This window comes from Chenopodium album, chromosome 20 (genome assembly GCF_948465745.1).
Source record: "Chenopodium album chromosome 20, dcCheAlbu1.1, whole genome shotgun sequence".
In the NCBI taxonomy this organism is placed as follows: Eukaryota; Viridiplantae; Streptophyta; class Magnoliopsida; order Caryophyllales; family Amaranthaceae; genus Chenopodium; species Chenopodium album.
The window spans coordinates 190,418-329,812 of NC_137853.1; the positions used below are offsets into that span (position 1 = coordinate 190,418).

At 34.1% G+C, this 139,395-nt stretch overlaps 15 protein-coding genes across 16 annotated transcripts; 10 read left to right on the forward strand and 5 right to left on the reverse strand.

Annotated features, from left to right (window-relative positions):
- Positions 1-2,733: 2,733 nt before the first annotated feature.
- On the reverse strand, positions 2,734-4,644 carry LOC145599416 (uncharacterized). The gene is made up of 3 exons (XM_081655804.1): positions 4,049-4,644; positions 3,198-3,279; positions 2,734-3,034 (listed from the first exon to the last, which is right to left on the reverse strand). Exons 1-3 carry the CDS (start codon positions 4,184-4,186, stop codon positions 2,940-2,942), a joined length of 315 nt encoding a protein of 104 aa, XP_081511930.1. The 5' UTR covers positions 4,187-4,644; the 3' UTR covers positions 2,734-2,939.
- Positions 4,645-5,223: 579 nt separating this feature from the next.
- Positions 5,224-6,845, reverse strand: LOC145598513 (uncharacterized). Its single transcript, XM_081654879.1, has 2 exons — positions 6,068-6,845; positions 5,224-5,757 (listed from the first exon to the last, which is right to left on the reverse strand). Exons 1-2 carry the CDS (start codon positions 6,721-6,723, stop codon positions 5,733-5,735), a joined length of 681 nt encoding a protein of 226 aa, XP_081511005.1. The 5' UTR covers positions 6,724-6,845; the 3' UTR covers positions 5,224-5,732.
- A 2,661-nt stretch (positions 6,846-9,506) lies between these two features.
- On the reverse strand, positions 9,507-16,299 carry LOC145598432 (uncharacterized). Its single transcript, XM_081654782.1, has 14 exons — positions 15,865-16,299; positions 15,717-15,777; positions 15,591-15,627; positions 15,457-15,507; positions 14,724-14,836; positions 14,521-14,592; positions 14,304-14,443; positions 13,862-13,955; positions 13,646-13,707; positions 12,156-12,260; positions 11,464-11,539; positions 10,784-10,896; positions 10,293-10,352; positions 9,507-10,191 (listed from the first exon to the last, which is right to left on the reverse strand). Exons 1-14 carry the CDS (start codon positions 16,125-16,127, stop codon positions 10,086-10,088), a joined length of 1,353 nt encoding a protein of 450 aa, XP_081510908.1. The 5' UTR covers positions 16,128-16,299; the 3' UTR covers positions 9,507-10,085.
- A 10,993-nt stretch (positions 16,300-27,292) lies between these two features.
- Positions 27,293-30,618, forward strand: LOC145598896 (scarecrow-like protein 22). Its single transcript, XM_081655298.1, has 2 exons — positions 27,293-27,771; positions 27,921-30,618. The coding sequence occupies exons 1-2, from the start codon at positions 27,769-27,771 to the stop codon at positions 30,300-30,302; spliced, it is 2,385 nt and encodes a 794-aa protein (XP_081511424.1). The 5' UTR covers positions 27,293-27,768; the 3' UTR covers positions 30,303-30,618.
- Positions 30,619-41,983: 11,365 nt separating this feature from the next.
- Positions 41,984-46,640, forward strand: LOC145598125 (autophagy-related protein 8f). The gene is made up of 6 exons (XM_081654437.1): positions 41,984-42,190; positions 43,614-43,656; positions 43,738-43,793; positions 44,194-44,246; positions 46,162-46,280; positions 46,364-46,640. Exons 2-6 carry the CDS (start codon positions 43,620-43,622, stop codon positions 46,465-46,467), a joined length of 369 nt encoding a protein of 122 aa, XP_081510563.1. The 5' UTR covers positions 41,984-42,190; positions 43,614-43,619; the 3' UTR covers positions 46,468-46,640.
- A 2,511-nt stretch (positions 46,641-49,151) lies between these two features.
- On the forward strand, positions 49,152-50,668 carry LOC145599067 (uncharacterized). Its single transcript, XM_081655479.1, has 4 exons — positions 49,152-49,443; positions 49,545-49,638; positions 49,978-50,033; positions 50,213-50,668. The coding sequence occupies exons 1-4, from the start codon at positions 49,345-49,347 to the stop codon at positions 50,369-50,371; spliced, it is 408 nt and encodes a 135-aa protein (XP_081511605.1). The 5' UTR covers positions 49,152-49,344; the 3' UTR covers positions 50,372-50,668.
- A 1,724-nt stretch (positions 50,669-52,392) lies between these two features.
- On the reverse strand, positions 52,393-56,115 carry LOC145597934 (uncharacterized). Its single transcript, XM_081654215.1, has 5 exons — positions 55,728-56,115; positions 55,490-55,567; positions 55,317-55,401; positions 54,535-54,623; positions 52,393-52,917 (listed from the first exon to the last, which is right to left on the reverse strand). Exons 1-5 carry the CDS (start codon positions 55,995-55,997, stop codon positions 52,774-52,776), a joined length of 666 nt encoding a protein of 221 aa, XP_081510341.1. The 5' UTR covers positions 55,998-56,115; the 3' UTR covers positions 52,393-52,773.
- A 2,579-nt stretch (positions 56,116-58,694) lies between these two features.
- LOC145598602 (L-lactate dehydrogenase B-like) lies at positions 58,695-60,831 on the forward strand. Its single transcript, XM_081654977.1, has 2 exons — positions 58,695-59,405; positions 60,186-60,831. Exons 1-2 carry the CDS (start codon positions 58,797-58,799, stop codon positions 60,627-60,629), a joined length of 1,053 nt encoding a protein of 350 aa, XP_081511103.1. The 5' UTR covers positions 58,695-58,796; the 3' UTR covers positions 60,630-60,831.
- An 831-nt stretch (positions 60,832-61,662) lies between these two features.
- Positions 61,663-65,980, forward strand: LOC145597936 (NADH dehydrogenase [ubiquinone] 1 beta subcomplex subunit 8, mitochondrial-like). Of its 2 annotated transcripts, none has more exons than XM_081654217.1 (4): positions 61,663-61,891; positions 61,981-62,067; positions 62,155-62,250; positions 65,622-65,759. In XM_081654217.1, the coding sequence occupies exons 1-4, from the start codon at positions 61,754-61,756 to the stop codon at positions 65,691-65,693; spliced, it is 393 nt and encodes a 130-aa protein (XP_081510343.1). In that variant the 5' UTR covers positions 61,663-61,753; the 3' UTR covers positions 65,694-65,759. The 2 variants fall into 2 exon arrangements, with proteins under 2 accessions (XP_081510343.1, XP_081510344.1); XM_081654218.1 differs by having other exon boundaries at positions 61,692-61,891; positions 65,730-65,980.
- Positions 65,981-73,155: 7,175 nt separating this feature from the next.
- Positions 73,156-73,506, forward strand: LOC145599057 (putative lipid-binding protein AIR1B). The gene has a single exon (XM_081655470.1). It carries the CDS (start codon positions 73,156-73,158, stop codon positions 73,504-73,506), a length of 351 nt encoding a protein of 116 aa, XP_081511596.1.
- A 6,217-nt stretch (positions 73,507-79,723) lies between these two features.
- LOC145597935 (lipid transfer protein EARLI 1-like) lies at positions 79,724-80,254 on the forward strand. The gene has a single exon (XM_081654216.1). The coding sequence runs from the start codon at positions 79,727-79,729 to the stop codon at positions 80,252-80,254; it is 528 nt and encodes a 175-aa protein (XP_081510342.1). The 5' UTR covers positions 79,724-79,726.
- Positions 80,255-81,518: 1,264 nt separating this feature from the next.
- Positions 81,519-82,479, forward strand: LOC145599368 (uncharacterized). The gene has a single exon (XM_081655758.1). The coding sequence runs from the start codon at positions 81,580-81,582 to the stop codon at positions 82,477-82,479; it is 900 nt and encodes a 299-aa protein (XP_081511884.1). The 5' UTR covers positions 81,519-81,579.
- Positions 82,480-88,970: 6,491 nt separating this feature from the next.
- On the forward strand, positions 88,971-89,689 carry LOC145597574 (uncharacterized). The gene has a single exon (XM_081653773.1). The coding sequence runs from the start codon at positions 89,117-89,119 to the stop codon at positions 89,687-89,689; it is 573 nt and encodes a 190-aa protein (XP_081509899.1). The 5' UTR covers positions 88,971-89,116.
- A 2,227-nt stretch (positions 89,690-91,916) lies between these two features.
- Positions 91,917-92,426, reverse strand: LOC145598112 (putative lipid-binding protein AIR1). The gene has a single exon (XM_081654424.1). It carries the CDS (start codon positions 92,414-92,416, stop codon positions 91,919-91,921), a length of 498 nt encoding a protein of 165 aa, XP_081510550.1. The 5' UTR covers positions 92,417-92,426; the 3' UTR covers positions 91,917-91,918.
- A 16,879-nt stretch (positions 92,427-109,305) lies between these two features.
- On the forward strand, positions 109,306-114,940 carry LOC145597388 (protein NRT1/ PTR FAMILY 6.3-like). Its single transcript, XM_081653542.1, has 5 exons — positions 109,306-109,602; positions 109,735-109,912; positions 110,155-110,194; positions 110,795-111,360; positions 113,780-114,940. Exons 1-5 carry the CDS (start codon positions 109,485-109,487, stop codon positions 114,657-114,659), a joined length of 1,782 nt encoding a protein of 593 aa, XP_081509668.1. The 5' UTR covers positions 109,306-109,484; the 3' UTR covers positions 114,660-114,940.
- The last annotated feature ends 24,455 nt before the right edge of the window (positions 114,941-139,395 follow it).

The window sequence follows — 139,395 nt, forward strand, 5'->3', positions numbered from 1 at the left end:
ACTATAACATTGAAACTCTTGATATATAAAAACCTATCAATGAATACTTTCGAGATGCGACAATGGAGAACGACAACCTTGAACAAAGTTCGTCGCCCAACGCCAAACAGAGAACAAGTACGTCGGCGACAAGAATGCAAGTTCGTCGGCGTCACGTCGGCGAAATTAACCCAGGAAGCAGGAGAGAGAAACAATCCCTTAGGCCCTCTTTGGTAATTAGCGGTTAGCTGATTGGTAAGAGCTGGTTGCATTAGCTGATTTGACTAGCTGGTTTCATTAGCTGTTTTGACTAGCTGATTTATAAGAGCTTTTTATGTGGAGTTGTTTGGTAAAATTAGCTTATTATTTGTAGTTGTTTGTTAGTTGAACATATGAAATGACAATTTAGAACATTGATTATTTTTTTTTTACTTGACTAGGGTAAGAAGGTGGGAGGGCAAGAATGTGAATTAGAGTAACTTTTAGGATAAAATTGTCATTTAACATCCATTACTCAATTAGCTAATCTAAAAAGCTCTATTTTTTAGCTTTTTGCAAATTAGCTTATTTGCTTCAATAAGCTCATTTAAAAAGCTTTTTTACCAAACAACCAAATTAGATGATTTATATAGTCAAACCTCTAACTTGGTCAAATAAGCTCATTTTTGGTCAAAACTCTAATTACCAAACATGGCCTTATAATTTTTCGAGGAGAGAGAAAAGAATGAGGAAAGAGAAGATTTTAGAAGAGAGAGAACACAAAAAGGGACATTTTAGTACGAAAACGGGATTCCATACCTCGGAACGAAACATAAGCTGGGCAAAATTCAAAATCCATTCAAAATGACCATTATGCCCCTGCGAGATACCAATAAATGGCTCTCAACTCTCCGTTTAAATAATCTCATAAATGTATAACCTTAGTAGGTTGTTAAATATTTTTGACAATTTTATTATAAATTTTTTAATATAATGACTTGAGTATTAAAAAATATAGAGTATATTAAAAATAAAAGCATGCATGAGAAATTATTTAAAAAAACATGTAATAGTTATAAACTTATAATGGATAGTTTAATCTTTTAGGAAAACATTTATACGAAGTATTATATATAAAACAGATTATGTCATAATTTAGATATAATTTTTTTTTTCCTTAAGTAACAATAATTTTTTAGAAGGTACTTTTGGCGGGAAATTTTTTAATAATACATTGACAGGTGTGTCTTTAAATTCGCTTTTAGTAGTATATAATTGATCTTTGGCCACCCCCCTAATATCCTTAGCTATTTGCTACATTTCAAAGTTTGCTAAAAGTAGTTGTTATAATTATTAAAAAAAAAAATGTCTATGAAGTGATCGTTAAAGCTTCTAATTTGGTCTGGCTTAATCTTTCTTGCTTAATGTATTTGAATCTTCAAAAAATTTTATGAAATAAGATGAGAAAACATAGTATATACTAGGGGTGAGCAAAAATTCAGGGTACCCTGATGTAGAACCGGAACCTGTTCGGAACCGCAGGTTCCAAATCCGGAACCTGAACAGGTTTCGGTTCTGGGTAATAAAATTTTGGACCTAGAACCTGTAGGGTACCCTGTTAGTACATGTTCCCTATAGGGTACATGAAACCGGAACCTATATGGTATTAAATATTCTAGACAATTAGCGTTGGTTTGTTATATTTGAAGTAGTTTACTAAAGTTGTAAGCTTTTATTGTGAACATTCATTTTTAAAAATATAGAATTGTCACAATTTATCAAGTAACTATTAAGTTTACTTTGAAAGACAGGGTACCCTGTTTAGGAACCGGAACCTGCAGGTTCCGATTCTGGTTCCCAATTCTTAGGAACCTGTTGCAACAGGTTGTGGTTCCGATTCCTATTTTAAGGAACCTGTTGCAACAGGTTCCGGTTCCGGGTACCGATATTTTTACAGGGTACCCTGCTACGCTCACCCCTAGTATATACAATATCATCACAAAACTAAATGACCAAGTTAGAACTCATTAATGGGGTTTGATTCGCAGAGTGGTATGGGGTTGGAATCAGGGATGAGGTTCAGGTGGTATCACATTGGAATTTGATACTTATTATTACCATGTGTTTGGTTTAATTCTGAAATGAAATATCTCACTATTCTCTCTTTTTATTTGATACCTAAGAGAATGAAACGAGTTAAACCCACCTTTCCTCAAGGATGGGTTTGAGGTATGAGTTTAAAATTCATATTTTTGACAACCAAAAATATGATATAGGTCTTAATCATTCTAAATCCATACCTCATACCTATATTCCGCGAACCAAACATCTAGTAAGTGTTTGAACTGAGTTCATTGACAAATTTTTGTGCAACTCATTGATTCTCCACAATTTTGGGATTGCTATGTGGCCACCAATATACCAAATGTAGTTCATAAGGTATGTCCCTCGGCCTCCACCTTTATTTAGAGAGTTCCTAGCCAAGCTAGAGTAGTTGACTATAGAGGATTAACATATTGGTTGATTTTTGCCAAAATTAAAATAAATCAGAACTTTAGTACTTCGTATTAAATTTAATTACTTTCAGAATTGAACATTCCTTTGATTGAACCTCCCACCAGTTTTTATTTCTAAATCCTTGTCTTTAGCTCTTGAGCTCAATAAAATAATCGAGTCTAATGTTCATGTTGGGAGCATCTATTCAGACGACTTTCAGTACTTTGAACTCCTTCCATACATACGGTGATAGAACATAGAAACATTACAGTTGCAAATCAGGGCTATCAGGCCAATTAGCTTCAATAATTTACAAGCAAAGAAGACAGGATATCTGTGAATTCGTAGACTGCTTTCACCATACATATGTAGTTAACTTAGCTGATCCAACCACAAAATGAAATGTAAAATACACCAAAAACTGTTATTATAGATAGCACGTTGCCATCAAAGAATCGATACAAACTCAAAGTCAAGTACTCCAGTCAAGTAACCTCTTTGTTCGCACTCCACAAAAATTTTACATCACCTTTGATAATCACCTGCTTCTTGCGTACATCCACTGTGTATTCTTTAAACCCTGTCAGTTCAAGGTGAAGGTCAATTAGTTCATAATAATAAAAATCAGTCCAAAATCATTCACTTCGTTAGAATCAATTAGTTTCTCAATTGATACATGATGTAATAAGGTTTTATCAGTTTTTCTTTAATTAAGCATCCAATGTTTAAAAAATTGAAGTTACCAGTCATTTTTGACAAAACTCTCAACACTTTGTCACGGCAGGAGCTGCATCCCATATTTGCACTCATTACTATGACCTGATGCTGCATAAAAATGGGGGAGATAATAGTGAAAAAATAGACTAATATAGCATTACATGTACAAAGACCATCTACAATATTTCCTTTCACCACAAAAGGGAGGGGGAAAAGGGGGATTACCGTGTTTATGCTTGGTTTATCTACAATGGTATCTAGGTTTTATTTTATTTTTGTTGACATTTATGTATCACTCTGGCATCATATTCTGACTGAGTTCAAAACGAGAGCAGGTCAATTTATTAGAATAGTTTACTAGACTTGTTTAATGGATATGATACTTAGATCAGCATATTCTGAGTTTCTGACCATGAACAGTAATTCTTACTGCATTATGAGAAACAACGGCTAAAGAGGATATCAACAAGCCACCTTCCACACAATAAAGAAGATACTCGTGCAAATTTGTAGCTGCAAATTGCTTCCAGAAGATGACAGTTTTTTGAGTAATAAGACACCAATCAACATATATGATAGAAATTGTTTTTCATGATTAAACCAACCATTAAGATTTAAGAATATATTAACCAAAATTAATGACAACTTTAAATAGCAGGTCTTATAATTTGTTTAAGCAAGAAGGGAAAAAGTTCATGGCATTTGCCATTCTGTTTCAAAGGAAAATGAATCATTTCCAATGACGCACAAACACTAATGGAAAGATCCAATTACTGAAAATTCTTGCCATTCAAAGACAGTAATATACCTTAAGTAATAAGTATAATGCAGAAAAAAATATAAAACAACCAGGAGAGAGGTATATGAGATTACTTACAGAAGGGATTGACAGATCTTCAGCAGTAACTAGAGGTAGTATCTTCCCTGTTCCCATTTCAACAGCGTTGTGCACTCTTTTCTTGTCACCCTTTCCAGCTTTCTGGATGATGAAATGATTGGCACTACTCTTCTTCATTCTATAAACCAATCTAACAGCATGAGTAACAACACTAATCAAGCACCGGACCAAGCATAATATATAAGGGTAAGACAGGGAGCGATGTCAAAAGTAGAAAAGGTTTGGGGTTGTCATCTTTCAGCACTTGAAAAAACTTGTATATAAAAATGCCACTAGCCAGTGTAATTCCAGGCTTTCTTCTTCATGCATTCCACCAAGATGGCCATTACATAAGGTAGAAATAGGAGAGGTAAGAAAATGTCAAAACTCCTGGGCGGCTATGGCCTCCATGTTCACTTTAATCCATAAGAAATTCTCTAACAGCATTATTTTAGTATAAGAATTAGATGGAGAAGCAAAAGCATGATATAAAACAATTCCAAAATATGTTAAGAGCTAGAGCATTGAACTTCATTATTAATGTTTATGACAATTATTAGACAACAAACAAATTAACATATCCAAAGTTTGACCAAGACAAACACTGTTGCTAGACCCTCCCACCTCCACCCCTTCCTTTGACTTTTGGCATGGCTCGTTCAAACAAAGAGATTTAAGAGTACCAATAATCAGTCCCAGTACTTTGAGAATTTTAAAGTTAGAAACTAAGGTCAAAATAATAATTGAAACAAAAAGGGATTACAGCTCCTACCAGACCTATCTCAACACTCAATAGCATACACAATTCCTAAATTTTGAAGTAAGGCAGAGAACAGTACAATTCGTAGAAACATAAGAGAGCCCAAGACATTAGGCAGAGTACCAAACCAAATAGCAAAATTACAAATTGAAAAGTTGGGACCATGACATTCAACTGCACAACACAGCCACCTTTAGGTTCACTGCAGTGCAAGCAGAGTTTGGCGAGCAACACTTCCTAAGTTCTTACAGTTACTAAAATCTAAAAAACAGAAGGGTTGAAATGTATACCTCATCAGAAAAGGATTTTGTATAGCAATCTGTATGGACAGAATACAAATAAGGGGGTGAGAGGGGAAGTGAAAAGGCTGGATGACACCCATCTCCGCATCTATGTAAATAACAAACACCAGAAGTGAGAGGAAAGGGAGCCTTATTTAGTTATAGTCTTATTCAATGAAACAAGGAATAAATTAACAAACAAAACAATGATCGCCACAGTGTATGCCATCAGCTACCCATAAGGCAGCCCTATAACACCTATACACATAAGGGGAAGGAGAAAAAAAAAAATCAAATAAGAGACGGTTGCATAATGCACTATTGTCTTTACAGCTTGTACGTATATACATAACCAAACAAAACAATGTGAACAAGTTTAAGCATTCGATATATATGAGATGAGCAAGGGAGATCTCAGTAGTTGAAGCAATTATCTAATCTGATCAGCAGTTTGGTGTCAGGTCAAGCAGAGTGAGCTTATGCACGAAGCAAGAAGAGAAGCAACTCAATTCTCCAGCAGAAAACCATATAAACGGGGACTGGAAATAACATATTTGGAATCCCCCACTGTATCCATTAGAGAAACATGACTCCAGATTTGGTCTCTGAAGCAAGCCATAGATGACGAAACACAGGACATAAATCACCGTTGCTTCATAAATCGGTCCCTGTAAGAATAAGAAATAAATCCCAGTTAAAATCACAAATACATATGCTGAGAGCAACCATAGAATTATGTTCTGAATTTGCAGGAAATGCTCAGAATTGGTTAAATTGTAGTAAACAATGAGCAAGGTTTTCCAAGAGATAAACATATTACAGTCTCTACTCTCTAGACTCTAGTAGAGTAGTTTCAAGAGCCTACCAACAAGATAATCCAGACATACCAATTACCAACAACAACAGCTAAACCTTAGTCCCAAAATGATTGGATTCGACTAATAATCCAGACACACCAATCATAAAATATATAAGTACCTAGGATAGTGGTGATTACTGGGTGTTTTGTTCAATAGTAAGGCTCGCTCCCTCTCCTTCTCAGCCTTCTCTCTTTTGAGTCGTTCTTCCCTGAGCTCTTCCACTGTCTTCTTCGTCTTCCTATCATTCGTCTCAGACTTTGGCTTCCTTTTATCCTCCACCACCTCCTTATCAGGCTTGAGCGTATACCAGGGAGCCTTGACCCCTTTCCCAGCAACACCATAACCAAGCCTATACACCTCATCCTCAGGCCCCACAACCCTCACTTCCTCCTTCTTCATCTTCTTCCTCTTATTACCTTCTTCGTCTTCTTTTTTCACCTTCTTTACAACCTCAATTGGATCAAATATCTTAATTCCGTCGAACAAGTTTATATGCTTAGAATCCGATTCCGATTCCGATTCCGATTCCGATTTGGGTTCATCTGCACAAATTGGTGGTTCCGAATTCAATGGTTCGGAATGAGGATCAACACCACGGGCACGACGGAGCTGCAGAAGGCGGAATTCGGAGTCGCGCTTACGAGATTGGTCGCGCTTAACCTGTTCATCTTTGGCGGCGGCGTCCTCGTCTTTGCGAACTTTCTCGCGGTTGTCGAAGTTGTAGACATTCCACTTCTTCTGTGGAAGGATGTTGAGACCTCCATGACCACCCATACCTCAAGATCCGCTCAAGATCGTTTCCGCGGTTTCACTTGGAATTCAACTACGGGAATTTTCTTCACTTATTAATCGCCACTACTCAACATTGCTAGCCTACCCCCTTTTTTAACAACAAAATAATCTACGAGTACTCTGTATTGTTTCAAATAAAAATATAAATATTTACTTCGTATTCGTGAATCACCGGTTTATACGGTGTATTTTACCCTAAATATAATTCCTAAATTATGAGAGGTTATCTAATCAGTGTTTTGGTGTGTGTCAAATATCCGCTGCGACCCACTACAAAAAATACACGCTATTTTTTATTTTTTATTTATGGCAATAATAAAATAGAGTTTACGAGGAAAATTACCTTCAATAAACTCTTTAGTACATGTACATTTAGATGTTTTTCATAGTTTATTATAACCAAATTTTGTGTAATTAAAGTTGTGAATAAGTCAAAATGTTACTAGATACAAGTAAATACGAGTAATAAAATAAAAATAGACGAGTTATATATATCAACTTATATGAATTTAAATTCATGTTCATGTATAAGTTATTAGTCAAGATTCACAAATGATTCAAATCTTGATCATTTAACAGATACCGAACATGAACGACCTAATTTGTAAATTGTAATCCACCGACCACCATGATCTTTATGGAGTTATTTTTATTACTTATTCAATTAATAGAATTTGTTGAAGAGGTGAACCAAACACATCCATGCTCCTTTAATTAATAATTACCCATCTTCATCACGTTAGCTAGTCCATCCCGACCTTTATAGAAGGCACACCTATTCACCTCCCTATCCACCTTTTCTTCTTCTCTGGCATAACTGCATACTTGTTCTTTTCTTTTTGGAAACAATTGCATACTTGTTCTAATATCAACAATGCTAATTATAAGCTTTAATTAAGCTTGCCACGTTTTGTTTTACTGTATAAAGGTTACTCATGACAATATAAAATAAGTTCAATTATAATTTAAAATCAAGCTAACAAAAAAATTCAAAATCGGTGCAAGTAGAGAATTGGAACGTAAGTAAAACTTAAACTAAGTAGCGGATGAAGTACTAAAATTGCGTTAGAACTTTAAAGGAATAAAACGATTTCTCCTCAAAGAACATTGTTACACAATATAAAAGGGATTCTTATTCACAAATCACAAGTCTGTAAGCACAATATAAACTCTTATTTTTATAATGTAGTTTTCTTGTTGTCTTGTTGTTGGATGGATAACTTTTTATTTATTTATTATTCCAGTAAATTACATGTGACAGTGTAACTGTTATACTAGTGGCTTGGTCGCTTGGATTAGCTTTGTATTCAAATACCTAAAAAAAAAAAGTTGGAATCACATTAAAATACGTATTGCTTGTATTATTTTACCATCATAAGATTCATAACAATAGACTTGCATTGTCATTGATACCACTTCAATGACATACTTTTAAAACAATATGAATGGAGACATGGAGTCATGAGAAGGGAGTTATCCCAAAGTTTTAATCCGTAATGACATGAAGTCTTTTCTAAAACGAGTTATAATCTCCTGAATCTTAAGCTTGTTTTTGTGTCGTCATAATCTCCTGATTCTTAGACGTCTGTTGGTGTGGCTCACGTCGTTCCAAGCATAATATATATGTTCTTGTTGACCTGTTGGTGCAGCGGTCGGAGTAGGAGCCTCGACATATATGTGTTGTTGTTGTTGCTGCTGCTGTTCGTTGCTATTGTTGTTGTTGTTGTTGCTGCTGCTGCTGCTGCCGCTGTTGCTGTTGTTGTCATAATTATAATCATCATCATAATATGGATATGGAGGGTCGTTAGAGGCATAGAAAGAATCAGCTTGAGAGTAATCAAGTGAGTGATGATGATGAGCTTTGTAAATTTGGAAGAGAGGACAACAATAGGTGATAAAAAATGCAACAGCCAACAAACAGAAAACAACCACCCGTATACGAATTCCTTTCCTATGGCGAGGCGCTGACAGAAGCAAAGGCTCACTGTTACTCCCTTGGTTTTCCATATCAACATCAGCTATCTTCAGGTATAATTGCTTTGTTTCCATAGTTGAGAGATCCTAAAGCTTAGTAGTCTGATACGAATGCTATAGCTATATATATATACAGTACGAGGAGTCGAGGAATAATAACATGTTTTTCAGACTCCTATTCCTAGAAGGATTATATTTCGTGTAATCCTATCTATTTCATTGCTGTTGGGACTTTCTTTTCTTCTTTCCCACGTTCTAAAAGGAATTTTTGGTGAGGCCAATTTTGTGGAAGAACAAATTAAAATTGTAATTGATGGATAACTTTGGCGTAAAGGGTTAATATAAACCTACAAAAAAGTGGGTAATTAAGGTAAGGTAGACTAGCTAACATGCACGAAACAACCCCATGAAGACGACGTTCCGACTGTAAGGGTTGGGATTCATAAACCTTGTAGTTTTTGGCTCTACTTATTTATGTCATTGTTTTCCTGTAATACTTTTCGCAGTTGTTGGACATTTGGTACCTTCTGTTGTTCAACGACTGCATATTTCTCTATTTAATTAGATATCAACCAATCTAAGCTTATCTTATTCATTGACTATAAACTAAATTAATGCCATAATTGCATCACATTCAACAATATATGTAATCTAATTTTACATATTTCCTTACATATCTATTGACTATAGTCATACATCTTTAAATAGACCTTTACTTTTAATATTTCCCTTTTTCAAGGAATTCTCCGATTAATGAGGCCAGATTTAATTTTTGTTTATATTCTAAAACATTAGATTTCAATAAATTGCTTTATAAATGCCAACAGACACAGAAAATACGGAGTACAATGTTCACAGATGACGATTCAAAAACATGAATGTCTTAACTGAGAGCTAGAAGAGGAAACAGGGGGGATAAACATATTTACAACCAAACACTATATGGTACAGACCTACAGTCCTACAATAAATTATGATACACTGCATATTACATATGCACAACTCAGTGACAAACAAGCAGATTTCAGGAAGTCAATTAGTGACCAGATCTTTTTCCAATATTCCACTATCACCAAGGTTTGTCTTGACTCTGGCGACCATACTAACATTTTATAAAAGGATTTTGAAGGGAAAACTCTGGACCAATGCCCGGTATATGATTAGAGGTGAAATTATGTAGCATTTCTATGATTCATAGATGGAATCAGAGAAAGTGAGAAACCTTCATATTCCAAGAAATTACAGTGAGCTTTCTTCTACACCTTGATCTTGTCCCTGGTATCTCAGGCTCCATGAACTCAGTGCACTAACCACTGTATCTAGCAAAGTGATTGCATGACTGAACGTTGGTGGAGATTGACCCTACTTAACTAAAATATGAAGTTGCTGATTTGTTCACTCTTTCCTCTTCCAGCACCTCGCCGAAAGATGTATGCACCATCTTCTGCATCTGCATTCAAGCAATTCATCCTATGCCTGAATCGATAAATCAGGAGTTAGTATGATATATTTCATGAAGAGATTCATTCAAATGATGTAATCTGAATGCAGCTACACAGGAAGCACAGAATACTAACCATTCAAAATGATCCTCGCAGCAAATAGATCCCCGGACCATTGCAAGCCCACCTCCTTTCCTGTATGTGACAAGGAGCTAATCACTACATGTTGGGCCAACAGGTTAAACCAATCTCAAAAAGTTCAATGCGACGTTCAACTATGTCTCTTAGCTGTTAACCATAAAGCTGTGACATGCATAGGCGGGGCTTCAAATTCTTCTTGATATGGATTAGTGAAATTTTCACTCTTTCATTAATCCAGCATATCAATCCTTAAATTTTTACTCAAGTTAATTTGGATTCATGCAAATTTTCGGATGCCAGACTTTGGCTAGGAGATTGACTAAGCCATACATATATATAAGCATTTAGATAGCAGACTAGTAGCTGGACACAGGACAAATGTCCTTTTCAATCATCTTGTATGATTAAAAATGCTCAAAAACTTCGAGCCAAACTGACATAGGAATTAAAATTCAGAGGAACAATGTAAGGAAAATAGAGCATACCATGTTGCAGTATACATATCATAGAACTTGTTGAAGGCCTTGTCAAAACAGTAGTGGCAAGCTAAAAGATCCCTGACATCAGTCACTTCACAAGTTGACTTGCAGCATTTGACCTATATGGAAGTAAAAGCTTGACTAATCTCAATAAAACACATCTTAACCACATACTCTACATAAATAGTCACTTGCAGGTGGCATTGTAGCAACTTGTGAATTGACATGTAAATTTATGTTTAAAGCACAGTATAGTAACATTATCCTCTCACGTGAGTTGGATCCAGTCACTCCCTGACTTCACTACAAATATAGGTAAACATCACTAAAAAGGCAGTCAGCAAACCTGCCACCCTAAAGTTGTATGCAAGCAACAAGCAGAAAGACTATTTTGTACACAAATTCTCATCTGTCATGTACTAAGGATCAAAGATGAATAAACTGAGGCAGAAACAGTAACACTCACTTTATAGACAAACTACAACCAGCAGAAGCCAGAAGACCATACATAGGAATGCATGACAGAATTCAGCAAAATCTGGGATAAACATAGTCTCAAGAAACCAAACTTATTTTTGTATCTGTTGTCAAAAGTGCAAAAGCTAAACAACCAGCACAATGACAAGTGCTACACATAAGCGGTAAAAAATAAGCAGCAGATTTTATCTTCTAAGCAAAATACATACCAAGCGCTCAAGTTTATGAGAGTATATATGTTGATGTGCAGGATGAGCTGATATATGCCCAGAGAGATGGCCTGCACTGCAAAGGTTCTTAATGTCAGAGGACAGAGCAAGAAAGAGATCCTATATTCCTATTAAAGAATAATGACTGAATGAAAGGATCTAGGACAATTAACAACTGATGCACCATATTTAATTTTTTAAAAAAATATGTCAAACAAAAAGTTAAATGATAATGGGGGCTTATTGAGCATAAATAGGCTCCTAAAGACTCAAACTTGAAGCTGATGACTTTAATATATATCCATCAACCGCTGGGCCAATTGCAATTAATGTAGCACATCTATGTAGTGAGGTGTTTAATTATTCATAAATGGTTAAGTGGGTGCATTAGCATCCTCCTTGCTTAGGGATGTACCCACCACTCACAAAAGATCATACAACACAGGGATAGAGAACAGGCAGGCTAAAAAATTACAGCGTACAAAAAATAATTGCACTCTAAAATTGGGAATCGCTTGAAGATGTGACCAGCAAGTATCAGACCCAAAAGAGGCCTTAGTCGATGAGTTGGTTCAGGCAGGTCAGAAATGTTGGGAATAGTACCATATTACCATATCACATAAAAGTTTCACATAATCATTTAAATATCATTAATACTGAGCTCAATGAAAATAACCATTGCACCAAAATACCTGTCACAAATTATGGTACTGCAATCAAGGCATGTTGCCAAGGAGATAGAATTGCAGCATGCATTGCACTTAGCATTTACCAAGTTCTTGTTTATCTGGTGGCATCTGAAACATGATATTGACAGTAAGCTAATGTAGAAGGGAACAATTGGAATAAAGAATATATATATATATATATATATATATATATATATATATATATATATATATATATATATATATACTCCTCTAATTATATATTCTCATAAGCGTAATAGTAATGGAGAGCTGGAGGAGACTGGGCACTCCTGACACAATAGACTACCACCTTTTATCAATCAGGTATCTGCAAATAAACATAATGATAGGGTATATTATTAAATTACAATGCTCCACAGCACTGAACTCCTAAATCTCATCAGATTTTCCCAAATTCTAGTATCTTTTCAATTATATCTCTTGTTATTTTATAAATTATCTCTCCACCCTTTTCCTTTACTATTATCAGATTTGCAATGCTACAAAACTGCATATCTTTACCATCAATCAATGAGCAAATAATAGATTGTAAATTTGTGAGACCCAAATTTTTATAGAGAGCTTCCACCAATTACTGCAACATTCAGAAGACTGGCAAATGGCAACATGTCAAATCATGGCATGGAAAATTGGTAAATTGGAAGGCAGTGCAATCATCTTTTTATAGCCCCAAAGTGATCCCAAAGCTGCCACCAAATCTATAATAAAACCACTAGATACACCATAAATATGCCAACAACTAAAGTTTACTACTTATTACTTGCTTTACTAAATAGTTGAACCATTTCTCTTTCGATGAACAAATATAATACTTAGATAAAAAATTGTAACACTTTGATCACAAAATGTAACAAGTATATAAGAGATAAGTTGACAAGTGGGATCTTGTTAGAAGCGTCTCATAATTTTTATCAATGCAGAAACAAAGATATTTATGGTCAAACTAGTTCATTGAAGACCATGAAAGACAAATGCTGCATCTATTTTGGGACGAATTATCTCTTATGAAGTTAAGAGGTGGCAAAAAAATTTTATTTAAGCTTAACAGAGTCAAAAATCAAAAGCTGCCCACGCAATTAAGACAAGGGGAGGTGCAACAGTTATATTTCTTTTTAGATGTTAAGATGCCCTCCACCCCCACCCCCCCCCCCCCCCCCCCCAAAAAAAAAAAAAAGGAGGGAGGGGGGGGGGGAATGGGAAAAAAAGAAAAAGAAAAAAAAAAAGCATGCACTTCATGTAAAATTCTTCATTGACAATTGCTATTAGTCATCTGCACCTTTACTAAAACACTAATTGGCTAATTGTTGATCAACGTTAGATTAAATCACAATGAACCACAAAAGCAGCAACATGGAAGCAAATAAAATAAATATTAAAAAAAAAATAAAAAATAAAAAAAAGAAGGGAGTTGAATTCCAGAATTCCCTATAGAGATAACAAAGAAAGATTCTTTAATAACAACAGACACAAACCTTCTGTACAATTCACGAAGTTGTGCAGATATGAACACAGGTCTCTTCGGCTTACCTGCACCCTACATATTGTAGGACGAGGGTTTTAGGCACATAAAATGGTAAAATGATGTAACATGCATAAACGTCCTGAGATACATGCTACCAAACAAAGGTTGAACAAAAGCCAGAGAGAGAGAGAAGGGAACAAAGAAAGAGTGGCAACATAAAGAGCACCTGACTGCAGATTCGAGTCAAATTTAAAGGTTGGAGGCAAGGTTTGGACACTATACAATCTTCAGCAAGATGACCAGGTTTATTGCACTTCCAACTACAAAGAAATAGTAGAGAATCAAGATATAATATGTAAGAAGCAGAAACAGAAGAAATGATTATGTACAAGATCACCGGTTTCATAACCTAGAGGGAGCATCATTTATCATAACATCATGAATAATGATAGCAAATTCAAAGGCAAGAAGCAAGAAAGTCATAGTTTCACAAGGAGACTAGTATCAGATATTTCCATTACCGGCATTATGGCATATCACTTTATCAAGGCATAAAATTAAATGATACTTTAATGAAGGTTTTTTTTAACCATTTTTTGACATTAGAAAGGCCATGCTAAAACACTTTCTGAGATAAAATTATATATTCTACACGTAAAGAACTTTACCATTCATAAGTCGATAAGCAAGATCTCTTTTTGGACCATCTATTACGATCAAAGTCCCAAGTATCTTCTTCTAATTCAGATCGTACTAATGATCCTTGAGGTTCATATGTAGACAAAATCACTTCACTGTTAACAACACCCTGCATAAATCAGATTTCTGTAAAGTAATTTCTTCAAATTTGTCAGAGCCTAACTCAAAGAATAGGCAGACTGCTACCTCAGGAGGGACATCTTGCTTTTGCTTTAACAGCACAGCCTTGCAATCCATGCTACAAATGTCATCATCAGTCTGCCAAAAAACAATACACCCCAAATAAGCCAATGAGTAGCAGGAAAGCCACGAAAAAGTAGGTGTAAATAAGATTCAGGAAGCAGAAAAAACATGAAGCCGTGGTTAAAATTCTACAATCTACATCATACCTCATCACATATGTACTCCCCATATCTACCACAAATAACACAGACAGGTTCACCAGGTAGAGGAAATCTTTGCTCACTTCTACTTTTTGTATGATCAGCTTGCTCCATATGATCTAAAATTTGATTAGGAATCTGTTAGTAGGTGAGAGAATACAGTTAAGAAAACCTCATCACGCAAGAATACCAGAACAACGAACAGACATTCTAAACTGAATGAAATGCATTTTAGGTAGATAATCATGCCACTAAAGTCTAAATTCTTAGGCTCCGTTTGTTTTTGGTGGAAAGTTATTTTTTAGAGAAGGAAACTATATTCGTTTAGTTAAGAAGGTGTGCCACATTTTCCTCTTTATTCCTCACTTCTCTATTTCTCTCCTCTATCCTTCCCCTCTCTTTTACTTCCACACATCATGGATTGAATGGCATGTATGAATCAGAATCGCTTTTAAAGCAGATAATAGTGGACAACCAATAAATTAATGACCTGCAACAATATTACAATAAGCCTCTAAAACACAATTTCCAGAACAGGATTATTGTAGAACATCAAGTTGAAGAACCTTTACAAAACAGCACAACATGGTATGCTAGAAATACTTCAACTCCAATCCATCAACAACACAGAGGAAAATAAAAGGCACTAGGTACCTTGTACCTAAGAATAGTTGAGAAACCAACTACAAAGCAGGAAAAATAAAAGTGAAGAAGTATGATGAAGATAAAAAAAAAAAACCTAAATTTGGGTGTGCTGATAGTTGTTTTGATACTGAAGGACAATCGTCGCCTGATGCCAAAGAGGAATAGATTAATTAGAAATGAGCAATACATGAAAGCAATTCCCGCAAAAGAGAAACCAAGAATACTGACTGTCACTCGCGTAATCCACCAAAGAAGCAGAAGAACCCTGTCATTGTACATAAATTCATATCAATTATTATTTATTAAGAAGAAGAGGAGGAATAATGAATTACTTATTTCAAAAAAATGAATTACCAGAACATCTGGGGTTAATTTCTGGTATCCCTGACCCTGAGAAGAAGAAGAAGCTTCTTGCCTGTCAAAATAATCAAAATTAGATTGAAAATTGAGGATGAAACATATCGTATGATCGATAGCAATTAATTAATTAATTACAGCTGACCTTCGTAAGTGGATGTAATCCTGGTGAGACATAGGGCCATCAATATCATCGACTTCAATGTGGGAATTGGTGGATTGCTGACGACGTCGTTTAGGGCGGGGTTTGGGATTTAGAGACGGCGAATCGTTAGACGGCGACGGCGACGGCGTAGCATTACCGGTGATGGCATTGTAAGTTTGAAGATTCTGAAGAATGGAGGAGAGGCTGTAAGCTTTTTTGTAAGCAAAGGAAGGGTTCTTGTACAAATTCGACCGATTTGACATCTCAACTCTATCTCTTCTATCTCTTCTATCTCTACCCTTCTTTTACATATACCATACCACTCTCATTTTAAACTACGAGAACTCTCATTTTCAAGATTGGGGCTGGGCGGTTTGCTCTTGATGTGATTTCAACCTCTTACCCCAACAGTACATTTGAGTGAAGAGATGTACTACTATATGCTAACTAAGAAAACAAATACGAAGTACATTTTTGCACCCCATTTTCGCCCAAATTATCATTTTCAATCGTGTGGCTTCAAGTTGTCAAGACAAACCATTTTGACTTTTTAGCCCTTTAATGCTTTTTGGTTAAGTTCTTTAAATCAGCCTTGAAGGCTTTTTTTTAGGAAATTTTGTCAGAAACCACCCGTTAAAAACACTTTTTTGTCAAAAATCACCCGAAAAAATTTTTGTTGTATGGAATCACCCACTTTTAAAAATTACTTGCCAAACACTATAGGAGTCTATTTTCCGGCATTGACCCAGAATTCCGGCATTGACCCTACCTCCGTGCCTTGCACGTGACTTGTAATGAACCCCTCCCTTATCTCTCCTCTCTCTACCAGCTCCATTATTGTTCATGGAGATCTCACTTTCACTTCTAGCGTCACCCATAGACCCTGCTACCAGCATCTCCTACAAGGCTACAAGTCCAAACAACAGCCTAACACCGCAGCAACCCAGCCACACCTGCCAATTCACATCGCACCAGATGCAATACACAACATCCACACCGCCAGCGCAACATCTACACCGCCAACTTCGCCCACCAATAACAACATAAATTTCACCAATTCGCCACCTACAACACCATAAATTTCACCAATTTGCACCTACTAACATCAATTCGCCACCAATTGTACAGTTTCGACATTTTAATTCCAGTAATTTGGCAAGGAGCATCTTTAATCTTCGGCCTATTGAAGACCTAGAAGGTGCGCTGCTAACAAAGAACGGTGACACAACACCCAGAAAGACAGGGGAAGGGGGAGAGGTTGGCCAGAAAGGGTTAGTCAGGGGAAGGGGAGGGAGTAGCCGAAAATTCAAGGGGTTCATTACAACAACAATGGAGCTAGCTTGCAGAGAGAGGAGAGAGATAAGGGAGGGGTTCATTACAAGTCACGTGCAAGGCACATGGGTAGGGTCAACGCCGAGAGGTTCTGGGTCAATGCCGGAAAATAGACTCCTGTGGTGTTTGGCAACTAATTTTTAAAATTGGGTGGTTCCAGACAACAAAAATTTTTTCGGGTGGTTTTTGACAAAAAAGTGTTTTTAACGGGTGGTTTCTGACAAAGTTTCCTTTTTTTTATTCTAATATTGATAGAAGTGATTAAAATCAAAGCATAGTATATTAGGCAATAACAACAATATACTAAAAGAACTTTAAATAACAAGTTGTATAGTCTATGCTTAAAATTGTGTTCAAATAATTAGATGTAATGATGGGTAAATAGGCCAATTGACCAGATTGGTAAATAAAAAAATACCTCTAGCAACAATTTGGTAAAAAAACTTACTCCGACGACAGTTTGGTAAAAATAGATAACAATATGCGACAATTTGGTAAAAATTAATAAACTACTGCGACATTTAGACAAAAGAACTATTTTTTCCCAACAAACTCTTTAAAAATCCTAATTTAATTTGTTTTTGTGTTCTTAAATTTATTTTTCCCATTAAAATTTTGAATTTACATGTCATCCCATTTTATTTCCAACCCCTTTTAAAAAAAATTTCGTTAATAGGGGTATGAAACTTAAGTGAAAATTGATACTTAACTTTTTTTTCTTCAAATTGTTATTTCCGTAAAAAGGGTTGGTAAAATAACAAGAAAAACGAACTAAATTAAGCATTCGCGAGTAATTTATCGGAAATTTTTGTATTTTTTGGGTTAATTGTCACTTGAGATTGTTTTATTTACCAAATTGTCGCTTAAGGTTAGTTTTTTTTTTTTTTTTTTTTTTTTTTTTTTACCAAATTGTCGTCGGAGTAAGTTTTTTTATCAAATTGTCACTAAGGGTCTTTTTTATTTACCAATATGGATAAAAAATTATCCCAATATAAATAAAAGTTATCTACCGATATATTTTTTTTAATATTTTTAACGGGATATTTATTTAATATATACCTCTTTGCATGAGTAAAAATCAAATTTTAGTGTGTAAAGGTAAATCGTAAATATTAGATTAAAAATTATCTTACTAAGTAAACTAGGTTAAAGTTACCTCATAAATTTTCGATGTATTTTTTAAACGGAGTATATGAAAAGATGTGATAAAATTGTTGTATGAGATATTGAAGAATGCATTGACAATTGACAATTTCTGAAGAAGAAGAAACAAGTAAGAAGGGGGCGGGGGTGTGTGAAGGAGTCTTGGCGGAGGGGTCATTTCATCACCGGCAAAAAAATTCCTTTTGCTTGGGTGAGGGGCAATTGCGCATTACTTAAACCAATAAACCCCATCAATCCCGATTTCACAATTCTTCCGAAATTGAAGTTATAAACCCTAAAATCAAATCAAATCAAATCAAATCAAATGGCTGGCATTATAAGATCAAGCTTCTCATTCATAGTGGGAACAGTATTCGGTGTTTATGTGGCTCAAAATTACAACGTCCCCAACATGAGGAAGCTTGCTGATACTGGTATGGCCATGTTCAACCACCTTGAGCAAACCTATCGCAAACCCAAGAAGCGTGGGGAAGAAGACGATCACTAATTTACCTTTTTCTGCTGTAATTCTTCTTCCTTTTTTTTCCTTTTACTTTTATTTCACTGTAAACTACTGGACATCATTTATGGGTTTTCCTTTGATTAATTATACCAACTACCAGCTTTTCATTTATCTTTCTGGATTATTTTTGGTTTTATGTGTTCAATATTGCGCATTTTTTTATTTTAATCGTGTTTACGCTTGATATCTCTGATTGATTTAATTAATTGATGGGGTTTCAAAGGGTATTTGGGATTATAGGATGCTGAAACTTTTAAGTCCATCCATTGTATTTATACCTATGTTAGATGATCAAGTCCATTGTATGAAAGCCCCATTTAGAATTGTAATTGCTGTGGAATGTCATGTGTTTTGAATTTTACAAGTATGTCCTGCTTCTCCGATGGCCTGGAAGTTGGGACTATTGACTTATATATAGAGGAGAATGAACATGTAGCTTATAGATTGATTTTACTAGGAGAGCTAGCAAAAATTTAATCAGATTGACTGCATCTTATGCTAGGAAGATTCACTGCTACACCTCTTTCGATCGTTTCTTCATACACTTAGAATTGACAGGACATGTGCATAAATCAGTTATGACGTAGCACTATACTAGTTAGGTTCAAGAGTGGAGTGCAAGTGTCATAGAGACTGCTGGTGGTGGATTGGTGGGGAGGGAGCTGTATACCTGAATTTGACTCAAATCCAAGGATCTTGTATTGGTGGATGTTGGAATGAACTCCCTGAAATTGCTTATTACAGATTACCGGCTTAGCGCTATGACCTGATCCAAATTCCAGAGGATCAGGCCTACCATTCTCATTCACCAATGCTTACCTATAACATACTATATATCTTCCACTCAAGCTGAGGTAACATGCATTGTTTATTGCATTGTCAAGGCAGGAGGCCCTAGGGTGGAGTACATGCCAATATGCCTCACACTTTGTTTGGATATGAGGACATGGAGGTAAAGGGAAAAAGGGAAGATCTTGGTTCGCTGTTAGCTGGGAGCTTATGAGCACCCGCATAAACTTTAACCTTGTTTCGCTATTAGCTGGGAGCTTATGTCCCATTCCACTTTACATTGTGTCCTTGGCACTGTTACATAATTCAACAATGTTTTGTGTGTTTCTGGACTACCAGAGAGTGTTTATTTATTGATGTCTTGGGTATGGCCTGTGCCCATGTCTGTTAGGAGATGCCTGATACTACTGACCACTGCGTTTCCTCTAGTATTTTTGCATATATCCGATTGCAAAAATGATGCCATGAGCTTTACAGCAAATAGATTTTGGATAGTGGTTAGCAAACATGTCTCCTGTTATACAGAAAAGACTAACTCTTGTCCAAAATCAGTTTGATAACTAGCCAGACTTGTTGCCTTTAGTAAATTATTATGATCAACTCTAGCAGGGTCTTACTAGTATAATCAGTGTTCTACCAAGATTCAAAACATGATAGTATGTACTACCTCCCCTTCTGAATTTAGCTGTCATGTCACTACATTAAATTACACTATCAATACATCACTAATTTGGGCCTGAGGGACATGTAAAGAGTGCATTATCTAAGTGAAGCAAGATGCCGGACTTCTGATGATCAATGTTGTTCAGAAACAGGTACATGTAAAGGCCAGCCAGAACTGCAGCTGCTTGAAGCAGAAACCACATGATTCTTGCTCCTATTTAAAGCTTTCATTTTTAAGATGAAGTATATTATTAGTGGTTTTTCATTGTTGAATTGTTACTCCGTATTTGGTTTTTTGGCACATGTATGAGTACATTCAAAGATTGTAATGTTGTAGTCTTGCAGAATCCTCATCAATAATTTCGATACAATATTCATTGTACTGTAGTTCTTATTGGTCTATACTCTATAGCTACAGCTTCACATTCTTAAAACATATATTTTCTTCATTAATGGCAAATACTGGTAGTAGTTCGATCTATTTTCCTACCTCAGCTACTCTATACCAAAATACTTATACCAGCCTGAATAAGTAATCTATCCTCCCACTCCTTAGTCCTTACTGATATCAGCCAGGATCAGTTCTACATCCGGAGACAAGTCATACAACACAATATCACAAAAGACGTTTAATTAGTTCTCCTTATAATATATGAACGATATTGCTGGTAAGCTGAAAATTTGCGTTACGATTGATAGAAACTAAATCACAATCCAGCACACTTGAATACGATATCATTATTTGAAGTCTTAATCAGTAAACACTAGAAGAAGGAAATGGTAAGTACTACCTCCGTTTCTTATTACTCGCAACAAAGGGGTATTATTTGTGAGATATAAAATATTCATTTGTTGCAAGTAATAAGAAACGGAGGTAGTAGTTGGTTTAGTAAATGTATTCCCTCCGTTTTTGAATACTTGTTTCATTTCTCCCGGGCACGTATGAGTGTATGACAATTACTCCACATACATTTATATATTCTCTACAACTCCTTCTGTTTCAGATTTATGGTTGCACTTCATGTAAACTACGTATCTATATACGCGTTATACTTGAAAAGGAAAGAAGTACAAGGTCACTTTCCACATTACACAAACGTAGCTCAACTTACTCCGTTACCATGGCTTAAAGCCTTAAAGTCTTAAACCAACATCATCAGATTCATCACATGGAGTTTGGGATTATTTAGCGTTGCATTTATTGACTTAACTATATCATAAACTTTTTTTCTTTTCTTTTCTTTTTTTTCTTTTCTAATTCTAACTAATCATCTCTTTATTACCCGGCTATTATTCCCTTCCCACCAAAAAAAACATGGTTTAATCTATATTGAATTGATATAAAACCTTTGTATGTTTCCTTCCTACCGTCAACTAATCATCTCTTTTAATAGTAGTGGAGGAGAGGGACAACAATATAATCTAATAATCTAAATACTACTCTGAATCCCTTTTTGTGATTGGAGAAAAATTTAATTATTGATTTCGCTCAAACATGCTTAAATTAATTATTTCTCTCAAACCCTTCTCTATTTTCTTAAAGAGATATAATTAGTAATTTTTTTAGTTGCTAAGAGTCCTAGTATGCATATTTAATGCAATCATCGTGTTGGAAAACTCCTATAGAAGTTAAATGAAATTTTGCAAACAACTACCATTTACATGACCATTTTTTAGAACAACTACCATTTAAAATTTTCTTTTGAAAAAACTACCACAAAAACACAAAAGGTTTGAGTAGCACTACCACATTTATTGTTTCCGTCGAGAATCTCTGTTTTTGGGGCATATTATAAAATTTCCCTCAAAAAACCCAAATTAAATGACAATATTGCACTTCATTAAATTTAATTGGATTATACACTTCAAACGCCCCAAATCTTCCAATTTCTTAAAGCCCTAAATTCAATTTTTTTGACCAATAACCCTAATTTTAAGATTTAATTGAGAAATTAAATAAACTATAATGCAAAATTAAAGATAATTGACCTATAATGGTGTTTTACTATCGAAATCTCTTGTTTTCTATACCACAATTGATTGGAATTTTATAAATTAGGCTTTTTCAACTAGAAATTCTTGCCGGAAAATAAAACGTGGTAGTGCTACTCAAAGTTTTTATGACTTTGTGGTAGTTTTTTTAAAAGAAAATTTTAAATGGTAGTTGTTCTCAAAAGTGGTTATTTAAATGGTAGTTATTGGCAAAATTTTCTAAAATTAAGGTGATCATTTGAAAAAGACATGGTTAGGGGAAAATGATGAGTAAACAGGAGCAAGCATCGTCATTTTTTTTTTTTTTTGAAATCTAGAGGTGATCAAGATTAGCCCGGTCCGTTGGTCCGGCTCAATTTTGGGCGAGTTTTGGGCAGAATTTTCTGGCCTGCCCGAATCGGGTTGGGCCCGGCCCGGACCAAAAAAATTAATTTTTTTGAGCGGGTTTGGGAATACGCTTTTACACATATTTAGTTGATTTTTTAGGCTCGACTCGAAATTGGCCCGAAAAGCCCGCATGGCCCGACTATTTTTGGGCGGATTTGGGCACAAAATCCCAGCCCCGAAACTTGGCCCGACCCAGCCCAGCCCGGGAGTGGGCATTTTTTTTAGCTTCGGTTCGGCCCTCCCAATGATCACCTCTAGTGAAATCCTAATAGATACGGATTATATAGGAGTGAAATAATGTTGAAATATGTTTGTTTTGCATTGCTATGGTGCCAATTTTGTTGATTAGAATAGAGTAATCTAGGAACTTAACTTTTTCAAAAAAGATGAGTTACGTTGGTCTTGTATAATATGTATTCCCTCTGTTGTGTGTGTGTGTGTTTTTTTAAGTGTTCTGTAGTGACATGATACGTATGCCGATGTAAAAAATTGATTAATATTATATTTAAATATCAATAAATATAAATTACAACAAACCACATAATGACACATGGCATAATTTACCGGAACAGCAAGTTGCCCCGTAATTCATCAGGTTATGTCTCATTTTGAGGACATACTTTATAAAGTTCGACTTATTTTTACTTAATCAAAAGGTTGACTTATTTTGAGCTAACCGAATAAAGGTAGGCTTATCGTGACAAATTTCCCAAATAATTATATGTAGTCCATATAGAATTACGAGTAGTTTGTTTGAAAATGACCATCGTAGTGCAATTTAAGTGTAGATTCCAATATTTATCAAGAAGAAAATGTTCAATCAATTCACTAGGGTAATACTCTTACCTCAGATCCTATAGATTTGGGGTTCGAATCCTATCAAGTGAGGATACATGAGGGTAGAGATTTCTTTACCCTCCCCTCTACTCCCAAGTGTCTGGCCCGAAAATATTGGACCAAAAAAGCCTGAGGGATTGAGGTTTGGTAATGGTGATGGTCCTCCTTACCATTTAAAACACTAGGGTATAATCGTAGATGGCCATTTTCATAATTTGAAAAAGGCTATAAATGAAAATAGGAATTTTTTGCAATTCTATTTGCATTGCTTGGCTTGTCAAATGAGCAACTACTCTCTCCGTCCCCGAAAAAATGACCCATTTGGGTTGATTACGCGGGTATTAAGAAAGTTAAATAAAAAAAAGTAAAAGTATATTGAAAAGATAAATTTACACGGGGTTTATAAAAAAAGTAGAGAGAAAAAGTAATAAAATTACATGGAAAATCAAATTAAGTTTAGGAAATTGATGGCAACATAGAGAGATTACCATACCCTAGCTAAGGGTCGATCATCAATGTTTTGCAGGCATTAGCATCAAGCCACCAATGCTCTGTCTCGGCTTTTTAGGCAATTAAGCCTAGACAACATGGGTTATAGTTTTTGATATGAGATCAAGTGCAACTTGATTAGCTTTACAAATTTATTTATTTTTTTAAAGGTGAGATGAAGTGACTTTACTATACTAGCGCCTCTTATAGATTAAGTCAGCTCAACTTCGCAGGTCAACACTTGAGAGTAGAGGGGGGAGGTAAAGGAATCCCCTACTCTCAAGCAAATGTTAGCCTTGGTGATTAGTTTTACAAAATGCTTGTATTGGAAATGTATGTACACGTAAATTTAACTATACATACTACTGACTACTCGTATTAGTATTATTACGGAAATATCAACAATATTATATATTGATATGCGTCATTTTTTCTTACTCTGTACCTTAACAAAATAATATGGAGAGGTATTGCTATGATTTGAAAAAATACAAATGGAAGAGGGGGTTCACGACAAAGTACTACGAAGTAGAAAAGAATTGACAGCCTTATTTATCACAGTAAGAAAAAGAAGTTAACTCCAACTACAAACTCTGTCTTGTTAAAAGGATGGTACTGTACTAAGACCACTCCCACTCATGGTCAAAAAAATAAAGGCCCTATTTGGGAGAAAGCTGAACCTGATTGAGTTAGCTGATTTTAACTAGCTAATTTTATTAACTGATTTGACTAACTTATTGTATTAACTGATTTTATAAAAGTGTTTAGTAAATAGCTGATAGCTTAAAGGTGATTGAGTATGTGAAATGACCAATAAGCTAATTGTAGGGTAGGTAGTTTAGATAGGATTTTAAATTAAATGAGGTTATAAGAGTCATTTCACAATAATTAATGAATAAGCTAATTGAAAAAGCTCCTAAAATGAGCTTTTTCAAAAAGAGCTTATTTAGTGGAATAAACTCTTTCAATAAGCTTACTACCAAACACTTGTATTAGCTTGTTTGACTAGTCAATCAGCTAAAGTTAGTCAAATAAGCTAATGTACCCCCAATAAGCTTACTACCAAACAGGGCCAAAATGTCATTCTCTCTCTACCCACTTTCTCACTCCTCTTTTTTACTTTTTTCCATGGGCGTTTTTTTTTTATACAAGTCCTCACACACTCATGGGCTAAAATAAACCCACAACAAAAGTAAATTTTTTAATAATAACGAATTAAGTAGAAAATGTGATTATTCGAAGTGCACAAAAATAACTAAATGGGTGTCTACTCATAGATAGAAATAAATTATGAACATTGATGATTTTTATTTTTGTTTTCAAATATGTTAAATTGGTCAAAATAGCTATTTTTAGATTTGATTAATGGGCTACACAAGTTACTTTAGCATTACAAAAATGCCATGGCTTTGGGCATTTCTGATTTTCCTCATGGGCATTTATTTTTTTGCCCATGAGTGGGATACATGTTTTTGGATTTTTACCTTGAATTTCTCCTCATGGGCATATTTTTGACCATGAGTGAGAGTGTTCTTACAGGTGCCTTAAATCTGGTGGTAGCCCATTTCCTAGCAAATTTGCTCTTATCTTGGGAGCTTTTTTGTCACTTATTTTTACTGACCCATTCTTAAGTTTAACAAATGTTTTTCCAAATCTTTAAACTAATTTAGGATCTGTTCTCTTCAGCTTAATTTCAGTTGAGTTCAGTTTTTAATTTCATTATCTCATAAATAATTCAGCTCAGTCCAATATATCAGAACAGACCCTTAGGCCTTTGATTTTTTATTTTTTATTTTTTATTTTTTGGCTAAGTAATCAAGTTCAAGAAATTGGTTACTTAAAGTTTGTAAACGGACTGATGTTGACACCTACTGGTTGCCTGGTTGGTTTATTAATTTATTATACGAGTAATGAATTGAGCAATAATTATTATAACGTACTTTCTTCATTCTTTTATAATTGACACGTTTGATTTTTGATACATTTGTTTATTTTTCTTCGAAATTTCTTTGTTAAATTTAATAAATCTATATATTAGTGTAGATGTACAAATGTACCAATCTCCTTGTAGTTGTAAGGAGTATTGTTGTTTGCATAGATCAGTCTCCTTATACCTACAAGAAAAGGAAAGTACCACAGTGTAAAATTTATTCAACGATTATAACTTCAATGAAAAAAAAACCCTTAGTTGATTCAATGTTATTATGTAATGCTGTAGATTGTCGTATACATTTTATATTAATGACTTGGGTAATTTTAAAAAATTAAACCACATGTATCGGATCCGGGACATTAGCAAGGCTAAAATATAAGTTTGATATTAAAATACTCGTAATTTAAATCGAGACGAATTTAACAAACAAAAAATTATTATTACTTCTTTTATTAATTACTTCTCTAATACGAAAATTTGACCAATGATATAAAAATTAGGAAAAATACACTTTAATAATCCTAATTATGGGCGATTTACCTACAATAATCCCAACCTACGTTTATTTTCTAATAATTCTAACTATGCCCTGAGTTTTCCTCCCGCAATAGTCATGTATATACTTGTTGGAATCGTCTCAATTCATAGTTTTCGAATATTAACTTTTTTGTAATTTATATTTATTGATAACTAAAAGTTTTAATTGGTCATCGGGACTATTAGAGGCAAAGTACCCCCATAGTTAGGATTATTAGATAATAAACCTTAGTTGAGATTATTATAAGTAAATCGCCTATAGTTGACATTATTAAAGTGTATCGTGTCAAAGATTTACGAAGTTCTCATACTCGTACTCATATATGAATAGTAGTACAAAGTCAAAATGAAGCACTAAGGGCTTGTTCTCATTGACTGAACTCAGCTGAACTGAGCTGAGCTGAACTGAACTGAATATTTTATAAGAGAAAAAAATTAGGAGCTAAACTGAACTGAGGGCCTGTTCTCTTACGTTGAAATTCAGTTCAATTCAGTTCAGTTCATTTCAGTTCAGTTCAGCTCCTAATTTCCTTCTATTATAAAATATTCATTTCAGTTCAGTTCAGTTCAGCTCAGTTTAGTCAATAAGAACAGGCCCTGAATTGAATTTTAACGTAAGAGAACAGACCCTAAAACAGCGGAGTGGGAGGAGTTTAAAGAAAAAAAGTGAAAGGGGAGAAGATTAGAGGAGTGTAGAATGGGTTGAGCAGTAGTAGATCAGTTGGAGGCAAGAGGGGACATAATAGAACCCCAGAGAAAATATACAAGTACTGTACATAACTCACAAGAGAGAGAAAAGAAAGGGTTGAGTTAAATGGGTTATTGTCCTTGAGAAACCAAATTGAAAAGAGGGAGAAAACTAAAACCCAGAAGAAAGAAAGAAAGAAAGAGGAGAGAGAAAATAGGAAAGAAAGAAAAGAGGCAACTTTATTTAACTTTATTATGATGCACGCATCCATGCCAGAACAACCATACAGACTAGTTACTGCTACCCTCTTTCATTTTTAGACTACATTACAAAACAACCCCCTAGGCTCACCAACAAGGAACCCCACTCTTTTTTTTTTTTTTTTTTAAAATAAAAATTTATCATATGATATTATGATTTATGATATGAAGAAGCAACCCCTCTTTCTCCTCTTTCTTCTGTATTAGTAGAAGAAGAAGAAATTAGAAATGTTGTTGTTGCTCAAGGGATTAGATATGCCTGATTTCTTCTTCTTCAACCACTTTCATCCACTTGTTCTGCTTCCTCTTTTCTGATACCACCCATTTCACTATGGTATTGTAATGGTTTCCCTTTTCTCAAATCTCTTTTTTTTTTTTTTTTTTTTTTTTTTCAAATGTAATGTCTTTACTCTCCAGGGTTTCTTCTCTTTAATTGATTAATTTGTAAATTTTTGGGTGGTGTTTTTTGTTTTCTGGATGTAGATGCGAGCTATGCCCTACAATTTGCAAGGCAAGGGTGTGGTTGAGGTTTCTGGTTTAATTTCACAAATCTCTTCTTCTGTTACTCCAACCTGGAAGACCCTAGACAATTTACAGCACCACCAACAACTTTCTCAGGGAGACGAAGAAGACGACGAAGACGAATTCTTACAGAATCCGGCGAAAAAGCAAATCTCGGCAACAAAGACAAGTTCGATTGAGAGTGAACCCACATCTACTCTGGATACTACCCGGCGCAGCCCCAGTCCACCCACCTCCACATCCACTCTTTCATCTTCCTTCACAAATTGCAAAAACAACAACAACTCCACTACTGCCGGTGTGGCGGACCCAGCTTGTGCCCGGAAAGAGGATTGGCCCTCCCACAACCACCACCAACAAGGATCTGACAATGACAATGTCACCGCTGCTTCTTCCGCCGGAGTCGGAGTTGCCGGTTTAGAAGATTGGGATGCCTTGTTTCCAACTGGGGAAGGTGCTTTACTGCCTTGGATCATTGGAGATGCTGAAGACCCTTCTTTGGGTTTGAAGCATCTTTTGCAATCTGGTACTCTTGTTGATTATGAGGGTAATGCTGGTCTTGGTGTTGTTGATCAAGGTCCTGGATTCGACACTCCGCCGCCGCCGTCCAGGCACCACCTGCTGCAACAGCATCCTCACCCTCTCCCCGCGGCAGCTGCTTCTGAAGGTGTCGCCTTTCTTGGGGGGTCTGAATCATTTGGTAATGGTAATGGTAATGCCAAGATTGGTTTAATTTCTCCCAATTCTTCATCTGGGTATTTGGATACTAAAAATGGGGGGATAAATCCTTCAAGTGCTATGCTTCTGGGTTCAATTAACAGTATTAATAATAATAATAGTTATCCGCACCAATTTGAGGTTGGTGATGAAAAGCCCCAAATATTCAACCCACAATTGGTGATGAACCAACACCAGGTGCAGAGCCTAGGAAACCCTAGCTTCTTCATGCCCCCATTGGGTTACTGTCACCTAGACCAACATTTACTTCAACCTCCCAACAAACGTCATAATCCCGGCGTTGTTCTAGACCCCAATCTTGCTGTCAAAAATCCGTTTCATGATCAGGGTCATGAGTTAATGTTGCGGAAACAGCAGCAGGCGGGTGTGGGTTTCCAGCAGTTTCCCATGGGTTTGCCTCCGCCAATGATGGTGCCTAAACAAAACCACCATCAGCAGCAGCAGCAGCAACAACAGCAACAGAACCATTTCCCATTGCCCGTCCTACATCAGCAGCAGCAATTGCAAGAGCAGGCTATTAAAGATCAGCTCTTCAAGGCGGCAGACCTGATATTAACTGGGAATTTCTCACTCGCGCAAGAGATATTGGCGCGGCTCAATCACCAGCTCTCCCTCCCGGCAAAGCCCCTCGTTCGGGCTGCTTTGTATGTGAAGGAAGCTCTACAAATGCTCCTGACGGGCAACCCAGTTGCAGCTCCTTCGTCAAAGACCCTCACTCCATATGATGTTGTTCATAAGATGAATGCCTACAAGATGTTTTCTGAGGTCTCCCCCATTACTCAGTTTATGAATTTCACTTGCACACAAGCTATTCTCGAGGCTCTTGATGATGCTGATGCTATTCATATTATTGACTTTGATATTGGTTGCGGTGCTCAATGGGCGTCATTTATTCAAGAGCTTCCCTTGAGGAAACGAGGTCCTCCATCCCTCAAAATCACTGCCTTAGCTCCATACTCGACTCACCCCTTTGAACTTGCCTTAATCCGTGAAAACCTTGTGCAATTTGCCAATGATATTGGTATTGCTTTTGAGCTTCAAGTTGTCAATTTGGATTTGTTTGATCCGTCTTCGTGCTCCTTGCCCAATTTCAGAACCTCAGAGGATGAAGCAATTGCTGTCAGTATCCCCATTTGGTCGTCATCCAATCGCCCAACTATCCTTCCACCCATCCTCCAGTTCATTAAGCAGCGTTCCCCCAAAATTGTGGTCTCTTTGGACAGAGGGTTTGATCGCTGTGATGTTTCTCTCCCACAACATCTTGTCCATACTCTTGACTCGTGCACTAATTTCTTAGAGTCACTTGATGGTCTAAATGTAGCCACAGACATTGTAAACAAGGTTGAGAAGTTTTTTATCCAGCCTAGGATTGAAAGCACGGTGTTGGGGCGTGTCCATTTCCCTGATAAGATGCCCCACTGGAAGAACCTATTTGCCTCGGCTGGTTTTTCACCCGTGCAGTTTAGCAATTTCACCGAAACTCAGGCAGATTATGTGGTAAAGAGAACTCCAGGGAGGGGATTTCATGTGGAGAAGCGGCAGGCATCTCTAGTGCTAAGTTGGCAGAGGCGGGAACTGGTGGCAGCTTCGGCATGGAGGTGTTGACTCAATTTCATCAAGCTAGGAGGTTTGCTTTCGCATATTGGTCACATTGCATTCCCGGAGGTTTTTAAATGTTTTATGTGATACATGATATTGTCAATAATTAGAAGCTATGGTGATGATGACACCTCTCTTTGTGGCTTAAAACTCTTTTCTATCTCCTTGCTTGTGAGTATCCTAGCCTTTGTGCCTTTCAAGCCGGCGTATTATTTTGCTATGTACAACCAAACAATTAACTTCAAAATTTAGTATTCGTAGCTTTCATGTCCTTTGACATTCTAATTGTTAAGTATCATATTTTTCTGTCCATGTTTATTTCTCTCGCAAGTTTGCTCAATGTTGAAATTGTTTTTACTTGATTGTGTATATTTTTCCATGTTTAATTTATTGACAAACAACTAAGTTATGATGATCAGAAATGTAGAAATATTTTCCAGTGACTTGAGAGGAGTGGATATAGGTAATACCGCTGTGAGTTAGCATTATTGGAGATTGCCTAGGCACTAGTTAGCAATTGAATACTTAAATGTTTGAGTGATTGTGCTTTTTTTTTTTTTGGGGTCTGTTTCTTTCATCATCATATTTGGTTATTGTCATTTGTCAATTTGTCATCTGTCACGTTGTCATATTAATTGGATGAAAGCTTACATCAAGGCTCGATGTTTCATATTTTTTTGTCCTTGTGTTGATCTGCAATGCACTTTGATTACCTTGGCCTCCCGTCTTCGATGTGAGTGATTATCTTATCCTTCTTGTATTCCCAGTGAAGTCAGGTATGTTTTACTGTTCTACTCAACCCTCTTTGCATAAATTTTTTGTTTCAGTGAACATGCTACTTTGAAATTATCTACTTGCTCTATTGAGTATGCTGAATGAAACCTGTAGCTAGGAGTGTGATTCTCTGGCATATTTACTCTTTATTCTCCCATACTCATTCTCTGATTTTGTGTTATAATAATTATATACTGCTTTACTTCTTTTATCCTTTAGATTGTCAAGAACATTCATGTATCTAATCCTTAGAATTGTTAAAGTTGAATATTCAAGAGTACAGTATTCATTTTCGTATCTGGTATTCTCAAGTTCTGAATAGGCTACTGGGATGGAGAAAGGGTTGACAAATCACCCAGGGGGTCGGAAAATAATATAATTCCAATTACAGGTGAGAGAGGGTAGTTGACTTGTAGTTGTGATATTTTGGATAGGTGGTGGTACTTTGGCTGGTGATGATGGTTGGGAGGTACAAGGAGTGGTGCATTGTGAAACATCGAGAGGAAGGGAGTATTCGGGAGTACTAATGCTTATCCATGAAGTTCCTATGGAATTTCCTCTTATAATATGGTAAATGATTGGAACTAAAACCCAATTGTTGACATAATTAAAAAAAAAAAAACCCCTTAACTTGGGGACAGGGACATAGTTTAGTGAAAATTTGCTACTCCATTGAAGTTGCACTAATCAAGTTGGTCATTATCTATGCATTATGGCGCCGCTAAAATCTTTTGTTTGGTGGGGGATAGATCTTGTATTGTTAAAGAATTAGTCTTGATTTCCTCTGCTTTATATTTTTTTGTAAGATCTGTTTATTGCTGCTAGATTAGTAGGTAAGTTCCCAACAAAATTGCAAGGAAGGGGGTGCGTAACTTTAGAACATATCTATTGTATACTCGAATGTTCACTTTAAGATGTTGGGTTGACGAACATGAATCTGTGAAAGAATACTTGGCTAAATTCAGTTATATCCTATAATTGGTTAAACTTTAGGCTTGAGAGTCATGTTGTTGATACCCTTGGTTTGCTTGGAATGTCTTGACAATGTGGATGAATATACCCCCATCAGTACGCAATGATTTACATGAATACCCCTGGCCCTGGGATTTGGTAACATGTTAGACTGTCATTGAATTATTAAAGGTGTAATCTTTAATAATGGCTAAGTATTAATAATTAAAAAATGTTACTAATTGAGGATTAAAAAAAAAGGAAAGCTTGTCTTACTGTGCATTGAATTTGGTTCCCTTCTCAGGCATTGCATTGTTTTAGTAGACAGCTGCTAATCAGACCACATGGGTCATGTTTGATTGATCCATTAGCTTAATTAGTTTACTCATTTATTCATTTTGGGTTACATTATAGTTGCTATTAATATAATCTTCTTGTTCTTATTATTGTTATTTTAAAGTTTATTTATATCAAAATCATAAGTTTAAGGGTGATGTAGCTTTGTTTGCAAGTGGGTTATTTATTTAATTGGGGGTGATGAAGATGATAGATAGAGCTAAAACAGGGCAAATTTCATTGTTAATTAATAAAAATCCTCACAAGAACATGCTAGGTATGGACAATGACAGTTTAAGGAGTAGCTTTTTGTCATAATATTTAGTAGCCATTATTATTTATTTAATTCGTTGATGGTCCCTTATTTCTTTATTTATAATTACCAAATTAATCCCTTTATTTAATAAAGAAAATCACCTAATCTCTTTTGAAAAACTGTGTTTGTATAGTTTAATAATGAGTAAAAGAAAGGTACAAAACAAAGTAATAGAGAATGGGATTTGCTTTAAATGGGTTGGCATTTGGCAAATTGTCTCTGCGTTATTACTTTACGTCTCCATTAATTTTGCTGGGAAAATACAGGGATGCCGCTCATTTTCTGTTTTGGTGCCAAGGAACACTTTTAACTATTTTAACTACTTTCCCCCCCTTTTTTTTATTTTCTTAACCATTATTTATTTAAGCTACTGTAAGAATTATTATTATTATTTTATCTTTTTTCCATTTCGTTTTCTTTAGCATAGAATTAAACGGTAACTTAAATTAAAAACTCTTTTGGATAGCTGACATGTTACATAAGCAACAATCCAATAGTTTAGCCATGTATTTCCCAAACAACGTCCATGGAACCATGAGGTGTCAAAACCACACCCAATTTGACGCGATTCAAAATCATTCTGAAAAATATCTGATTTAAATTTTGACTCACTTGAACAAAATAATTTAGCATGACTTAACTTTAAAAATTGACCTAACCTGAACTCACCGAACTCGATCCGAGCACCTGAGTTGACACTTTTAATACCACTTATGTAAAAGGATAGTACCCTTAACAGTGGTCCATTGTCTATTACTTGTATGATTTATAAGTGATGATATATTAACTTTGATTACATATTAAACAAATTTGGAGTAAACGTTCAAACAAAAATACTCTGTATAATCATATACAGTCCCTTCTCTATTTGGATTATAGTTGCTCGAGTGGAGTGGTCCAAGTAGCTTAGCTTCCATTCATCCTTCCTAGCTTTAGTCACCTCATCGAAAATGGAAGATTAAAAGCTGGGTCATCTAAATACAACTATGTTGTCTTCATGATCCGTCCTCATCCCTCCTTACTTTTTGTATTGAAGTTAGGCCACTTTCCTTATTTACTCTCCCTTTGTGTTTTTTTTTTTTTTTTTTTTTTTTTTCATCCTTTTTCAGCAGGATAATTTAATGTCGAGTAATATTTTGACAAATGCATTATTTAAATATTCTAAGTTTATTTTTATTGTTTATCTTTAAAAATTAAATTAGGCACATTCAATCTAATTAGATTTGTCTCAGTGTATCTAGGTTTTTTTTTTTATTTGACAAATACAAGTAGTTTATTAAATTTCTATATAGGAATGAGATTCATATAGACAAGCATTAGCGTACAAAAAAATATTGAAATAAAAATTGAATTGATTTAGAACGTACAAGAGTCATACTCATACACACACACGCACACACATACAGTGATACAGACAATACAGTACAACAAAGTTATAGTTCCTCCTGCTCCCGTTCTTTCCAAAAAAAAAAAAAAAAAAAAAAAAAAATCATCATCATATCTATCCATTTCAAGTACTCCCCCCCATCTATATCATTTATTTCCCTCTCTATTGTCATAGCATGATAGCCATATGTAGTTAGCTTGTTTTGGCAATATATTTTTAAATTTTCACCTGCATTCCTTGATTTAATGATATGTAGTCGGTTGTATTTCATTTTATGTGTTTAAGAAATTTTTGTAAGTACTTTTGTGTTGAGACATTTTTTAAATTTTTTTATTTGAATAAATATAAAATTTTTTGAACTGGTGGTTTATCTTTTTATTCACTTTGGAAGTCATGCGCATGATATGTAATATAAAATTAATTACATTATATAGGTCGTATAAAAGAGAGGATTAACGTAACATGTAATTAAAGTGCATGTAGTGTGCATATATATATATGTATACATTGATGGAACTGTTTATTTGGCCTGGTGGTGCTTAAGATCACATGACGAAGAAAGGAATAACAAAAACGAGTGCTACATCATATCATTTCATACTATCCTTCAAGCCACCTACATTTAATTTGTAATGCCCAAAAGCAAGGTATCTTATCTTTTTATATCATACTTTCCCTTTTCACTTCATTTTATTTAATTGCTTGTTAGTTAGTTAGGTTGTTATTTTAACTAATGCCTTTTCTTCTTTTTTTCTTCACATAATAACGTACTGTAAGTTAAAAGACAAGGAGAAAAGGAGGGTGAGGCAACTCATCAAGTTCCTTTACAAAAGACTAAGGTGTTATGGCGTAAGTAGTTGTGTCCAATATTAGGATTTAGGACAAATAAGAGGAATACATTTCTTTTAGAAATAAAAAAGTGGTAAAAAAAAAAAAATTTAAAGAATTATATAAACTATAAAGTGGTTGAAAAAGATCAAAGAACAGAGTAACTAGCTAGATAGAAACCTTAGCTTGGAACTAAGGTGGGGTGAATTATTTTCTAATAAGAGCTTTGGTTGACCATTATATTTTGTAATTATATCTATACCAAATTACGACCAGTACAAAGTAAAAATATTATAAAGTGATCTTAATAAGAAAATACTCTGTTTATATATGTCACGTAAACCCGTTTTATTCAATTAATGTCTGTAATGACATATTTAACAAGGTAACGCTTAGGGACATAAGTTATGTCATATCAAGTATATTTAGCTCAAATTTAAACATGTACTACGTAATACGTTTGACAACAAAAGGAGTGTATATTAAATAGTTTTCATTTGGTAAAAACAATTAGTCTCAAGGTGGACAAAATCAATTGACTCCAAGATCGAAACCTTTTGCATGCCAGACCAATTAGCTTATTACCAGCTTAGCTAGTAATAAAACAATGCGTACATGCATGAGTACGTATAGATCCTCTAATTATCTTGACAAGTGATGAGGAGATACAATATTCTTATACTACGTATATTATTTGGTTAATTGCGACTGTAACTGTGTATATAGTAACTTAGTAAGTATCTTGACGTGTTGTATATACTAAAGATAGATGTACCGTGTATAAATAATAATAATAATAATAATAATAATAATAATAATAAGATGCAGATATAGATTCATTATAATAATTAATAAAGACATAGATGAATTGCAGACATAGAAAACGGTGAGTATGGTGTAGTACTCCGTAAGAGAAAAGAAAATGAAGTAAGATTTTCTGGAAAGGCGAGAACGAAGCAGGAAAAGGCAGAAGCTTTCTGGAAAGAGGCATTAGAGTACACGTTCATGGTCTTATAGAAAGTGTTAAATTATAGACGACGACGACGATTTCATTATCCTTTTTCAATATTTTTGTTGTTTTAATTAAAGTGCTTTTGTGAGTAACAAGCCTCTTCCTAGGAGTGTGTACAGTGTAGTAGTGGGACTCTGGACTCTGGACTCTGTGAGAGGCCAGCTACTGCTGTTTACTGTACGTACGTAACCAAGACTAATTTTTTTTTTAATTATAATGAGCTGATTTTATTTTAATAAGGAACAACTTAAAGGCCTTATTGTGTTGGAATTTTGCATATATTAAATTGACCTTGGTTATTATAGTTAAGGTAAGTCTCGATTGAGGAAAGAGTAAAGAAATTAAATCTACACCCTTAATTAAAGTGTTCATAGCAAAATCTGATTCTATATTACGTTTTTATAATTTTTACGTGCTTGGAAATGAAGATATGTACATTCTAAGATGTGTCTTGAAAACCATGAAAAGTCAAATAGAGCAAAAAAATAAAAATAAAATTAGGGACAGAGGGAGTACCTTTTTAGTCAGATAAATCATCTTTCTAATCTATTTCTTCTTTATATGTTAACCGTAGTTTGTTTCGTCAGTCATCCCAACTAAATAGGTGCATTTTCTTCACTACTTCCTTAACGTACGTCATCTAAAGATGAACCAAAAAGGAGTTCATGAAATCTTTGTACAAAAAAGGATTAATTATTGTTTCATGAGATTGCAACTCAGCCCGCGCGATCTTCTTCTAAAAGAAACTTAAAGTTGTGGAACACCAACAAGGCATGTGCCGGGGTCCATTTATAAATAAAGTCTAAATATAACTCATTATGTATGATTCTGCGTAGATTTAAAATTCAAATAAAATCTTGTCTTGTCAAAAAAAAGTCAAATAAAAGAAAGGTTTGTATTGTATCCCTAAGAAAAAGGAACAAGGAGTTATATATACATATACTTGTATAAAAAAGAGAGGAAAAGATGGTATCCAAAAAAAATTACAATATAAAGTACTCAGGTAAAGGAGTGATGCTACACATTGTATGCGATAGCCCACATACAATATCATTGTAAGTATGCCACGTCAAAAGGGAGGAAAAAAATGAGAGGGAAAAAAAAGGGGAAACAAGACGGGAAAAATGAACCCCAAAAATACAAACCAATCAAATGCTGTCAATAATGATTTGTAAGTAGACCACCACAAACAACCATTTTATGTGTAGCCTTTTCATAGGTAAAGACCCTTAACTTGTAATTTTTGTAAAGACAACACCATCGAAGTGAGTAAAAGCTATATCCTGAATCATTCCAATAATAATATCGACAGCCATAAACATACTTGCATGGAGAAAAGATAAGAATCTAGCATGATGATAAAATTAGCAATGTTAATAATTAAAACATGGGTGTAATGAGACATAGGGAATTTTATTTTATGGTGTAATTAGGAAGCTAATCAATGCGATATCCTCTTCTGATATTTCTTCTTCTCTATTCACTTTCGTAATTCACCATAAGTTCACGCTTGCATAGGTTGTGTTTGGCTCATTAAATTGAAATGGATTGGTATGAATCTCATACTAGAGAGATATGAATTCTAAAACTCATAGTAGTCTAAAGTTATTTGACTTTGTTATTAAAATGGATTATATAATTCATTAATAGAATGAATTGTGAATCTTAGGGGGAGAAGTAGGTATGAGATTCCATAGGTTCGACTGTATGAGGTAGAGTTAGAACCATTTGGGTATGAGTATTCCATTACTAAAAAAACATTCACCAAAAAAAAAAAAAAAGATGGAATGAATTCTATCTCTATTCCAAATGACCTGACCAAACGACTTCTAGTGTATGCATATTTTTCCAGTGAACAAGGTAAAATAAAATTTCTATTGACTAGCTAAAACTTCTTTTTCACGATCTTCTTCACGCAAATTTCATCTCTGTAAAACTAGTCCAACTAGTATCCACCTTAGAGTAGGCATTATATAAGAATACAGTCAACAAGGATTTAACTATGGAGTACTTTGTGATAATAAGAATAAACTCATCAAAGTAATTTTTATTACCATTTTTAATTGTGAGCCGAGTAACGTTCATTGAAGTCTGCTCTGTCTCAGCGAGCTAAGCTAGCCTTCACGTAAGACTTATTGAAAACATAATATCAAAATATTAGAATGATCATATATAAAATATAATGCCGGCATTTATGTTAGAAATATTGGAGCACGAAATGACCCGATAACACACCAGCTTTAAAAGGGACATGATGTTGTTTAACCTTCCACCAGTTCCCTTTGTTGCCTGTTGGTTGTCATATAGTGGGTCTTATTGTTTTTCTTAACTATAATTATGCTGCTTCTAATCATTGACCCTTGCACTAATAATCTTAATATGCTTTTGGGAAATCTAATTAGTTAATTACCAATCTTATGCACACAATTATATATATATATTTCTTCACAACTAACAATATATGCTAAGCTAGGCTCCTAAATTAAAGCATTGATGGGCTTTACACTCAATTGTACCCAAGAAACATTGAGGGTCCACTTAATTATAAATCCTAGACATATATACTCGGTAACAAATTTCTAGGGTTATGGACATCTCAACTTACAAGAAAATTTGCTATACAAATCTAGGTTAGGCTTCGTCATTTACAACTTTAAATGTTTTCTATTCACATTGGATTTTGACCATTCTATAGCTTTTGTATGTGTACCATGATTTTTAAAATGTATACTTCTTATGTATTATTGACTTATTGTTATGTTTGTAGAGTTTAATGGATGAAATAATAATTAATTATTGGGTACAAAGAATATTGACTTGTGATATTGTTAATTTGTCTACATTTGTCAAAAGCATTACAGATAAGAGACTTTGGCAATTGTGTGGATGACTAAAAGGAGAAACATGCTTAAGTATAATTTGGTCTTTTTCAAGGTAGTAAAACATGATTTGGATGTCATATTATGTCTCAAATTTATCTAAACTCCATGTGCTATTGGTAAGAATTCTAGCATTTCTAACGTCGTATTGTGTTATATTCATATGAAATTTATCTACTACGTATTAGGACTAATATTACATTTGAATTTATCTACAACATGTTTCAATTGTAAATTGAAATTGGATTAGTAACTCTTATTCATTAATATTAATCAAAACTAAGAGAGTATTAGACAATGGAAATTATGAAGTGTTGAACTAAAACTAATTATGCAAGTTTTGTAAGAGTATTACTGTTCATCTAGAGTAAGTATCTAATTGTGTACACAAAAGAACAATACGTGCATGCAAAATGCAAAATATAAAAGAATGAAACTTCATTTATATGGACTTATGGAGTCAATGAATTAGTATTGAGGAGTCATCAAAGTCCTAGTCGAATTAGGTTAAGATACACATGTGATTTTAAGATTTTGATTAATTATTTGGCAATTAATTAACCCACTAAGCTTTTATAAATTATCAAGCCTTTCCATGTGCATATAAAAACAATAAGAGAGAGTATTAAATTTAAAATATAAAGGTTAAAATAAAAGTGGGGCCAGGGGGGCGGCAACAAAAACATAGAGCAAGTAGGTATTTGAAATTTGTCAATATTCACAAATTGTATGACAGAGATAAGGAAAAGGACATGTGATATATTGATATGATAATATGGTTATGGTACATACCTTGCTGAGATGGCTAAAGTTCGCCATGAATTATTGGGGCTTACTATGATTGCTGATTTTGACATTACACAACTCATATTATCCCTTTTTTAATGGGCTTAAGCTTGACTTAGCTTGGCCCATCTGAGTTTATATATCCACAGACGGGCATCTATTGTTTATTGCTCATCCTAACTGTCGATCAACTCGTATAGTCGTATATGTAATACGTCTTTTATGTTTGAATTTAATTTCTTTAAAAAGACTTATCATAGTTGATAGTTGTAAATTGAACTTGGATGCATAATTAAATTTAACCTCTTTGTGTTTTAATATGTGTTACACTTTGACCGATACATAATTTTAGTTAATTTAATTGAAAATAAAAGGTAAGTAAGGGTAGATAGAGTATATCACCAATCTATCAATCCGCTTGTTACTCTCTCCGTGTTTTAATAAGTGTTACACTTATCAAATAAATGCTATAAAGAACTTGTTTACAGTGAATTATTACATTTATATTTCAGGGCTACTTTTTTTTTTCCTGGTCATGAATTTTAATTGATCAAAATTGATGTGAATGGTTTCTAAAGTTGGTTGAGGTTGATTCAAGCTTCTATTTTTTACAGTATTAATTTATGTTTTTCCATTGGCTAGAGAACAGAAGGTGACCTGTCCCTCTCTTCTGTTTCCACATAGCAGCCAACACTGCATGTCAAGCAATACAGTAGACTTCACAAATCACAATTGTTGACTCTTCAAACCAAAACTATGATAATACTCCGTAAATAACATATATGCAATCATTAAATGTCAAACTTTTTAATGATCATCATTCTTTCCGGGCCGTCAATTTATATTATTTGATAACTATTACTTGTTACTATTTCAGCCGCAGCTTGAATTTTATGGTAATTATTTAGCTACTTTCAATTATAAACAAAGTAGTAAACGGCTGAACGCTATATAGTAATTTAGGTATATGAATCATTTATTTAGTAATTTACTACATTAATATTATAAATTCAAGTAACGGTAATACACCCTCTTTTCTGAAAAGTTCTGCACTTCTGCTTATGAAGTAAACGAACCATGTCCATGGATTAAAATAAAATAGAATTGTATGAGTTTGCATAAAGAAAAATGTCAATTAGTTGACTATCAACTTTGCATTTTAAAAAGAAATCATACGAGAGAAACTATCAACTCTTTTATTTTCAATTGTTATATATTTATATAAAATATTTTAACGTAAAGTTAATTATTTGACCGCACTTATTATACATCTTAATCTAAGATTAATAGATTATGCCAAGACGGCAAAACCATTCATAGAATAATATGCCTAATTATTGTTACAAGATTACGATTCCATCATATCTATAATTCAGTAATTCCCCTTGTAGATAGTGATGGAATAAAAGAAATTAACATTTAACAGAATTTAAGAGTATTACATGGGCTGAAGCGTTGATAGGCCCGTGAGTCAAAAAAAGGACGTTAAGTGGGCCTCCTGTTAAGGAGAGCGCTCATCTTGCGTGAAGTTCCAGCCCAGGTTGCATGCATAACTCAAAATTTACCCCATTTAGTTACTTGCCTATTTATCTATAATCAGAAGCTAACTTACCAACAAGCAGCTTTTACTTGTAATCTGTATTAGTATGAAATTATTGTGTTTGTACTTAATAATGCTTTAGTTACCCTCCTAAATGTATCCAAGTTGGATTAGGTGAGTGTATCTCTGTATAGTTGTACTAAATATATACTACTATGTTTGATCATGTGTTATTTCATTATTTTGTTTCAGTGTATAGCTATTAGCTAGTGATTGTATAACTATTTTAATTTTGCTCTGAAATGATTTAACCTAATCGATTATGGTTTTGAGCATTAACGTTTTTTATTTCCTCATGAACAATAGTTAATTGTTGAATAATTTTGCAACATAACAATGTTGTAGGAGCATACATTCAAATAATATACCGAGGGGAGAGTGAGGGATAGGACTAGTGGTTAGAGGCTAGAGCTCCAATAATCAATGTCAATAGTTACCTTTTATTAATAAATTTTTTATGCATGCAATTGTTGGTGTAAAGTTCGTAATATAGTTTCAAAAAGAAAGTTTGTAATATAGTAATTGGATAGAGTAAATCATCAATGATCCGGCTTAAAAAGTGAAAACATGACGAATTTAAGCAGTCCAAGATATGCATTTTAGGCAAAGCAATCGTATTTGCTTTATCCAATTCAAATATGACTATTTCAACTAAAAGCCCGACCCGACCTGCACGGCCCGACCCGGGGACCGGGTAAGAGGTGATTGCTTGCGGCCCAATCATACCGAGAAAGCGTATGAGGCAGAGCACTCAACATCAAGAGGCCTTAAAAAAAGGCAGAAAGAAGAAGAAAGCAAATCAATCTAAAACAAGAAATTTGTAAATAAAAGGATTAAAAAAGGAGAAAGAGATCGCTTTTCAAAGTCATCATAATCTCAGCTTTATCCTCAATCCTCAAACTCAAACTCAAACCCACCTCAGACCTAACCATAACTTAACGGGGTTTCCCAAAAAAAAAAAAAACTCAATCTTTCCCTCTTTTAATTCGTTTCTCTAATCGCTTGCAAATTGGGTGCTTTAAAAGGTTTGATGATTCTTAAATATTCTACCTTTTTCTTTTAATTGTTCTTTTTAACTTTTTCTAATTTGCTTGTTCTTTGTTGGGTATGGACATGGTTGATCAGTGAATTAGATGTAATCTATAAAATCTGCTACTTCAATATATCAATCTTTTTGGCTTTATTGCTTCGAATCAGTTCTCTGTGTGTATATCTTTGGATTACAGTAGTATGTATATCTTTGGATTACAGTAGCTCTTTTAAATGTTTAATATTTTCAATTTTATTTTTGTGGGGGTGAGGTTGAATGGGTTAATTGTTGATCATCTGCTTGTTCCAAAATATACACACACTGTATAAATTTGTAAATTGTAATTTGAAAATTGTGAAATAAAGGGGGAAAAAAAATATAAGTTAAGAGTAGGACTAGGTTTTTTTTTGAGGTTGGCCTATAAAGAATTAATGATTGATCAAGTTATTGTAAATTTCAGTGAAATTATTGATTGTGCCTGATTCTTGATGAAACAAACAAAAGATTAGATTGATAGATAACTAGTAATTGTCAAATCCCTTCCGTTTTATCATAATCTTATAAAAGGACTTCTCTTTATTTGTTGTTAAGGGCTGATTTCTTGACTTCAACGAGATATAGCTTGTTTAAGTGCAATTCTTAAGACGTGCAGATTATATGCAGTTTAGTTATGAAATTACAAATTACACGTCTTTGTTTTTTCTCTTTGACCGAATTCAAATCATGACCCTAGTTTAATTATGAACTTACAGTTATTGGGTTTTTCTGATAACTTATGTTATTCAAACTCTTCTTTATTTCAAGCACCTGTGTTGGACTATGATATCTATATTGGACAATTGAGTTTATATATGGACTGGTTGTAAAAATAAAATTATGTATATGTGTGAAAAGAAAAGGAGAGAGGACAGATAACAATGTCAAATATGCTGATATTTGGGTTTGATATGACAATTTTGACAAAGATTTAGGAAAGAAATCAACTGCTACTTGTTCATTTGTATTTGGATCACTGGAAACATGCAAATGCTTTGGAATCTGAATATCTTTTATGAATGCTGGACAATGGTTTGTCAAATCTTCCAATGTGCACCCATACCTGCCAATTGGTCACATTATGCGACTTATTAAAGGTTACTTGCTTATTAAATTGTCTAATGTGTCCCTCTTTTGATGGTTCTGGTTTCTCTTAACTGGTTTATAATCAGTAAAACAAACATCTGCATCTTTACTTGTTAATATATGGTGGTGAAAGTAAATGATATATGGCTTGGCTGTGGAAAAAAAATACTACTCCTTGATAGATATTGACCCGATACATATATAGGCACTATATAGCTTACTGTTTGCTTATTTTTCGTGTCTATAACTTGTATACATTAAAGCAAAATTCTGAAGTCCTTGGCTTATTATTTCAGGATCTAATGGCAAAGAGCTCCTTCAAGCAAGAACATGATCTTGGTAAGGTTTTCAACTTAGGTTTTTGTTGGAACTTTTTGGATTCTGATTCTCATAATTATCCTCCATCCTGATTGATTTCAGAGAAAAGACGTGCTGAGGCTGCCAGGATCAGAGAGAAATACCCAGACAGAATACCGGTAAGCAACTTTATATGTCCTGCAGGCTGTTGATATATACCGGTTGTTTAGACCAACTTTTGTGAATTAGTTTCTTTGTTGAATACCTCTCCTTTGTAGTGGTGATTGACATTAAATCACATTCGCAAACTGATAATAAAATCTAAATGATGCTGGCATCACTTTGTTTTTAATGGGTTTTGGCCTATACATCATCTGGGTTGTCCAGCTGTTACTCCCTAATAGAACAAATCTGTTTACATATTTGCCTTTGTTAAACTTACATATATAGTTCTCCAACCATGTCTTTGGTGTGAGTTTGCTTTGAGTGATTTTGTTTTTCCACTATCTATTATTGGGTCTCTTCTATCTTCTTGTTTTCATTTATATTTTGGTCATTGTTTGTTGGTGTGTTTTGAAGGTGATTGTGGAGAAAGCAGAGAGAAGTGATATCCCTAATATTGACAAGAAAAAGTAAGATGTTTGTTCCTTTTTTTTTTTTTTTTTTTTGTATGAATCAATATATCAAATCTGAACTTCTATCTGGCATTCTGATGGTATTGCATGATATTTGGTTGCACTACTTATTTCTGATTTGTTTTCATCTTACCAAAGCAACTATCTATTGGTATAATAGTAATGATGCATGGCTACTTGATCTTTCATGGGGTTTTCTATATCTTTCATTTCATACTTTTCTTTTTCCTATTAGGTGTAAGATAGGGACTGTAAAACTGAGTAGGGGAGATAGTGTGGTGGATCCAGAAATCTTAGGCAGGGATGCTTAAGTTTTGGCATGTAAAACAAAGACTTTGCTGTCTGCTTTGACCTGATTGCTATTTCTGTTAAAGTTATCTTGTTAGAATCGTATCAGAATATACCCTTTTGTCTAAGTTTACTAATCTGAAAAGTTTTCAGACCTTTCAGCACTAAATGCCTTTAATTCCTTTCCTTTTCTGAAATGGCATGAATATGAAAGATAAGGGAAGATTGTCTTCTAATGCTAGGAATGAATGCTCATCTTTTGTTTAGCTGGCGGAAAAAAAAAAAAAAAAAAAAAAAAAAAGAGATGAAGAAAGAAAGAAAAAAAATAATAATAAAAAAAAAAGAGATGAAGAAAGAAAGAAAAAAAATAATCTGGAGCTAAGGTATGGGTACACGAAACATAAACAAATTCATGGATTGTTTCTTTTCTTGCTTTCTTGTGTTGAATTATCTAACTTGAGAGTCCTACTTGTTAGGCTTGTAGCCTGTCTATCAAACACTGATCTGGCAATGCCCCCTTCTTTACTTAATGGTCTGCTGAGCTGTCACCTTCCTGAAACATGTGCATTTTATGTCTTAGTGTTGCTTTGGATAATCAATGTCATTAATAGGGTACAGAGAATAATGGGTCTACAATCTTCATGCAGCTACATAATCTCCACGAGATCAATCAATGAATCAATATGTTTAATTTTAGCATTTCACTTTATTAGCAATGCTCTGTATTTTGCCTGTAAGTTCTCTGGACCTTATAAGATGAAACCATTGAAAGAGTGACTTGGATGCAATGTCAATTAAGAATTGAGGTCATTACCTTACTTGTTCCTCCATGTATTATTTGCTTGAAGCTCATGTTGCGAGTAGTAGTGCGTAGATTGAATTTCATGTAGTACTTGCATGAATTCTCAAGTATAAAAGCTCATGGAATCTAGAAAACAGCATAAGCATAAGCATAATTATAGCTCATGTAGTACTTGCTTTAAGCTCATCTTATGCTATGCTTCTATGCCTAAGCTGTTTTCTAGATTACATGTTTTGCTCTTTGTTATGACAGGATATAAACGTCTTAGGATTCTATAAAAGGTTTGTAGTGCCCCTAACCTCGTAAATGTCAAGATAATCTCTTGATATTTCTTAAAGGAGCTCCTTAACATATAATTTGGCTCTTGAATTTCTTTAATAGTGCATAATTAAGTTACTTTTCAAAGATATATTATCTTATGCATGATTGTTGTATTGTTAATTCTAGTGTTAGAAGAACCCCGATTTAAATAGCAATTTAGAGCTATTCAAGTATTCAACACTATCAAAAAACAGTGAAACTTTTGATAATAGAACAATTTATCAAATTTCAACCAAGCAGTTCTTGTTTTCTTTGCTGCTCTGGGGTAAATCTGGTTATACTTGCCCCTCCTCACTGCATGTGGAAGAAAACTACCTGCTATGAAGGGTATAACACTATAACCTATTGTAAGGACATTTTTTTGGGTGTTTAGTTGTTGCTGTAGTTTAGTATGAAGTATGATATGACTCCGTATTAGACTGAATATGTTAAGACTTAAGAGTAGCTGAATTTTCTCTATATTTGTCTGATGGACATATTTGCTAATTCAAAATATTGCAGATACCTAGTCCCAGCTGATTTGACCGTAGGACAGTTTGTTTATGTGATCCGCAAAAGGATCAAGCTAAGTGCAGAGAAAGCAATTTTCATCTTCGTGGATAATGTCCTCCCACCTACTGGTAATCTTTGATGCTTTCATTTCCTAATTAATATGGAGAGTGTTCAGTGTTGACGAATCTCCCCACTTTTTTTTTTTCTGCAGGAGCAATCATGTCTGCAATATATGAGGAAAAGAAAGATGATGATGGGTTCCTGTATGTTACTTACAGCGGTGAGAACACATTTGGGTTTTTAGCTATGGAGTAGTGCGATTTAACTTGATGGATTCACCTGGACCTAAATAATTGTAATAGTTGTCATTTTGGTTTCATAGCTATTGTGAATTGCTATTTCTACACTCAAAAAGGAGTAAACATTGTGTAAATGCTGTAAATAATTTGATCCTATGATGTTTTAATGGTGACTTTTACTGCTTTTAAGACTTGTTAAAGATTATGAGATTTGTGCTCTCAGATGCAGCAGCTTCACTCCTCACTTCCCAAAGGCAAAAATTGAGATTTTAATAATCTGATTGTAAATATCATGTGGAGGGAACGTGAGCTACTGCCACTTAGCGCATCGCGTGTGGACAATGAAAATGGGCCTACTTTGTTTGGTTGTGCTCCCAATTTCTACCAAGGAAGCAATTTGGTGGTTTTGACTACATACCCTGTCTCCATCGCCCATTCTCTGGGCTCTTTTCCTCCCCTTTTGTCTCTAGTTGCTTCAATTATCATATCTAGTATTCCTTCCGTCTCTTTAAAACGTTGCGCTTGTTTTAATCGACTATTTTAGGAGTATACGGGATATAGGAAGGCACGTAATGACAAATCAACAAATATGTAGTATATTGTAAATATGATCTCAGCCAGGTCTTAAATACAAATAATAATAATCAGTATCTTGAGATTGAATAGCTAGTTTAATTTATGAATTGGACCGTACCATGAGATACAGTATATGTTTTTATTAAGATGACATATCCTAATTAGTGCTAATGATTTCAAGGACATAAGCAAGTAGGTGGACCAATAAGAAAAATGCATGTAACAGTATTATCGTTGGGAGGAAGTAGCTTAAAATGATGCAGTCTACATTAACAAATGGGGATCTTCGATGGCACACTCATGAAGGCACAACCCTCGTACTGCACTAACATAACTACTTAAAATAGCATAAGCATAATAGCATTAGCATGCTAATTAACAGTAATTAAGACTTACTAGATATTGGTGCGAACACTAGCTAGTAGCTACCCATATTACTACTAATATTGGAAATAAGACATTAATTTCCAAATAAATACTTGAGGGACCAAAATTCTACCGTTCCACCTTTTTACAAATTAAGCAGGCTAGATGAGTAAATTATGCAAGAAAATAAGAAAAAATAAAGATTTTGTAGCATCCAATTAAATTGGGGTGAAACACAAGACATGGAATGGTGGGTAACAAATGGGCAAATCGCCCCTTATTCTCTGTTTCTGTTTCTAATTTCTATCTATGCTAATTTACCAACACCACCTTATCTTTTATATACTCTCTTTGCGTCCATAATATATTTTCGTACGTACGTAGTAATCACTTTGATTACTGATTATACTATTACTTGATCTACTTGAATATTATAGAGACATGTATGTGAATGCATGATTTAAATGTATTTCAATTCTTTTATGAGTAATAATTGTATCATGTACTTGGTTATAAGGTGTTGAAACTATGTGATTATTGTTTCCTGGTAGAGAGACTTGCTAGTGTGTATGTTCGTTTATGATGCCCAACAGAATACAAGTAGTAGTTGTTATAAGTCAATTTTGGCTGTTTGATGGGGTAGGTGGATATTTGACGATGGTAGCTAGTGCTTCTATATTTGGAATCAGAGGTCGGATCTTCGAATCTTCACAAGAGTAATGTTTTACTAGGATAATAGAGATGAACATACATATGTTGAGATTCAAAGGAAATTTTAATTTGACCAGGCCAGTGCACATACTACTCTACTTTGGGTCCATTATAAAACTACTTGACAATAGAAGATCAAAATTTCTAGTACACTACCATTGTACGTATGTTTAGTTATTCTCCCTCTTCTTCATTGATTTGGAAACTCTCACATATGGATTCTATGTAACAGCCTATAAGTTGCAAGAGGCTGTAGCGAAGGAAATTAATGCCTTTTTAAGCTACTCTTTATGACCAAATATAGTAGTCGCATAATATTACATTCTCCAATAAATTATCACCTTTACTTTCAAATAAAAGCAAAATTCGCTATAACTATTCATGAAAGGAATATAGGAAGGACGAACCTAAGCTACAAATATAATAAGTAGAGGTGTCAGAACCACACCCGACCCGAAAAATATCCGATTCAAATTTCGACTCGTGTGGACACAATAATTTATCATGACTTAAGTTTAAAAATGGACCCAACCCGACCTAGCTCACCGAATCTAATCTGAACACCTGAATTGACACCTCTAGTAATAAGTGTTATATGTGTGAAATTATAGTGAATATCTTTAAAGAATAAACAAATAAGATAATGAGGGTGACAATTAATTTAGTATGATAAGTTATTATCTAATCTTAGTATTGTATATAGAGAAATAGAGTAGTTGATTGATTATTGTACGTTTAGTACTCATACTCCGTATCATTGATTACCAAGAAGAGATATAGGTATGAAGATTGCTCAATAGACATGTAAAGGGAAGTGAGAAATTTAGGAGTAATACTCGTAGTAGTAGTGGTGGTGGTGGGGCTAGAATGTAAAATGTAAGCCCCCACAAGAGTAAAAAGTGTTAGGGAGAAAGGGGGACAAGTGTAGTCCTTCAAAAGATATATTGAATTGGCAATATCAAGGTTCATCATCACCCAAACACCTCCATGTTCTCGCAATTAAGGACCTCCCTCTTCCTTAGCTTCATTATATAACCCTCTATATATATGTTCATGTTAAAATGTCTCTTAGTACTCCACTACTACACCCTCTATTCTAAACAACAATAACTCAAAGGAAATATAAAACCCTAGCTCTTTAATCCCCTCATTTAAATACTAGCTAGCTTTTTAACCTTTTTTTTTGCCCTAATTATACACATTATATACTCACACTTTTTTTTTAGATCATCATCTTATCATGTCTTTGGTTGCGCTTAAATTTTTGGCTGCCTTGTTATTACTTCAAATGCATGCATGCAATGCAAGGCACACCTTTGATCTTGTTTCCTATACCAAGGTATGAGTGATTTAATCTTTCAAATTTATAATAACAAAATAATAATGCATGCTGCTCTGATCTGATCTTGTATATATATATAATGTGGATATATTTTTAAGGTGCTGGATGCTGGCGAGAAAACAAAGCTAGTCCATCTTGAAATTGATCTCAAGGGATCTCCTATATTTGAGGATACCATGTATACATCTTCAGGTACGTTACGCTATATAAATTTGTCCCATTATTTAACCGAGACAAAAATCACAAGTAATGTAACATAGGTAGCTATGTTATAGTACACTCACAGCCCTAGTTAATTAAGTTGATAGCCAGGACATGTATATGATCATGCGCATGCGACCCTTAGCTTCGTAGACTCATGCCGTAGGCGTGGCAAGGCCGCAAGGAGGATATGTCTTATTATATATGTGCACAACCTTATATCATACTAATAATAAAGACCGCCAATGAATTAACAATAACATGCATATATATTAATATAATCAGCTTCGTTTTCATTAACTAATTTGTCCTTTGGAATGAACTTTGCAGATGAAAAATCAATTGCTACGTTGGAATATAACTCAAGGCCGTCAAAGGAGATGCAGGTAGATAGCTACATACCTTATATTACCTCAGTTAATTATTATGTGCAACTTTAGGGTATTAGTTGTATGATGTAAGATATTTCAAAGTTACACAAGATAATAATAGAAATTATAATAAGAAGGTGAACTAGTGAACATTACTAACAATCACACATTATTTACTGTGCTGTTGGCGGCAGGGAAAAGTGAAGCCAAGATCAATGCTAGAATCTAAGTCACATGATGAGACCAAACAACCGACTACTAGTGATACAAATGAAGGTGAATCCGTGGAGGATGCCGTGGTCATGGATTATGTTCATCCCCATCGCAAGTCTCCGATTCACAACCATCATTAGCTATAGAATAATGTCCTTGTATGACCAATCTAAGCTAGCTCCTAAAACACGTTTACGTTTAAACATAAGCAAAATATTATTTCCTCTCTTTGGAGTCTGTTTTCCATCAGACATGTAACATGAGTAAACCTATCATATTAAGTATGTAGTGGATCCACAGGACCACAGTTTTTCCTTATTTTTGTTTGTATCCTTGAACAACGATATGTATGATGTGTGAATATATTTTGTAACTTATTATATATATTGTGGACAAGCTAAGGAATTATATTAATGAAGTTTAACGTGAAAGATCAAGTGGAGGGCCATGTTTGACAAGTATGGCGCTTGGTTCCTCTTTATTACAATAGACTGAGGGAGAGGCGGCAGGTATCTGTTATTAACTGCTATTTCAGTTATTCTCAACTACCAATCTCCCGCCATGTAACTGTAACAAATGAGAAATTATTCTATGGATTATTAGAATCTACATGCTATATATATGTTCATGATTTTCACTCATGGACCATGTGTCTCCCTATTCGTGATTTGTTAAGTGTAAACATATAGATCAACAAAAAGTATAAAATTTAGAAATAATTTAGCTCCTAATCAAGACTTCACCAACTAAAGCTATCAGACTGTGGCGTGGTGAAAAATATAAGGGATATTATACCATATAACCTTGTGCACATGCATGAATGGAGATATGGTAGCATAGGGATTGCTAGCACTATCATCCTTAAATGGCCAAAACTGAGACATAGATTTCTGCTGTAGCAAATCTCTATCATATGGATATTTGTCTCATGATATAATCTTGTGGAAAAATTATGTGAGGGCCGAGTCGATATCAATGTTGGTTCATATACATCTCCTCTTTTATGTGGCTGCCGATATTTGTGCCAATATGCATTTATTTCTTGGACGATTATTTATGAGTCCATGTGTTTTACACACAAAATGCATTCACATTTTTTTTATTTGTTTGGAGATTCAAATATTGGTGCGAATCGGAAACAGATTTGTAAATATACGGAGTACAAGTCTAAAAGATAAGAGCTACCGATTAAAAAAAAAAAGTTGTAAGCTTGCAACAAGATCAATATACCAGGTCATAGCAACGCAAGCCTAGATTATTAAACAGATATGTAAATATACGGAGTACAAGTCTAAAAGATAAGAACTACCGATTAAATTATATTTTTCGTATATGTTTCATTTTTATTTCCTTGGCCGAAAGTAAGGACTCTTATTAGACTCCAACATTCAAGGTTTCCTCGTCTAGTATTTATGGATTAGACTATTTGAAAGGTAAGAAAATCTCCATCCCCAAACTTGGTAAGAATGAACCTCAAATCTATCTCTAACACCTGAGCCAAGCCTGTGTGGGCATATAATGGTAGGCATTTCATTTGTTTCTTCTGCATTAGTTGAAGTGAATTTGTCTCCAATGAGGCAAGGAGTTCAATTTTCTCTCATGGGCGTATGGAGTATCACTTCATTATATTAGTGCTCCGCAAATTTTTTAACCCTTAAAAATGAAGTCTGTTTATGACTTTATGTTATCCGATGTCTCCGAAGAGACATGTAATCTATACTATCTTTCCACCCAATTTATATACTCGTATCTTTCAAGGCTTACACAACTGCTAAGAGAGTAAGAGTGCTACAAGTTGTATTGGAACTCGTAGCTAATATTGAATTATTGATATGTCGGCATTTTAAACAAACAGATAATATGAGAAAACTAAGATAAAAATGTCCCTATAATTAAAAATAAAAATAAAATAAAAAAACACTATGGAAAGTAAGATATGAATGAAGGTGTACATTTTATCGGACCTAAGTTTCTGTAACTCAATGATGACAAACACGGAAAAGTCTCAAGCCATAAAAAAAAGTCAAGTATGCAGGGCTAGCTTTGTACAGAGTAGCAAATAGTGAAAACATTAATCTATATGAACCATACAAGTTCAAAAGAGATGGTGACCCTAACCCATATGAGAACTGACTTACCGAGTACGGCAAGAAGAAAAACGTTTGGGACAAATCCTGTAACCGGCCCATCTTTGACAATTAAAATTCATGTAAACTATAGGAGACACCATGGGACATTGATCCGCTTACAAAGCTAGTCAGGAGACATCTTGGTCCATTCAACTGGAGCCCATAAAAGGACCTCAACAAAATTGTCTTGCTCATGACTCATGAGTCAATCGATAATAATCCACGGAACCTGTACTTTCTCATGCAGTGCATATTACTTGTTGAATGGTATACAATTTATAAAATAAAATAATGAGATGGAAATTGCTCTGGTAAAATAAGTCAATATACCACCTGAAGCAAAACATCATGTATAGACCACAGTAAAATAACAGTAGCACTGAATCAATGCATGTATGATTGATCTTGAACAATCAGGCAGTGCTGCAGCTGAAAATGAATGGCTTCACTAATTGAATGAATTCGGATGTCCGAATCCCCATCTTTAAGTAGATCTCTCCTCCTCCCAACCAGAAGAAGTCAGGCGAAAGCTTCACAATTGCTTCATCTAATATAACCTGGGAACAGACGGGCAAGAAAAACAGTTCTGAATCAACTATCTTTCAAACAAAATCATCAAAGAGCACACATACATGTAACCAAGAATAACAGAGCAGCTAAAATGAAAATTTTCAAGGATCAACTCTTGCTCAAGTATAATGCTAATGCACGTCATTGAATATTTGAAGGTGCAACTCTGACCCTTAACAGAAGAGATCGCCTCTTACACACTAAAAAAGTGACATTGCACACTTCTCAGGCAGAAGCATGGCCTTTGTTAGTAGGTTCACGACATTTATGTATTACAGGCCTATTACAAATTTATACTGAAAAGAAAAGACCTTTCATCAATTACCTGCTAAAAAAACATATGATGTATAAAAAATACTCTTCTGCAAATTATTTCAAAGTAAGACTATTGATCTGTATGCAAATTATTTCAAAGTAAGACTATTGATCTGTAAGTAATTTACACAATTTGACAAACGAAAACATTCACTGAAGCTTATCAACTCCAAACTAAAGATTTCTACGCATGCACGGCTTCCACAATACTTTAATACTCTTTAGAAATAATCCAATTTTCTAGTGATCTACTCCATATCACATGGACAAGAGGAGTCTTATGCTATTCTGGAACTCAAAGATTAAAAGAAGTCCAACTTCCCAAAAGGCATGACATTCCATCATTGTAGAAACTTGAAGGCCTCTAAAGCTACAGTTTTATATCAGTAGTCAGAAATATGCAAAATTGTTACAGTTTTAAAGCTAACCCTTGAGCTTCACAACAGCTAGTAAATGTTTTTGTAATTATAGAGTTTACAGTAGTAGTAAAGCACTTGCTACACAGCTTAAACTTGTATCTATATAGAACTTGCACACTGGCAATATCTTGACTAGCTATAGAAAGTTAGAAACTTCAGTCTTAGAAACAATCTACTCACATAAAAATAGAATAAATTTGAAAGAGCTTACTAAAATTACAGCAATCTGTGTTCAGCAAAACTAATCATCAAATAAAAAAGCTGACATCACAGAATGCAATAAAGGGATAAAAAATAACCAGAACTTTCAAAAGGCAACTACTCCAAAAGGATGGCATGCCAGAAAGCTTCAACGACTACTTGATGAGCACAAAAAGACATTAAACCAAATAGCAACAGAATTAGAACTCTAAATAGTATAAACACTAAAAACTCCAGCCTATACCCTAACATTTAACCTCAATAAGGGATCACAAGTGGTGAGGCCATTGGACAGTTTGATGGATTGATTGCAAGGCAAAAGGTAGGGCCCAAAATAGGGCAACAGAATTTGATAGTTTGCCCAGACAAAAGATGGTCATGGGCTTATGTGTTGCAGGTACAAGCAGCAGGAGAAAGCAAACCACGTGTGAATGATAAAAAAAAAGACCATGAATCTGATCTTCTCTATAAATGCCACGTACCGACAATTTGGAACGGTAAACATTGTTTAGTATGCTAATACATAACCCCTAACACCCAAGGATATGCATTTGAAGAGAACATTCAATAATTCATAGACAATGACACATCATACAACCAGGTATAACGTAATAAAATCTTCATTTCACAATAAGTATGTGCTTATAGTTGTGAATAGCATTTGATTACCGGTATGTCAGTCTTCATGCCAATACATGTAACAGCATCATGTTCAAAGCCAGTTAAGTTGTTTGATATCTCCTCTGGAGCAAGCCTCACTAACCACGAAGAAGGAAACAAAAATTCAGGTTTTAGTCACTGAAAGTTAGAAAGGAGCAACGGAAAAAAAATAAATAAATAAAAAATTCTAACAACAATACAATCCTGAAGAAGAAACTAATTTATTTTCAGATACAAAGACAGAAAGAAGCTGAGCATAGAGTCTGCAAGAGGAGGCTGGGAAAAGATCAGGACGGGAATTCATTGTTGTTTATGCAATTAACAAGCCAACGCATTTAATGAATTATATCTTTTAGAATTTTAATTATCTAGTGCCAATGCCTAACAGATGCAACACAAGGAACTAAGAAAGTAAGATTCTATAATATTAGAGCATGTTTGGTATAATAATCAATTAATTGTTTCCATTACCTATTGTTTGGTATTAGAGGTGTTTTCATTACCAGTGGTTTGATATGAGATGTGTGGTAACACAATTCATTTACAGAGGGTAACTATTACCACCCTTATTACCCCATTTGTGGCACTTTATAGGGGAGGGTTTGGGGGTGAGTAAGTTGAGGCATGTAATAAGTTATGTACCAATGTTTATGCAAACATGAATACAACTTGTAACAACAGTTAATATCTAAACGATGAAGTACCAAATCACAAGTTATGACACACATTAAACTTGTTTGTTAAAACACATTGAAAATAAAGATGATAAGCACAAGAGGAGAGGTACTGACAGTTGAATTTCTTTTTAGGGACTTTGCCCTGATTGAGTGTGTATAGGTAGTTTTTGACAGTTTCAGCATTGAATCTTGCAGTGTACTGCAATACAAAACCACCAGAATTAGATTTATGAAAAAAAAGACATAAAATAGTAAGTTAAGAAGTGAAGAGAAGAAGAAAAGAGCACCTGTACAACCACCACATAGTACTTAGAATTATACCGGTTGTTACAATCTATAACGTCAGACTGGGCTTGAGTATTCACCTGAACCAATAATATTTCATAATTACCGATTAAACAATTCTGTTTCCAAAATAAAGTCAAATTATCCATTACAATCTTGAATCATTCCATAATAAAGCAATTGCAAATGAAATCAATTGAATGAAATAAAATGATAAAATGAAGAAAGAAGGAGTGTTACCAAAACAATGCTTTTACAAAGATGATGAATGGATGGAGCAGATAAGAGATCTCGCCTAGCTTCAAGAGAACGGTCGTAATAATCGGAAGGGACAACCTTGAACTTAAAATCGTTGACACCATTGGACCGCAATATGCCGGAAAGACGCTCTGCGGTGGCGTCACTGGCGGCGTCATCGGAAGAAGAGAGTTGGAGCTCCAGTTTTGCTATTCTTTCCAGGATTCGTCTTTGAATTCTTTCTAATTCCTCCATCTCCACTTCTTCTCCCATTCCTTCTTCTGCGAATCCGGAAATTAACCCCCCGACTAAAATGCCCACAGGCTAACCATTCAGCTTTTGGGCCACAACCACAATATCTTAGTTATTCGCCCTTTCACAAGCATTAGTAGTAAATCACTTGAATTGCCCTCCTCTACTCCACTATACTAAATTAAACTTAATTTATTGCGGAGTACTCCTTCCGTTTTTTAATACTTACTCCATTTCTTCATGCGCAAAGTTTTAGGAGATTTTAAAAAAATAATAAAATATAAATGTATTAGGGTGGGTGGAAAAATAAAAAGTTGTATAAAACAAAAGTAGTGGAGAGGATTAGAGAAATAATACACACAAGTATACACACATTTAAATTTTTTTAAAAAGGTTAGATGAAGAACCCTACTGAACCAGCACCCCTTATAGGTTAAGTGCTTAAATCAATCAGCTCCGCAGGTCAACTCTTGAGAGTATAGGGGGGAGGTAAGGAAATCCCCTACTCTCAAGCAAATGTAGTTGGTGGGTGTCAGGAACTTAATTTCCCTTGCCTTGTATTTTCATTCATTGTCTATATACAGCTTAATGACAAAACTATATGGCCTAAGCTTACATTGGCCCATTAGATACATTAGCTACATAACTAGGCTTAACAATGCGTGGGGCTCGACCGTCACAAGATGATTTGCCCATCAACTCTACCAAGCTTTGCTTGGTTATGCAGATATTTCAATTGTCAAACACAGATAATATGGTAGGATGGCCCGAAATTTGAATGTAATATTTGCAACATACAAATAATGAAATAAACAATATAAGGAGGATAGAAAAGGTAGACTTAGAAAGTATGAAGTCATTAAAATCCATCACATGTGTGGTTGATAAGGTTTGTGCAAGGGTATGGAAAAGACGAGGCAAGATTTTAACAACATTCTACTTTTAAGTCTTACTTGATAAATTTATATGAAATTCTTTGATTCGTGATTTTTACGGCAATGATATACTATTTTTTTTATGACATATGAAAGTGAAGTACACAAAAATACTTGGTATGATCTCCTTGCAAATAAGAGCATACTTTTTTTTTTTTTTGCCAAACAAATAAGAGTATACTTAATTACTTGAGTTCATGAAACCGCTAGGCCACAATTAGTACATACAAGTATGTTTTTTTTGAAAGAACAATTAATACTTGTGATTAATTCTACCGCATATATTATTTTTCTATTTTCAGTGATTTGAGACCCCAATCAAAGTTGGGCCATGTGCAGCGGCCATACAGGGTAATGGCCGGCCTTGTATTGATTACAAGTTACACTCTCATTCATTTTATTTATTTATTTATTTGTTTTGGCTGGAGTTATCCTCTCTCTTATATATCAAGGCGGTTATAATTATGCGGGACAATAGTTTCAACTAAAATATGATTCATAACTTAGAAATTAGAATCATTTATATGTATTTTTAATATTAAGATTTCAGATAGAAGAGAATATGGTGTATCGGAAATCCATATGGAAACTTTTGATGTTTCGAAATTTTTATGCGAATATTCAATATTCATCAAAAGTTTTAAGACTTGATAAGGAAAGCATTGGAAAGCTGATTAAATTAAACTTATAAAGAAAGAGTAGCACGCAGATTTACATCATGTGATCCACTCAACATCTTGTTTTGCTAAGTCGGGCGATAGCACATGGTTTAGAACTTTAGATGCATAAGAGTCCTTTACAATGTTTAAACATTCAAACGATTAGTACGGCAAAGGCACATTTTAAGAAAACATTCAACTGTCCCTTACTTTGTTTTATCGAGTTTGACCTTTCTAATAATAGTGGCAAAGTGTTTCCTTAAGTATTTTTCAAAATGAAATAAAGAATAAGTACTTCACGGAATTATATGCATGTATATAAAACATTGCTAATGTTTAAACCATTGGCGTTTACAAAATATATATAAGTGGTTTATCACTCCATAATATATTTACAAGTATAAATTTTTTGGTGCAAATATTAACTAGTAGCTTAGTATGGGAGTGTGATCTGATTTTTAACTTTAGGATGTAGAATCATCGAAGGCTAGAATGCATAAAATTGGACCATTTTCATAGGTGCATAATTTTAAATTAAAAAAACATTGTTAGTCTAATGTATTATTGAGTGTTGACTAGATGAGCAATGGAAATTGGAAGTTTAATTTATGATATTGCATTGCGTTAATTTATAACATGGACAAAGTTGTGAAAAAGTGCAAACAAAAAGAGAATGTAACGTAGGGGAGTGTAACATGATTGAACAAGAGTACAAGACATTGCATACATTTATGTTACGGAGTAAAATATATACACCTTTAACGTGTTATAATTTATTAGAAGAGTCTCTCTAATTTCTCATAAATGATGTTATTAGACTAATGATATACCTGTACATAATTTGATAGACAAATCTAAGGTCAAAGTAGACTCCACAATTGAATTGAAGAATGTTTAGACAATTGTTGTTCTAGAAAGCAAAACCTCGTTGAAGAAAAATGGTTTCTTTGGTAGGAGGCAAGCGCGTCGTCTTTAGTACGGTATTGTGTTTGTGTTTTATACCCTGTAGACTGTAGTAGATGTTTGAAAATTGACCATTCCCAATACAGGAAACCAAGACCCTCCCTCTCTTTTTAAGAAAACATTATTCTTACCTAATACGTGTAACTCCTGGTCTTCCCACACTACCCCTGTTGTGATCTTGATTCCTGACTAACAATATAAGTATCCTCCCCTGTCCACGCCCAATAATATCAAATCAAATAAAATCAGAAATTACAGTAGAAATGGCAATGCACAAAAACCCATCATCCACATCAATGTCGGGTCTAGACATAGCAGGATCCTTCTTTGCTCCAATACAACAAGCAGCCCCACCATCTCCAACCAAACGCCACATTAAAATATCCATCATCGGCACCGGCAACGTTGGTATGGCCATCGCTCAAACCCTTCTCACTCAAGATTTAGCCGATGAGCTCGCTCTCGTCGACGCCCTCCCTGACAAACTCCGCGGTGAGATGTTGGACCTCCAACACGCCGCCGCCTTCCTCCCTCGCACTAAGATCGTCGCTTCCACTGATTATTCCGTCACCGCCGCTTCTGATCTATGTATCGTCACTGCTGGGGCTCGCCAGATTTCTGGGGAGTCTCGTCTTAATCTTCTTCAGAGGAATGTTACTTTGTTTAAGAAGATTATTCCTCCTTTGGTTCAATATTCTCCCGATGCTATTTTGATGATTGTTTCTAATCCTGTTGATGTCTTGACTTATATTGCCTGGAAGTTATCCGGTTTCCCTTCTAATCGGGTTATCGGCTCTGGTACTAATCTTGATTCCTCCAGGTTTCGCTTTTTGATCGCTGATCATCTTGATGTCAATGCCCAGGATGTTCAGGTACATAATCTTAATTTTCACTGTCATTTCACTTCTACAATTACGGAATATTCGTTTTATCTAATTACTCATGCCAAAATACTCCATGCTTCATACTTTATACTAAGTAATTCTCTAAAATAGCTTTAAAATTCTACCTTTATTTAGATCTCATCTTTTTTTGTTTTGTTTAATTTTAAATTTTATGAATATGATTAGAACAACTTTTTCCAACTTTCCAAGTTGATCGATATTTTATTCCTAATATCAGTTACGGAGTATAAAATATCACTACATACTCCATTTATTAGTGAAGAGTTAGCTGCCTTAACCCAATTAGCAAAAGCACACTTTACATTAATTAATTTATATTAGTATTTGGTTATTGAAACACTTATCTATTGTTTATACGGCTAAGGCTAATGCAACATACTACGGTCTACGGAGTAATATCCTATTCTCATTCTTATACCTGCAATTGTTGGATTGTACTTATGTTTCTGGGCCAAAAAAATATTGAATATGAGGCCCACTTTAGTGCTTGGGCAAGTACCTTTCCACTTAGATAGACGCCAACAAGAGAGCTTCTTGATTTCTTGGAAATTGGCAAATTGCAATACACTTATATTGGCCGGGTTAGGTTTTGACAAATCTAAAATAACATTCATAAATGATCAATAGGATACTCTCAGTTTCACTCTAGTAGAGTAGTAATGTATGGAAATATGCAATGTTATTTTGTATTCTCTATGATATCACATATTTACTTATTCAACGAACTAATTTTGATTCTAAAACCAGGCATACATAATAGGAGAACACGGGGACAGCTCGGTGGCACTATGGTCAAGTATAAGCGTAGGAGGGGTTCCTATCTTAAGTTTCTTAGAAAAGCGGCAGATTGCCTACGAGAAAGAAACTTTAGTCAAAATACACAAGGAAGTCATCAACTGTGCCTACGAGGTTATTCAGCTCAAGGGATACACATCTTGGGCTGTTGGTTACTCTGTTGCTAACTTGGCTTGGTCCATTCTACGTGATCAACGAAGGATTCATCCTGTTTCGGTGCTTGCCAAAGGTTTCCATGACATCAACGATGGGGAGGTGTTCCTCAGCTTGCCTGCTCAGCTTGGGAGAGGTGGTGTGCTTGGGGTTATAAACGTGCCTATAAGCGATGAAGAAGCTGAGCATCTTAGGAGAAGTGCTAAGACTATTATAGAGGTGCAGGAACAGCTTGGCGTTTAGTTTATTAATTAAGGAGCCATACCACTCTTGCTCACAATAATGTATTCAAGAATATCAATTAGCTGCGTACTTAAATTGTTAGCTTGTTTTTATTTCTTTGACAATGAACTGTATTAATTGCTTTGCTTATTAGTTTTTTCCTTAATCCTCCCTACTGTATTAAAATATCTCAAATAGAAATATATTTTGTCATTTGTCTCAATTCCTAATGCGCCATAAATTCCTTAGCAGCTATGCCTAATGAATGATTAGAGAGCTTATACCTCTGATAATGTCATGATAAGTTTATATCAAGTTAGAGAAATCATAGTATAAAAACCCATTATTAATAGGCACAATTTGATCTCAAATTTTGTTACCACCCCAAATACTTGCTTAAATGTGAATTTAAACTTGTTGATATCTACACCATTAATTTGATCCAAAGTCTTGATGCCACCCTCTAAGGCTTTGACCAACTAAAAATAATTGGCATCTAAACCATTAATTTGATGTGCATATATATTGGAGAAGGATAAACACTGACAATACAACTACTTCGTAGTTAGCAAGAGATTCTAGGTAAATGTGCTAACTACTACAAAGTTCATTTGATGATAAATTGATAAAAATTTCCGACTCATACCTTACTTATAAAATACCAATGAGACCTTGTCGTAGAGATTAGGATTGAAGGTTTGTGTATAGCACGATCTTTTCTCATCATCAAAAGAATTCATCTTACCTCTACCGTTTGAATTTTTGATGATTATTAGTGATTCAACTGATAACTAACTCATAAAACAATAAGTTGATAATGTGTGTTTAGTTTACAACTTTACGCACAATCTTTAAAAAATCGCCCCTCTATCTATATTTTCTTATGAAACAAATGTGTGATAATTACTAATTGGTTGGATTGAAGTTAAAAAAAAAGGTGGGGGTTATCGCTTAAAAATTGTAGTCGGGTGGTTGTTTAAATCTTGAAAACACATAGCCCAATGGACAATCCAATACCGGCCCAGGAGATGAGAGTGAAACGAAGCAGCAAGTTGAGCATGAACCATATGGTTAACAATCAAACTCCCTTGGCTAATTGCTAATAGTCGAATCAAAATCAAAATCAAAATAAAAATCAAGATCAAATGGCAGGAAGACTAAGCAAAGTAGGTTCAGCAATACTTGGCGGAAATGGTGTGGTGTCCCGTTCCATTGCCAACTCCCTCCGTCAACGTTCGGGTATGGGACTCCCCGTCGGCAAGCACATCGTCCCCGACAAGCCGGTTTCACTCTCCTCTTTTTTATTCAATTAATTTCTGTGTTAATCGGAATCGGGATTTAAATAATTATTATGTTTTCTGGCAATAAATAGCTTCCGGTGAACGATGAGCTAGTGTGGGACAATGGTACTCCGTTTCCAGAACCTTGCATAGATCGCATCGCTGACACTGTTGGAAAGGTTTCCTTCCTCTTTCCATTTTTTTTTTTAAATAATTGATTAATTTTCCAGTTTTAATTATGAAATTGTTTGGTTTGGGATTTTCAGTACGAAGCATTGGCTTGGTTATGCGGTGGATTAGGGTTCTTCGCTACTCTCGGATTGGCCGCTGTCTGGAATGATAAAGCTTCTAAATATCCCTTTGTAAGTCAATTTTTTTTTTTTTTTTATTTAGGGTTTTATGCGATGATTTGATTTCAATTTGGTTAGCTGACACATTTCACATTTTCCTAATTTGGATAGAACACTTGGTTATAAGTAATCCTTTTTTTAGTATTCAATTACACTTTGCTCATGCACTACTTGCCAAATTTTGGATCTCTGGTTAAGCTTCATATTGTTTTCCTTTCCCAATTCCTGCACTTTAACGGATTTCAATTACCTGTTTCTTAGATGCCATGGTTTGTGCAAGGTTAAGTTTCGACCATTGTTGTAATTTGGGTCATTGTTGATTTACTTAAATTGGCGAAATATCTTTGTGATGACCGAAACTCTTGGTAGGTTTGAAAGCATATCAGGGGTAACATGTGAAATTGAAAGATTTATATGCATTGCCTTCTACTGGATAATGCTGGTTCTTGTCAAAGATTAAGTTTAGCCAAAGCATAGGCCATTTAATATATCCCTAATATATTCACATATCCATTGAAATAAGAAATAGATTCCTTTTACTCTGTTTAGTTCAGATAAGCATTTAGAAATAGAAGCGTAAAGATCAATGTTGGGCTCTTGACTCTTGAACGTGCAGGTACTTTTATTCCCTATCATTGTTTCATAAACACATGAATTCAGAGTTAGACCATACTTTTTATTTCTTTCTAGATAAAGACAAAACTTATCATAAATTAAACAGAGTTAAGAGTGAAGCCGTAGGAGGCTAATGTGATGGACTCAGTGGGGCTGCCACCTAAGTGTAATGGGAAGCTGAGGCCAGGAGACAGCAAGGCACTATTCGACAAAACTCATTAATGTTCCACTAATGAGGAGAGCAACATGAATTGAGCAGGCTGATCTTCTGTTGTAATAGAGACAAATATTTTATTGTTAGGGTAACCTTACTAGTGAACTTGAGTATAGATAGCATGGCAGTAGATTTAATGTGTGAATTGTAAGGAACTAGGTTGAGAAGAGAGTAATAACCTAAAGTTACTAAGAGAGTGATAACCTAAAGTTATCAAGAGAGTAAAAGCCTAATGCTTTGCCATTAACAGTCAAAGAGTCAAGCTTTCATCTTTATTCATTTGTCTCGTTAATTCTGAAATACGAAGTCCGAAACCTAGTCTATTACAGCTTATACCCGTTAGGATTTACAGATGTACTTATATCATGGCCAAGATCAACAAAAGTGCTAGTTGGAGTCTTTGAGAGTCTATTTGTAAAAGCCTTAAATCACCCAAGGGTTTAAAATAAAAATTTGATTACACTAAATTAAGGGCTTCCTTGTTCTTCTAGGCAAAACATCCGACACATGTTGGTGCTTCCTCCTTTGGATATGGAACTGGTACCTAGGATGGAATCAAGCTGTCCCTCCAATTTGAAATTAGAGTTTGATGCCTTGAGTTATCTCTGGAAGGCTCAAAACTTTCTTGAAAGGCTACAAGACAGTCAGTTAAGATAATACTCCTTCTGTCCCATAATATAGTTCCTGTTTTCGTATTTTAGAGATCCAAAATGTTGTTCCAATTTCTATTTTTGGATAGTATATTAAGACCATTATACCCTCACTTTTTAACTTTATTCATTGTATTTTCTAAATTACCCTTGAATTTTGCACATGCCTTGTACTTTTTTCCACTTTCTCTCTCTAAATTTTGTCTATAATTGTACTTTTCACTTTTATTAATGTACTTCATCCACTTTTTTCTCCTCTTTCTTAAATACCGTGAAAAAACACAAACAACAACTATATTATGGGATGAAGGGAGTACAAGATTACAAAGTGACCAGCTGTTAATCTAGTTTAGAGCTTGTTGAACCCTATAAGTTCTGCAGAAAGGGTATTATGTGCAAAACTCATGGAGGTTATACCTTGAATCTATGGACCCTTGCAATCTCTACAAACTGCTGCTAGACAAGGGTTGGGATGGGGGTATAAAGAGGCATCAGTGTTGTCTTCAACTGAATGAAGGAGGATTCCATAGTGAAGGACTGAAGGGTATGGCTTTACTTCTGCAGTTGGTTCCTTTTGGCAGAAGAACCATTTCATATCAGCTCAAGAGCAATGGTTTGAATGAGGTTAAAGGAATGTTTATAACTTTATATTGATAATGGTCCAAGAATTTCTCATGTTCCAAGTGAACCAAAAGCCAAAAGCAAACAAAACATTGAAAGGATACACCTAATTTAGGGCTTTTTCATTCTTGCAATAGTATTTTTTCTTTATGACTTGCTGATAACAAGGTATAAGTTTCATAATCACTTATTATTTCCAGTAAATCTGTGTTCATGTGTATAAGGTGCTAGCTCTGGGTCCTATTTGCCTATTTATTTGGGTGGGAGCACTGATACATGTAGTCTGATAATTCTGATTCCTCCTAGACAATGGAAATATGTTGACATGAAAAACTACTGTGTTCATCTCTACTAGCTCTGGGTCGTAGAACTCTCAAATTTGGGTGGGAGAACTGTTACATGTAGTGTATTTCCTTCTAGAGTTGTAGACAATGACGTATGTTGACTGGAACAAATTCACTAGTAATGTTAGTGTCCCAGTAGGTCCAGTATACCATGAAATCAGTGCACATGTAACTTAACATGGTTGGAATTAATTTTATTTTGGTTTTTTTTTTTTTTTTTAAATTTTTTATTTTATTTTATTTTATTTAATTTAATTTTTTTTTTTTTTTTTTTTTTTTATGGGGTGAGGCTTTAAGCACCTGTTCTTTTGAACTTATTTTCCAGTTTAGTTCAGTTTAGGTTCAGCTTAGCTCAGCTCAGTTCAAAAAACAAGGCCTAACCTGATAACCTTGTAATATGACTTTTAAGCCATAGTGAAACTTAAGGGTGTTTTTTCATTGCCATATGCTAGGTTGGAGTGACATAAATGTGTTTTGTAAAATATGACCAACCATTAGTGGTATCAAGTATTTATTGTACTATTCCTTGTTTCCCGGTCGTCCTTCTGTTTACTTTTGCTTTTGTGCTGTTTTCAACGGCTTTGATGGCAAACTGATGGTCTCTTTCTCTACTATATTGTGCTGCTAATCTATTGTCACACCCACTTGCTGGGTTGCAGAAGTGCTTTTGTTTGTAATTTAGATTCCCCTTTTACGTTATTTTAGGTGAATTATCTTTACTTAGTGTAGCTAAAACCTTATTGATTTATAGGAGATGAAGGTATCACCTGAATTGCAATGAGCTAACATGCTTTTTCAAAAATTTCATTTGAGTGAAATAGCTCAGTTTGAGGGTGATCTATAGTTGTGATTTCTTTCAAACATCATGCGAATTTCTACTGTTTGAAAATTTTCCATTTCTAGCTAATTGCTCACTGTTAATGGTTTTGTGCTGACCAGACTCCAAAGGTTTATCCATATGACAACTTGAGGGATGCGAATTTCTACTGTTTGAAAATTTTCCATTTCTAGCTAATTGCTCACTGTTAATGGTTTTGTGCTGACCAGACTCCAAAGGTTTATCCATATGACAACTTGAGGGTAGAGCTCGGTGAAGAACCGTAGATGCATCAACTCCAACAACCGTATCACAAATGTTGTTCAGCTAAATGGCCTTCATTTTATATTTTATGTCCATCAGTAGCTCTGGGATGATAAAAATAAAGGTCTGACATTTTGTTTTCAAGATTGATATGGATATGCTTGGCAACTTTTCTGTTAATTTCATAATGTGATGCTACTTATATTTTTGAATGGTATATGTAATACTCATAACTTCCTGTGTCTTGGGGACATCTTGTCATAACAACCAAACAAATCCATTCACCATGTTATTGCAGTAGATAATTTTTTGCATATTACTGAAAGTTCTGAGTAAGCATGCAATTGTTAAATTATACAACATTTTAGTTATGTGAATAAATGTCTTGATAAGCTTGTATAGGACATTCGGTGTATTACCCTTTGTCCCATCACTGTCGTTTTCATCAAATTTTCAGATGAAGACACCATATCATGACCATGTCCCATGGGGATAAGGTAAACTTACATAACTGGTGTAATATCAGGGCATTATGGGAGAGGAACAAGGATCTGATAAACTTACTAATACTCTTGTGGTTTGTTAAGGTAAGAGGCACTACTCCATACCTCATCCTCAACCACAGGGATAGTGGTTAACAATATTTCTTCCATACCAATACCACGTTAAAAGCTTAATTTGCTTTATATAAAGTGGTAGTTTGGGGAATTCTCACTGAGAGAATATAACGTTACTAGGGTTAGTGGCGTAGAAATGGGCCCTGTTTCTGGACCAAAATTTTAGATAAGCCATCGCTGATAAATTGGACTTGTATTCATTTCAGATGATGAAAACTTGGACTCACTCGCGAAGTCGCTTTGTGAAAATTTTAAGCTACAGGTGGTGGTACCATGCTTGGTACATATAAAAAATGCGGAAAGAACGTGTAGCTAATTTGTAAAGAACATATAATTATTTTGAAAGGAACATATATATGTTTTGTAAAGAACAACTAAATTTTATTACTTTTTATTTATCTAAAGAACATTTGTAATATTAATAAAGAACATCTTGTCAAAAAAATATTAATAAAGAACATGATAATAGTATGTAATATACATTATATATATACACCCACCATAATTAAAAGACGAAATTCAAAGAACATTCTGCAATAAGCAACGAACAAAATATTACAAATAAAAGTACATTACACTGACAATAAAAGAACATGGAAATATGTTCTTTTCACTCTTTTTTGGTAAAAATATGTTCCTTTTATTTTAGGTATATGTTCATTACAATTTAATAGTATGTTTTTTTCACTATAGATGTATGTTATTTACATTTGTATAATATGTTCTTTCCGCGAAAAACGTCTGTACAATGCATGGTACAAGCGCTTGTAGGAACCACGCATTGGTCGCTTTGGGTGTTGAATGCAGCAACCAGCAGAACATGGTGTGAGTGTGACCATATGAATGCGGCTGCACTGTTGTAGCAAGCAGGAATTGGATTTTTTTTGTTTGGACAAAACAATATATAGATTATTTAGTCCATAACCTTGGAGGAAATTTGATCTTTTCAATACCAAAGTGAATAAATACTCTACCACAATTGTTATTAAAAGGGAAGAATAATTACTCCATCCGATCCATTCCTAAATATAGGCCATAGGGTATAATGTACTTAGGGTATGGGGTATTAATGTATTATGGCTATTAGAGAATCAAATATTGGCTAAGGAATGAAGGATGCATCATATTTCAATATTCCAAAAGTAACATTATTTTATGGAGCACGTTTTCCTTGATTCTCGTTTGCTTAGTAACATTTTAGTGCAAATGAGATATGAAACCTTAAGTTAATTGGGCCATTCTTGTCCCACCACCACAACCAGTTAGTGCTTCTAGTTGGGTGTATTTCAACTCTAGGTATGGTCTCAATTTGTTTCTAAGTGCGTGTCAATGGGTTTTTTCTAGAGCTGTCAAAAACTGACCCGACCCGAGAATTCGACCTGAACCGACAATGATCTGAAACCAACCTGTACTCGGACAATGGGGTGAAACTAGTGACCTGTAACCCGACCTGAACCTGACCATATGTTAACCGACAACTGATTTGATCCAATACTTTTTGACCTGAACCCGAACATGCTCTCGACCTTAGAGTAATCGTCAACCGATGTAACCCGACACAACAACAATCTGAACCCGAACTAGTTTGACCCAATTAGAACTTGTACACGAGTCATGGAAGGTTTAATAAAATTTATATGCCTTTTGTTCAACTTATATACTGGTACAAATATGTAAACCCACAATCCGATTTGGCTTGTATATCTTTTGTTCTCTATTACTCATATATAAGTTTAATAAAATCTCGATAAAGCTGATCAAATTATGGAAGGCATAATTATATAGGTTCAACTTGAGCACATCGATATTTATTGGAATTGAACTTGAACCAAAACCCAACTCAACACTAACTCGAACCCGAATGTACCCTCTATAAATCCACTCAAACTTGACTCACACACAACCCGAACCTGAAATTGAATCCGATCTGAATTTGGCTCGAATTGAACCCGACATATATCCGAAAAGGTGAACGATCAAGAATAAACTTAACTGAAATTGACCCGACCCGAACTTGAACCTGATATGAGGCTAGATTGACCTAATATAACCAGATCCTAATTTAACCCGAGACATGAATTGACCCAACCCAAATCTGACTTGAATACCAGAATCGACAACTTTACTATAATACACGAAATCGGAGCGATTTAGGAGGTGTCGGGAGCTGGTGTTAAAATTTCACGGAACATTACGGGATGAATCCTGGCATATAATATTGTGTGGACCCATATATGACCATTATCCGGCGACGCAAAGGCCCCGTGAAAGCTTATAGCCAATACAAGAGGCATGTACGAAAACAGGTAAAATGACCATTTAAAGACAAATTGGATGGTTTCACCACCCAATTAAACTCTCGGAGGATATTAGGGACTGTGGTAAACATCTCGGCAATTTTTATTTTCGGGCGAAAAAAAGTCAAAAAATTACAAAATTACAAAAAAGGTAAAAAAGGTTATATGTGGTTTTAAATGGAATTATATGACCATGACATGTATCCCTTAGGGTCTCAAGAATTTTCGCCACCGGCCCCGAAACCTCAATATTTCCTCAAAAAGCGTGGATTATAGCCATCAATTTTGTAATTTTTTGAACTTTTTTCGCCCGGAAATAAAAATTGCCGAGAAGTTTACCATGGTCCCTTGTATTCTCCGGAACTCAAATTGGGTCGGTAGATCCGTCCAATATTCTCTTAAACGATCATTTTACCCGTTCATAACTTGTAGTGATTTCGTAAACTCAAGCCTACCACGGACGTTTATGACAACATATAATGATCATATATGGTTTCAAATGGCATTATTTGACCCCAACATGTATCCCTTAGGTTTTCAAGGTTTTTCGCCACCGTGCCTCGTAACCTAAAAATTCCTCACAAAGCGTGGATTATAGCATTTAATTTTGTAATTTTTGACCTTATTCCGCTCGGAAATATAATTTTGTAATATGCACTTAAACGTTCATTTTACCAGTTCACAACTTGAAGTGATTTCGTAAACTCAAGCATACCACAGACGTTTATGACAACATAAGATGATCATATGTGGTTTCAAACGACATTATATGACCCCGACATGTATCCCTTAGGGTTTCAAGGCTTTTCGCAACTAGGCCATGAAACCTCAAAATTCCTCAAAAAGCGTGGATTATACCCTTTAATTTTTTAATTTTTTGACCTTTTATCGCTCGGAAATTAAAATTTTCGAGATGTTTACCATGGTTCCTAATATCCTCCAGGAGTTAAAATGGGGTCAGTGGAACCATCTAATATGCCCTTAAACGATCTTTTCACCGATTCACAACTTTTAGTGATTTCGTAAACTCAAGCCTACAACGGACGTTTATGACAACATATAATGATCATATATTGTTTCAAACGGCATTATATGATCCCGAGATGTATCCATTTGGGTTTCAAGTCTTTTCGCCATCGGGCCCTAAAACCTCAAATTTTTTCCTCAAAAAGCGTGGATTATAGCCTTCAATTTTGTAATTTTTCGACCTATTTCGCCCGAAACTAAAAATTGCCGAGATGTTTACCATGTTCCCTTATATCTTTCGGGAATCAAATTGGGACAGTGGATCCGTCCAATATGCCCTTAAACGATCATTTTACCCGTTCACAACTTGTAGTGATTTCGTAAACTCAAGCCTACTACAGACGTTTATGACAATATATAATGATCATATATGATTTCAAACGGCATTATATGACTCCGAGATGTATCCTTTAGGGTTTTAAGACTTTTCTCCACCGTGCCCCGAAATCTAAAAATTCTCAAAAAGTGTGGATTATAGCCTTTAATTTTGTAATTTTTTGACCTTTTTTCGCCCGGAAATAAAAATTTCCGAGATGTTTACCATGGATCCTAATACCCTCCAAGAATCCAATTGGGTCGGTGGAACTGTCCAATATGCCGTTAAACGGTCATTTTACCCGTTCACAACTTGAAGTGATTTCGTAAAGTCAAGCCTACCACGGACGTTTATGACAACATATAATGAGCATATATGGTTTAATACGGCATTATATAACCTCAAGATGTATCCCTTTGGGTTTTAAGGCTTTTCAACACCGGGCCCTGAAAACTCAAATTTTCCTCAAAAAGCGTGGATTATAGCCTTCAATTTTGTAATTTTTTTGACCTTTTTTTCGCTCGAAAATAAAAATTGCCGAGATTTTTATCATAGACCTTAATATCCTCCAGGAGTCTAATTGGGTTTGTGGAACCGTCCATTATGCCCTTAAACGGTCATTTTACCCGTTCACAACTTACAGTGATTTCGTAAACTCATGCCTACCACGGGCGTTTATGAAACATTTAATGGTCATATATGGTTTCAAACGGAATTATATGACCCTAAGATGTATCCGTTAGGGTTTCAAGGCTTTTCACCACCAGGCCTCGAAACCTCAGATTTTCCTATAAAAAAAGCGTTGATATATATAGCCTTCAATTTTGTAATTTTTTGAATTTTTTTTCGCCTTGAAATAAAAATTGCCGAGATGTTTACCATGGTACCTTATATTCTCTGGGAGTCAAATTGTGTCGGTGGATTCGTCCAATATTCCCTTAAACAATCATTTTACCTGTTCATAACTTGTAGTGATTTCCTAAACTCAAGCCTACCACGGACGTTTATAACAACATATAATGATCATATATAGTTTCAAACGACATTGTATGACAACGAAATATATTTTTTAGGGTCTCAACACTTTTCGCCACCGGACCCCAAAACCTTAAAGTTTCATAAAAAAAAGCATGGATTATAGCCTTCAATATTGTAATTTTTTTGACCATTTTTCACTCGGAAATAAAAATTGCTGAAATATTTACCATGGTCTCTAATACACTCCAAGAGTCCAATTGGGTTGGTGGAACCATCCAATATGTCCTGAAACGGTCATTTTATCCGTTCGCAACATGCACCTATTTCGTAACTCAAGCATACCACAGATGTTTATGACAACATATAATGATGATATATGGTTTCAAATTAAACGGTTTTATATGCACCCCGAGATATATCCCTAAGGATCTCAAGGATTTTCGCTACCGGGCCCCAAAACCTCAAAATTTCCTCAACTAGTGTGGACTATATAGCTAGAGTTGTCAAAAACTGACCCGACCTTAACGGACAAAGATTTCAACCCAACATGTACTCGAACAACCGGGTGTAACTAGTGACCTGTAACCTGACCAGAACTAACCTGATCTTAACCGAAAACCCATTTGATCCAATACTTTATGACCTGAACCCAAACCTGCCCCCGACCTGATAGTAACCATCAACCGATTTAATCCGACCCGAAAACAATCCGAACCTGACCTAGTACCCGACCCAATTAAAACATGAACCCGAGTCTTGGATGGTTTAAAATTTTATATACCTTTTATTCAGCTTATATACTGGTATAATTCTGTAAACCTTTAATCCAATTTAATAAAATCTTTTGTTTAGCTTATATAACTTTTGTTCTGTATTACTCGGATATAGGTTTAATAAAATCTTTATGATGCTTGATCAAATTATGGAAGGCGTAATTGTATAGTTCAACTTGGCCACATCAATATTTATTAGAATTTAACTTAAAACAGAACCCGACTCAACACTAACCCGAACCCGAATGTATCATCTTGTTAACACATCCAAACCCGACTCAACACAACCCGCACCTGAAATATGATTTTAACTCGAATTGAACCCGACCTATATCCGAAAAGGTGAATAGCCCGTTAATTATAACTTGAACTGAAATTGACCCGACCTGAACCTGAACCTGATCTGAATCTAGATTGACCTGACATAACCTGATCCTGAATTAACCCGAGACCTAATTTGACCCGACCCAAACCTGACTTGAATGCCCGAATTGACAGCTCTAGTTTTATCCACGTAGAATTTGTAATTATTTTTTTTTTGAGGACAAATTTGTGATTATTATTAATATTAGCAAAAAATGTTTTTATGGAGGGTTTGTTATTCTTTCTTTCGCCATGTATATATAGTTCATGTCATATTTTGTATTATCAACAATACGAGTAATTTACAAATTTAATCTGTACAATGAGACCAAATCAAACATTATTAACAACTACTTAGGGCCTGTTCACATTTACTTAATTTCAGTTCAGTTCAGTTCAGCTCCAATCAGTTTAGTTCAGTTCAGCTCTTAATTTCCCTCTCTCATAAAATATTCATTTCAGCTCAATTCAGTTCAGTACAGTTTCAATCAGTTCAGTTCAGTTCAGTTCAGCTCCAATCAGTTCAGCTCAGTTCAGTAAATGTGAACAACCCTTACTTTTTAGTAAATTATAATAGGGAAAATAAGGAACCCTAAGATTTCAAGAGTATTGATGGAATGTTAATTCCTCCTCCGATTTAATTTACATCCAGTCGATTGTTTAACTTTTATTCATGGTCGCAACACCCCAAAAAAATTATAGAAATTCAAAGTCAAACCCCATGCATCTTTTCTTATTGAATTTTTATGACGTTACACATATCTTGGATGGTTGTGCGCCCTTAACATTGAAAAATTAGTACATATGATGTGGTCTTTCTTTATCTTAATTCATATCATGAAATTATTATTAAAAAATAATTCTACATTTCTACCATGATGCATTGAAGCTTGGCCTATAAATACCCTCCCATATCTACTTAAATTTATCATCTTCACAACAACAAAATCCTTCTTTCCTTCTTTGCTCTAGCTATCATCCTTAAACCCGTGCCTTTCAGCTAATCAACTGCTAAGCTAAGAATGGCTTCAAAGAGCACCAATATGACCATCATTTTCTTTCTCGCTCTTAATCTTCTCTTTTTCTCCTTCGTTTCTGCGACAAACCCTCGTTCAACATGCCCTATCGATACCCTTAAACTAAAGGTATGTGCCAATGTGCTCAATGGTTTGCTCGGGGTATTTATTGGAACTCCTCCTAAGCAGCCATGTTGTAGCCTTATTCAAGGCCTTGCTGATCTCGACGCTGCTGTTTGCCTTTGTACTGCCCTTAGAGCTAATGTCTTAGGCATCAACCTCAACGTCCCTCTTTCTCTAAGCTTGCTTCTCAATGCTTGTGGCTGCAACTACCCCGCTGGTTTCACTTGTCCATAAAAGCTGCTTTGTCATGCAACCTGCGAAAACAATTTGAATGCGTAATGTCCTACTTAGAAAAAAAAAAATTATTTAGTACAATATGTTTGTACTACTATGTGTTTGTTTCATTCATATATAAGCAATTATAAAAGTGTGTAATAAATCCTCGTTTTGGAGAACGGTTATCGTCTTAAATATACGAAGTACTTTCATATTGTGATGTTCATTGTTTAGCTATATATACTATATATATCGAATATTGCACAAGTTTCAATCCATAAGAATGTCATGATCTGATTGGTATGATGTTATTAATTGTAATGGTTATATCAACTAGGGTTTGTTACTACTCCCTTTATTTCTTAATTTTGTCTCGTCTGCCAATTTTAGAAACAATATTTTGAAATATGTGTAATTAAAGTATCCATTTCATGATTTTGAAACAACACAAATCAAGACAAATCAAACTAATTTCAAATTGCTACAAACATATGATTTTGTTCTTATATACTACCTCCGTAACATATTAGTTATAACAGACGAAGATATGTAGTATATGTATGTATCAATTAATACTCATCATACATAGTCAAAGATTTTCTATCTTAAAAAACATTCTAAATGAGATCAACAAATATTACAGAATGAAGGCAGTATAATTAGAGTTCAATTAGTTCAATCAACGACTCGAGTAATTGATAGATTATCAATTTTAGGAGACAATAATTGCAATGTTTGTAAGCTATTATATTGGTTAAGAAGAGATTGAGTGATTGCTCATATGTTGGTTAAAGCTTCCCTCCCAATTCACGAGATTATCAAATTGATTCTGATAACCTGCCCTTGTGGTTCTCTAAACACAAAAAAATAAAAAACACTAGAATTACGTAGTATATAGGTTAAGAAAACGTAGGGGAAGTATTGTGCAGTGATCACTAATAAGTTGCATGCATGCCGTGCAGTGACCAAGAAAGCCGGCTAAGGTATGGCCGTTGGCCCTTTTGAAGGAGCTGTAGTATGGTACAGAGTACAGTATTGAGTAGTTAACAGCAGACGAAAGCAATCGTGAATTAGAGTTGCATACATAGGCCATTCATGAGGAACTTTACTTCAATCATGAGAAATTTAAATACATACATAATTAATTGATCATACTAGTAAATTACGGAACCATCACTTATATATGTATGTACAAATTAAAAACAAAATTCAGATCAATATAAATACAAGTTGATAGATCGACTTTTGTCTAATGCATGCTTAGCTTATTGATTAGTTAGAGTTATCCCCAATAAAATATAGGCTTGTATTACGGATTTATATTGTATATGTATGTGGTTAATAGTCTTAAACCAAGCAAGTTGGAAGATGATTGAAAATCATCTTCCAACTTGCTTGGTTTATCTTAATAAATAAAGATAATTTAGCATGATTATTATACTCATAGGTCTATTATGCTTTAATGCATACTGTGATTTCACATAGGTCTATTATGCATCAATGCATACTGTGATTTCACATTAATTGGTATTTGCTGTTCACTTTCGTATTGGAAGTTCTCTTTAATGCGTAAATGTTAGGGGAAAAAGCCTTGAGGTTATGATACAATCAAGTAGGGTTGACCCTACCTATAATCTTAATTCTAATGTAGTCTTATTATTTTTGACTACCACAATTTTTTAAAATGGATGGTTGAGATATTTTTTATTTGATTTATTTTTAATTAGTAAGTTTAATTATAGAAAACTTGAAAATGGCTGTGGTGGACATAAAAAATAATTCGTTGGTTGCTTGCACTAAGTAAATGGAATATTGATAATAGTAATGTGGCGTTTGGTTAGTGTATTTTTTGAATTGGATATGGATTCGATTAAACCGATACCGTTACCGTGTGTTTGGTTTGAAGGCATGGTAACAATTACCATTACCTAAGGGTAATGGTTACCCCTCATTTGCTATAACTTGGGGTAAGAAATACCCTTACCCTCCTCTTAACAAATAATCTTTCCATGATTAAACCAAACAAATGAAAAGGTAATAATTAAATGATTCATTTTTCCCATTTTATTTGTTTCTTTTCCACTCCATTTTCATTTTTCAAACTAAACGCCCCCTAAGTTGACAATTTATTTATAACAACAGCCAAATGTAGAACTGTTTTGTGATTTATGACATTTGTCCACTTCTATAGTTTTGAAGATATGTAGAACTTGGTATTGCATAGGCCATCATGACAAATTGACAACAGATCAAGTTTAACATTTATTCTTCCGATCTTTTATATTCGTGGCTCACATTAACAATACAGCTCAATTACATACGAAGGTCAAAGTCAACACTCGGTCATTTGCATATTTTAGGCCCCAAACGTCGTCGTAATTCTTGGATTTGTGTACATTCATGCTAGCTACTGGATGTGTTTTAAGCAATATACTAGTGAGTAGCCCGGACGTTGCCCCATTTGCTACTGTTGTTGACGTGCAATCAATAAATTTTATAAAGGCTTTTTAAATTTGTAACTATCATTGTCAAACTAAAATTGAGTTTTTTTAGTATATTTTATTTTAATTAAATCTTGTGGTTTGCACTTATATAATTTTTTTTTACATGTTGATAACATACTTGAAAATTGGCTTAGATGGTGAAATATTTACTCTTGTAATAAGAGGTTGAGGGTTCGATCCTCCTTATCCTTACGTTTTTATATTCCATAATGTTGGTTGCTTGGGTGATGTGGCATCATTAGACATTGTGAAGATGACGTGGTGCAACAAAAAATGAGACTACGTGGCATATCGACGTTCTTAGGAACGCCTTTTAATATATAGTATAGATGTGTGTGTGCGCGCGCGTGTGTGCGTGTGTGCGGGGGGGGGGGTTTGAATGAGATTTGAACCCGTGACCTACGTGTCATGTTAGAGACCCAACTCAATCGAAAGCTTAAGGTTATGGTTAAAGCTTAAGAATATGTTTTATACTCCATCGATATTAAATTATTAATGTATGTACGTTTTGTTTGATTTTTATTAGTAGCAAGTAATTAACAACTTGAATTGGTGTACGTTTGTAAAACATGTGGAGGATTTGGATTTCTCATGCTTTCGTCTTCTTAATTAAATTATCTTCAATTCAAGAGTTGATATTGTGTTATATATCATTTCAGAACTTGTAGATTAATACTGTACTACAATCATTTATATGTTCTTCCAACTTCAATAAGATGTAACGTTCCACCATATGGCATGCATGGTTATTGGTAATGAATGATAACAAAAAAAGAATCCGATCAATTACCAGCTCATTTGGCTGGCCACCTCAAAGATAATTATGGAAGATAAGGCCGTAAGGTCAACATCAAATCACATGCTAATTATCATGATTAAACTTATTATGTGACTTGAGGGATCAATTATAATTAATTTGAATAGTTACATAAAAATAAGCTAAGACCAGCTTAATGTAAACTGAACCAGATTTGGAAACTGGAAACCTTGCTTGTCATATCAATAGTAGTAAAGTTCATAGTCTTTTATGAAATGAAAAATGTGCTTCACGCTTCATACTTCAAAATAAAATTGGACAGCCTGTCTGGACACATCTCGAATTACAAAGTTAGGCTAGAATCAGATTAACTACAGCTTGCTTGCCAATATCAAATTTAAACCTTAACGTTAAATCATCTTGTTATTTTGGGTTTTAATTGGTGATAGAATTGTCATGCCATCAATACCAATTTATCGTGTTTACATTAAACTTTTGTACTACGTATTATTTTTTTACTATATTACGCACACTTTTTTTAATTTAGTTTATTACGAAGTATATACAAGTATATTACTATGGAATATGGTATGAAATTTTTAACCTATATGCATAATTTTATAACCAATATTATTCTTTTAAAAATAAAGACCAATATTATCACCTTATCAGATCAAATGAGCTATATATATCTCTTACAAGTATATTGTTTCTGGAATGGGATGGACGTTCAATTACTGTATCCTTATCGTACTAAGCTAGTTAGGTTTCCTAATGTGATTAGAACTAGTCATGTATATATATTGATTAATGGTACACATTCTAACTTGAGGAGTTTTTCCCAAATCTAACACTGATTAGCTATTTCGGCTTTTAATTTAGCTCAATTAAACTCAACATCCCATATTCCCATAACTCTGAAAAAATGCCATCTACTGTATATCTTCATGTCATAATAATCCAATATAATTCAGCATAGGAAAAAAAAAATATCAGGCGAGCAACTTGCTGAGCTTTTATTGTGTGTGCAGTGTTACATGTTCCCCATCCTTTGAATAATTAAGTAAGACACAACTCTTCGCAAATGTACAAACACTAAACTACAAATGGATTCGTCAATAAGTCATCTCATATGTATATTGAAATAGAAGCAAGAAGAGTATATATCAAGTAATTGAAGCCACCTCATTTTACAGTTTAAGGCATGTGTAGACAATCAAATTTCAAGAAATTTTGTCAAAAGTATACACTATTATAACTTAATAATGACTGTTTATGTTTAAAACACAATTATGTATGAGGTTCACTTCTACAGGAGTGGGAAGATTAGACCTTAATTAGTGGGCTAATTTAATTACCTATGAGACATAATTCACATAAACACAATTATGAGGTTCACTTTCTGAGTAAACGACCCATGCTACTCCTAGCTAATTTAGCTTGTTAGCAATATATAACCACCACTTGAGAGCAATAAGATGGTCATTATTAGGTCTTGTGTGCTAGTGGGCTTAACAATTGCTATGTCCTACTTGGGGCCAAGGAGTAGTCTATGTTCTTTTTAGGCCCAAAATGGGTTGGAATATTAGATGACTCAAGCGCAATTAATTTCAATTGCGGGCCATCCAAAAAAAAAAAAAAAAAAAAAAATTTCAATTACGGGAAGCAAGAATAGCATTATATTGAAGGGATTTGTATTAATTCCATGGAAAAAATAATTACAAGTTTATCAAAACTTCTAATGAATCTTGTTTCAAAAAAAAAAAAAAAAGAAAAGAAAAAAAAAACATTCTACTATTTTTATTATTTTTATTTTTTTTATTTTTATTATTATTTTTTTTAAAAGTAAATATAGGTTCATAATTATTTATATAAATTACAAAACTATCATGCTGATTGGACATTTTTTTTATTATTTAATTACTGTTTTGTCACTTGATAAACAAATTTTATGTATCAATGTGATAAATTGGGGCTTCCTCCCATCCATAGAAGTCTTTTTAAATTTTAGATTCTTAGTAGTAATAATTTCCAACAAATTATATGTATCCTTGTAGCATATTTTGTCGCATACATATGTGTTAACGTGAAAATTCATAGAATTTGTTTACAAAAGTAAGTACTTACAAGATACCACGACATGTGATGCAAACATTTAATCCAAGGCCAACTAGTACATGTCTAGCTAGACAATTAATAATTCAATGTATATGTATGTTTTTTGCTTGATGAATAGCATACAAAAACAGGTTTAATTTTTATGAAGTTAGTTTGATTCAAAGATTGAAGAACTCTCCCTCAAAAAAAAAAAAAAAAAAAAAAAAGATTGAAGAACACTCTTTAATTCCTGATACCATATTCTTCATAATTATATGCAATGATCAAGCTCTACAAATACTAATTAATAAATTAGTACTTTTGTTAGTCTCTAAATCATTCTCTAGACAATTTGATAATCAAAAAGATCAAATTAAGTATGATTAAAAGTTAAACAATAAGTGTATGGCCTGGATCTGCATCGATCAATAATGGTATTATCTATAATCAATCCTAAATGGAAAGGCATCTAGATCTGTTTACGTGAATCATAACCGTGGGCGTAGAACAACCTACAAGCTTCCAAAGATTAAGTGCTAAAAAAATTATGAGTAAGTTGCACTTCGTATTCTAATAGAATTGTGCACTAGTTCTAGAGAAATGCCAAATGACAATTGACAGCTTAGTATTTACTATATTGTGATCAAGAATTCCAGCTTGTTGCTCATTGATTGAACCCTCTACACATGGTTTATCCTATAAAAATACAAAAAACCCTTCTAATTATATAATCTAATTATTCCTAAGCTGACCAAAAATTTTCACTATAAAAACCCTAAACCAACTTCTCTAATTCCCACCACAAACCCTCCCAATCAGAAGCCATCTTAATTATAAACATATTTGTAAAGCTCGCTTAGTGAGCTGAGTTTCTCCTAAGATGGCTTCAAAAGCATTAGCATCAACTTCCCTCCTACTATGCCTAAACCTTGTGTTCTTCACTTTAGTAAGCTCTACATACGTACCTTGCCCTCCGTCACCCAAAGCCCCATCAGGCCAACACGGAGGACACCATGGCGGTCACCATGATGGCCACCATGGAGGTCACCATGATGGCCAGCATGGCGGCTACCATGGAGGAAGTCCATCAACACCAACACCAACACCAACAACACCAACAACGCCAATAATGCCACCGGCAAGTCAAGCCAAGTGCCCTATGGATGCCCTAAAGTTGGGAGTGTGTGCGAATGTGTTGGGTGACTTGATCCATCTAGTGGTAGGAACCCCACCAAAAACACCATGCTGCCCTCTCATTGGAGGGTTGGTTGACCTTGAGGCCGCAGTTTGCCTATGCACTGCAATTAAGGCTAACATATTGGGCATTAACCTTGATATCCCTCTATCTTTAAGCTTGTTGCTCAACTATTGTGGCAAGAAAGTGCCCACTGGATTCCAATGTCCTTGATTCTTAACTTCATAACTTATTTATCTCACTACTCAGCTTACATTATTGTTTGATAATTTACGTACCATCAAGCTTATTAATTAGCTTATTTTAAACTTGATTTGTGTAATCTAATGCCCAGTGAACATTGTTTTCATTTATCATTCACATTTATATTCATGCATGCTTTGTTGTAAGATTTTATCGATTATTGGTGATCTGTTCTCAATCACCTTCATTATTGATTACCTGATTGGTGTAATCTCTTTACTTTAAAGTTAATTTTGATTTCTTTGAATAGTATTTGCAATAAAGTTTAGTCAAAGAAAAGGAGTGGAGGGTCCCCTCTCCCCTGCTTGCTCTTCTTGCATAGTTGCATGTCTATATAATTCGTTTAATTTATTAAGCTAGCATTGGTTATATTTAGCAAAACAAATTACGAATTATTGTGTTTTTTTTAAATGATGATATTCAATGAATTTATTATTTAAAATTTTGAATTAATGTTCATCATAATGTAATTTCATTTTTTTAAAAAAGTATAAATCCTTGACACTACGTTTAAAAAACAGGCAAAATGATAATTTTAACAACATGCATGTATAAATTATGCATTAACATTATAAGAATATTCCTCTTGCTTCATCCCCTATCTTTTTAGCTGTATTAGTAATGGTACTAGAGATTGCACCCTCCTATGATCGTTTGTGTCGTTCAGTGATACAAATGTTACGTACGAAACTCTAGTTTTATAATAAGTTGTCTGTGTAATATCATAATTAACCATACTGCCATACGTATTGCTCAATTATGCTTATCGTCACACAATTAAAAAAATATATATATATATATATTTGCTGAAAATGAAATACAAATACAGTATATAAAACGTTGAATGCCATGAAACTTCGTGTAATCGATCACACTGACAAATCTGAAATCAAAGCTTTAATAATTAATCACGGATTGTAATGTTTTATTAATAAAGCCAAAGTCACGGATGGAAAAGTTGAGCATCGAAGTTATCAAAGCAAAAACAAGAAAACAACATTCCAAAAGTTGCAGATTATATACCAAAACAAAGTACAGTACATCATGGATCTAACTTAGCTTGGTTGTCCTCCATAATCAAATGAATCGTACACATTTCCCATTTACTTTCATATACGTGTTCGTTTTTGGAAATTATTCTACTACGTGTTTTTACGTACTCATCTGCATGCGATCCCGAGCTTATAGTCACGGGTTCCTTAAACCATTTTACCTATAAATTCCCTAAGATATATTCTCCATCATACATCTTCCCATCTTTAGATAATCTTCAAAGTTTATTACAATCCCCAACCATGGGGAAAACACAATTAACAGCTATGTTTTTTATCTACATGTTTTTCATGCTTATATCTTTGCCTCCCATTTACGCTTGTGGTTATTGTGACAAGCCTAGTCAACCACCTTCCGGCCACACCCCTTCACGTCCTTCTCATCGCCCAAGCCCCTATCCTCGCTCACCACCTCATCATGGTGGAAGTGGAGGTAAGCCACCACATCATGGAGGAAGTGGAGGTAAGAAGCCACCACGTCATGGTGGTGGACCTAAGGTATCACCACCCGTGGTCGTACCACCCATAATCATGCCACCGATCATCATTCCAAGTCCTCCTGTAATTACACCTCCTCCAGTAATAATCACTCCCCCGTCTGTTCCATGTCCTCCGGGTGCTCCTGGGTCTCCTGGAATGCCCGGTCCTCCTGGTACACCTGGAACTCCTGGTAAAGGTGGAGGGGGAGGTTATGCTCCACCTAGAAAAGGTGGAGGTGGTGGTGGATCTCCTCCTGGAAAAGGTGGCGGAGGGGGTAAATCCCCTCCTGGTGGAGGTGGTAAATCCCCACCTGGAGGGGGTGGTGGAGGGAGCCCACCAGGAACAGGTGGAGGATATGGTCCACCTGGTGGTGGTAGTCCAGGAATAATTCCACCAAAAACATGTCCAATAGATGCATTAAAACTAGGGCTATGCTTGGACGTTCTAGGAGGTTTGGTGCATATTGGATTAGGAGACCCGGTGAAGAATATGTGCTGTCCAGTACTACAAGGTTTGCTAGAGTTAGAGGCGGCATTATGTCTATGCACAGCAATAAGGCTAAAGCTTCTCAACTTGAACATATACATTCCGCTAGCTCTCACTGTTCTTGCAACATGCGGATTAAATCCTCCACCTGGTTTCAATTGTCCACCTATCTCTTAGATTTTATCTTGAGGATTCTTACATTTCTTAGGAAATTCAGTATTCTCTACTTCTTATGTGTTGTGCTATCAATCTCCTAACTCGGAGAAAATGTGTGTGTTAATTTAGATATTTTAATGTTTTCTATGTTGTATGTTGGTCTTACTCATCAGCTTCTATAGTTGCTAGTAGCAGCTTGCTACTTAATTATATAGCTGATTGACCTTTTCTTTTTGTCTGAAAATGCAAGATGAAATTAAATTAGTCTACAACAAGTTTCGATCCTTTATTGTTAAATCGATCATCTCAAGTAATATCTAATTAATTTTGTTACATGTAATGTAATCTGTCTATCATTAGACGTTAGTCACATATTGACAGAAGGTTGTAGTAAAAGAGGTATTATTATGCACATATATATGTCCTAGTGTCCGACCTGTAGGTATGTCGTTTTGTATGTTTAGAGGTTTTGTTACAATATACCCGTAATTTCATGATGACTACAAACTTAATTTATACAACTGCAATAAATGCATTAATATATTTATCTGTTGGTTATGTTATAATTGGGGTGATTGATAAAGATATTCTAACAGTACAGTGTTAATAATACACTATACATCCTTTTTTTTTTTTTTTAATAGATACACTATACATCCTTTGATCCTAATTTCTAATGCAAGTACAGAGTATAGGTTACTAGTAGAATTATTAGAGAGCGCATGTGCCTAGTGATTATTCCGTTATAATGAGAGAGAAGCAATGATCCATTTGTTTACCGCTCTATAAAACTATGTACTCGTAATGTGTATGTACATATATATTTTTACTCCGTATAATTTAAGTAGAAAATTAATTTTATTTATTTATTTTAATTTTTTTTTTAATTAAAAATGAGTGATGTAGAAAGATACTGAGAATTTTTTGTAATTTTGTACAATAGTATTATATTACAATAACAATAATGTTTACAATCAGTAAGGATATAAATGTAAAGTCGTGAACAAATCTCTTGAATTAGATAGATGTCATACACATAGTATTGATGAATTCCATAAAATATACGAAGTATCAGAGTTAGTTACGAAGTATTATAAATCACAAAATGCTTCTTATGTTGTCGACATGGTTATGAGATTAACTTTAATTTGACCTGTTTAAACTCATAATCATTTTTATCATGCACCCAAAAGTAACATATTGCTCCAAGAAAAGTTAACCTAGCTAGTAATTCATGATAAATGTAGTACAAAATAATACTTACTCCATTCATCCTAGAATTATTTTGATCAAAAGTTTTTAGTAATTAAACTTATTAAAATTAAATTTTATCATGAAGTATATATGTTGTTGGATAGGTGTTAACACAAGTTTCATAATAACAATTACATACATGTATATATTTGTAAATATTTAATAATATATGATAAATATTTAGGATCAAACTTATGCATTGGCATATATGTCAACTATTAAGTTTGAATGTGTCAATTATTCTAAAACAGAAAGTATATATATTAATAGGAAAAAAAAAATTAAAGCAATAATGAAAAGAACATGCACAATTGAATAATTTGAACTTAAAATTCTTGTTATTGGAATTTTATTTCAGCTATTCAAAAAGATCCTATGGCTAAACAAGGTATTAAAGTTATTCACCACATGTTATATCGAAACATATTGTCAAACAAGGAATTAAAGTTGGACTTTTTCATCTTCAATCCTAAAATCTTGCTACTTTGAGTTTGACCATTATCAATGAGTTAAGACTCTGTGGGCGCACTTTAAATGAATTATTATAGCATGAAATGTTAAAGTAGAGAGAATATTGGAGAAAACGGCTTAGCCTTCTGCTATATTCTATTAATCACAAATATATAACAAAATACAATAGAATACCTAACTTGCCTAAAACTCCTAAACAAGATAAACTTTCCAAATATACAATATTAACAAATATGATAAACCAAACTCTAATACTCCCCCTCAAGTTGGAGCATGTAAATCATGAATGCCCAACTTGCGTAAGAGAAAACCAAACTGTTGCCGTCCAAGAGCCTTGGTGAGAATATCTGCCAACTGATTACCTGTAGAAACATATGAGGTAGAAATATTACCGTCGATCAACTCATCACGAACAAAATGAAAGTCTACCTCTATATGTTTCGTACGTTCATGAAACACTGGATTCTTAGCGATATGCAAAGCCGACTGATTATCACAAAACAACTGCATAGGCTTTGAATGCTTAATACCAAGAACAAACAACAACATTTTCAACCATTTCAACTCACGAGAAGTAAAAGCCATAGACCTGTATTCAGCTTCAGAAGAGGATGTGGCCACAGTAGGCTGTTTCTTGGTCTTCCAAGAAACAGGGGATCGACCTAGGAAAACAAAATAACCTGACAAAGAACGCCGACTCAAGGGGCATGCCGCCCAATCACTATCACAAAAAGCCGTCAATTGCAAATCCTTCGTAGGTCGCAACAAAATACCTTGTCCCGGACTACCCTTAAGATAGCGCAAGACACGAATGGCCGCATCCCAATGAGAAACCTGAGGAACACTCAAAACTGTGCCAAAACATGCACTGAATAACTCAACTCCGGTCGAGTGACCGACAAGTAAACCAAACGACCAACCAAACGACGATACTGCTCCGGATTAGCAAACGGCTCACCGGAGGCAAGTGCAAGACGATGATTCTGCTCCATCGGAGTATCAATGGGTTTACAACCCAACATTCCTGCCTCAGTCAAAATATCAAGAGCATACTTTCGTTGTGAAAGAAGGATGCCCTCGGGACTCCGAGCAACCTCAATGCCTAAGAAATACTTAAGCAAACCCAAATCCTTCATATAGAAGCATTTGCTCAAATAGGCTTTAAAACGAACGATGGCATCATGAGAGTTGCCTGCAATTATCAAATCATCGACATAAACAAGAACATGCAAAGAGACACTGCCCTGTACATAGCTAAATAGAGAGTAATCAGCATATGAGTTTTTAAATCCAAAACCTCGCAGAGCACTGGACAGTTTTGCAAACCACTGTCTCGGGGCTTGTTTCAAGCCGTATAAGGATTTGTCCAACCTGCAAACTTTGCCAGGTGTCGAAGTACCGTACCCTAGAGGTAATTGCATATATACTTCCTCTTCCAAATCACCATGAAGAAAGACATTATGAACATCCATCTGATGCAACTCCCAATTCAAAGAAACTGCAACAGATAACAAAACACGAACTGTAGTCATCTTTGCAACTGGAGCGAACGTTTCATTATAATCAACACCTTCAACCTGACGGTTGCCACGAACCACCAAACGAGCCTTGAGACGTTCCACCTTTGACTTGTCGGTGTACTTGATTTTGTACACCCAACTCTAATATGAAAATTATAAAAATGTTTAATCATCTTATTGACTAATTCTTTATTGTGAGTATTAGGTATACTCATTCGATCATTGAATATATGATTGTAAATTCTAGGCTATAAGGTATAATTGTACAGGAATCTACAAAGTATCTACAGAATATATACTTAACACTTAATTAATTATCAGAGAATAATTTATAGATCGAGTTATTAGCATTACTGGTTGTCGTAAATGGAAGAAGAAGAATATGAAATATGAAAAGCTTGCAATATAGATAGTCCAAATAATCTGACACAATTAGAAATATTATCATACAATTGATATAGACAATGGGGTTTTGCATTTTAGGGACAATCAACGTGTCCGTATATCTAGTTACCCACGTAAGGCCTGATTTAACTTTTGTAGAAAATGACACTAGCAATGAGCACACCCACCTTATATTAGACAAAATTTCAACACTAATTTGCGGATATATAATATTTCCAGATTATGGATCATTTTAATATAATTATACGATTAAAGAATTCTTTGTGTAAGGTTTATAATCTGCCAAAAATGGTTCACGGGAAGGAACTGTTTCTATAATTGACTAAAAACAATCATTAGTTTAATTACTAGCTGAATATTAAAAGTCACAATACCTAACCTCTGTTAATTCTGTAGGATTAGGTTTACAGTATAATAAAGCTAGAAACTAATTTCTATTTATGAATTTGTTTTTTAAATAAGAGTAAGCTGATTTTATTAAGATGGTAAACTACGTTTAGTGTGCATGGTGATGTAGACTTAATTTGATGCCAAATGTCTAGATATTATTTAACTTTTTGACCTAATCATATATGAGCAGTAACTACTTGTATATCATACTATATAAATGAGTTTCCCAAACTAATTAGTACCTGAGTAAGAAGAGAAAGTCATAACCTAAATGTAAAATAAAATCAAAAATCTCAATAAGGAGAACACATGAACAAGACGATCGATAAAACGTGTAATGTTAATGCTTTGCTTGATGTGCTTTAAAAAAGACTTGTCATGCCTTTATTTGTTTACCTTAATATGATTTTTAGAGTCACGGGCTAAACTGTGCTATAAAAGCCAACTTCAACTAATGGCCCATGCACCAATGGCATATTAGCATAAGATATTGCCTTGTCGTGATATATTTAATCTTGCATTGCTGTCTAACATGTTTTAATTAAGAAAAACTAGTGAGTAGCCCGGACGTTGCTCCGGGATACTACTTTTATAGTTTTGCAGCTTCAATACTTTACAGTATTATATTATTTAGTGTGCAAAATTAAAACATAATTAGCTATTAGCCTAGATGGTTACACAATAATCTCTCTTTCAAGAGGTCTAGTGTTCAAACCTTGTCATCCGTATTTTTTTTTCAATATAGTTGAGACAACATGGAGTATTTTTGGTGGTGCGGTATGTGGCACATTGAGGAATGGGGTAGCTAACGTGGCATAATAAGGAGTTGAGTTAGTGACATGGCATAGTGAGGGGATCTACGTGGCATAGAGACGTTTTTAGAAACGGCTTTTAATATATTAGTATAGATACTTGCCCTCTTAATTAAATTCTCCAGTGTTAATTAAGCAAACATGCTGATATGGTAAGTATATCAATATGATCGAGTAATGATTAATTGATTAGATTGAGATGCGATGCTCTTGCAATAATTCATATATATGATGATTATTATTCATCATCTAGGCATAGATCGAGTAAAGTACTCATAATCTTCTCACAATGATCTAAAGTATAATTGAACAATATGCCCGTGGCAATTAAATGTGTTGAGTCAAATACTCGTAAATGATAGTCAGAAATCGTTTTAAAATAAAAAATAAAATAAAATTATAATAATAGTCAGAAATAATGGCCATTGAACAAATACAGTAAACAAAAAGTAACCCGTGAGTTATGAGATTAAAAGGCAAGCTATATTATTACATGTATAGTGAGGAGATCCAAATTATTCATAACATGGGCTGAGGGTTCCAGCAGTGTAAACATAGTACTAGTGTGTACTAGTACCATATAATGTCATTTTCAAGGGTCATATCTCATATATAATTCAATGCAACTTGGTCATCACTTAAGTATTGATTTTTGTGAATATTTTTGGAAAGATGAACTTGGGTCTGTCTCATGGCTTGTCTTAGATAAGACTCATAAGAGCATGGCTGAATCTCACCATCTCTTACTTTTGTCTCCCTTTATAAAATTTCATTGTAAGACAATAAACCTAGCTATTACAAGTACTACAGTACATACATATATATAATAATGAAAAACTAGAATAAACATAATTTATTAGTGTGTTTTTTGTCCGATCTTCATCAATAACAAGCAAATACTTCACAAGTTTGGAGATTAAATTGCAAATAGACATTTGAATGTTACATTATTTATCAAATTACATTTAAAATTATTCTTACTATTATTCAAAGTATATTATTGGGTACCAAACAGTTTAATTTACAAGTACAATTTTCAATAGAGTGGGTAGAATTTTAGAAAATATGTGCATGATGAACCCTAATGTTATATTTTGTTGATTTAGCCCCTAATTGCATTGGAAAATCTAAATTTTTATGCATAGATTATTTATTTTGATCAAATTGAATCTCTTACTAGAACCGAAAAGTAAGTACAAAAATTTTTGGGGAGAGCTACCTGTATATTGAGTGAACTTGAACGACAATTGCATTCTCCTCATTATATTGCAAAATATTTACATGCAAAGTTACTTAACATATATCCCCAAATCACAGATTACGTCAATGAAAATATAGTTTTTGCCAACTTCTTTTATACTTGTACTCCGTATAAAACTTACTACGAATTTCAAGCAAGATTACCCTAGCTGCTCATATAGATAATTAGATATTCTTGCAGGGTTAAACACTTGCATTGATTTGATGAGTGATGACACGCACATTATTATAAAATTGAAGAAGTACAACTAGTTTGAGCAATTTGTGATATGATTCCAATTCCAACCATATTGTCTCACAAAAGACCAAAACTATGCCCCCTTTTATATGTGTTTTGCCAGCTAAATTTCTAAGCTCACACATGCTATAGATGCAACTCGATCTTTTTTGGGATTTTTTTATATAGAAAAATTAAACTATACACCAAAATATTGTCTAAATTCGTTCTTACAATGTCATGCATAAAACCTATAAAATACCACCCCCTTAACACCTTTCTCTTCATCTCTACACTAATTAAGTAGAGCTATATCAAACAATAATAACATGGCATCTACATTATTCTCCAAATCCCTAGTCCTTTTCCTTGCCCTCAACCTTCTCTTCTTCTCCCTCGTCTCCGCTTGTGGTGAATGTGGAGGTGGAAGTGGTTACCCTTACCCTAAGCCCAACCCCAAACCCAGCCCCAAACCTAGCACACCATACCCTGGAAGTGGCGGAACTCCGAGTAGGGGTGGCTACCCAGGCTCTGGAGGCACCCCCTCAACCGGAGGTGGAGGTGGAGGTGGAGGTGGAGGAGGTGGAGGTGGAGGTGGAGGAGGAGGAGGTGGTGGAGGCGGGGGTGGAGGCTCATCAATTGGGGCTTGCCCAACTGATGCCCTTAAATTGGGTGTGTGTGCAAATGTGCTTAATGGTTTGCTCAACCTTAACATTGGTACACCTCCAAAGACACCATGCTGCCCCCTCATACAAGGGCTTATCGATGCCGAGGCTGCTGTCTGTCTTTGCACTGCCATTAGGGCTAACATTTTAGGCATCGACTTGAACATCCCTCTCTCTCTTAGCTTGCTTGTTAACTACTGCGGCACAAATGTCCCTCGCGGCTTCCAGTGTCCTTAAGTGGCCAGCTTAGGTAGTTAAATATGTCATATTAAGTGGCCGTGTCATTATTATTTTGACAAGTATTAATCTTGATATGATGTACTACATACTACATACTCTTGTGGTTGACATCAAAAAAATAAAATGGTTAACTTCTTGTTTCCATTTTAATTACCATATTGCAGTTACTATTTATAAATTGTTGTTATTGTGTACGAGTATTACAATATGTACTATAAATTGATTTGAATACGTCTCTTCCTTAATGAGGCTCATAAATTGATTGTTTATCTATCTAATGGACACTTCACCTGATAATTGTATATATTCAATTACATTCCAATCATGTTTGTGGCATGCATGCATACATGAGTTTTACACTTTACTCTTATCAAATATGTGAATTTATGGTAACTGTTTTACTTTCAATCTTTCATGTAAGCTAGACGACGTCCATTTACCACGGTAAACTTTTTAATGGAAATAACTCATAGCTTAGCTATAAACAGAGGAGTAAACAAACATACTTATAACTGTTGTAAAAATAATCAACTCAAGATTTTACGAAGCTCAACTGATGTTAACATAATTAATGTTAGAGTATATATAGTCATGAAAATATGAAATGATGGTGATGATATTATATTATGATCACACTTCTACAAACATCCTCACGCCCAAATAATAAGTACAAATTTATGGTGAAAGCAAATTTCATATTTTCACGTGATTAGGAATAATAAAATCTGGAATTGGTACAATAAAATAAAATTACAACCACCCCAAAGTAGAGGAAGTAGCAAATTAGACTCGGGGTGGTGGTCATTTGCAGCTCTTTGGAACTTCATATCCACATTTGCTAACTACGAAGTAGAAGAATAAGATCAATGGGTAGGTTAAGGGGATCGATGTTTAAGATATTGGCATGGACTGTAGTACAAAGGCAAATGGAAGCATCAAGCTTGATAAGGTTACCAACACTCCAAATGCGCCGCTACAACATATAATTATTGAGCACATTTGCACATACATTCAACTTAAGGGTCTCTTTGGGGCATAGATTCATTTCGAAAAACAGATCTACCAAAGAAGTTATCTTGGGGGGGGGGGGGGGGGGGGGATGGATTTATTATAAAAGAGCCTATTTGTCAAAAATGTATTTTAAAATACGCATTTGACTATATACTGTATCATGGAAAGACATATCTAATCTATAAGATTATAGTTGGCAACATGTATTGTGGAAGGACATCACATCTTTTTTTAAAAAAAAAATAAATAAATAAAGAACACACTAGGAAATGACATGTGTCATTGTTGGTGTGTCTTTTAGTACATAGTTATTGATGATTTTTTAGGGAATATTTAGTGATTTTGAGCGTCATACAACATATAAGTGGGCATGACAATTAGCTGAATGAGTTTGAAATTGATAAACTTATTACAAAATTAAACAATTATTGAGTCACCTAAGCAAATTTGGCAATTTCTAATATGTACATTACTTGATAGAATTATTATCTTACTAATCCACTCTTTATGATAAAAACAAAAATTAAATTATTGTGTATTTGGATTCGTCTCCATATTTTTAGTGTTCTTCTTAAAAAAAAATTAAAGTTGTTTAACTAGTTCTTTTAGGTAAGTATATTTGTGGCTCTATTTCTTGTAATCAACAGACTAGAGCAATCTCTAAAGCATCCACCATCATGATTGAATAATGAATATATATAATTTCATTGGAGCTGTATATGTACGTTTTTAAATTTAGCTGAATGATCACAAAACTTACAAGAAATAAGACAAAGGCAACCAATAGCCAAATGCTTAAGTTAGCTTGCTATATTATGATCGACATACTCCGTAAATATATTATATATTATTATATTAATAATGCATGGCTGTGTAATGTAATTTTGATGCTATATTACACAAAGAAACAAAACAATTAAAAACTTACTCACATACATTTACGTAGTGTACTTTAATCCTTTATTCACCATAACCTTCAAATGATTGTACAAAAACAAATTAAACATAAAGCGTGCTTACTTTCAACAAAGCACAATATTACACCATACCAATTCAAATAGATGAGATTATATCTCAACAAACCACTCTGCATAATAATAAATGCAATGAACACAAACACACACACACACACACGTACTTTAATCACATACAATTTATAACTAGAACAAATTTGTTCGATTAGAAGACATATAATATGATCCCCTAATTAATTAATCAAGGACACTGGAAGCCCCTGGGAGCTCTCCTCTGACATGCATTGAGAAGCAAGCTTAGGTTAACAGGCAAGTTGAGGTTGATGAGGTTCAAAACATTAGCCCTAATCACGGTACATAGGCAAACAGCAGCCTCAAGGTCTGCAAGGCCTTGGATCAAGGAGCAGCATGGCTGAACTGGAGGAGTACCTATTTGAAGGTTAAGAAGGTTGCCAAGTAAGTTGGCACATACCCCTAATTTTAAGGTGTCAACAGGACATTTTCCCCTAGACGATCCCCCACTGCCACCTCCACCTCCACCTATAATGCCTCCTCCACCGCCACCGCTACCTCCACCTCCACCTACAATGCCTCCTCCACCACCACCGCTACCTCCACCTCCGCTTGAAGGTACAGAGGGAGTGTAAGGAGAATAACTTGCATGAATGGTGGTGGAGAACATAAGAAGGTTGAAAGAGAGAAAGAGGGCTAGTGCTGAAGTGGTCTTAGAGGAGGCCATTGTGTTACAAGTTTTTAGGTATGATTATTATTAGAAGAGAAGGGTTTGGGATGATATAAGAGGAAGGCTATAGAGGGGTTTATATAGGCTTATTAAAGGTATTATTTAATGAATAGAGTTGTATTATTTATCGTAGGTAAACAACACTATTCTCTCATCAAGTTATTATTTATTTCGGAGGCAATAATTAATTCCATGTTAGTATGATGTTAACAGTATCATATCATATTCATTTATGTCAAATAGGCTATTTAGATAAAATTCTATTAGGGTTCGTTTGGTTAGATCATTTGGAATGAGGTGAAATGGAGTTAGAATTCATCTCATTATTATTATTTTTTTTTGTTTGGTTGAGTTTTTTTATTTTATAAATGAAATCTTATACCCAAGGCCCCAAGAGGTGTGGAGGTGTATATAGAGCTTGAATGCTAATATGATTAATTTCCAACCTAGAAAAAAATGAAGTCGCTTCAAGATTGCAGTAGTGATTATGTAATGCATGTCATTAACTCCATGGTTTTTTTTTTTTTTTTTTTTTTTTTTTTTTTTTTTTTTTTAATTTTTTTTAACTATTTTAATTTATATTTTTTTAGGTAAGGAGAAGGATCCTAAGATTCCTAACTAGACCTCAAACCTCATGATTTTTTTGGTATAGTATTTATGGGTTAGACACTTTGAAAGCAAGGGAGAAACGGTGAAGTTTTCCCACCTTTTAAGTGTCTCAATCTATTAGGGATCGAACCTCCGAACAATCATTCCCACTAGACCAAGGGTCTGTTCACTTCAGCTTAATTTCAGTTCAGTTTAGTTCAGTTCAGTTCATCTCAGTTCAGTTCAGCTCCAATCAGTTCAGTTCAGCTCCTAATTTCCTTCTCTCATAAAATATTCATTTCAGTACAGTTTAGTTCAGCTCCAATCGATTCATTTCAGCTCAGTTCAGTAAGTTTTGCTTGGTATGCCATTAACTCTATGGACTTATGTAACATGGTAATGAAATATCGTTCACTTGTAATACTATATGATGAATATTTAATAAAACAATACACTTCTCTTTAAAAAAAAAAAATACTTCGTAAAATGAAGTTAAGTAAGGTATTTCATATCGGGAATTTAAATCGAGTCAACTTTACTAGGTCTATCAATTACGACAGTTATCACAGCTAATGTGAAGTGAGACACAACGAGTATTGTAAAAATCCCTTTCAATAATTATTTACACTATATGCGTAAAATATTGAAATTGGCATCCATATGACGGTTGGCAATCTTGGCATTGAACCTTTTAGGTGAGATCGACCATCGATTGGTTCAAAATGGTTTGGTGTTAGTGGAATAGTAGTTTGTATACTAATTTTCAATTATATATGATGATGTTTTGCTGACAACATGTAACGACTTTATTAAGCAAAACAATTAAGCATTCTAGCGAGCAATTTGTCGATAAATCAGATAACGTTTGTAATTTAGCTTGGGTGAAGGTTGCTTAGTAAGTTGGACGTAATCACGGGCCTTACTAACCCCATTTTTCTAAGAAATAAGGGGTTCCACCTCAATATGTCATTGCCGACTTGCCGTTGCTTGTGTAAAAAAGTATTCTGATAGAGTATCTGAGCTTAAGTTTTTGGTTGAGTTGGTCCATTAATTAACATGATATTCAAAATGAAACTAAACGATGAATATTGTAAGACCCATGCTACATCCACACTTCAAGCCCAACGGGCTATCATGTGAGGGGGCGTGATAGTCTGATAGAGTATATAAATTGATCTTGGAGTTCAACCATAAGCTTAAGCTTTTAGATGAGATAGTCATCTAACATATTCTTTATTGCTTGCACTCTCTCCACTTGCTTATACTATTATTCCCAAATTATATATGGCATTAGTCAACTGTTTGGGCATTGAAAAATCACAGTAATATAGATGTTTATAAGAAAGAAAAAAAAAATGTTAGGGTTGAGGCTTTACTTTAATATAGGCTTGTTTTCCTCTGTAAAGATCTAAAGAAATAAAATAGGCCCATTGGGAAGCCCGTATCATCATAAAGCATTACCTTTAAACAATGGTTTTGCTAAATTAGAGAGAAAATAGAATAGAATGGCTTGATTATTATTTATCAATAGGTAGAGTATTTATACAGAACCTACCAACATAAGATAGGAAACAATATTCCTAAAAGATATACTACCATAATCATAAACCCTAAAGATATATCTTAACATAAAATAAACCTAAATATATTATTCGTTTAATGATATCTACGGAAAATATATCAGACATATATTTTCCGATATCCCATATCTCTAACACCCTTTCGCAATCGTAAGGGCAGTAACACGAACGTTGCGATTGGAAATTCATCAATTGCACTACTCTGTTGATGTCGCCTTCAATTTTTTATTTTTTTTTTTATTTTTAAACAAAAACAAGCTTTTGCAGCCACGGCCCTTTGCTGGTGTCCGTGATCTTTTGCCACGGCCCTTTGCTGGTGTCCATGGTTTTTTTTCGGCACGGCCCTTTGCTGGTGTCCGTAGTCTTCTGCTTCTGCTACGGCCCTTTGCTGGTGTCCGTGATCTTCTTCCATGGCCCTTTGCTGGTGTCCGTAGTCTTCTGTCACGACCCTTTGCTGGTGTCCGTAGTCTTCTGCACGCTACGGCCCTTTGTTAGTGTCTGGTTTTCCTACAAAACTTTTTTTTTAAAAAAAAAAATAAAATAAAAAGTACGCCAAACGTGGCTTTTCTTCATCTCCATGGAGATGTATTACGGAGAAAACAACTCACATACTCCACTAACCAAAAAAAATTCAAATTAAAGAATAGAAATTTCAAAGAGTATTAATATAGCGGAAGCAAATTATATGAATCGTGGGGAAATTTTTGTGAACGGTCCCAAGATTTAACCTGCTCTTGATACCATGCTAAATTAGAGAGAAAATAGAATAGAATGGCTTGATTATTATTCATCAATAGGTAGAGTATTTATACAAAACCTACCAACATAAGATAGGAAACAATATTTCTAAAAGATATACTACCATAATCATAAACCCTAAAGATATATTCTCTAAATATATCTTAACATAAAATAAACCTAAATATATTATTCCTTTAATGATATCTACGGAAAATATACTAGACATATACTTTCCGATATCCCATATCTCTAATAGGTTTTTATCTTATAGCTACTCTGTGGAATACCTCGTATAATCAAAGTCCAAACTAAATAAATTGCTCATCATAAACCAACTATCAAGCGATTGTGCAAAATGGTAGGTCTTAATCTTCTCAATCATATCTTGGAAAAAACTCTGATTATGACCGCATATCTTGACTATTGCTCTAAATATCCACTTTTAAACTTGATACTCCGTATAAATCACCCTAGACTATATAACAAACACCATTTACATACTCGACTAGACAAATGAAATCCTTCACAACCAGTTATGTTAATTACTAGGTGAGGATGTCACCGATGATATTAGTTAAAAAAAAAAAAAAAAAAAAAAAAAAAAAAAAAAAAAAAAAAAAAAAAAAAAATAAAATTAAAAGTGATATCTAAGAATTGATGAGATAAAATTATTAGCTACTCCGCACAGTTTATCGTAGCTCTCTATACTTGTTTCTCTACACTTATAACTAGGATTACATTCATCATAGCTAGACTTATCTACACTTGTTTGAAAATTACTTGTTCAAAAACTTAAGGTCATATGATTGAAATTCGTATACAACAAGCTTGTTAATTATCTTCTTGAAACAAGTATGTACTGTGCTGTGATCTTAAACGATGGTGTCCAAAGACTAAGTATAATTAAGTGTGATTACTAGACACCCTAACAGCTAGCCCATATATTGGCTACCTATTAATTCTCCCTATATTTTGTGAATGTCGATAGATCAATCTGTGATATGAATTTTAAATTAAAACATACTGTATATACGAGCGAATTGAAGGATGATTTTGTAAGAGCCAATCAATGGGCAGAATAAGCTGGTTTTTGCACTTGGATCGACATCCACCAATGACAACTCCTCAATATCACGGGCCAACTTAACATAGATGCTGGAGCCTAATTTAATTTAATGAATCAATCCTATTACTTTATTTGCATAAGACAAATCTCCAACCAGCCTAACATAACGTACATCATTTGTTTCCATTCGCAACTTACACCAAAAGCAGCACCACAACCAATTCATTCATACCAGCATACCAAAAATATCAAATGGTGCAACTATTTTTTAAACAGATACGAGTTATCTAAGGTATATTTATACAATATATAATCCTAATCTTCTATTCCGGTCTATAAATACCAAGCTCTAATTCTTATTTATCCATTCACTGAATTAGCAAATTAGCCTAAAACACGTACACTTAACATCAAAAACACAATGAAGTGCAAGAGTTCCACTATTGCCATTCTTTTCCTTTCGCTAAACCTCCTTTCATGTAACCTTGTTCAGAGTTGTTACCTTTGTGGGCAGCCTAACACACCAAATGTCCCAAATCCAAACAACCCTGGTGGTGGTAGCTCGCGAGGTGGTCACTGCCCAAGGGATGCCTTAAAACTTGGCATATGCGCTAATGTTTTGAATGGCCCCGTCAGTGCCGTGATCGGGACCCCACCAACCCACCCTTGCTGTAGTGTCATTGCTGGCCTTCTTGATTTAGAAGCTGCCATATGCCTTTGCACAGCCATTAAGGCTAATATTCTTGGGATTAATCTTAATATTCCCATTGCTCTTAACCTTCTTATCAATGTTTGTGGCAAGAAAACTCCCACTGACTTCCAATGTGCCTAATTGATCTTCTAACTTCGTACGTCGGAATCATACATTGAACTGGTTAATTGATCGACAACATAATGTTTTTTCGATTTTAATTAATGTATTCATTTTGCATTGTGGGTTTTGTTTTAGGAACGTTTTAACTTCGATTTTTCCTGTTATTCCTGTCAATGTGTTTGGTAATCCTATTTACGTACTATCCATGCATAATATTGATCAGTAAAATCTTATGCTTGTTTAGTAGCAAATGAATGTATTCATGTCAATTTTACTCCATCAAATGTAGCAAAGTTAATAAGTTTCTTTCTCAAGTTATTGCTTCTGTCGTCCTTTGTATTACCTACATTGAGGTAAATTAGCTCTCAATGAATTTAAATTATGTACTAATAATTAAGCATTATGTGTCAATCGCAATGTAAGTTGATTGGTCCATCATTCTTCACTAATAGAAGCCCCGGCCCGATGATATTGTTGAAACCTAAATTAATCATGTATGATTTTTGCTTCTTTACATTTACAAAATTCACAACCTACCAAACAAATCATGCACACAAACTTTTTATGTGTTCAATGAAAAGTCTTTCATATGGAGTATATTAATTTTGATACTGTTTTGTATCAATGTAAATATCCAATTGTCGATGTACACATCACATACATACATGGATCATTTATTCCATTAGAAATTAGATAAGAAAAACCCACTAACATTGTTTTATAAGTTATTTTTAATTTTTCAAATCTAGCTCTAAAGCTATTTTGTTTTCACCTTATTTTCAATTATATCATATCCAATAAGTTCATACTAATACTGGCAAGATATGAAAATAATGGAATAATAAGTTCGTAAAAGATAACATAATGACTAATATAAGAACTAATTAAATTTTTCCAAATTGGCGACCAATAGGCAACAGCTCCAGCCTCTTGGCGAACTAGCTAGCAACATGAGCCATTGCTGCTAAAGTGCTAAGATGGGTGGACCATTCCAAGAATGTAGCCTGCCTTCTTTTGGTAGCCCCATAGACCATGGCATATTTTGTTTGTTTAGATAATACTTCCTTTATTTCTATATAGTTGCAACATACAATTTATCACGGTTTTTAAAAAAGTGGATGTCACATGTTATAAGTTAATAAGTTGTTAGGAGTATAATCAAGTGGGTTATGAGTTTTAATTAAAGGTAATAGTACAATTTTTATCATAAAAACCTTTATTTTATAGTGTGTTGTAACTATTATGACATTTTCATTTTGAGAACTTGTTGCAACTATAAGGAAACGGAGAAAGTATATGGTATATCAGATACCCCATATTAAAAAAAAAAAAACGGTAATTAGTGTCACGACACGGACAGTGTGAATGCAGAATTGGCAAGAGTGCACGATCCACAAGCAGAATTGGCAAGAGTGCACGATCCACAAGAAAGACCTCTCGAATGGGCTTTATAATGTCGGGCTAATGTTAGCCAACCTACTTCCATGTTTAACTTGGGCGTTAGTATATAAACGAGGCCATATTTCTAAAATGTTTTGATCCAGTGGCCTATCTTTACAAATACTACGCCTTCTTAGCCGACGCTGAATTACTACTGCAAGCCTCAAACCTCATATGAGCAATAATAGTGTTGTGGCTTGTGGGCCTTGGATCATCACAATGCTATGTCAACGCTTCACGGTATGTTATACTAGTACAATTATTATTACTTTATTAGGCAAAAGCTAACAAGCAAACCTGAAATATTAGATAAGAGAACTAAAAGTAAAAATATTAAAGTAAAATTAAAATTTATTATACATTCTGACGTGTGCATTTGAACAAGCTATCATATTATTATTATTATTATTATTATTACTACTCCGTATTTTTTTTTTTTTTTTTTTTGAACAAGATGCTTCTTAAAAAGACTCACCGAATGGCGAATACTATGCTATAATTATAAGATCAACATGGAATATGTTGCTTTCTCAAAAATATTGTTTTTTTTTTTATTTATTTTTATTTTTTACTTTATCCTTGTTCTCAATTTTTCACAAGTAGAATTGATAAAATTGTGTTCATTCTATATAAATATTGATTAAAGCTTTAAAGCCTTTAATTAATGCTTTTAAATTTTTATACAATACCCAAAGGTTAAAATGCCAAAACTTTGATAAAATAAAATAAAAATACCAATTATATATTATTCTGTATGTAGTTTTTTTAGATAACTCAATAACACAATTTAAAAACATGCAAGCGCACACCGAGAATAGTTTTCACAGCATAAATTTCTATGTTGAGATAATTTAATTAGACTAGTCATACTTGAATTTCCGCTTCTCAACATATGATTAAGATACAAAAAATGAAATAATAATGAATAAATTGATTAAGGTTATTCTAGTGGAGACCTATATGACGAACTGTTCATATAAAGCTAAGGTATGATGATAGCTAAGCTAGGATAAGAGATAAGCGATTGATATGACAAATTCTTCATAATGGCTCATGGCAACCTTCAAAGGTGACAAGCATACATACAATATTACATGTTTCCTTATCACACTATTTCGAGTAGTTGACTCAAATTATACATACATATATTTGCTTAAACACTTTCAGTCCACAACTCTTTCTAACCACCAATCATAGTCTATTATCTATTCCTATAATCTTATTTATTTACACCTAAAATATTATTAAAAATTTTGTCAAGTACTTGTTGTCAATTTCCTTTTTATTCTTTTAGTAGATTGTCATTTTCCATCTTCTACGTCATATTTATTATATATATTGTGCAATCTAATGATTTACCAAGTTCATACTATATAGCTATTTAATAAAATTATGACAAGTCGGCCAATTGCTAGGGTCACAATTACAGTCCATGCATACTTACGAAGTTTGAAAGGATTATCGATTGATGAGTATTACCTTTATCTATCATGTATAATGCTTGGAAAAGCCGACGTGAAAGGGAGAAAAAAAATCCCTTTCAAGAGTATTGCAAAGATTATGCTTATACTCTTTTATTCGTATTACATCAAATTAAATTATTTAATTTTGAATGATAATATTGACTATAATTTCAAAAACAAGAGTGTAAAGGAATTAAAAACTAATATAAATTACTTAATAATACCCTTTTGAGAAGTTATAATCGTAGACAAATGACAAAGACAATTTTGAATATGCTTACCTCAATAGGTAAGTTAATGTACTAGTAATCTTTAACAAAACTTAATTAAGTATATTAAGTAAAAATTAGCAAAAAGAAAAGGAAATAAAAAAAAAATCAAGTTGAACTACTAGTTTGACATTGTTAAATATGGGTCTAGGCCACACTCATCACCAGCAAAAAAAAAGTCCACTTCACAAGTCTAATTAAGGAGGTCTCATTTCGAAATCATATGACAATAATAGAAAGAATAGTTAGTTTTACATAATTGTTTAGTTCTATCTCTTCTTTTATTAATGTATGGCATTATATGTGTTACGGAGTATTTGGGAAGGTTATTTACACTTTAACAAACATGCATCATGCAAATAAGTAATTTAGTAATTTTCCTCGGCAAAAATAAATTAAGAAGATATGAGATTACGTCAAATAAGCTAATAATAAGGTGCAACTCGTGCAATTAACTTGAGCATAGGTGTTGCAGAAGCAGTCCCATTTCAAGTTCCAAGTGGGAGATCGACCTGATGAGGTCGAATTCTCGTGGCGACTAGGGTAAATAGTGTTTGAAGATGAAAGAGGTAAGCCCAAAATTCAACGTACCTTGTAATAATCAACATACAACTATGCAAGTAGCTACAAACTAGTTTAGTTGAGATGGTAATTAGAAATTAAAATTTCTTAAAAACGTATGATATGCAGTATCATAAAATCCTAAACAAATCCAACCAATTGACCTTACAAATTTATAATTTGAACATTACATCAGCTGATTCCAAACCACGACACTTATCTACATAGTTTATGTTTGAGGGAGGTGCTAATTAAATAAGTGATGCGGTCATCGATCATCTAATTGAATCATTTACGTGTAAACAAGTTTTTATCGTCTTTAATTTTATTTAATTAAGATGCCCTTAGAGAAAGAGCAAAAGGCATCTCAAAAACAATAAAATAATGGTTTTAGGATCCACAGTCGGATATTCACATCACGGTAGAATCAGGGTCGGATATTCACGTCACACTATTATATTAATCTCGATTGTTTTACTCGTATAATTTTTATCTTTGTTTTTGTATCATTATTCATTTGTTTATTACCAATTAGTACTTTGTATATGATGAATCTGTATCATATATTAATATTGTCTCTTAGCTTACTGAATCAATTTAAGACTTACTAACATATACAGTTGTATTCTGCTCCTTACCCTTTACACTGACGGCAAACAGATCAACATCTTCTGGACGATGCCACGAATACAGTTGACTTTCATTCCCCCATAATAAAATTACATTACTACTATCGGTTTTTTGATTTATAACTCTAATATATGGATTTTTTTTGTCATAAACTACCTAATAATACTAAGATTTTTAAAAAGTTTCTAAAAAAGTATTACAACTACCTAAAAAGGTAAAATATTGTAAGAAAACTACCTTTGGCCGGATTTCCACCGTTGACCTAATTTTTTGGTGTCGACTACATAGTCACCTCAAAACACCCCCGAAACCAATATTTTGTAGCCCAAAACTACCCCACCAGCTCAAAATACCCCCCAACCACCTTGAAAACTCGAGGTGGTTTTGGGGACATTTTGAGGTAGGTCAATGTTAGATGACCAACTCAACCAAAAGCTGCCCTCTCACACAAGCGTCACTTGGGCTAGAAGTGTGGATGCAGCATAGACCCTCCTTATACCCTGCGCTTAATATTCCACTTGAAAGTGTGGGGTAAATGAGATTCGAACCCGTGACCTTTGTGTCACGCTGGCTCTGATTTATTTAGTCATATATATAAAATTTGAAAGTTAATAATTTAGAAAAATATTACAAAGGACAAGTATTTAATAATGTGTTACTTGTAAAATTTTAGACCATTGCACTACGAAAATTATACTGAGTATCATAAACCTAATCCAGAAATACATTAACTGAGGCCCCCATCTAGGCATTCAATGACCTCTTGGTACATTATTGAAATGAAATTTCCATATAAGAAACCAAGAAAAACAATACTTCAAAAGTATATTTTTAGGGCATGCATCTAACTAATCAAATATTAAAAAGCCATTTTTTTACACGATAAGTATAAATAAGTTTCAATGGGTTCTACTTAATAAATTTGATTGATTATGTGTATTTGAAACTAGTAAAATATTCAACAGCTCCGATAAAAAAAAATGAAGTAACAAATTAAATATTAACTTATATTGGTTCGTTTGTCATGCTCAGAAATATATTGATATATATACTGTATATATGAACTGGGGCTAGCTAGTCTTGTTCAGAATTTCGGAAAAGGGAATACCTTAATTATAATTAAATTGATGGAATCCATTCTTCATAAAAAATTTATGTAATCGTGTTACATAATGTCCCTTAAGTTGTCCCAAATGGTCTATCTTATTCATGTCGCACACCGAGAAACATGCATGATGCCTCCCAAGCATAACGTGTATTTTCTCACGTTGGATTTTTCATTTACAGGTTTATTTACCCATCATCAAATTTTATTTTACTCTATCCTCTCTTGGCTTTTTTTTTTTCAAAAAAAAAAAATAAAAAAAAAATAAATTCTACTCCAGCTTCCAATATATAACACCCTTCCATCCAAAAATAAAAAATCTATTACCGTTAGTCCAACATATAATTCAAAAAGTTGCTTTTTTTTTCCATTGTCTCTAAAAACTTGCTCAATTCATATGTTTGATAATATGGTCTAAAAATCTCTCTACTATTATTACTACTGGTGTTAACAAACGAACTAAAAATGATAAGATTACATACTCTTTATCATCCTTTAAGAAAAAAAAAAAAAAAAAAAACAAAAGCTTGTATGAAGTATAATCATTGAAACCTAAACACTTATATATATATATATATATATATATATATATATATATATATATATAGAGGAAGGCTCATGTAAGAACCCTCCTCTATATAAGAACCCAATCTTATATAAGAACCAATCTCAACCCTTTATTAGTTTTGATCTAACCATCTAAAATGATCCTTTAGTAATGTCATTTTTGTAATTTTGAGAATTTCGTATTTAGAACATAGAAAAAAAAATTTAGAACATAGAAAAAACATTTAGAACATAAGTAGAAAAAGTTTAGAACATAAGCAGAAAATTTTAGAACATAAGAAAAATAATTTGAAAGATAGCAAAAATTTAGAACATAAACAACCAAAAAAGTTAGAATATAAGAAAAAATAATTTAGAACAAAAGTTGAAAAAAATAATCGTAGCATAGGTAAAAATTAATAACGTAATCTGAAAAAAAATAATTTAGAACATAAGCTGAAAAAATAATTTAGAACATAGGAACAAATTTAGAACATAATCTAAAAACAATTTAGAACATTAAAAATAATTTGGAACATAAGTAGAAAAACTTTAGAATATAGGAAAAACTTTAGAACATATGAAAAAATAATTTAGAACATAAGTTGAAAAAATAATCGTAGCACAGGTAAAAATTAATAACGTAATCTGAAAAAAATAATTTAGAACATAAGCTGAAAAAATAATTTAGAACATAGGAACAAATTTAGAACATAATCTAAAAACAATTTAGAACATTAAAAATAATTTGGAACATAAGTAGAAAAAATTTAGAATACAAGAAAAACTTTAGAACATAAGCTGAAAATATAATTTAGAACATAAGCTGAAAAAAATAATTTAGAACATAGGAACAAATTTATAACATATTCTAAAAAACAATTTAGAACATTGGAAAATTTTTGGAATATAAGTAAGAAAATTTTTCGAATATAGGAAAAACTTTAGAACATAAGTTGAAAAAAATTTAGAACATAGGAAAAAGTTTAGAACATAATTAGGGTTCTTACATAAGAAAGGGTTCTTATATAAGGTGGGGTTCTTACCGGATCCCTCCCCTATATATATATATATATATATATATATATATATATATATATATATATATATATGTCACACATATTGAAAACCTAAACTTTTAATTTTTTTTTTTCTTCTTTTGTGTATTTTTTAATTGTTCATCTATATTATGGGGCAAACATTTCTTAAACATTGTTGTTTAATTAGTGATTGATCATATTCTGGTATATGTATTTGAGAATGAAAAGTAGCGAACGAGTTCAGTGTTTCTAATTCTGTCGTGTTACATCTAATAATGAAACACCATATATAGAGTTCATTTGAGAGAAATAATGCAAATTTCAATAACTACATATGGAGAATAGAATTATGGGGCGGTATGTTTAATTCATCATCATCTTACTTGATTTGATTTAACTCATATTTTATTTGATTATATAATTGAACTTTTATTTTTTATATATATATTTATTTTAATCTACTCCTAACTCATCTATTTTATTTGGTCTAAAATATGTAATACTCCCTCCGTCCCTTAATACAATAATGTCTCTTTGTCTTTATTATGTGAGGAATAAATGCTCAAAAGAGACATTGTATGAAGGGACGGAGGGAGTAAGGTTTAATAAGATGAAGTAAACATAGCATAATTAGTTTAAGAGGGAATTAATACCATGTAATAATTGCTCCTCGTTGGTCTTTCCTGGATGTTTTCCATTTGCAAAGAAACATTGAATGATAAGGGCTTAATTAAGGACCCATAATTGATTAATTAATTCACTTTTGCTACCCCTACGCCACTGCAAAGAATCTTTTGTTGTAGGAGATTTGACTTTTGTATTCCAAAAGCTTTGGGCCTAATTACATCGCTACATCTGGATTTTGGACAATTAACCGGTCAACCCTTCGCCTTAGTGGATTTATTTAAACTTTTTTTTTAGCGGCTCTGGCCGAAAGTACACTCCACGCGCTCTATCTACCCTCCAATTGATGATTCTTTTTTCTTCTTCTAAGCCTTTCTTCAACTCTTCAATAGTTTAAGAACTCAACTAGATCAGAGTTCCTTCCTCAATCAATGTAATTTGTTGACATTGCATGCATAAATTTGCCATTGAGTTTGCCCATTGAAAGTGTGTATGTTCCTATTCGAAGGTATAAACCAAACACTTTCTCTACAATCATAATTTTATTTGAGTTTAATTGTGTCATCATATTAACAGGTCAGGTCGGAATGATTTGTTCAATTAAATTAAAGTTCTTATTTTTCGAGCATACTATGTTATCCAAATTAAAAGGTCGGAATGATGTATTTCTGATTATTTTGTTCAAATGTATACTGAGATCAATTAAAAATGCTATTTCTGAAAACATATATTCCATATTAATTAGTTTCAATTGTATTTTTATGCAAGTGATGAGAGTAAATAAGAACATTAAAAATAAGGTTTGCCTGATATATATTCAGCTATTATAGACTGTGAATTATTGAGGTTTTTGATAATTAATTTGTTATTCTCCGCATCAATAAAAATTTAAGATTAATCATAGAAGTTCCACAAAAGGGATTCTAATTAAGTTCTCATTTTTCTTGTTTTTCATAATTGACTAAATTGGGCCAAGGGAGTAATATTTAAGTTAGAGTTCTTATAATCATCATACTCTTATACTAGGTATATATAGATGTAATTCATCATGCAATTTTTTTTTTTTTTTTTTTTTTTTTTTTTTTTTTTTTTTTAAAAAAAAAGAAAACCTTAATGGTTCGGAGTTGAACAAATAAAATTTACAAAATTTCTACTCCATCCTGAGAATTGTGGTAAGAGAATGTTGAAGTATAACTATCCTAAACAACACATGTAATTGACCTACACTGATAAAGGATGAGAGAGTTAAATATTTTATAAGGCTAAGGGCTACTCCTCTTAGGTTCATATATATGGGTTTGGAATGAAACTTCATTAAACTTGTAAAGTGGACTCTCTATTTAAATTAAATGATAAATACTCTTTAAAGCTAAAGAGTATATTGAAAAGATATTTTCACATGATTGAAATTCTGTGACAAAAGAAAAATAATCAGTAATTAGGAAGTGGTTTAGACATGGGACAAGTAAATTAAACTAACTATCAAAGGCAGTTATCTAAATATAATATTAAACGGAGCAATACACTCTACGTCAGCCCAAATAATGAAATTATAATGCATGTCCAAGCTAAGTAAGAATTGAAGTTTAACAACTCATACCCCCCAAGAAAAAACAATAAGAAACTCAACATCTCAATAATTGATTGTATAATTAATACGGAGTAATATATATTTAGTATAAAATAATCAATGACGTTTTATAAAGAAGAATCAAGTTGTGTTGTGGTGATCGATGGAAGAATCCCATTGCCTTTTGGATCTCCTGAAAGAGCTGGCTACATACAAACTTAAATTTTACAGTACTAAATTAATTAATGATTCCAAGCCATTTGACTTAATTTAATATTAGTATCACAATAATTATTTGATGTTTCCTGTATATACCCTTTCTTCAATAAGTGAATCACCTGTCTTTCCTCATATTCTCTCGGTTATACTTATTATTCAGGATCTCTCTTTATTCTTCTCTAAGTTTTCTTTGCAACAATGCCAACTTCATGGATAGACTTATCTTTTTTAAGCAATAACCTATCCACATTAATCTTTCCAATTATTGTTTATTGATTATATATATAGCCATCTAGGATTTATAAGTTGTAACCCATGATGTAATTATTAACTTTGATATGATTTTATATTCTGCAACATATAGCATATAGCATGCGCCCTTAATTATTACATTATACTCTATAACAATCATCATCCTCGTAATTTGATGTATGTATTGCTGATATAGAGACTTGACATTCAAAATACATTGTAAATTAAATTGTTGCACTCTTGCATATATTGTAAAAAAGCTTAATTTAGAAATTAAAATCACCAGTCATAAGGTAAAAAATTATAATATGTTTTGGTACAACTATTAATTTGTCAGCTTGGCCCTTTGTTTATTTTACTCATATAGATGTCACCATTTAGTTGTTAAAGGCCACTTAAACCTAAACTTGACCGATAAAAATGTTTAATACTTATTAATTCTATTTATGATTGGAACTTCAACTTTGGAACGAACGTTCAAATTAATTAATATAGAAAAAGAAAATTAAAACTCATGTTCTATATTTCTAATTAATTAAATCTGAAGTTTGTGGTGGGAAATTCGTAAAGAGCTAGGTGCTCCATAGGCTTTTGACATATGTTGAGCTGTGAAGGTCCTTGATGAGCAGTTCAGACTATTGAGCTTGTATGATTTGTTATATCCAAGAATCGTTGACGTATGCAATGGCCTGTTATTTTGTAAGATAAGAGATAATATTGTTTTGTTTAGTAATGTATATACGTTGATTCTTGTATTATACTATTTATTTTATTCAAACGTAATTTATTATGGAATACTTCGTATATGTTACTCCTAGTGTTACTTATTGTTTGCACTTTTTAATTCTAGAAACGCTCATATAAAGTAGACTCATGATGCAAATAAAAAAGGGCTGAGGTATACAAAGACTATAGGAAGCTTGTATTATGATTATGTGAAAAAAGAAGTAAAGGAAAAAGCAGAAAATTAAGCTAATTGTACTACGTGTATGAAATGAACACAGAACACATATAGGTTAACTTTACACTGTATATTAAATTTCCAAAAATAGCCCTTGATAACTAGTGAGTAAATAAAAGCAAAACATGCATGCAATTACTAGGCATAATGATAAAATGAAGCACCATGAACGGTGGCAGGTGCCCAATCAATACATTTTTTTTTTTTTTTTTTTTTTTTGAGGAAGAGTATATGACTACTTTTAAACAGCCTTTTTCTGACTTTTCCTGGTGCATTGGACCCAATATTGGAGGAGATTTCCAAAAGTAACAAACACTTTTCCAACACTAGTGGAAAGCTAACTATTTTTGCTACTCGTAAATCACTACTCGTACGAAGTATTGGAGAATCTGCAAAATGCCGTTTGTTGATTATTATTGTTACCGTAATATAGAGAAATCTAAAATCTTTCAAATAAATTCTTTAATAATACAATACTTTTGAAAAACATGCATATTGAATTTAGCCTTCAAATAATATGAAATTTATACTGTAGTCATTTGAACCACAATATTTAAAATTGAACAACTGTTATTTAATGATTTTGAATCATTTTTAAATGCTAAAACTAGTTAAAATACATTTTCCTTAATTTACTATGTAAGGATACTGATTGTTAAAAAATACAATTTGAACAAAAACTGCATGAAATTAAATAGACACTATATTATGGGATGGAGATTTTTTTTCATTCCACTTTTTAATTTGAGTTGTTTAGAGTATTATTTTGTACTTTCTCTTATTTTTCTTCTACACAAGCTATGCAATTTCAATGAGTCATCACCCATTCACCCTTCTTTTAAGGTTTTTTCGCAATAATGGCATGCTATGCGATCGAAGTAGAAAAAAATATAAACAACGTATTATAGATTATAATGGAGGTTTAATTTCTCTTATATTATAGTAATAAAATCGTCACATTTTCTTTTACTATGAGTTGGTACTCATCACGTAATTTATATAAATTAATAATTCTTGTGATTTCTATTAGTGATTGAAGTATGATGAATTTCAAATAATTCAAAAAGATAGAAAGTGATATTGTCTTATTACCCATTTATAGTATAATAGTTGATAAATATTTTTTTAATTACTAGAATTGATTCAAAATCTCTTGTGTGCTATACAAGTATTGTTAACTTTACTATCCTTGTAAACCATGGTATGTAGGGTGTAGCAATAATATAATTATCCTTCCCCAATAACAACCCTCCTCTGTCTCTATTTCTGTTAAGGTCCACTTGATTCTCGGCCGTAAAATATGCTAACGAATGGACCATCGAAGTAAGATGTAATCACGTAATACAGTTAGTATATTCTATAACAAAGTGGGTCCTATTATGAATCACAACACGTAGGATACAATATTAGGAGAGTCTTCCCTAAGCCACTGCTATAAAAGGGGTTGGATTCCTCTTTAACGTGAAAAAATCACATTTCTCTTGTTTCTCTTTTCCTATTACCTTACTTTCATTTTCTATATACTTCTCACCACAAGTTTACCTCAAAAGAAAAATACTCAAAAAAACAAACTACAACTAACGCTAGCTGAAAATAATGGCTCTTCCCGTAACTGATGATTTTGGAAAAACTCTTAGTGATGCCTGGGACTACAAAGGTCTTCCTGCTAATCGCAGTAAGACTGGCGGTTGGATTCCTTCCGCCATGATTTTAGGTCGCCATTTCTTAACCTTTTAATTCATTTTCTCGCTTAGTTTGTTTTCAAGAAATAACTCGCTAGTTGCACATTTAATAATTGTCGCATTATTTGAAAGCACATCTAATTATATTGTTTTTTGTGGCGCAGGTGTGGAGACATGTGAGAGGTTGATAACATTAGGGATTGCATTCAACTTGGTAACATACTTAACTGGGGTAATGCATTTAGGGAATGCTACCTCGGCTAATACGGTCACCAACTTCCTTGGTACCTCCTTCATGCTCTGCCTCCTTGGTGGCTTCATTGCTGACACCTTTCTTGGCCGGTTTGTTTCTCCCTCTTCCACCTAAATTTTTATTAAATTTTAATTATTGTAATAAAAAAATTATGTAGTCATTAACTCTAAGTAAGCGTGGTCGATATTCTCCATGATAAAAATTCAAAAAAATGCAAATATTTCTTTTTCTTTTTAATTAAAATGATGCATGAATTATTCCTAAAATTGTTTTTTGATATTAGCTTACTTATATTCTGATTCCTTTATTCTTGGATTTTTTGTTTTAACAGGTACTTAACCATTGCTATCTTCGCCACAGTCCAAGCATTGGTAATTAATTAAGATTACAATCTTCTTTTCATATCTTTCTCCATGGGCCGGGATAGGTTTAGGGCCTTTTTTATTCAATTGAAAATAATTTATAATAAGTTAGCCCAAGTTCAAATTACATACAACTAAAATATGTTCTAACTAATTTTAATAAGTTTTGTAAACTTTACAAATATAGATAAGGTTAACAAGCTGAAATCAGGTGAATAAAATACACTCTAAATGGATTCCCCTTTCCTAATACTATGAATTGAATCTACTAACATGGATCATGAAAGAGTTGCCATTTAAAAAGCTCAGGAATGTAACATATTGAATCGACCCTTAATTGAAAAGTGCAATTTACTATTCAATCATAGTGATGATGATTTTAGTAATAATATTATACATATAAAATAAATTAATCATGCATGGGATAATTCAATTGACTAATACCAACCAGATAAAAAAAAACTGTAAACGTAAACAATGAAAATTAAAATTACATAACTTTTGATCATAACGCTAATTAAAACATTTTGTATGATTTGTTTCTATATTTGATTGGATATACAAAACATATAACATGAAACTGAAAATATGTATATGTTGATTGTGTAGGGTGTGACAATATTAACCATATCAACTATAATTCCGAATTTGCGTCCACCCCCATGCCCGGAGAACTCCTCGACGTGTATTAAAGCCAACGGGACGCAGCTTGGTGTTCTCCACCTAGCACTCTACTTGACAGCTTTAGGGACAGGCGGTCTAAAATCGAGTGTATCAGGGTTCGGATCAGATCAATTCGATGACAAGGACAAGGATGAAAGAAGTATGATGACGACATTCTTTAATTGGTTCTATTTTATTGTAAGCATAGGGTCACTAGCAGCAGTCACAGTGTTGGTCTACATTGAAGATAATTTGGGAAGGCAGTGGGGTTATGGAATTTGCGCTTGTGCTGTAGTGGTTTGCCTTATACTGTTCCTTTTGGGAACTAAACAATACCGTTTTAAGAAGCTTGCTGGTAGCCCGCTCTCTCAGATAGGCGCAGTTGTAGTCGCGGCTTGGAAAAAGAGAAAGATTGAACTGCCTGCTGACTCTTCTCAACTCTTTACCGTTGATGAAGTTGCACAAACTAGTGTTAAAGCTAAGCAAAAACTTCCTCACAGCAAGCAATTCAGGTCTGTTTTCATACTCCTGTCTTTTTTTTTTTACTTTTCTTTGGTTTTGGCTATGAAAATTAAGTCATGCGAGATTATGTTAGATTCGTTTTAATATTGTTTAAATATCAATCATCTTTACTCTTGTTGCATACTATATAGTAAAATTAGGCTGCTTTGGAATGTTTTGTAATTATCTGCTGCCGATTAGGTGCACTTCACATATTAGTTAAATTGTGTTTTCAGATTGTTTGTCCTATGTACAAAACTTGTTACAAATATCTGGAAAATAGTAGAAAAACTACTAGTATTAAGAGACAACTAGTTATTATAAATAATAAAGTTATTAGAAACATTATAGACCAAGGTTGGGCAGGGAATCAGGGATGGATAATGATTAGCTGGCAATAAGTGGCAAGTAGTGATACATCATACATCCTAGTATGATAGTATACAAATTGCCTGGACCATATATATTTATATATACTTTCATCTATCTTGAGGAGACAAACTAAATGTTATTATGTATTTGTTTTGCTAAGAAGAGTATTAAAACATTAACATCATCTCATCAGCCACTAGGTATATCATGTTAAGTGAATGATAGTCCCTTAATTTGTTAGATCTTATCTGGCCGGACTAATTAAGTAACTTCAATCATTTTAGTTGGGCAAGTTTTTTAGTTTCAAGAATACACACAATACGGATGAACAAAGTTTACATGAAATGTCATTGCATGATTTAGTAATATCAAATTTGTTTCTTAACTAAACTCACAAACAATCCAGATAAATAATTAATTAATTGTCTGTTCTGGTAATGAAAAACTACTATGTATTAGTGTTAGAGATATGAGATATCCGAAAATATTACACATATATTTTCCGATATCTAATATCTCTAACAATTAGACATAACATAAAGAAAAAATAACCATTTTTATTTTCAGTAAGTTAATTTTTCCTGTTTTTTAATATATAAAAAGTAATGATTAGTGAGCCATAATGTGATTTTATGGACTGAATGCATGAATAAAATAATAAAGATAAGAAACAGAGATCACATAAGTTTATGAACATAAAGAAGCTGCACATCCCAATCTAAGTGTGACCACCTGAAAATTAAGTTTATTAACTTTTTTTGTATTTGTCTGGTTTATCAACTTTTTAACCTAATAATGTCAAAACAAGTTTTGGGAAAATGTTTTCATGAAAAACGTTTGGCTATGAAAATGAGCCACCAAATTTAAGATTCTCCATACTAGTAAAGATTCAGATCGGATTCTTTGGCAACAAATTCAACAAACCAATGCTTTTCTAACTTTTGTGGCTGCCACTTACATATCTCCATCCACCACATCCATCAATTATGATAAAACAATCCGAGATTCTTTCCTATGATTCTATAAAGTTGGTCAATTTTAACTTTTGTCTTTTTGAAGATTTTTATGGTATTCAATGCATCTGAGTACTTTTCTCAAATTCTTGATACTTTTTCTACTACTATTGATTACTTCATTTTTAGTCAATCAGTTAAAGTTATAAGCTAAGTTCAATATTTGGCATGAAAACACATATTTAGATTGTCCAACTCGTACTTTATTAGACTTAATCAGGGTGGATAATTATATAATAGACCAACATGTCGGATCATTGATGATAAACTCTAGAGTATTATTAGTGAGGAAGGTGTTGAATTTGGAATAATGTGTCAGTCACGAGCAAGCACGTAAATACAGTGGCTTGGTTGTTTAAAAAAGATGAGAGAAGGCCGGGTTGGTTGTTTTATTGAAAGTCAATCCGAGAAATGACCTCCCCCAGTTATATAAACAAACAGATGAATACAGGAAACAGAGAGTGTCACATTTTTCTATTAGCTGTGCTCTATGCTAGCGTACACACCGCCCACTCTCAAACTCTTTGAATATTCATTTCTTCACTTGATTGGAATCTACACTTTTGATTTTCGTAAAATGTCTCTAATAATTATAATAAATAATAAATGATAATAATAATTTAGTCTTTACGAAGCTAGATTCATTGGATCCCCTTTTTTCAAAATATTTGTCCCTCAAGTAACCAACACTATAGATGATCCCAGCAATTTTATTTTTCTACTTACGGCAATTAGATTGATTTTAATAATCTTGTTTACCTAATTATAATCTAATTCGTTGAATTTTCTGCTGCATATGATTTGGTATGCCAATGTTATAACAGTACTATCTACTAATCTACTATTCCCCAACTTGCATGATCGACCTATCCCTAATTCATAGACTATCATCTATTATTGTTCCAACTTGTAAGACTTTTTTTTTGCTATTTAATTTTATGGTTTTCGTGTCTTTGACGGATTGACCTAGACATCTATTAATATATGGATATATATACAATAATAATTGAAGAAACTAACGTTAATTATTTGTTGATCAATATAGGTTTTTGGACAGGGCTGCCATAAAGACCGCCGAAATGGGCGAAGACTTGGCAACCGTAAGCAAATGGGACTTAATGACACTGACCGATGTAGAAGAGGTGAAAATGATCGTAAGAATGCTTCCAATTTGGGCTACAACTATAGAGTTTTGGACTGTTCATGCTCAAATGACAACATTCTCCGTGTCACAAGCCGTGACTATGGACCGTCACATTGGTTCTAAATTCCAAATCCCACCAGCCTCAATGACGGCCTTCCTCATTGCTAGTATTCTCCTTACAGTCCCTATTTATGACCGTCTTGTGGCTCCCATTGCAGCTCGGTTGTTCAAAAACCCACAAGGCCTCTCACCACTTCGCCGTGTTGGTGTTGGACTATTCTTTGCCACAATCGCAATGGGGGTGGCTGCTCTCACTGAGATCAAAAGGTTGCACGTGGCCAAGTCCCATGGACTAGAGCATGATGCAAATGCGATTGTACCAATATCAGTATTCTGGCTAATTCCACAATTTATATTAACTGGTGCTGGAGAAGCTATGATATATGCAGGACAACTTGATTTTTTCCTAAGAGAATGTCCAAAGGGAATGAAGACTATTAGCACAGGGTTGTTTTTAAGCACACTTGCCCTAGGGTTTTTCTTAAGCACAGTCGTCGTAACACTAGTGAACTCAGTAACTGCCCACAGTACGCCATGGTTAGCGGACAACCTCAACGAAGGGCGGCTGTACAACTTCTACTGGTTGTTGGCCATAATAAGTTTGGTGAACTTTATACTGTTCTTGTTGTGTGCAAAATGGTATGTGTACAAGGAGAAATGGCTTGCTGCTGAGGGATTTGAAATAGAGATGGACGACACACCAGGCCCAGCTTGCCACTGAGACTCAAACTCAGGCCCAAAAAACAAAACAATCTTTTGCATGTACGTGCGTGTTTTTTTGTCTTTGAAAAGATGATAAGTTTGGTAAGAATTCATAAGATAGAAAAAAGCAAGAAATGGAGGTGTAACATATTACATATATATACTCCATAACTAGGATGACTTAATTTTGTCCATGCCCGAAACGCATATGGCTACAACCGGATCGTAAGAACGGTTTGAATAAGGGGCCTTCTTGTATCATACACAAATTTTCAATATACATCAACTCACTTTTCTTTCTCTGCGTCTGTATTTTTTTTTTTTTTTTTTTTTTTTGTATGAGAGTCGAAGCCCACAATTGACCTTAAACTATTAACCTTCGTCCTTCGGTTGGGCCCTGATGGTACATTAGTGGCCCATGCAATGCCGCAAATCAGCCCGCTTAGCAACCATAATCCAGTTTGGGCCTTTGCTGTGACATTTGTCCAAGTGTTCTAAATGAAATGGAATAAGAGTATGTTAGTCGACTATTTTGTAATACTTCCCACCAATTAACAACAAAGAAGACAATCTAAACAATATTAAAAGGCATTCATAAAATTAACCTCATTGAATGGAAACTACATGTATTACCATCTTAGCTATAATTAATTCATGCTCTATTAATCTAAATTTATATATAAATACATATATGTATTAGAATGTAGAATAAATTATTATTGTCATTGTATTATAATTTACCCACGTTAAATTTTAAAAAATTATTAGTCTTTAAAAGTATGCAATATAAAAATGAAATTATTCAAAGTATCACCTGGTATAAAACATAGGTCACACACTAGTTAATGAATTAAAATCATGCAAAACCCGCCTTACGGTCACCAAGATAAATGAATCAACGTTACAAACCATTCAATGCGCTCTCTCTCTCTCCCACTCTCTATCTTAAGCATTTGATATTTAAGATGTTTTTCTGGTAAAGTTAACTAGACCTCCAGCCAAAAGCTCCTATCACTACCCAAAACAACTGATTAGCAAAACTTAGAGGTGGTAAGGGAAGGGGATTTGTTTACAGTCAGGCTCGGGCCTCACAACCCAAGGATGCAAGGCGACCATTGGGCCATTACACAGAAGGTCTTCTTCTCATTCTCTCGACATCTTAACCTAATACAAAGGCTAACTAGAGTATATTTTTTGTTACGCATAAGTTGCAAACTTGCAATTACAAGATGTCACATATAAAATAAGGATTTTAATCGGACACATGGTGGTGGTCTAGTGGATAAAGTTGTTGAAAATAACAAGATTTTTAGATTGTTGATAATTTGTCAACTAGCGAAGATACCAAAATGTATGTCGATATCAACCCTTTTGCAGATTGACCGGGTGTGAATATAAATGTTATTTTGTCTATATTGGCATATCCTCATAACGGCATAGATCAAGGCTGGTCATCAAGCAACACGTGGCATCAATCTGCCAACACTTGGCACGAATATTACTTGCATGGCATGCAGCCACCAGGCAGTTGAGTTTACTATAAATAGGTAGGTTTAACCCACATTAAAGGGTAGCATTCATTACTCTCTCTTTCTCTCTATTTCTTCCTCTCTCTTAACCTCTCTTGATATCATCTCTTCTTCTTTTTAAATACTTTATGACTTTGTCATCAGAGTGGTTATCCCCGGCCCGGATCCACACCGGAGTTAGCTAATTTTTACTTCATATGTAGGTGGTTAGCTGGACAATAGGATATTCACGGATCTCAAATTTGGGTTGTCGGATCCCATCTAAAACAACCCATAATTATCATCACCAAATAATCTCAATACGATCCTATTACTTTGGGACCCGACAATACGGACCCGACAATACAACAAACTTATTATTTGCACAATATCAAAGTACCTCATCCAATAAATAGTTGGGGGGAGGTTTGATCTCTAACTCAAAAATAACAATACTAACCACTATATATGCTACAATTTTTATATGTATTTATTAGACATAGATCATATTACTTAAACCAACAACTCGTAACAAACGTATTATTTGGGTCGTTATAATCCAATTCGGATCGTATTGATTTACATGCATGCATATATAAGCATATGTGATATCATGCGTCAGGTTACGGTCGTTAGTTGTGCATGATCAGTGAAGATGGATTTATATGAAATTGCAATGTGACTGTATACACTATTAATCTATAATAATATCATTACTTTTGTTTTTTGAAACCTAATATCATTAATTTAATAAGTAATAACGTCACCAAATTTAGAAAAAAAATAAATAAAAAAAAAAAAATCATCTCATAAACAGTTTGAATGTCATACCTCACCATGAATACATGTCAGGATAAGAAGTGCCCAGGAATAGTATATTAACGAATTATGAACAAAATCATATCCTATAAACGCATAATAAACTATCTTGACTTAGAATGGTTAACAAAATATTCTTCTTTTTTCGAATTAAAATATGTACTTTTGTTGATGTCAATAATAGTCGGCATTTTCAACTTTAATTTAGCTATTAAATGTTGACGTCTAAATTCGTTATTTTTTAGAATTGTGTCATTTTTTTTGACACAAGAATTGTGTCATTGTATATGCTAAGTGGATAGAAAACTTAAGAAGATAATTGTTATATAACATTCCAGTGTACATACTTAATTGAGTCAGATTATCTCACACAAACTTATCAATAAGAATTTTAAAACCATCTATATAGAACTAATTATAGAACCATTAATAAGAATTTTAAAACCATCTATATAGAACTAATTATAGAACCATTATTACCGCTACAATTTGAAGACTCAATCCCCTATATCTTACACGAAGTATTAATTATCACCCTATAGGAGAGTATGAGACTAAAGTATATGTGTAGATGAAAAAACAATATATTTACCGCTACAATTTGAAGACTCAATCCCTTATATCTTATACGAAGTATTAATTATCACCCTATAGGAAAGTATGAGACTAAAGTATATGTGTAGATGAAAAAACAACATATTTACGTAAGATCTTTGTATGTACGTATTTTTGGAGAGCTATGTATTTAAAATCAATATATAATCGAGTCTAAATAAAATGTACTTCAATCCTAGTAAGGTTTTTTGTATTTTTTGTGAGGATGTGTGAGCTAGGTTCAAGACAAACATGGCGGCATTAAGATGTCGAACTTTGGTTTAGCCGTTTAGTACTCGATGAGAGGCAAAACCAACGGTGTTGCAATTATAGCCTAGAAAGGCTAGAATTGAAGTCGCATGTTCAGGTGGATTATATTTCTGAACGTTAGCACTACTTGGGTTTCATGGACGTAGAAGTGAGCAAAATTGATCAAGTCTAGAAGATCGTGGCTAGGCATGTCCGTGCAATAGTGCCATGTTTGTGGCAAACTGTATACGTCCTTGCCTTTTGTCTGGCCTGGTCAATCTTGAATTAATTAAGCTATGAGAAAGCTTAACTTGATTATATTGATGCGACTCTATGAGTATATATAGTACTCATACATGAGTAAGCAATAGAATACGACTATATATACACATTTGAGGGTTTTAATTATTAGGTACATTAGCTTAGAATTACAGATATCTTTAACTATCAATTTAAAATTTAAATGAGTAAATCAAGAGATTACACAAGTTATAAACAGTAACTAATAATAGTAATAAAAAATAAGGATATTTGAGCTGGGAAAGATAAAGAAGTTATTAACAGAGGCCTATGCTATACTCAGTGGCGGATCCAGGGGGGTACATAGAGTTACAGTTGTACCCCCATTCTCAAAAAAAAAAAAAAAAAAAAAGAAAAAAAAAACTGTTGAGAAAAGAGACCTGCTTTTGTAATAGGCGGTCTCTTAAGTATTGTCATACAAACTACCACGCTGACAACAGGTCTGAGCGTCTGACAGACTGACGTGTTGGTTTTGTAGATTATATGAAATGAAAAGCGACCGCCTACTAAAACAACTGTTCTCTTTTTTTTTTTTTTTTACTTTACCAAATACACGAAGAATTTGTTTTGCTAGACTTTTTTTTTCCTTTTTCTTATTTCTTTTTTCCTTTCCTTTTTTTATTTGTTTTTATCCAAAACACTTAAATTATTTTTTTATGAAAAACTTTTTGTACTAACTATATATCATACCTGTAGTACTTTTTTCATTATGCCTGCTTCACTACTTATATAGTTTATACTGCTATAAGTCTATAACACTACTATACTATTAAATATCAATTATTTTATATAATATCTTACTTAAGATATATCTTACTTAAGATATATTGTTAATATTCTAGGATTGTCTAATGATTTCTTATTGAAAGAGTTTCCGCATTATAACTTCTAAATGTAGTATGTTCATCAATATATATGTTTTTTATTTTATTTTTTTCCTTTGAATAAAACTTACATATTTGAATTACTTTTGATAATTAATAGATAGTAATATAGTATGCCTCAATTCGAATATTCATATATTAGATTGTGACAAGGAATTAAAGTAAGTATAATTAGTTACACTTTAAATTACTACAAGTATATTTTTAGTTTATTTTTACATACAATCGTTGACTTGTTAAAATAAAAATTCGTCTAGAAGTCTTTTAATAGTGTAAAAACTAGGTTAAGTCCCGTGCCATGCACGGTAATTTTTAATACTTAATACTTATCATTATTTTAACACTATTATTTAATTATAAAAAATTATACCTAATTACAAAATAGGAAGAAAATTCTGTAATTACAAAAAAAAAAAAATTAAAAAAATTTATCACACGAAAGAAAACAGAGGGAATAATGTATGCGTGACTAATAAAATAATTATGGACTACATCACAAAGTTATAGATATATAGAAAACTTTTATTGCATAATATTGTATAAAAAGTAGTATATTTGTTGAATGTGTAGTAATGGAATATACTTATCAAATAGGAAGTGAAGTATAATTGTATAGTTTGAATTAAAACTTCTTTAAGAAGCTTTGGCAAAAAAAAAAAAAAAAAAAAGGGTTTTGGAGGTAAAATTTTCAACCAGGAGATGACATGTGTCATTCCTGGTTTCACCTTTAGTATAAAGTTATAGATAGATAGATATGGCCTTTAATTATACTACTCCGTACTTTTTATTAGTTTTATTTGTTTGGACTAATTATGGAGAACACATACGGAGTAAGGGATGTATTCGATGTAATTAGATGATGAAAATAAACAATAGATATGATATTTTAGTTTGTCAAGTTTTGTATTTTTGTTCACAAGCCAAATTTCGTACCCTCATTCCCACAATCCTGGATCCGCTACTGGCTATACTTGGCATGTCTGTGCGATCCAATGTATCCAGCACAAGTAATAGCCTTTAATTTTGGAAACTTTTGACCTATTTTCGCCCGGAAATAAAAATTGTCGAGATGTTTATCAAGGTGCCTAATACCCTTCAGGAGTCCAATTGGGTGAGTAGAACCATCCAATATGCCTTAAAACAGTCAATTTACCTATTTCAAATTTGCACCGATTTCGTGAACTCAAGCCTACCACGGACATTTTTGACAACATATAATGGTCATATATGGTTCCAAACGTCATTATATGACCCTAAAATATATTCCCTAGGGTCTCCAGACTTTTTGCCACCGGGCCCCGTAACATCAAAAATTCCTCAAAAAGCGTGGATAATAACCTTCAAATTTGGAACTTTTTTACCTTTTTTCGCCCGGAAATAAAAATTGCCAAGATTTTTACCATGTTGCTTAATATCCTCCGGGAGTCAAATTGGGTGGGTGGAACCATCCAATATGCCTTAAAAAGGTCAATTTATCCGTTCCAAACTTGTATTGATTTCGTGAACTCAAATCTATCACGGACATTTTTGACAACATACAGTGGTCATATATGGTTCCAAACGCCATTATATGACCGTAAGATGTATCCTAAGGTCTTTAGACTTTTCACCACCGGGCCCCATAACATCAAAAATTCCTCAAAAAGCGTGGATAGCCCCTTCAATTTTGGAATTATTTGACCTTTTTTTACCCGGAAATAAAAATTGCTGAGATATTTACCATGGTGCCTAATACCTTGTGGTCCAATTGGATCAGTGCATGTAACCATCCAATATGCCTTAAAACAATCAATTTACCCGTTTCAAACTTGCCCCAATTTCATGAACTCAAGCTTACCACGGACATTTTTGACAACATATAATGGTCATATATGGTTCCAAGCGTCATTATATGACCCTAAGATGTATCCCCTAGGGTCCCTAGACTTTTTCGCCAACAAAAACCGGTGGCAAAAACAAGTATTGCCACCAACCGGTGGCAATAACCATTCCCGGGTTTTTTTTAAAGGGGTTATTGCCACCAGTTCCTATTCAAAACCGGTGCCAATAATGGCTAATTTTTTTTTTTTTTTTTTTGCATTTTTTTCACTTAAATTGATAAATAAACACTAACATATATATATAAACTTACATATTTTCATAAAAAAAAATACTGTAACATTACAATTTTTGTCTAAAAAATTAAAATAAATTACAAGGTTACAAACATATGCAGCTACACAGTAGCAGAAGTGCAAAACAGCAACACATAAGAAGCAGCACAGAAGTAGAACACCAGCATAGAAGCAGCCCCATATCTTAGTAATACAAATTGAACTTCTTAGATGAAATTCTGGAACCTGCAAATCAAGAAAGCAATAGAAATTGAGATTAGTTAATGAAGCTTATATAATTTAAAAATGCGAATCTTAACAAATAGAATAAGACAATTTTTTAATACAAGAGGATCAAAGTTCCTTGCTAGGCCACCTGCAGCAGCAGCCTCGGTAGGGCAGCAACAGCTGCAGCCTTGCCAGGCCACCTGCATCTAATGCCACTTATAGTTCTAATATTCAATGCATCATTCATAAGAAAACAACCATATAAAATGAAAAAATATAAGGATGAATGCAACAAAGGGAGAACTACAAGTCCATGTACTTTAGTCGGATTAAAAAGACCACAACCTTGATTAGTTATGTCTAGCAATGATGCTTCTTGCCATAACAAAAGCAAGTTATCACACAAATAGAGAAAAAAAAAAGAAAAAGTAAAGAAAAAAAAAAGAAGAAGAAAAAGAAAAAGAAGAAGAAAAAGAAGAAGAAGAAGAAGAAGAAGAAGAAGAAGAAGAAGAAGAAGAAGAAGAAGAAATATATACTATACATCTAATAAATTATGATTTCACATGAACACACACTTGCTTGCATTAAAACCAGAGAGAAGATATATCTTGTCTGGTGAAATTCAACCCATAGCGTCCGATTAAGGCATGAGTGATCTCATCAAAACTAAGCTCCTTTATCTTCTCAATAGCAGTCTCCTCATTTTTCCTGTAGTTCTACAGCATGTAGAGAGAAAGAAAGTGGAGCAAGGTGAAAACGCACAACTTTAAGCACACAAACCAGAAGTGATCATATTACATGATTTTAAAATGCCCACAGGCCTAGTACCATCAATATGAGTGTTATAGGAACTTTATAAGAGCAACATATTAGAATTGAAAATATACTTTGTGAAAAATTTACCAGCACAAGAAAAACATACATGCATTCCATAGAGAACCTTGTGAGACAACCCAACCTCAAGAAACAAACAAACTTATGCAGATTATAAAACAAATAAAATATGGCTTCTATTTACAAGTTTTGCATATTTAGTATATTCAAGATGGTTATCATGCTAAATCATTAGGTGACATGGACAATTATTTAAGTAACATGCTAAGACAAGGAAATCAAACCAATTTCAGGAACAACATACTGAGGAATTCCTTATATGAGATTACTAAAAAAATAATCCATGTATGTTCAACACAAAATAACATCTTCCAAAGAAAGAATTTATACATAACAACCAATCAATTATGCTTCAAACGCCCACCTTATAGCTTTGGCAGGTATCAAAGAACCTCAGCAATAAGTCACTTGCACGACTTTCGGTGCTAACAGGAAAAGCCCGATGTTTTCCTGGCCCAAGGCTTCCTCTCTCACTGAACAACCCCATTGAAAAAGCCACAGCACTAGCAGATGCCCGAGGAACCTGAACCATTTAGAAGAAAATAACATAACTAGTATCATAAGCCCTTATTAAGAGATAGGAACGCATATCAGAAAGAAGACAGATAAGAACTGAAATGTAATAATCTGGATAATTCGTACGAACACCTAAAAAATAAAGCAATAAATTTAATACCTCAAATACTTACACATGCATCCTCAAAAGTGGAAAATGGCAGAGCATATTCTACATCCCTTGGTACCATGTCGAGCTTTGGTTTAGCCCCCAAAGCAAGAACCAACCTGGCTGTCCAAGCAAACAAACAAGTAAAACCAAATTATTGGTTGTGAACACCTAGTGATTAGAATTATGGCTTAAATTCATGTCTTTAAAATGCTAAAAAGCAGCCCCTAGTAAGATTACAGCAGCATATTGCATAACAAAATTGCTTACAACCAACCTTAAATCCATAATCAACCTTAACCCATTAACATACATACTCTAAAAACATAATAGGTCATGATAGGCACAAGATTAGGCATAAAAATTATGAAATAAATCAGTTAAAACCATTCAATTCACACAGTTCACTAATTAACCTGACAGCAGCACTTTTGCTTAGGTTTAGCTAGGCTCATAATCATATCGAAACTTACCCAAAACATGATATTTTAACTTAGAGATATATCTAACATGATGCTATACCATATTAGGCACAAAAAAAAACTAAATCAAGACCAAATGAGGCTGTAAACCCACTGAACAACTACATCAATTAGAGCAGCAAATTCGTGAACATTAGAGTGCAATTAATACTTGAAAACCACCACAAAACGCAACAATAATTAATGGTACCAAAGCTATATATATATATATATATATATATATATATATATATATATATATATATATATATATATATATATATATATATAAACACATACACTACTTCTAGGCATGATTATACAACATAACAACCAGAAAAAAAAAGGTAAATAATTAAATAAGATCAGTGTAATTTGTAGAAAAAGGAGCTTACAGTGTTAATTAGATCAATGATAACAGAGAGCTCTTGATCGATGAGCCAATCTCAAATTCTCAATCACCCCTAGCAATGTGGAGGGCGCTGATGATTCCTTCGTCTTCTTCTGCTTCTTCGCATCTCTCTCCAACGCCCAAGCGATGTCCGAATCAAGTTCACCGTTTTCTCTTCGTATTCGATGTCGCTGAAAATATTCCACATTCAAATCAAAATCAACAAAAATTACAGAAAAATTAGGTCAAATTAAGCTATTGTAAAGATGGAGGAGAGATAATGTACGATGAGAAGCGTTCGGCGCTGGATTCTTCGATGATTTCGAGGCGTGTGATAGGGAATTCGCCAAGAGAGATTTCCATGTCACCTCCGTCAGCCATTGTTGAGCTTTCGCCGGAGTTTTATGTTTCTAGGGGAGATTTTCGATTTTGCAACTGAGCCCTAATGAGAGAACGAGAGAGAAGCAGATGAAAGATAGATGAGAGAAGGGCGGCGGCGATGATGGTTGTTGATAATGCACTACAAGAAAACATGGAAATAGCGACGGACTGCTTCCGACGGACCCATTATTCCGTCGGAAAAAATGAAATTTTCGATGGATTTTTATTCCGTCGGAAATTTCCGACGAATTAAATAATTCCGTCGGAAATTTCCGACGGAAAATAAATCTGTCGGAATATATGTAATTTTCCGACGGAAAATCCGTCGGAAAGAACCATTTCCGACGGAATAAAAATCCGTCGGAACTTTATTCCGTCGGAATATAATTAAAAAAATACCCCTTTTAAAAAACCATAAAAACCTACCCATTTCTTCCGCCTCCCCTTTTTCTTTTTCCACCTTCTCTCTCCTCTTTTGCGCCTGTCTTCCTTCTCCCTCATCTTCTCTTTCCTCCTCCTCTTTCCTCTATGTTCTCTACTTTCTCCTCTCTCCTCTACTCTTCGTTCTCCTTCCCCTTGCTTTCTCCTCTTCGTCTTTTTCCCCTTTTTACCTCCCACCACCACCGCCCTCTTTTTTCCCCTCATCGGCGCTTTACAACCACGGACAACACCAACATCGACACCGAAAATCAACTACAATTTCCTCCTTTTCGTCCTTTCTCTCTCCGCCTCATGATGAAAATAAAGGTTTTCGGGTCAAATTCGACCACGAAAACTCTAGATCTAGAGTTTTCATGGTCGAATTTGGCCTTGTAAACCCAAATTTAAGGTTTTGTGTAGCCGAATTAAGGTATGTGTATCTTTTTTGATTTTTTTTTTGTTGTTTTATCAGATTTTTTTAAATATATATGTTGTGGTGGCTGTTGGAGTTCGAATTGAAGGGGTTGGGTTTGGATTTTTTTTCTTAATTTTGGGATTGTGATGGTGGTGTTTTGGGTTTTAACGGCGGCAGTGGTGGATGGTAGGGTGGTTGGCTATGGTTCAGCCGAATTTGTTAGGGTTAATTAAGGTTGTAGATCTGGGTTCATTGGGGTGGTAGATCTGTATTTGGGTCGGTTAGGGTTAGGTGGGTAAGGGTTCTGGTGGTTGGTTAGGGTCCGTGGTTGGGCTGGTGGTATAGGGTGGTTGCTGGTGGTGTTGGTGTTGTTCGTGGTTGGGCTGGTGTGGGCTGGTTAAGGGGCTGGTGTGGGCTGGGGTGGTTACGGAATTAGCTGTGGGGGCTGGTGGTGGTATATTGGTATGGGGTGGTGCCCCCTTTTTTTTGTTTTCAAAAGGATTTTATGACGGAATTTTCGTCGGGAATTTCCGACGGAATCATTTTCCGTCGGAAATTTCCGAGGGACTTTTTGATACCAGAAAAACCTCTTCCGACGTTTGAAATCCGTCGGAATTTTCGTCGGAAAAGTATTTCCAACGGAATTTCCGTCGGAAAAGGTCGATTTTCCGACGAGCAATATTCCGACGACACGTTCCGACGGAATTCCGTCGGAAAAACAGGGTGTTTCCGATGGAATTTTTCCGTCGGAATTAAGCTGTTTTCTAGTAGTGATGAGAGAGAAGCAGAGAGATCTAACTAGTTGAGGAGAGAGAAGCAAAGGAGAGAGAAGAGAGGAGGAGGAGGAAGGCGATAGATGCATGAGAGGCTAGGGTTTTGGCCTATTCATATGAGCGCGGTGTATTTTTTTTTTTTTGTACTAAGACACCGGTTTAGAACCGGTGGGATAAATATTTTCCTACCGGTTCGAACCGAACCGGTGGCAATACTCTTCCCTCAAAATTGCGCCCATTTTTCCCCTTTTCTTCCCCACCGGTTTTCTAAAACCGATGGCCATGGCTCTGTGCCAATTACCACTTTTCTACTAGTGCCTACTGCTATCCTACAACCCCTACTATCATCTAACCCCCTACTATATCAAACCCCTACTAAATTTCTTAGCCCTACTATCCTACAACCCCCTACTATACCAAAACCCCTACTAAATCTCTTAACCCATACTATCCTACAAATCATCTTAACCCCTACTAAATCTCTTAACCCCTACTATCCTACAAATCATCTTAACCCCTACTAAATCTCTCAACCCCTACTATCCTACACCTCTACTATCATCTTAACCCCTACTAAATCTCTTAACCCCTACTATCATCTAAACCCCTACTAAATCTCTCAACCCCTACTATCCTATAAACCCTAATATCATATACACCCCTACTAAATCTCTTAACCCCTACTATATCAAAACTCTATTATCATATTAACCCCTACTATACCAAAACTTTACTACTATCATACAACCCCTACTATCATCTAAACCCCTACTATACCAAAACCCCTACTAAATCTTTTAACCCGCCCTACTATCATCTAAGAGATTTAGTAGGGGTTTTGGTATAGTAGGGGTTTAGATGATAGAAGAGGTTAAGAGATTTAGTAGGGGTTTTTTGTAGTAGGGGTTTAGATGATATTAGGGGTAAGATGATTCAACCTACTTGGCGTAGGTTCTACATGCAAGCTCTTACTTAGTTGGCGTAGATTCAACCCAGATGGAGTAGGTTCTACTTACGAACAAGGTTCTTCTTAGTTGGTGTCAGTTTAACCTTGGCGTAGTGTCCACTCTGTTGGCGTTGGGTCAACCCAGTTGGTGTGCGGTGTACTTACACTTTGTTTGGATAGAAAGAAATAGAAGGAAAAGAAGAAAAGAGAAAGGGAGGGGAATAAATTCTTTTTTTTGGATAAAGGATTGTAGGAAGGAAGGGGAAGGAGAGGGAGGGATCCATTTTCCCTCTCTTTTTAATGAGCATAATCCCTCCAAATTTGGAGAGATTTGGAGGGAAAATGGAGCTCACAATCCCCTCCTTTTCTTTTCCCTTACCTTCCTCCTTTTCCCCTCCCCTTCCTTTCCTTCCTTCGTTGCTATCCAAACAAAGCGTTAGAGTATGGGCAACCAATTTAGCATAGGTGTTGTGGTGTTCTAGCAGTTGGCGTGGTGTTTAACCCATTTGGCGTAGTGTTCTAGAAGTTGACAAAGTTCTAACAGTTGGTGTGGTGTTAAATCCGAGTTGACGTAGGTTAATCCAGGTCGCTCAGTGTCCTTACAGTCGCCAATTATGTTGAATCTCACGCCAAGTGGGCATTCACCTAACTGGGACTAATCCCACGCCAACTAGGTTGAACAAATGCCAACTAAGTGCACCCAACGCCAACTAGTTAGAACCTACGCCATTTGAATAAACTCTACGCCATTCTACTGCAGCTAAGTGAAGCCGGAGAGGGAATTTGATGCTGCCTAGACTAAACTAATGAAGAAGTATGCTCTTATGCTCCTATAACTTAGTGAGAAAGAAATGTATAACTAATAAATTGGTGTGGGTTAAACTCATGTTGACGTGGGTTAAAGCCATTTCGGCGTAGGTGTTTTAGCAGTTGTTGTTGGTTTTAACCGAGTTGGCGTGGGTTAAAGCCATTTCGGTGTAGGTTTAACCGAGTTGGCGTTGGGTAAATCCTGATGGCGTGGGTCAACCTTTTTGGCGTAGGTTTTCTAGCAGTTTTCGTTGTGTTCTACCCACTTGGCATAGGTTTTAGCAGTTGGCGTGGTGTTCAACCCCGTTAGCGTAGTGTTCAAGCAGTTGGCGTTGTATTGGGACTAATAACATTCCAACTAGGTTGAACAAACGCCAACTAAGTGGATCCCACGCCAATTAGGTTGAACCTACGCCACTTTGAAAGAACTTACGCCAACTGTGATTATTCTATGCCAACTGGGTTGAACACCACGCCAACAATATTGAACTTTACCCACAACCCTATCAAATTGACCCAAAACTTATTAGTTGGTAGCGCCAACAGTATCTTTGGCTCTGAGTATACTTGTTTTAATAAACCCAACTAAATCCGACTCTAAGCTGACGTGATGTTCAACCCTGGTTGCATAGTGTTTTAGCAGTTGGCATGGTGTTCAACCCTGTAGGCGTAGTATTCTAGTAGTTGGCGTGGTGTTCAACCGATGGCGTAGTGTTGGGACTAATCCCACGCCAATTAGGTTCAACCAACGCCACATAAGTGGACCCCATGCCAACTAGGTTGAACCTACGCCATTTGGAAAGACTCTACGCCAACCGGTAAAGACTTCGCCAACTGGATCAAACCTACGCGAACGCCTAACGTTGGTTCCCATTTCTATTTTAACTTAGCATCACCCAACAAAAATATTGTCATCTCAGAAAAATAAAATGGGCTTTCCCGCCGGCGGCATGAATCATGGTCCAATCATAAAAAAAATCTCAAAACTACTATGTTCTAATAAATCCAACTAAATCCTACTCTGAGCTGACGTGGTGTTCAACCCTATTGGCGTAGTGTTTCAGCAGTTAGCATGGTGTTTAACCCTGTAGGCGTAGTGTTCAACCGATGGCGTGGTGTTGGGACTAATCCCACGCCAACTAGGTTGAACCAACACCAACTAAGTGGACCCCACGGTTCCCGCCAGCGTCATAAATCATGGTCCAATCATCAACAAAATCTCAAAACTACTCAAACATCCTATCTCCTAATCTCCTTTTTTCAATTCCCATATCTCCATCATCAGACTCTCCTCCAATTCACCTTTCAAACCGCCCTTTAGTACCCCAAGTTAGCTCCGTTTATCTGATCACCGCTACTCAGCCTTCCTCTGCATCTTTCAAGTCTCTTTCCAGCCAATCCTTCAGTTGTGCCTTAGAATTCTTCTCCTCCTCCCATTATTACCCAAGGTTTGGTGAGGATGTTTCAGTCTCCTTCCAGCCAAGATGCAATGATGAGGAAAACTGAGCTACTTGTGGAAGCTCTCGAAGTGGCTCAATCAAGTGCTGCTTCCTATCTTAGTTTAATTAAGAAATTTGCTGATTGTGAATTAAATGCTTGTGAATCAAACGATAAGTAGCTTGTAAAATTTAGGGCGGGGGAGGGGGGTGTATAGAAACTGTGCTTATTTTGGTGAATACTATTTAGATTTGTGGACACAAGAAGTCAAGTTCATCCTCATAAAATTCAGATTTGAGTTGTAGACTTGTATTTTGATAAATGCAAGTAAGTATGCATTTAGACTTGTAGAGTTGTAACACCCCAATAATTCTCTCTTTAAACTTGTGAGGACCTTGAACAATATTCAAGCTAAGATAATTACTGGCGTGCTACCGCCACGTGTTCAAACGTTAAGGCTTTATCAGAAAATAGCAGCGGAAAAACTAAATCAGTTATAAATAAGTTTCAAAACCAACGAATGAAACCAAATTAAGTCATACAACTTGGAACCATTAAGGCCCTTATTCAAAACCCAATAAAAGTAGTAAGTGATTAAATTCAGTGTTCAAATAAATTCAAACCCAAAAGAAATAGTGTCGAGTAAAATCGAATTAAAATAAATTCAAACTTGCAAAAGAAATAAAATGCAAACAACCAACTCTCTACTCAAGATCCCACAACCCTAATGAATGCTGCATGTGTAAGAACCTGTGGTAATTCTGCTCCCCAATATTACAAGTGTAAAAAAATTGGATCGTCACAGGGTCATTGAAAGGCGAAGGCCATGACCAAAGAAAGACACACAAAGCACGCAATCAGCAAAGCTGAGTACATACAAGCTGCAAAATAAATTAAGAAATCCATAACATGCTACTAATAATCAATCATCATGCATCAGTAAATTATAGACTCAACACACGACTCACTATTTATATTACTAAGACTCCATTAATTAATAATAGGTAAATCATTATTTTTATTCATTGGATTACGCAATAGACAAGGTTGTCCAACCCATGCTCCATTTGGAACATCAATAAAAGAAAAACCCCATGCCTCTTTTCGGAAACATCAATAAACATCCAACGACCACGGGCGCGACTCCGTGACCGTAGTTAGTATGAGATCTCACCTAACTCCTAGTTTTGAAAAATATTTGAAATAAGAGACTCGTAGATCAGACGGCCTCGAGAAAAGTACACGGCTAATACCCCATGTACCCCAACCCTTGATTGTCATTACTCCAGAAGTGCACCAATCCAGAGTTTTATTGCTTATCCATCTTGCACTTTACGTGATTTACAGGTTTAGACTTGGTGATGACTCATATGCATAACAATACAATCAATCCAATATCAATTCAATCAAGTAAAACAACTTTTCAATTTTAATTCTTGATTTATTAGTGGCAAGCAACATTTATTATTTATTCCTTTACTACCTCGGTGTATAAACACCTTGAGTGCATAAGGCACCCCAAAACCTCAACCTCGTCTTAGAAGACTTAAATTCTTCCTTTACTCATCCTGCTTGCATAATCATGAATGAGTAATAAATTAATCATTACACCAATCAAATACCTTTGCCTCTAAGCGCACCTTGCATAATTAGAGCACAAATAATACTTGCAATATAAAATAGTGCACGTCATACGAAATTCACAATGTATAACCAAACAATTTAACTCAGTCATTCCTATACATGATACTAAGTTCTCGATCCGTCGTCCTTAAACATGCACCTAAAAGAAAGGTTTCGTAACTTGTACGTACCTTGAGCAAATGATGAATCACATTTATACAGAGTTTATAGGCACATTTATGCTAGTTTTATAGTTGCTTTTTGAGTCTTTTGTTGCTTTTTAGGTCGCAATTGCATAAGTTGTCCATTTTGTGCTCTATTATGCTCCGTTTGTGTTTTCTTAATGTTCCAGGTAGTTCTCATAGCTATTTGGACGCTCTCGGAAGAATTCAGCATTTGTCGTTGGATGGAGGGATGTTGATTTGAGGCCGATGATTCATTGACCTTGTGCTTATATATGTATGTAGATTCTTTGAAGCAAATCGGAGTTGTTTCGTAGCTCTTGTTGCAAGTATGAGATCGTTTTAGGCCTTTGGTGCATTGACAATTTGAGTTGCTAAGCATTCTTGCATCGAGCTAAGCTCGAGCTATAGCTCGAGTACTAGCTCAGTAAGGCAGCAAGTCAAGGAAGCTCCGAGCTATCGCTCGCAAGCTAGCTCGCCTATTAGCTCATCACTGCCATACGCAAAGTCCTATGCGAGCTATAGCTCGCCAGCTAACTCGTCAAGGCAGTAGCTACATTCGACGAGGAGCGATAGCTCGCTCGTTAGAGAGCGATAGCTCGTTGCTGCTCCATCTTTTCTTGGTCGTTTGATGTAATCAAGTCGAGTATCGTGCCACGTCATCAATTATAATCCAATAGTAATTCAACTTATGTATTTATTATTTTCGTATTACTTTTCTTTAATTATTTCTTTAGATTAGTTTTAGGATAATATAAATACTCAAGGAGACTTATTTTCTGGGGACGCTTTTGATTATTGTTTTACGTTCTTTTTAGATTTCTCTTTAGCCCTAGTTGTTCATGGAAAACTCCATGGATTCCTCCATGGATTTGTCCTTGAATTTGTTACTTTAATTCATTAAGGTAATTTACTTCTCTCTTTTAATTATGTTTTATTCCTTTCTAGTTTTATTTATTTATTTCATGCTTGAGTAGTTTTATTTCTAGGGTTTGGGAATCCATGTTTATGTTATGAATCTTGATTGATATTTTTGATATTTTGATTATTGATTTCTCTAATTGATAGTGTTTTATTGTTAATCTTGCAACCTGATCAATTGTTTGATTAATTATTGTTAATAAGAGTTTGAATCGAAAGATCTTACTTTTAGAGGCTTACCTACAATTAGCAATTCTGATTATGTTAGCGACCGAACTACATATGTTGAATTGAGAGCGATAAGACCCGACCGTAGGCTTAGCAATTGCTCTAGTTAATTGATTAATTGAATTGTTATTGGTATTTTGATAGGTTTAGAACTATAAGCATGGTGAACCATAACCCTAGGTCCTTTTTATTATTTGTTTTATTCCTATTTTATTTTAGATCTATTCTTAATCCCAATTTCGTGACTTGTTTAGTTTCATCAATTTCATAGAAGTTAGATTGAATACCATCTCTCTGTGGATTCGACCCTACTTATCATACTACATTGTTAGTTGGTTTTGTTAGGAATTTATTTTTGGCAGGTGTACGACAACCTATCAGCAAACGAATTGGTATGCCACTTTACTAACTAGAAATCACCTTCAATAAACTCCTCTCCTAAGCCAAATAATAACATCTCAATCAATACCCAATCAATCAAATTTACAGCAATACTAACTTACTTTAAAACCTTCAAAATCCAAATCAAACAACACTTTAAAACCTTCCCTTTTGTTAAAATTAAAGGCTTATATATAGTTCTTTAAATTTTTCTTCATAAAAACCTTAAAATACACTCTTATACATGAAATTACAGCAAGTTCAAAGTCTAATAAAAATCTGAAAATTATATAAAAACCCCTAAAAATCTCCATTTTTAATGGGTGATTAAACCCTCTTTATAAAACATCAAAAGTAGTACTTAGAAACTATTTCCAACACTTAAAACTTCAATAAAAACATATATTTATGCTTAATTAACTTTAAACATAATTAATTTTATTAATCAAACTCAAGGATAATATTTTAAGTATAAAAAAAACTTCGTTAAAATCAAAAACTGCCCAAAAATCATATTTAGAGGCTGAATTTGGCCACGGGAGGGTGGTGCTCACTACCAAAGGTAGTGAGTCTTTCTTAAAACGTTGTTTTCACATGGAAAACACTACTTTTTCATCAAAATCGGATGAGTTCAGAATCTAATCGGGATTAAAACGGGATTAATATTAACGAACGAAAATCTAAAAATTAAAACACGAATCTATGTGTTCAAAATAATCTGGAATTAAGTTAAACTAATCAGTAGTTATAATCACCAAAATTTCAAAATATCATTACTATAAAAGCCCTAAATCAATTGTTCATAAAAACCCTAAAATCATGATTTTCAATAAATTGAAACCCTAGGTTTATAATTCATAAAATATGAAATTTATAACATAAATATAATCTGAAATTTTTAATCTTTATACCATTAAAATATAATTTGATCCTAAAAATATAATCTTTATACTAAAATCAAAACCCAAAACAATTAAATTAACATTAAGCAAAATAATGAAACAAAAGAGGATGAAAATAAGACTAACCTTTTTGTGTGGGAAATTTTTTGGAGATTCATGGGGTATTTATAGGATAGAATTATTGTAGGGTAAAAAGAAGGATTGAGCCTCATAAAAATAATGGGTCGATTAAGTAAACAAATGGGTTAGGCTTGTGTGATTGGACATAAATTGTAGAATAAAGGTGCATAAAATAATTTGTTCAAATAATTTTCGACCCAGATTAATAATTTGAAACTTTTGAAATTAAATTATGAAAAAAAATAACAAATAAATATTATAAATAAAATAAATTTTCATTTATAAAATATTTAAAAATACGGGGGATTACAAGAATCGTAAGACTTCACAAGCACTTCCAACATAAAGGTATGTTGATGAATGCAAGCAAGTATGCATTTTGTTGTTCTTTTTACCCTAGATTAACAATTTATCTCCACCATCATCCTTGAATTAGCAATACTACTATCTTATTTGTTGATACGGATTATTATACATTTTTGTTAATATCGGACGCTAAAATCCATATAGTAGGCACTTGTCATTTATACGCCGTCTAGCGTATAAAATAAAATAAGTATTATATCGTAAAAATATATTACATAAGTCTCGTATAATTTAATATTTTAATCTATAATGGTATATAATGCTTATCCACCTCATGCGTAAAACCTATCTAATTTATTGACACAACTAACACACGTATTTGAATATTAACTTTGTCAAACAAAAAAAAAAGTATTTAAATATTATTTAAAAAATAATGAATATTAAATCATACAAATACTTAAATACATTAGTACCTTCGAAATTAAAAAAAAAAAAAAAAAGTAAAAAAAAAAAAAAATTTGGCATCCCCTAGAACAAAATCAATATAAATGTTTATGTTTGTATAATTAACTTGGGTATTTTTTAACTTAGGTATTTAATTACAATATTGGATTGTTTATTTAATTGAAATTGTGACTTAATCTAGCCCGGCCCGTTAATATGAATGGGCAGACTTGGACAAGCTAATTTTAATCTGGGCCGGCCAAGCCCGACCCATTTCAAAATTTAAATTTTAATTAATTTTTAAATAAAAGAAGTAATGACCCAAAATATAAAGGAGTCTCAAATACATATTTACCATGGTGCCTAATATCCTGCGGGATTCCAATTGGATGGGTATAACCATTCAATATGCCTTAAAACGGTCAATTTAACCGTTCGAAACTTGCACCAATTTTGTGAAATCATGCATACCACGGATATTTTTGACAACATATAACGGTCATATATGGTTCCAAACATCATTATATGACCCTAAAATGTATACCCTAGGGTTTCAAGAATTTTCGCCACCAGGCCCCGTAATATCAAAAATTCCTCAAAAAGTGTGGATAATAGCCTTCAATTTTAGAATTTTTTTTTACCTTTTTTCGCCAGAAAATAAAAATTAACGATATGTTTACCATGGTGCCTAATACCCTCCTGGAGTCCAATTGGGTGGGTGGAACCATCCAATATGCCTTAAAACGATCAATTTACCCATTCCAAACCAGCACCGATTTCGTGAACTCAAGCCTACCACGGACATTTTTGACAACATATAGTGGTCATTTATGATTCCAAACGTCATTATATGACCCTAAAATTTATCCCCTAGGATCTTAGACTTTTCGCCACCGGCCCCCGTAACATCAAAAATTCCACAAAAAGCGTGGATAATAACCTTCAATTTTGGAATTTTTTTACCTTTTTTCCCCCGGAAATAAAAATTGCCGAGATGTTTACCATGGTGCCTAATACCCTCCGGGAGTCAATTGGGTGGGTGTCACTATCCAATATGTGTTGAAACGGTCAATTTAACCGTTCCAAACATGCACCGATTTCGTGAACTTTAGCCTACCACGGACATTTTTGACAACATATAATGGTCATATATGGTTCCAAATGTCATTATATGACCCTAAGATGTATCCCTATGAGCTCTAGACTTTTTTGCCACTGGGCCCCCTAACAACAAAAATTCCTCAAAAAGCGTGGATAATAGCCTTCAATTTTTGGAATTTTTTGACCTAATTTTGCCAAGAAATAAAAATTGCCGAGCTGTTTACCAAGGTGCCTAATACCCTCCGGGAGTCCAATTGGGTGGGTGGAACTATCTAATATGCCTTAAAACGGTCAATTTACCCGTTCCAAACTTGCACCAATTTCGTGAACTCGAGCCTTACACGGACATTTTTGACAACATATAATGGTCATATATGGTTCCAAACATCATTATATGACTCTAAGATGTATCCCCTAGAGTCTTTAGACATTTCGCCACCGGACCCGTAACCTTAAAAAGTGTAGATAATAGCCTTCAATTTTAGAATTTTTTGACCTTTTTTTGTCCGGAAATAAAAATTGTCGAGATGTTTACTATGGTTCCTAATATTCTTCGGAAGTCCAATTGGATGGGTGGAACCATCCAATATGCCTCAAAACGGTCAATTTACATGTTCCAAACTTGCATCGATTTCGTGAACTCAAGCCTTACACTAACATTTCTGACAACATATAATGGTCATATATGGTTCCAAACATCATTATATGACACTAAGAAGTATCCCCTAGGGTCTTTAGACATTTCTCCACCAGGCCCCGTACCTCAAAAATTCTTCAAAAAGCGTGGATAATAACCTTTAATTTTGGAATTTTTTGACCTTTTTTCGACTGAAAAAAAATTTCCGAGATGTTTACCAATGTGCCTAATATCCTTCGAGAGTCCAATTGAGTGGGTGGTACCATCCTATAAGCCTTTAAACGGTCAATTTACCCGTTTCAAACTTGCACCGATTTCGTGAACTCAAGCCTACCACGGACATTTTTGACAACATATAATGGTCATATATAGTTCCAAATGTCATTATATGACCCTAAGATGTATCCCCCTATGGTCCCTAGACTTTTCGCCACCGGACCCCGTGACATAAAAATTTCTCAAAAAACGTGGATAGCTTTCAATTTTGGAATTTTTAGATCTTTTTTCACCCAAAAATGAAATTTGCCGAGATGTTTACCATGGTGCCTAATACCTTCTGGAAGTCCAATAGGGTGGGTGGAACCATCCAATATATCTTAAAATGGTTAATTTACCCGTTCCAAATTTGCATCGATTTCATGAACTCAAGTCTACCACGGACATTTTTGACAACATATAATGGTCATATATGGTTCCAAACGTCATTATATGACCCTGATATGTATCCTTTAGGCTCTGTAGACATTTCGCCACCAGGCTTTGTAACCTCAAAAAACGTGGATAATAGCCTTCAATTTTGTAATTTTTTGACCTTTTTTCGCTCGGAAATAAAAAATTTCGAGATGTTTACCAAGGTGCCTAATACCCATCGGGAGTCCAGTTGGGTGGGTGGAACCATCCAATATGCCTTAACACGGTCAATTTACCCGTTCCAATCTTGCACCGATTTCGTGAACTCAAGCCTTACACTGACATTTTTGACAATATATAATAGCCATATATGGTTCCAAACACCATTGTATGACCCTAAGATGTATCCCCTAGGGTCTTTAGACATTTCGCCACCAGGCCCCGTACCTCAAAAATTCCTCAAAAAGCGTGGATAATAGCCTTTAATTTTGGAATTTTTTGACCTTTTTTCGTCTGAAAGAAAAATTGCCGAGATGTTTACCAAGGTGCCTAATACCCTTCCTGAGTCCAATTGGGTGGGTGGAACCATACTATATGCCTTAAAATGGTCAATTTACCCGTTCCATACCTGCATTGATTTCGTGAACTCAAGTCTATCACGGACATTTTTGACAACATATAATAGTCATATATGGTTCGAAACGTCATTATATGACCCTAAGATTTATCCCCTAGGGTCTCAAGACTTTTCGCCACCAGGCCCAGTAACCTAAAAAATTCCTCAAAAAGTGTGGATAGTAGCTTTCAATTTTGGAAATTTTTTGACCTTTTTTCGCCCGAAAATAAAAATTACCGAGATATTTACCATGGTGCATAATACTCTCCGGGAGTCCAATTGGGTGGGTGGAACCATTCAATTTGCTTTAAAATGGTCAATTTACCCGTTCACAACTTACACTGATTTCGTGAGGTCAAGCCTACCACGGACATTTATGACATTATATAATGGTCATATAAGGTTCCAAATGGCATTATATGACCCTAAAATGTATCCCCCAGGGTGTTTAGACTTTACGCCACTGGGCCCCGTAACCTCAAAAGTTTCTCAAAAAGCGTGGATAATCTACGATAGATTTTCCTTATTGTCGTATATCGTACTAAATGCCTCGAAGATCATCATGTAAACCTCATTTCTATAGATTAAGATATTTGCTCAAAGATCTTAAATGAAAAATGAAAAATGTGAAAACGTCAAATGAAAAAAACATTAAGGTGCGAAATAAAGGATCTTATCCAAAAGGTTGAGATAATAAGGTGTAGGTGACACTGTAGTTGTGACAATTTATTGTTCTCGTACCATGCATCATGTTCATGTGTTGCTTTATTTTGTTCAAGTTGACTTCCAACTATAGTCTCTATATAATAATAACAACTTAACAAGTGACAGCTTTATAACGAAGACGGAGTAATTTCCATAGATTTGTATTATATAACTGCATAATTGCATTGTTAATTATATACATGACTATATACATGACTTGCGTTGTCGATTTTCTGTAGGTAAAGTAATACTCCGTAATATTATACTTTGTTTTTGAACCAATTAATTAAGAGAAAAGCTGAAAATATATACTCTGTACTTAATTAGTGTTGCTGTTGCAACGTAAACGTTGACGTAGCCGGAAGCCAATAATTGAAATTTTTAAAAGTTTTGACGAGAAAATAATTGAATTGATAATTACCAAGTTAGGAAAAACCTATATTTTCTAAGGTTTGATTGGTAGCCGACGGCCAATAATTCAGTTAAATTAATAGTAATCTTAATTATTTCATTATAAAAGTCATTCTTCCGACCTTTGATTGGGCAACTTGTCAGAATTGCATATGGTGGCGGATTAAGTCTAAGAAAGCGAATAGTAGCAATTAAGGGTTTAGATTTTATTATTTTGATGTTAATTATTATTGAATGATGAAATGTATATCAATTTTTTTTAACAACCTTCTTATTCTTAGAGGTTTCTTTAAGCAATTTAAGCAAAAAAGAAAACTACACATTCCTTAAATAGATGGAGGAGAATTGTGTATGTGTCACATCAAACACCTACCTTGTGTATATGTATAAAAATTAATAATGTTTACAATACTTCTGCTTCATTATACCACTCCTTAGCTTCCGATTATGTGGCTGTAGTTTAGGAATGTGAAGATCATGATATTGTTATTAATATCTCGTCAATGTCTGTTTGTCTTGAGGTTGTAATTTTAACTTATATTCGAATGTAATTTTATTATAATTTTTATCTTTACACTCATATGATGAACTCTCTCACATTATCTTCTATGTGTGTAGGGAATCGATTGAAGATCAATGTGAATGAATGTAATTGTAGACAGGAGCTTTGGGTTAGCATCGTCTAATGATGGTGCAACTCTGATCCTCTCCTCCTGTGATCGATACCTTGGTAACATCCTATACCTATTTATGTTTGCAACTCATATATGTAATAACTAACTAATTCCAAAAGAGACAATATTCAATTTCTTATTATAAACAAGAGAGATCTTAAAATTTGAACTATATTGATAGCTTGATGCTACATGATGTGGTACAATAAAACACATGAAGTTACGTGTCTTAGTGGGGTAAACTAGCTCATTCACGTACAAGACGGATGCTAAATCTAGATCTAAGCCCAAATTATAGGGTTAAACTCTCATAAAAACAATTTAATAACTACAATAAAATGTAGGCATTGCAATTGTTTTTAAATCTCTAGCATTAAATTTTTAGGTAAAATTAGTCTAAACACGCTAAAATATAATTTGGGTGCACTAATCATCCCAAACTTTGATTAGTAGCTAGCACACTACCAACTATTGATTGAGGGTATAAGTGTATATCGCGTGTCAATAATGGATTTTTTTCGCACTCGAATTTAGACATTTATAGTAATAAAAGGGTAATTAAGAGCACACACTATATTGCACCCCAATATATAGTTGGTGGTGTGCT

Excerpts from the sequence above, each read along its gene's own strand:
- LOC145599416 (XM_081655804.1), bottom strand. The coding sequence starts at position 4,186 with ATGAAGAAGAGTAGTGCCAATCATTTCATCATCCAGAAAGCTGGAAAG. Across the intron at positions 3,280-4,048 it reads AAGATCTGTCAATCCCTTCT|CATCAGGTCATAGTAATGAG; the intron begins GTAAGTAATCTC and ends ATTTTTATGCAG. Across the intron at positions 3,035-3,197 it reads AGTTTTGTCAAAAATGACTG|GGTTTAAAGAATACACAGTG; the intron begins GTAACTTCAATT and ends TTGAACTGACAG.
- LOC145598513 (XM_081654879.1), bottom strand. The coding sequence starts at position 6,723 with ATGGGTGGTCATGGAGGTCTCAACATCCTTCCACAGAAGAAGTGGAAT. Across the intron at positions 5,758-6,067 it reads AGTAATCACCACTATCCTAG|GGACCGATTTATGAAGCAAC; the intron begins GTACTTATATAT and ends TTATTCTTACAG.
- LOC145598432 (XM_081654782.1), bottom strand. The coding sequence starts at position 16,127 with ATGTCAAATCGGTCGAATTTGTACAAGAACCCTTCCTTTGCTTACAAA. Across the intron at positions 14,593-14,723 it reads GGGAGTACATATGTGATGAG|ACTGATGATGACATTTGTAG; the intron begins GTATGATGTAGA and ends GTTTTTTGGCAG. Across the intron at positions 13,956-14,303 it reads TGCTTATCGACTTATGAATG|TTGGAAGTGCAATAAACCTG; the intron begins GTAAAGTTCTTT and ends ATTTCTTTGTAG.
- LOC145598125 (XM_081654437.1), top strand. The coding sequence starts at position 43,620 with ATGGCAAAGAGCTCCTTCAAGCAAGAACATGATCTTG. Across the intron at positions 43,657-43,737 it reads CAAGCAAGAACATGATCTTG|AGAAAAGACGTGCTGAGGCT; the intron begins GTAAGGTTTTCA and ends GATTGATTTCAG. Across the intron at positions 43,794-44,193 it reads AATACCCAGACAGAATACCG|GTGATTGTGGAGAAAGCAGA; the intron begins GTAAGCAACTTT and ends TGTGTTTTGAAG.
- LOC145599067 (XM_081655479.1), top strand. The coding sequence starts at position 49,345 with ATGTCTTTGGTTGCGCTTAAATTTTTGGCTGCCTTGTTATTACTTCAA. Across the intron at positions 49,444-49,544 it reads ATCTTGTTTCCTATACCAAG|GTGCTGGATGCTGGCGAGAA; the intron begins GTATGAGTGATT and ends TATATTTTTAAG. Across the intron at positions 50,034-50,212 it reads GGCCGTCAAAGGAGATGCAG|GGAAAAGTGAAGCCAAGATC; the intron begins GTAGATAGCTAC and ends TGTTGGCGGCAG.
- LOC145597934 (XM_081654215.1), bottom strand. The coding sequence starts at position 55,997 with ATGGGAGAAGAAGTGGAGATGGAGGAATTAGAAAGAATTCAAAGACGA. Across the intron at positions 55,402-55,489 it reads ACTATGTGGTGGTTGTACAG|TACACTGCAAGATTCAATGC; the intron begins GTGCTCTTTTCT and ends TTTGTATTGCAG. Across the intron at positions 52,918-54,534 it reads GCATGAAGACTGACATACCG|GTTATATTAGATGAAGCAAT; the intron begins GTAATCAAATGC and ends GTCTGTTCCCAG.
- LOC145598602 (XM_081654977.1), top strand. The coding sequence starts at position 58,797 with ATGGCAATGCACAAAAACCCATCATCCACATCAATGTCGGGTCTAGAC. Across the intron at positions 59,406-60,185 it reads TCAATGCCCAGGATGTTCAG|GCATACATAATAGGAGAACA; the intron begins GTACATAATCTT and ends TTCTAAAACCAG.
- LOC145597936 (XM_081654217.1), top strand. The coding sequence starts at position 61,754 with ATGGCAGGAAGACTAAGCAAAGTAGGTTCAGCAATACTTGGCGGAAAT. Across the intron at positions 61,892-61,980 it reads ACATCGTCCCCGACAAGCCG|CTTCCGGTGAACGATGAGCT; the intron begins GTTTCACTCTCC and ends GGCAATAAATAG. Across the intron at positions 62,251-65,621 it reads AAGCTTCTAAATATCCCTTT|ACTCCAAAGGTTTATCCATA; the intron begins GTAAGTCAATTT and ends TGTGCTGACCAG.
- LOC145599057 (XM_081655470.1), top strand. The coding sequence starts at position 73,156 with ATGGCTTCAAAGAGCACCAATATGACCATCATTTTCTTTCTCGCTCTT.
- LOC145597935 (XM_081654216.1), top strand. The coding sequence starts at position 79,727 with ATGGCTTCAAAAGCATTAGCATCAACTTCCCTCCTACTATGCCTAAAC.
- LOC145599368 (XM_081655758.1), top strand. The coding sequence starts at position 81,580 with ATGGGGAAAACACAATTAACAGCTATGTTTTTTATCTACATGTTTTTC.
- LOC145597574 (XM_081653773.1), top strand. The coding sequence starts at position 89,117 with ATGGCATCTACATTATTCTCCAAATCCCTAGTCCTTTTCCTTGCCCTC.
- LOC145598112 (XM_081654424.1), bottom strand. The coding sequence starts at position 92,416 with ATGGCCTCCTCTAAGACCACTTCAGCACTAGCCCTCTTTCTCTCTTTC.
- LOC145597388 (XM_081653542.1), top strand. The coding sequence starts at position 109,485 with ATGGCTCTTCCCGTAACTGATGATTTTGGAAAAACTCTTAGTGATGCC. Across the intron at positions 109,603-109,734 it reads TCCTTCCGCCATGATTTTAG|GTGTGGAGACATGTGAGAGG; the intron begins GTCGCCATTTCT and ends TTTGTGGCGCAG. Across the intron at positions 109,913-110,154 it reads GCTGACACCTTTCTTGGCCG|GTACTTAACCATTGCTATCT; the intron begins GTTTGTTTCTCC and ends TTGTTTTAACAG.